Source organism: Anastrepha ludens, chromosome 4, assembly GCF_028408465.1.
Source record: "Anastrepha ludens isolate Willacy chromosome 4, idAnaLude1.1, whole genome shotgun sequence".
Classification (NCBI taxonomy): Eukaryota; Metazoa; Arthropoda; class Insecta; order Diptera; family Tephritidae; genus Anastrepha; species Anastrepha ludens.
The window spans coordinates 98142910-98287088 of record NC_071500.1 but is presented as its reverse complement, the minus strand read 5'-3'; the positions used below and the strand labels follow the sequence as shown (position 1 = coordinate 98287088).

The 144179-nt window shown below is 37.6% G+C and overlaps 1 protein-coding gene across 1 annotated transcript; it reads left to right on the top strand.

The window, feature by feature from the left end:
• Window positions 1–27314: 27314 nt before the first annotated feature.
• LOC128860294 (uncharacterized) lies at window positions 27315–93250 on the top strand. The gene is made up of 3 exons (XM_054097736.1): window positions 27315–28582; window positions 80812–80986; window positions 92538–93250. Exons 1-3 carry the CDS (start codon window positions 28393–28395, stop codon window positions 92722–92724), a joined length of 552 nt encoding a protein of 183 aa, XP_053953711.1. The 5' UTR covers window positions 27315–28392; the 3' UTR covers window positions 92725–93250.
• Window positions 93251–144179: the final 50929 nt, after the last annotated feature.

Below are 144179 nucleotides of genomic sequence, written 5' to 3'. Positions count from 1 at the left end.
TTATTTACTAATTTAGTGCTTTAAAAATTCAATTCAATTCGTGCTTAAGTGAACCTTATAAAAGGTTTATATGTACGCCAATTTTTTAATTTATTATTCTCCAAATTATTTCCTTCAAACTGAATACCTGAACGATTGATTGTTTGATTTGAAATTTTGAAAGTAAGTTACTCGTTAGTCATCTTACTATTGAATGCAAACTTAGTGTTTAATATTTGTATACAATTTTCATAAAACATTTACAGACAATTTTTGCTCAGAAAAGAAGTTTGTAGTGTAATATATATTATTTAAGGGATTATATACAATTCGAATGTTCAAAAAATCGAATTTTTTTATTTATTTTTTTCTTAATGTACATATATTTAAGAATACACTCAGAAAATTTAATATCGTTCCGGTGAATAGTTTCGAGGTTATAAGCAAATTTGAAAGGGCGTTTCAGAAGCGTTTTTTCTCAGAATGGTGCTTTCAAAGTCGGCGACCAACACTGCTCGAAAACGGCTCCATAAATATATTTTTAAGCAATTATTTGAAGATTTTTGATTTTTTCTCACCGATAAATATTTCTTTTATAAATAATATAAGGCCGAAGTTTTGGTCAAAAATCGATTTTTTTTGTTTAAGAAACCGCCATTTTGTCAATCTGTTTGCTTTTTTAATTTCAGACGATCCAGTTCAGACATATAGTGGCCACCGCAAAACGTCTTTTTTGAGAGGAGTTCCCGGATATCAGCTGCCACTCCTTTCTAAATAAATATTTTTACTGAAACTAAGTCTTAAAATACAGTGAAAAGATAACACATATTATGTACACATTTTTTGATCAATAAATTTAAAAGTTTTTTCAGAAAAAATTCGCTTGTTTCGGAACTCTAACATTGTATAACCCCTTAAGGCACCTGAAATTAATTCTTATTGATATTTGAGACTTATTTTACTGATTTTTTTCCACAAACTGATAATATTTTATCATGCTTTTTCTAAAGCTAACCGTTTCCTTAATATTGTTTAAAAGTTTCAAACGAATCAAAGGAAAGCTTGAGGGGATATTGAACTTTAACTGAAAGAATTTAGTAAGGGCGACTTTGAATTTGTGAGACTTCAGGCTCATCTCACAGATTTTTTCCAAAAACCAATATTTTTTTTGGTTACAAGACTTTACAGACTCTTCTTCTTCCTGATTGGCTCGATAACTGCTTGGCCGAGTTCCACAAAGTGCGCCTGTCGTTTTTTTCTCGTGCTAACCGGCGCCAGCTGGACACACCAAGAGAAGCCAAGTCCTTTTCCACGTAATCTTTTCAACGCAGAGGAGGCCTTTCTCTTTCTCTGCTACCACCAGCTGGTACCGCATCAAACACTTTCAGAGCCGGAACGTTTGTATCCATTCGGACGACATGACCCAGCCAACGTAGCCGCTGGATCTTTATTCGCTGCGCTATGTCTATGTCGTCGTAAAGCTCATACAGCCCATCGTTCGAACGCCTGCGATATTCGCCCTCGCCAACGTGCAAAGGTCCAAAACTCCTCCGCTTTCTGAGAATATAGAGGGAAATGAAATTGCCCACGAGCTTGCCAGGAAGGGGTCGACAGAACTGGCATCAGTTGTCCCTTTCTCAGACATTAGTGTCCCCTTGACCGTTGTGAAAGGGAAACTGCACAATTTCTTTCTCAAAAAAGTGCAGGGCAGATGGAGGTCTGTCTCTTTGTCTGCTATCTCAAAAAAACGATGGCCTCAATACTACAGAAACAGAACGTTTAGGGTGATGGGAATCCCCCGGCATTCAATCTTCAAACTCATTGCGGTGTTCACTGGTCACTGGGTGATCGGAACTCACACGGAGAAGCTTGGAATTCCGTACAACCCCTATTGCAGAAACTGAGCGGATCCTGCAGAGAAAAAGACTGTGCAACACTTTTTCTGCAAATGTCCGGCTCCGGCGGCTAGGCACTTGAGATTCCTTAGCGTGCCCTTTGGGGATGACTTCAAGAAATGCTCCAGCCTATATCCCTTTTCTCTCTTCCACTACATCAACAGCACTGGATGGCTGTAGACGGTTTTCTCTCCTCCCTAAATCCTTTCACAGGTAGTGGTCCACATTATGTTATCAAAACGGTACGTAAGTGCTACTTATAGTGTACCTGGGGTACTCTTATCATCTAACCTATCTACTTTCTTTCTAGCCTAGATGAAAATAGAGATCTAGGAAGGGCGAAATAAAGATGGAGACTATTACAAATTCTATTGATTTCATTCAGGGACCTAGTAATGGGTGCATAATTTAAACAATTTTCTGTAAAAATTTTAACATGCAACGAAAAGTGAAAATGCCAAAACATTGGGGAATATTGGGGCTTTTAGGCTCCAGTAGATCTGGACAATGATATGGATAAGGTGTGATACCACAGAACATGTCATTAATAGGCAGCAGTGAGTGGATTATATGCTTTGAATAAATAATTTCAAATTTATTACATTAAGGGCCTCTTAACAAAAACGCTACTCATTAAATGAAGAGATTGCAGAGCAAACCTGACAAAGCTGCGTAGAACTCTTTCGATACTTTGGGAATAAAGTGTCATAAGTTGGGTTCCAAATTACTGAGGTGTATTCCAACTTTGACCTCACTAGAGAATTATAAAGCGCTTTCCTAGCAAGTATAGGGATCTTCAATCAAACTAATGTGACTAAAGAAAGAGACATCAAAGATGGCAACGAAAAACATGATTTGATATTACAAATTTCGGCATATGAGGTTCGATGGGAGAGGAAGAGTTAATATAATTTTCTGGCCACATATACAATACATATTAGCTGACACAAAATTAATCATAAATTGTGTTTTTAAATAACAGTTTTACTGAATAAAAAAATATTTAAAGTGTTGATATTTTTATTTTAATCTTTGTACCTTCACTTTTATCTCTTAACCCTTGCTTGTCTGATTGTATGCTGCAGCTGTCTTGTTCATTTGAAAAAAAAAAAATATATAAATCTTCACATGGAGTGATTAATTTTCGCCACCTTGTGTATATATATATTCCATTTTGTGAACAATGGCAAGGCGCAATTTTCATAGTAAATCAAAAATTTTTTTAGAGCAGTCGCAACTTTTATAAAAAGTACGTACTTTGTTTAGGTACCAGAATATCTATACTTTATATTAATGCAGTTTTTTGTTTTGATTTTAGTTTAGGAAGGTTTTTGATTAAATGCCTCCCTAAAACTGTTTTTAGAGGACTTTCTAGAAAATGCCTTCAAACACACTGTCTTGAAACAAAAAATGCCAAAAGGAAGTAAAAATTTGTAAGGACGGTCTAGAATGTTGAAAAAATTCGATTTATATTTTTTCATATTTCAAAGGTATGGGCTTTTAAGAATATACTGTAAAATTTTGGAAAGATATTCCGAGTATTTTCGATCCTACAGCCGTTTTAGCTGGTAGATTCAGATTCGTTACGTGGCGGCATCAATGGTCGCATTATCCACTCTCAAAACTGTAAACTCAATTTTCCCAAAACGATTTTTTTCGGCCTGGTGTTGTCAAAAACAATAAAAAACTGTTCAATCGAATCATCTGAAATTTTAATTTGTTTTTCACAACGTTAATGGCTATCGCCCATACTAGTATCAAATTATTATTTCAACCATTTCGTATTTTTTTAATAAAAAAACTGAAAAAACGCGATTTTTGTGTGTGAAATTCAAAACCGCAGCGTTTTGTCAATTTTGTTTTTGTTTTTTATTCTAGTATGGGACATAGTTACAGTCATACTAATTAATAATTTTTATTGGGTTTTTGTGTTTCAGATAAAGAGAAGAGCCAACGTGGACAACACCGCCCAGATCCAATTTTCGGGAGGTCAACTTCAGCGCTATTTTTAAAATTATTAAAATTAAACCATCTTTTTTTTTCATTTTTGTAAGTAAAAGAAGTTAAATAAAAAGACGAAACAATTTAAATACCGTTTTTAATTTTTTTATTGCAAAAAAAATTCCGGAAAATATCAAGCTCTAGACCACTGGGACCCCTTAATGTTTTTATAGCAGTAAATTATTGGGTATGGCAATAAGTTTCCGCCCTCGTTAAAGAGGTGTCGCTGCTGATACCATTTTTGTGTTCCCTCTAGTAATATACTGGTGATTTGAAGGTGTATATATGAGGTCTCGATCGCAGTAGTTGACATGCGTTTGAAGCGTAAAGATCCCTTTTTATCTCACGTCAAAAATGTCTACGCTCGTCCCGAAAAACTTGCATTTGCGGGCAGTTATGATTCATTATTACCTTTTGAAAAGTGCAGCTAGAACGTATCTTATATTGATCAATATTTACGGTAATCACGCTCCATCAAATACAACTTGTAAAGAGTGGTTTCGACGCTTCCAAAGTGGCAATTTCGACGTGAGTGATAAAGAACGAGAAGGGCTCCGAAAAAATTCGAAGATACTTAACTGTAACAATTGGATGAAGACGCATGTCCAAACCTTGATGATATGTCTAAAGAGTTGGATGTTGACAGATGAACCGACAGTAAACGTTTGCATGCGATGGGAATGCTCCAGAAGGCAGGTAACTGGGTTCCTCATCAAATGAAGGAGAGGGATACCGAGAGGCGTTTGGTTACGTGTGAGATGCTTCTTGAACAGCAGAAAAGAAAAGGTACTCTGCATCACATCGTCACTGGCGATGAAAGATGGTTCTATTATGAAAACCCCAAGCATCGAAAAAGTTGGAACCTGCCAGGTGAACCAGGACTATCGACAGCGAAAACAATTTTTCTGCTTCAAAGGTTATGTTGTGCATCTGGTGGGATCAGAAGAGTGCCATCTAATTATTATGAACTCCTTAAACCATATGAAACCATCACTGCGGTTTGCGAGCCCTAATGTGTTTGAATCGAGTTCTCAAAGAAGCGAGCGCCCGGAATGGGACGGTAGACATGACAAACTGAGACGACGCCAGGCCACACGTTGCTAAATCAGTCCAGAAATATTTAGAGGGACTGAATTCGCAAATCTTGTTCCGCCCGCCGTATTCCCCAGACATTGCATCTTCGAATTACCATCTGTTCCGATCAATGCTGTCAGCCCTTAATGGAGAGCGGTGCACTTCTTGCGAGAGTATCGCAAACTGGCTCAATGAATTGATCAAATCAAAAGAACTCGAATTTGTCGTCAGAGGAATCCGATTGCTGCCTGAAAGATGGAGTAAAGTAGTAGCTTCCAATGGCACATACTTCACATAATATCATGAATTATTTAAATGATTAGTAACTTTGGCTAAGAAAGCACGGAAACTTATACCCACACCCAATAAAAATGGATTATTTTTTGAAGAATGAGCGTTTTAGGCTTCTCACAGCAAGCAACGCCTTAGCATATAAATTTGTTGGTGTATTTATAGTCTTTGTTATGCAACGAAATTTTCAACATACTTATTTGGTATTTGTTTTAAAATCACTTAATTGTGCTTTCTATTTTGAATTCTGCTGCCTGTACTGACTGAAATCTGTACGAATTTCCTTTTTCACTGGGCTTCCTTTCAAACAGCCGTCCCTTGCTTCACCTATTAATTTTCTCCCAGAGGAAACTGACAACCCGTCAAGGTGTTGGCAACAATTAGGTGCAGAATTTTACATGCACTAACACATACAGTAATGATTGTATGTCCAAGTGCAAAGCGCACACCTATACACCTACACAAACAAAAACAGAATTTCTCCAATGTCTGAAGGTAATTGGACTTACAAGATGCTGTTAAGAATAGTAGGCTTGGATACAAGAGCTAATTGTATGCATGTATGCATATGTGCAGACATAGATATGTATGTAAGTATGACAGGTAATTGACAGGCCATCTCAAGATATTCGAGCATTGGAAGGAAATGCGTTTTGAGGAATATTTACTTAGAAGTTCAGGAGGAGATTTTGAATTCCGTCTAAAAAAATGGAGCAGATAATATTCATTATTTTTTAAAAATTGAGAATATTTCGTAAAGCATGAAAATTTAAAATCTTTAGCTTCCCATGTTTTTCATATATCACACATTTTTTTGATGGACTTTAATTACATTTCACTGCAGTGTGTTCCAAGCAGAGGTGGCCGCAATTAAAGAAGCAGCTCACTGGCTACTCACTTGCGTAATAACTGTTAAGAAGATAAATATTAACTCCGATAGCCAAGCGGCAATAAGGGTCCTAGGCTCTATGATGGTGCATTCGAAACTGGTCAGGAAATGCCTGGTCTCTCTCTCGTTTTTATCAGAATTCTTCGATATAAAGATAATTTGGGTACCTGGTCACAGTGGCATTACTGGAAACTGTGAAGCCGATGAGCTGACCAGACAAGGGACCTGTGAGGTAGTGTGCACGCGAAAGGAGAGGATCGGGATCCCCTTGACAACCTGCGCTCTACTCCTGGAAGGATGGATTTTGCACCAACTCAGCGAGCGCTGGCAAGTACACGAACGTGTAAGGTCGCGAAGTCCTTCTGGCCACGTTTGGATAGGAGGCGTTCGAGGGATATTCTGAGGATGACAAAATCTCATCTCTCAATTTTCGTGGGCATCCTCACCGGGCACTGTCCGCGGGGCATACATGCCGTGAGACTCGGAATTACTTCGAGTCCTTTTTGCGTCAGCTGTATGGAGAATGAGTTGGAATCATCTCAGCACCTGCTCCTCAACTGCTCAGCTCTCGCGGGACTAAGATTCAAGCATCTTGGTTCTCACTTCTTTTCTGCGCCTGCTGATAACAAAAATCTGATGAACTTCGTCAACAACATAAAGAGGTTAACTCAATCGCAGACTAGTCACCGTTCGTAGTCCATAAACACTCAACCTTCCCCATCCCTTTCCTTTTCGTCCTCTTTTTTCCTTCACCTTTTTTCCCCCTTTTACAATGGTATCACAAAGGATGAATCGAACTTCTTCGTCCAAGTGGGCCCACTCTCTGGGCAACCACCACTACGTAACCTAACCTAATTACTTTTCAAGTTCTTTCTTTTTTATGTTTTGCATTGAAGTTTTGAATTCTTGCCATAGAAGTGAATAAAAAAAAAGAGTTGCTTACACTGAATTCAACTTGTGACATTTGACTAAAATTTTTTATGTAAAATTTGCACAGAATTCGAATATCAGATCTTAAAAGGTGAAACATTTTTTTGTATAACCTGACTTGAGTTATAAAAAAGTGACCTCACAAATTTTACGTGACTATCTGAAACTTTTTAACACGTTAGGAAAAGTCATCACGGTATTATTAGATCAGGCTTCTGGGCATAAGGGAAAATGAAATTGCTGATCATTTAGCTAAAAAAGGGGGCAAACATGTCTCTATTTGGTTCTGAGCCTTACTGTGGACTTATAAGAGGTCACATTAACGAACTCTTCAGAAAATAGGAGTAACGTAAATTCATTAAACACTGGCGAAATTCTATCGGTCAGCGACAACCGCATAGAATCAACTATCATATTGGCATTACAGTCCGGGGTGGACCAGTCGCTCCTCTACAATACGTCGCCATTCTTCTCGACAACCTGCTTTCGCTCTATGTTGTGAGACTTGCATTTTACTAATGTCGTCTTTTACGTCTTGCAACCATTTTCGCCTTGGCCGGCTCCTCCTTTTTGGTCTTTCAGGATTTGCTTCAAAAACATTTTTGGTCGCTCTTGCGCTGCTCATGCTTAGGACGTGTTCATACCACCGTAATCTTTGCATTATATTTCGTCCCGCTATTAAATCACTGCGTTCGTGGTTATACCATATCTACCTTATGTACCGCCTTCTAATCGCATAGAGTCGAATATTTTTCTGAGAATTTTTCTTTCAAATCGCATCAGCAACTTCACGTTATTAACTTTAAGGATCCATGTTTCACCGCCGCAGGTGAGAACCGGTCTTATTATAAAGGGTTTTCCAACAACAGATGTTATTTTGAATAGCCCGCTATTTCGGTAGATGTCACTTTTGAAGCTGTCATTTTTTGATATTTCACAAGTAGAAGCTAATAAAAATGGAACGACACTCGCTTAAACAACGCATTCAAATTATTAAAATTCACTATAAAAATGGTGAATATTTGGCGGAGACGGTTCGTAAAACTCGAACATTTTTGGGTCATCGTGAAGCCCTTTGTCGGACCGCAATACAGAAATTGGTGAACAAATTCGAGCTGTTGGGGCAAATCAGTTATGTGAAGAATAAAACCCATGCATGTCGCTCAATAACAGCCGAAAGCGTTGAAGAACACCCAGGTTTGTCCATTCCTCGTCGTTCTTTGGAGTTAGGCATTCCACGAACGTCATTACAACGTATTTTGCATAAAGATTTGGGTCTTAAGGCTTATAAAGTCCAGTTAACACAAGAACTCAAGCCGGCCGATCAGCAGCGTCGTGTCTTTGCTTATTGAGTCGTTGAAATGCTTGAAAATGATCCGGAATTCCATCGAAAAATCATTCTGAGTGATGAGGCCCATTTCCACCTCGGTGGCTTCGTCAACAAGCAAAATTGTCGGATCTGGGGCTCAGAAAATCCAAGAGTTATTGTTGAAAAGCCTCTCTATCCTCAACGTGTGACTGTTTGGTGCGGTTTATGGTCCGCCGGAGTCATTGGACCTTACTTTTTCAAAAATGAAGCTGGAGCAACAGTTGCGGTGAGTGGATTGCGCTATCGAGAGATGATTAACGATTTTTTATGGTCGGAATTGGATGGTATCGATCTGGATAACGTTTATTTTCAACAAGACGGCGCTACGTGCCACACAAACAACGAAACCATTGATATTTTACGGGAATAACATCTCTTATTGGAAAACCCTGTAGTTTTGTACATCTAGAGTTTTTGTTCCTTTGAAGTCAATGAAGACTTCATAAGTTTGATTTAGCCAAGGTACAGGTATGCTCTGTTAGCTGCCTGAATACGGTCTTGTATTGATAAGAACGGCTCCTTATTTACGCTGAGTACTACGACTAAGTATTTTAACTCTTGCACGAGCTTATGTTTCTGATGTGGCTATCATGAAAGGATCGCGCCATATATTTCGTCTTTTCTTCATTCTTCTTCAGGCGCGCTGATCTGGTAGCATGCACTAGCCACATTAAAACGTTCGAAAGAGCTTGCCTATTTCTCGCAAGAATCACAATGTCGGTAGCGTATGCGCATATTTAAGCAGATTTATAAAATATTGTGCCACCTTGATCGATGTATTTCGTTTAAAGTGTTGACAGTGAGTCACCTTGCCTCACGCCATTCATTATAACTTTATTTCTCTATTTTGTTAATTGTATTTGATTGGCAACTTTTCACACAAACTCATAAAATTATTCTTGAAATACGTAAGAAATATGCACTCATACATCCACAGCTCAAGAAATCTGGGCCCACCTTTTGAGAAAGAAGTCCCAAAATTTCGAATATTTTCCGAAATATTTAAAGATATCTCATTGGGCGTCAGCTGCTGTGCTAATTTAACCCATTATGCACAAAGAACATGTACAGAAGCGTACATTTTCACAAATACGTGTAGACAAGATGTATTTAATGAGACCTATGTGTGTGTGGGTGTGTGTGCTTAATAATGTATACAAATTTATAATAACGATAATTATAACTTTCCACTTTGATGGGCCCACAATAGACCTCAAACAACTAACACCAGTATTTATTGTTGTCGCTCATTTACAAGACAAGAACTTTGCATTACATAAACACTCACATACAAATGTGTATGTATGCATATATGCAGTTGGGAATATTAACATACATCCCTGTAGTGTAGCACCAAACTAGCCAATAAAAATACCAGCTTACAACGATAATTTCCTGATTGAAATCAAAGTAGTCCGAACAAGGCTGCATTTGTACCGGTTAGGAATCAATTTTTTAACCATTTTGTCTATTTTCAAAATGCACGACTTGCAGCCTCACAGTCAAACCTACGTACTAAGCCATCTGCCACTCTGCCCGCGGAACTGCCAAAAAGTTATGACCTCATTAGAATATATTTTGCATGCGCGCAGATTTGCCTCCAGTTATCAGCTTCAGCATAAAATCTACAGTATTTTTCCGTTTATGATGAGAGGTTTCGGAAGCTTAGCGTGGAACACGACTTGACCAACGTCTTTTTCACTATTCCTGCAGATTGGGTAGTTCGTGGAACTATGGAGGTATTTTCGAAATACCCAGTGCCATTAAAGGAATTGGGTGAGGTAGAAGTTTGTTTCCCTGGTTTCTTTCTAATGACGTCGCAAGACTGGGTATTAGCACATGGGTTGCTGAATTTGAACGTGGTCGCGCAAGCCTTGAAGACGGCCCACGTCAAAGATGTCCCTAAACAGCAGCAAAACCAGAAATCGTAGAAGAAATACTGGAAATGGTACTGAAAAATCGTCAAGTTACTGAAAGAGTCGGCGGCCGCCGTAGCCAAATGGGGTGGTGCTTGACTTCCATTTGGAATTCAGAGAGAACGTAGGTTCGAATCTCGGAGAAAGACCAAAAAGAAGAAAACATTTTGTCCTAATAGCGGTCGCTCCTCGGCAGGCAACGGCAAACCTCCCAGGCTATTTCTGCCTTGAAAAAGCTCCTCTTAAAAAATATCTGTCGTTCGGAGTCGGTTTGAAACTATAGGTCCCTCCATTTGTGGAGTAACATCAAGACGTACACCACAAACAGGAGGAGGAGCTCAGCTAAACACTCAGCAAGTGTGTACGCGCCAATTATATAGTAATATATAATATAGACTGAAAGAGATTTAGTTGAAACCTTGGGTATATCATTGGGCAGTGTAAGCCATATTTTGACGGAAGCATTGGGTTTCAGAAAGCTATGTGCACAAAGGGTGCCACATTCGCTAACAATGGAACAAAAACACATTCGAATGCTGCTTTCTCAGCAACATTTGGAGCGTTTTCAAAAGGATAAGTGAATTTTCTGCGTCGATTTATCACAATGGATGAAACACGGGTCGACCACCATGAGCCTAAATCAAAACAATAGACTAAGGAGTGGTATAAAGCTGGCGCTTCGGCTCCGAAATGAGTTCATGTCAAGAAATCGGTCAAGAAAGTGTTCGCCACAGTTTTTTGAGATGCGAAATAAATTTTGTTTGTGGATTACTTGCGAACTTTTAAAACAATAAACTATGAATATTAGTCCAACCTTTTAGATCAACTGAAGGGAAAAACTCGTGAAAAAGAGCCAGTTTGCAAAAGAAATAAATTATGTTCACTGTGTCACAAGAGCATTTTGACAATGCCTAAAATCCATGAATTATAGTTTGAATTGTTGGAGCATCCACCGAATTCACCAGATTTGGCCCCTAACGACTTCTATCTGTTTCCAGACCGAAAAAATGCATGCGCAGAAAGCGTTTGCCAACAAATTAAAAGGTCATAGCAGCTGTGGAAGCATATTTTGCAGCCCTTCCAGATTCTCACTTCAGGTATGGAACTCATAAATTGGGTTCTCACTGGAACAAGCGTATTAATGTTCAGGGAGTCTATATAGAGTAATAATCCGCATTTCAAACCATAAAATTGCGTTTCTCTTATCGAACCGCAAAACTTATTGAACAACCAGTAGTCCGTAAAGCGCTTGTCCAATAGACGGCTGTTAGTTTTTTCATCAGCCAAGTTCTGTGCGGCATATAAAGGAACCGAGCTGACTACCCTACTATGTAGTGTTCGTTTGCTATGGCTAGGGTCGCCGTTGTTTGGCATTATTCGCGACAGACACACTCGATGTCTCGAAAATGGCAGAGTAAAAAACGGAGGCGGTTTTGATAACAAGCCGCAAACAAGTCGAAAATATGATGGTGTTATGGTCGACTATCGCCAAAATTTCAGGGCGCATATTGACAACGCGATAGAGAAAACGGCGAGCATCTGCGGCACTCTCTGGAATCGTACCTAACATAGGGGCCCAAAGTCAACTAGGCGTAAACTGCTTGCGAATGTAGCTACTTCAGTCATCCTGTTTGAAGCGGCCGTCTGGGCAAATGCGGTGAAGCTGAAGGGAAGCAGACGAAAGTTATTCTCTGTATACAGGTTAAGTGCTCTAAGGGGGTGTTGCGGCTACAGAACCATATCGGATGTCGCGGCTTTTGTCATAGCTGGCATGATACCAGCGGATATACTCGCGAGAGAAATGAAGCGAGTATACGACAGTGAGAGAGGAGGAAAAACTTGTCTCACTAACAAGGTGGCAAGATCGATGGAACATCTCCAATAAAGGGCGATGGACTTATAAACTGGTCCCTAAGTTAAGACCATGGCTCAATCGCAGTTTTGGCTCAATCGTAGTTTTTTGGCTTTAGAAAATACCTTTATAGGTTTCGAAAAGACGATAGCCCTTACCGCCCTGTATGCATCGATATTGAGGAAGACGCGGAACATGTCAGTTCCCAATGTCCGCGGTTTACGATACGAAATAGATTTCCAATTGCAACCGACATAGTTGGCTACATGATGGAATTGAAAGAAAGGTGGGAGGAAGTAGCTGCATTTCATGCAAGAACTCAGAGAGAGCTAAGATATATTGAAAAGGCTAGAGGACACAATAGACTAAATTGACGAAGGTATATAGCTTACTAGCTTACCCTCTTTGTGACAGTATCTAAGAAGATTTCCCCTTCGATAATAAAAGAAAACTCGATGTCATCTTCACAGCATATTCCAAGACCGTTTTTTGAAATTTAAACTACTGTCAATCATCACTCCTAGGCATTTAATACGAGTAGTTTTGAACTAATATCTACAGTCAAAATATTTACATTCATTGTTTCTACTGCCTCCCTGCTGTTTATTAGGACTACATCGGTGCTCAGCTAATTCCAGCTGCATAGACTTCAACGAAGTCTTGATCCTGCTTACTGATTAGCTGGCGATCCTCTCAATTTCGCGGATATGTTTTGCTATTCAATGTCTTTAGTTCTAGAGCGCATACCTGGTCTTAGAACCCTTAAGAGACTCTTAGACTTAGAATATTAAGAGATCCGGAAGAGGATGAGTATGAACTTTATCCATATTCAGTATATCGGAACCCAATATCTTAAGTCTGATTCTGAAAAACGGCGGACAGATTGTGTTGTTGATATATAGAGAATGCTCTGCAATGTCGTCATTCTCAAGACAGGATAGGCATATCGGGCTGACCACGACCCTCATGGTAGCCATATGCTGACCACAAATTTTGTGCCCTGTGATTACACCCACCAGTACTCTCAGGTCCTTCCTTCTGAGTTTTAGGAGGAAGGTCGCTGTTTTCCTGTTTGGTTCTTTCACAAAGCACTTGGCTCCTCTACACGGGCTCAACCCAGACCAACGTCCTCTATGGGTAAACCTCATGAAGTCGTCAATCCTTAGTTGAATCGATGCGGAATTGACACCTAGAAAGGGTTCAGGGCCTAGTGGCATACTTGCAGAACCTTCATATGCCAATTTATCAGCTAACTCATTCCCTGCAATATCACAATGTCCAGGCACCTAAATAAGACTAACTTTGTTGTGTTTTGCAACACTGTTGAGTTTTGTCTTACATTCACCGACGAACTTCGAAGAGCAGCGTGGGTTAGCAAGGGCTTTCAGTGCAGCTTGACTGTCACTACAAATTCCATTACTGTTGCCCCGCCACTTTTTCTCAATTAGCCAGTATGCTACATTTAAGATGGTATAAACTTCCGTTAAGAATAGCATAGTCATCTATCCTGTGGCATAGGAGTACTTAGTGTCTTCGTCTAAGTACCATCCAGATCCACTACCATCACTGGTTTTAGATCCGTCGGTGTAGAAAGTGTGCTGATATCCAGTTAATAGGATCTCTGGACTTACCCATTGATCTCTATCTGGGATCAAAACGTCATACTTTCTACCGAAGCTACCGAAAAGCACCCGATTGTCCACTGGCATCGAGAATAGTGTGCACCGCTTCGGCAACTGGTGGTATAGATGACAGTGGCCAGTGCTTTTTCATTTCTCCAGACTCCGTTTGTGCGCCGCCTTCATCGCTTCTTTTCGAATTTAAAGGTCTAGAGGCTGCAAGTTCAGAATGGCATTAGGGCATTACCAGATGTCGTACTCATAGCACCTGTGATACCCAAGCACACAGTTCGTTTAGGGCTTTTACTCTGGAATTAACCATTATAGCCTTCCACCATACTACAGAGGCGTGTGTAATAATGCGTCTAATCAGGGTGATGTACAACCAGTGTACTATCGTCGGTTCCCATATTTCGCCCATATCTCCTACACTGCCAGAATACTTTTAGTGTCCCAGAAACCTTCTGTTCGTCGTGAGTCTTACAGGCTCCAATCTAGAATTACTCCTAAGCATTTAACCTCAGAAGACAGTTGCAGTGTTACCCCTTTCAATGTGGATAATAACAGGCCTTCCATATTGCGTCTCCTACTGAAAAGCACTAAGGTACTTTGAATGGGATTCACCGAAAGATCATGAAATTCGCACCAATGCTGAATCTTATTTAGAGCTACCTGTATTTTATTGCATATAGCTTCAAGTGATAGTCCTGAGATTAAAACGCACACATCGTCCGTGTAGGCCGGGATGTATCCAACTTCCCGCAGATCATTATGAAAAGAGTCCACAGCCTTGCTGACTTGATGTACTCCTCAATACTCCTCAATACCAAGTATGGACAAAAGACAGTTACTTGACCTGTTGGGTTTGCAACTCTTACCAGTTCTAAGATAGTTTGCTACTAGTAAATTTGACTACAGGTTTGTTGCAGTTGCAGTGGGCGTGCAAGCAATGCCGTGAAATTGCGAAAATTATCATGTGTCACAAATATTTGCACAAGAATTGTGGACATTACAACATATTATTTACACACACAGGCACAAATATGTATATGCACTTGTGGATGTAGAAGTGAGTTGAAGAAGGTAAGAAGATCGAGTCGTATGAGTGTCATTCAATTGTCAAATGCCCATCTTAAATGCATACTCCTCTTCTGCACACACACACACACACACTCCCACACATACATACGAGTATGTAATTAACGAATTTATACATTTATGCATTTATGCATGTGTGTATGTGTTTCATGTAAAATTACAATTACAAGCTATGCACCTTAGGGTCTGTCATGTGACACCTACGGAAATTAAAAGTGATATGCCCGTTGGGCTTGGTAATGGGCGTGACGTGGATGCTAAGCGTCATTCTGGTACCCTTTTCCTCGTCGCACGCAAAATCGATGCCTAATTTAAATTTATGCCACCATTGTTGCTGTCATTAGTTGTGTACTATTGTTGCTTTTGTTGTTATTGTCATTGTTGCGCTTAAATGATTTTCTCTGTTCCTCTATTTAAATCTATTATTGTTGTTGTTTTTGTTGTTTGTGAACACATATACTTAGACGTTTGTGTGCTGTAATTAAACTAAACAATGCCACGGTTCATTCGCAGATTTGCTGGCCACTCCTTCTTCTCTTCCTGCTCAAATATTCTTATTTAATACGCTGGGGTAAATTTAATTTGGTTGCATTTAATTAAGGGTTCTTGTATGTATTTGTAATCCACCGGCATGCTCGACAGCACTAGGTGAATTTCAAAGAATATGTGAGATATGAAAAATATTCCAAGCACTAATTACCGATATTTTCTTCTTCTTCTTGGGGTGTAACCGCATAAGAGGTTTTGGCTGAGATCAACCAAGCCTGAGATTGTGTTGTTGATATACAGTGAAGGACTTAAGTCTACATACAGCAGCGCATTTTCTTATTTTCCAGAAGGTGTACAATAATTGAAAAAAACTATTTAAGTAGGTTTTTTCAGAACTCATATTTATTCATAAACTTACAAAAATTAAATTATTTCACTTAGTTTATGACAAAAAAAATGGTATGACAAAAGTCGCCATACATCCAGCTGCTTAGGTTCACTCCAGCAAAGCAAGCACTGGAAAAGTAACTGTAAAGTACCGTTATTCGAAAATTTCAGACGATAAATCGTCGTTGCTGTTACACAACTGTATTAGTTTTGTGGGAATACCAAATTCATACTTCGCGGCATATAGACAACTCGATTTCGTTGAGAAGATTAATCCCTCTATGTTTGGCGAAAATTGCTAGATGGCCGCTCTTATGGATTAGGCAGAGCCTAAATTCCAATCGATTGTCATGGATTCATCAGACCGTATTTAGTATAAGAGCCAAGGCGTGCACCCTACCAGCTCCTTGCCGAAATATTTGAATGGCCAGCCTGCAGTCTGTTGGCCCTCGTGAATTGTGTTTCTTTGGCCGTGCTATTGTGATTTGTATGTACTTCTCCATCATGCTCGGGTAAAGGAATGACAGTCCCATCGTTAATGATTGGTGGATTGGGGTCATCACCATCGCTATTTCTGCCACAAGTGTCACCTTTCAGCAGATCGAATAAGTATTTCTTCTGTAGCTTAAGCAAGTTCTGAACTCCAGTTTTTAGGCCACTGTTATTGTTGTTGTAGCAGCATAAATATTCCCATACATGTACGGGAAAAGCTGCTCAAGTGAAAGGCCTTGGCCGAATATAAATCCGCGTCGTTCCGGTTACGTAGAACCGACAGTCGTGGTCGCCAGTCAACGTTCAGGTCGCCGTCTTTGTCCTTAAAGGAAATCATTAACGGAAAATGTATACATATATCTATAATTGAGCGGTTACACTCTTTATTGGGTGTTTGGCGAACTCCTCCTATTATTTGTGTTGTGTGTCTTGATGTTGTTCGACAAATTGAGGGACCTTCAGTCTTTAGCCGACTACGAATGGCAGTTGGGGAGATTCTCATAAGCTTTTCCATGGCAAAAATACACTCGGAGGTTTGCTATTGCCTGTCGAGGGGCTATCATTAGTATAATTCATGCCCAGAGGTTTGAACCCGGGCACATCCGAATGGTAGTCACGCACCAATTTATTCGACTACGCTGGGAATAGGGAAAGAAAAACGATAGCAAAAACTGAACAGGGGAACAGAGGAAGTCTGAATTCTAGCCTATCAAATCTAATGCAGTTAATGAGTAGAGTAGAGTTTCTAAGCAGGTTATGCGCTGGAACACATTCCGCCAAGCTGGCCGAAGAGTGGGTAGGCTGCGTACCACCTGGAGTCGCTCGACAGAAGCTGAAATGAGAACTCTTGCTCTTAGGAGGAATCAACTGGGATATAATATATATAATAACTGAAAACTCTGCCCGTTGGCGGAGACAGGTAGTTGACACCCTATGCTCCAAGAGGAGTTAAAGTAAAAACATAAAATATTATATGGAGTAGATGCGGAGGAGCAGCTCGAAGTTATATAAATTCTCAACGGACAGCGATCGATTAAGGCCCTCACTCTTTATGAGGTGTGTGGCTGAATTATCAGGACCCAGAAGCTTCCACCAAGCCATGCCTGATACATCAGCACCCAGAAGGACTTTGAAATTCTGCAGGCCAAGTTCTCTCGCTCGTTGGGCTGACTATCGACTCCTTAGGTACCAGATTGTGAGCTCAATTTACGTGAAAATTATTTACAAAACATTTCTGCTTTTGCATATTTTGTTGGTTTACGGTAACTAACTGGCTATCAACCATTTCCGCTGACTAGCGAGACAGATTACGCATCCTAAGCCAACAAACAATTGGCGCTTTTATTTTCTAACATAAAAATTACGCCATAAGCTTCTAAAAAATGAAAGTAACAATAATTCAATATTGCATTGAAACATTAAAATATTTTTATGCTGTATAGGAGACTGCAGGAAATCTTTCTTCCAATCTCACATGAAAAGAAATAACCATCCTGCTGTTGAAGTTTCCTGTTCACAATGTTTATATGGCCATAAAGCGGAGCTTTACCAGCGAGTTTCCTGCTCACACACTAATGGTTACTCATTAACCGAATAACAAAAAAGGTGGCGACGTAAAGGAGTCGGCAACAAAGGTACGTGCACCACACATCGCTCACCTCACACCGCGCATGGCACCAAATGAACTGAAACGCAAAACGCACACGCCGATAATTGCAATGCACAGTAAGCAGCGTAATTGAAATACCCTCAAAAAAAATGTTGCCTCTACTAAATAAAAACCGGCTTCTGCGAATTGACCAAGTTTGAAAAGACCAACAAGCAGAGACCAAAGTCGACGATGCCAATGACTACGTTGGCAATAACAACAAGTCAATCAACCGTGCAACAGCGGCGTTTTGGCAAATTGCAACGCCAGACAGGTGGGTTAACTAAATGCCAATGCGGCAAGACAACAACATCGAAAGCAATAGAATTTACAGTTGCAAACAAATACGAGGCATTTAAATTTACAGTTTGCCGACGGACAATTAGCGCTCATGAGTGTGAGTACTGTGGTGCGTCACTCACTATACAGCCGGTGCAAGGCGGTGCAGGGTGTATTTAACTGTGTGCGAGAGTAAGAGAGGGAGGGAGAGAGAGCGAAAGAGATGGTGTGCGTAATTTGTTGAAACACAAATGAGTTAATTTGCAGTAGCCGAAGAAGAGAAAAGAAAAAAAGTGCCGTAATACTTTAAAACTGACAAAGGCGATATAAAAAATAGTTTACGAAATTAAAACTGGATATACATAAGTATGTGCATTAGAGTGGGTTAACTCTTTTTTTGACTATGCGAGCAGAAATCCATAGGCAAGTTTTCTAAAGAAATCAGAACCGAAAATTAAAATTTAGTCTGCCACATCGGATGTATTAGGTTGGGGAATAAGTTTGTAGCGTTTTACCGAAAACTTTTATTCAAACAAAAACAATAAATATGTCAATAAGTTAATCAATTATATATTCGCTGTTGCCATTTAGAACCTCTTCCCACCTCTCGTCCCATCTGTTGAGGCCGTTCCGCCAAAAATGGCCTGGTCTGGTGTCAACGAAGTTGTTGAGTTTTTAAGAACCTCTTTGTTATCGAAGGTAACTCCTTTCATATGGTTGGACAGGGAGCGGCAAAGATGGTAATCGGTCGATGCAAGGTCCGGAAAATACAGCGGATGCTGAAGGGCCTCCCATTCGAGCTCTTGAAGTGCGGCTTTAACGACATGTGCAACATGAGGCCTGGCGTTGCCGTGAAGGAGTACGGTTTGACCCTGTCGATCAGGTCTTTCAATCGAATAGCCGCAATCACGTGGTGTAGCTGGGCAATGTAGAACTCCTTGGTGACCATGGCATTCTTTTCGATCATTTCCCAGTGCATCATGCCTGGACCTTATCAGTGTGGCTTTAGACCTGGAAAGTCTACCATTGGTGGAGAAGAACTTGGCTTCACTTGGTGTCCAATTGGCGCCGGTTACCACGAGAAAGAAATGACTGACGCGCATTGTTAAACTCGGCCAAAATCGCGTAAGCAGTTATCGCGCCAATCAAGAACAAGAAGAACAATTTCCGTACTGTAGACTCGCCTATGACCCCTTCTCCATACACGTCGCAAAAGTCCCGGTCTGCTTCGACAGCTTTTTGACCTCGATAAAAAGCAAAGAAGAACAGGTGTTGAAAATGATTATTTTCGCCTCCTGGGTATTCCATTTGTGAGCATCAAAACTAGTAAAAAATTAAATAACTCGGAAATACAATTAACATAGTTTTGTAAAGCAGAAATAGTTCTATCGAATGAATGCTTACCCTTTGCCAAACGGCAAATACATCGTTGTAAAATAAAATAAAATATAAAAACGCTATGATATATTCCCCGACTCTATATTTTTATACTGCAGCTGTTTAGTTTAGAGGTGGCAAATATGATTGACGTACGATGCCATGAAGCAAAAATTATAAATCTTCCAATGGGGTGTTTAATTTTGCCCCATCTGTAGACCTATATACACCACGTATATGTCGGAGATATGACTCACTAAAGCCAATCAGCCATCTCTAAAATGTTCAATACTTCTCCCTTCTCGCACTAAATTTTTCTATTACTTGGAATTTTAGTACGTACATCGAATCCACAAATCCACTCGCCTGCGATGGACGAGTTTTTATTAAGTGGCATAAAAAAAAACAAATCTCTGGATTGCTCCAAACTTTAAGGAAGTATTCACTAGAAATGCAAAAAGAAAAATGCCGTTGTTTTTTCGAAAGCATACAAATTTGATTGATGCACGTGAAACATAAATTTGACTTGCCGCCATGTTTAATTAATTTTCCTGTTTTAAGAAACTTATTCGACGTATCATCACTTTCATCCACTCGCTTCAATATTTTCATACAAACTCGTAAGCGAATTGATATTCATCTACTTAGTCACACACTTCAAGTTTCACTTAATCTCAACTGTTATTAAAGTATAATTTCCATATGGAATATTTCCACACACACACACACACACACACTTATGGGCGATGTATGGAAAAGTTCGTTGAGTGCAGTAAACTTACAGGCTTGCATTAAGCAGTGCAGTGTAATTTACGCTTACAAAAAGTTATGGTGCGTATGCATATATTTTGGCACAAACACACAACAAGGTTAACAACTCAGGCCAGAACTGCATGCGTGTAGGCTAGTGTGACCATTAAAAGGCACAGAAACCTGCAGCAGAAACTCCTTTCACAAAAATTCTTTTTCGTTTTTCATCTGTTTTATTGCCGTTTTAAGCTGTGATTGTAAGAACTTCTTTACTTTTGGTTTTTATTTTTATTTTTAATTTTTTGTGTTTTTTTTTTTGGTGGTTATAGTGAAGTGATTGCGGGTTTCGCATAAATTTTTGTATTCTGAAAATGGAAATTGAAGATGCGAGTGATGGGCATCATCATTTTTTTCGCTTTTTTTGCTGTTGGCTCTGTAAGATCAACAAGTTGTCGGAATTTAATTGGGGGCATTTTTCATTGGGTTTCAACACTGTAAGAAATATTTTTGAAATTGTAATTTACTATAGGCAAAAATGGTTTTATAAAACACTAGCTGGACGCTTGATTAGGTTAGGTTAGGTTAGCGCGGTTGACAACGAGCCACGCATAGACCTTTTGGTCACTAGCGATACCAGATGGAGACCGACCTCTATGAATACCGAAAATAGACATCATCTAGGATGTCAGCGTTTTTGGCGAATCTAAGCAGCGCTGGGAGATCCGCTTTTGAGACGTCCTCCAGGCTCTCAAACAATGGGGATCCCAGGCATTTTGAACGCGCTTTTAATAATGCCGGACAAACGCACAGAAGCTGTTCTAAAGTTTCCTCAACATCCTCTCTGCATTTCCTGCATTTGTCCGTGTTAGCAATCACTATCTTGTACGCATGTGCAGCCAATAGATTATGACCTGTTAGCATACCTATGATAGTATTGAGTCAGTTTTTGGTCGTTTGTTCTACACATGACTGTTTATTCTACACATGGCTGTTTTGCATGTGGTCAGATTAGTCCACCTAGCTTCCACTCGCCTTTTCATGTAGTGGTCCATTTCATTGTATATTGTATTTAGCGGTTTTGGTATGTCGTTCTCTTGTTCATAAGGTAGTCTAACAGCACGTTTTGCTATCTCGTCTACTATTTCGTTCCCCATAATGCCTTTGTGACCAGGTACCAAGTAGATATGCAGTCTACTGTTTGCGGCTAGCCTTTCTATGGCCTCCCTGCTCCGTCGAACATTTTTGGACTTAATACAATATGGGCTTATTGCTGTTATTGCTGCTTGACTGTCCACGTATATATTAGTTGTTGAGTTCTTTCTTGTTCTGGTGTAGGTTAGCTCTGCGGCTTTTCCCACAGCAAAAACTTCCGCTTGGAAAATACAGATGTGGTCTGGCAGCTTGATAGCTGTCCTAGTTTTGAGCAGTAAATACCTACCCGCTCCCACTCCATCTAAAGTTTTAGAGCCGTCTGTATAGATGTAAAAAGTTCTATGGCCAGGCTTCATGCCTTTGTGCCATCCTCCCTTTTCAATTGTAGGGCGAACTCTTCTCTCCCAACTAAAGTACTGAGTCATGTAGTCTGTGCAACCCGAGCTCCACTTTCCTATTGAGCTGTGACCGAAGGTTCTGCAGGTGAATACTCCAACAGCCACTAACCTCTTCGCGGATTTCGCTGCCAAGTTTTCCGCCATAAGGCCAATAGGTGGCATGCTGAGTATCATTTCCAGCGCCGCCGTTGGAGTGGTTTTCACTACTCCTGTTATGCACAGAGCAGCGAGTCGCTGGATCCCTTCTAGTGGCATTAAGTATGCCAGTTTTTTTGACGCAGTCTACCATACTAAGGCCCTATACAGTAATATCGGTTTAACTACTGCCGTGTAGCACCAATGCATCAGTTATGGACATGCGTACAACGCGTTACCAGCCTTTTTCACAATTTCCTTTGAGAAGTATATTAGTTCATCGTTGCCTAGCTTCGGGAGGTTTCACGTCGGGACCTTGAACTTCCTGGTAAAAAGTACCATGTCCGTTTTTCCGGCGTTTATCCCTAGCCCTGAGTGAGATGTCCATTGGCGTTTTAAGTGTGTTATTCATCACATTACTGATGGTGTCCAGGTACTTTCCCGTAACTACTACAGCTATGTCATCTGCATATGCCACTAGTTTTGGTGCCCTTCCGTCAAATTTCTTGAGCAGTTCATTTGCTACAAGTAACCATAATAGCGGCGATAGTACCCCACTTTGCGAAGTGCCTCTGTATGCATATTTGGTGACGCTCGTATCGTTCCATTCCGCTCTTATCTTCCTGCTAGCTAATAGCTGCCTTAGGGTGCGACCAGAGTGAACGCTGATGCAGAGCGGAGCCGAGCTGAGCTTATTGACGCTTATTTTCATGCGAGAAGAAAATTTGTATAAAACACAGTGAATGCGAGAATCAGCGCTGAAATTCTGTTTATTCCATGTGTTTTGCTCATTTGTGTTTATAAAATTGCTGTACACGGTAATGGATTCATCTGATGAAGAGTATTTTGCTTCTCCTAGTGTGATTAATGCAATTATTAACACAAAAGAGTTTGGAAAACATCCAATTACACTAAAAAGGAATGAATTTTGTGAATTTCATCATTTATATAATGATTTATATTATATTTATTTCGTGGAGGGAGCCTGAGAAACGGCTACCCCACTCTAATAGCCAGTTTTTTTTTCGATTTTCGTGGTGTGGTGCACTATGGATTTCTTCCACCTGGCCAAACTGTTAATAAGGAATATTGTTTAAGTGTTATACGTCGTTTACGTGAAGCAATTCATCTAAAAAGACCAGAATTATGGGCCAACAACTCTTGGGAACGCGAGACCACTCCGGGGAACGCGTTTCGAGTCGATTGAGGAGATAGAAGCTGAATCGAAGAAGGACTATTTGGCATGTTTCGGGGATTGGAAAAATCGTTGGCATAGATGTATTTTATCGAGAGGGGATTATTTTGAAGGGGATGAAATTGATTTACAAGAATAAATAAAGATTTTTAATTTTACAACCAAATTCACCTTACTTTTTGCCCACAGGTAAAAAAAGAAAATATTAATCCTGGCAGTCCTAATAAGGATAATGGAAAACTTTTATCAAATTATTGCATTGTCATCGGTCCTTGATAGGTGTGCAAAATTTCAAGCCGATCAGATTTTTAGAAGCCAGTGAAAATTAAGCTCAAAGATTCCGTTACATACATACATACATACATACATACAACCCGACCTAATAAAAGTGTGTTAAAAACACAACTGCACTCTAAAAAGTAAACATCAACAATCCAAAAAAGCGAGCAAAACGCTTTGAAACTGTTTTCTCGCACTCATCGGCTTTGCTCTCTGCTCTTGTCGGCGCTCACTGTGTTATACACAAGCTTATTTGTATTGGCTTGTATGTAATCAGTTTTATCGCACTGACAATCTTTATCGGACTGACAATCTCGGCTCGGCTTTCAGCGCTCACTCTGGTCGCACCCTTATCCATATAGAAACCGCGGGTTGCACACTAAGTGACTCCATGCTATTTAAAATGGCATCTTTCGTCACGTTGTTAAAGGCCCATGATATAGGTATATAGAAATACTCCAAGAGCGTGCTCCTTATATTATAACGCCTTTTCTATGTTTAGTTCAAGTGAGTGAAGTGCAGTTTCAGTAGATCTGCCATTAGTGCAGGCGTACTGCGCCTTGGATAACTTGATTACTTGGACGCTTGATTACTTTGCACGAAAAAACAAGGAGCTTGTATGAGATAATACAAGAAAATTGTATTGCAAAAAATGATCACCATTCACATTGAAGATCTGGTGAGCAAAATCATCATCATCATCGTTTGGCGCGGCACCTCTTTACGTGCTTTGGCCTGCTGCACAAAATGTCTCCGTTTGATCCAATATTTGGTTGATTCTTTCCAGTTATTTAATTTAAGTTTTCTTTTGTCTTCCTCCAGTTTGTCTATTTATCTTGATTTTGGTCTATCTTTTGAACTCTCGTTAGGTGCATTCTCGTGACAAGACCGTAGACATCTGGTTATTAGGTCTTTGATGCATATCTTCTCTCCGTCACGTAACATTCACTCCTTGGTCCCGTCATGGTTCTATCTTATACGCCATTCACCGTTGTTGCGTTTGACTGCTCCGAAGGTTTTTCTCAAAATTTTTATATACAATTTTTGGAGTAATAATTCCGGAATAATTTTTGGAATTCCCTGGCATCCAAGTGGAAAGGGTTGTCTATATCCCAGAGCAAACGTCGATCCACTGCTTGATGGTTCACTACCTCCTTTCCACGCGGTAAGTCATAAACGAAATACTCAAAAGACATATTCGCGTTTTTAATAAGTTCTCATTACTGTAATTCCAAAATTTTAATTTAAACTACTAAGTCTTGTTTCCTCATTTAATTCAACCACAATAAAATGGTTGTCGTTTAGTTTGCGATAATCGACAGGTTAACCAAACAGCTGATATTGTTTTGTCGATTATCGTTATGAAATAGGTTATCGAATAGCAAAATCGTTAAAATTGTGGTTAGGAAATGAACGCGAATATCGTTAAAATGCGTTAGTGAATCGCAGTACTGATCATTATTTCTACTACGAGATTTACCGAAAAAATGTTTTTCAGAATCAGGTAAAGCTTGTCTTATAATACAGAGCTTTGACTGGAATCTTCACGATAAAGTACAAACAATGGGCTTCCAATACTGGCCGTTTCAATGGAGCTTGTGCTAAATATTTCGGAGCAAACTTTAGAAAGAAAATTACTTCTATTTTGGAACAAACTTTAGGAAGAAAATTGCTGCTTTTCGCCTGCAGTCATGATGTTTATGAATTGGTCCTAAAAGGTGTCTGTGAAACCAAGATTTAGCAAATTACTAGTAACTCAGATATTCCGATGCTTAAAAAATTTAGGGAAAACTAGAAAAATATCGATTCTACAGGCTCCGGCACTGGAAGTGTAACCAATTAAAAAGGCCATAAATTTAGTTTGGAAAATTACTTTTTTCCAATTCAAAGTAAAAAAAAAATGTGTGAAAATAATACAAAACTAAGAATCAATTTACTTTTGCTCGATATGACCACCTTTTGCCTTGACTATGGCCTTGAGAGAGTCTAGAAACGAGTCGCAAGTTACACGAATATGACTTGCGGGTATTTTGGCCTACTCGCGGACAATGGCTTATTTCAGCGCTTCGAGACTTCTTAGTTTGGGCCTTGCTCTCCAAATTTTACCAAAGGGAATAATCCATCGGATTCACGCCTGGTGAATTTGAGAGCCATTGTGTGGACGTTATGAAGTTCGGAACGTTATTTTTTAGCCTCTCTTGGTTCACTCGAGCTTTGCGAGACGTCGCCGAGTCCTGTTGAAACGTCTATGGTCTGCAATCGAAATGCTTGTGTGCCCACGGCTTCAAAGTAACCTCCAGAATACTTTCGCCATAATATTTCACTTTTACCTTGACGCCAGGCTGGATGAAAACGCTTGCTCATGCATCAGCTGTGCGTGCGGTGTCTGAAGTTGCTTACACTGCGAGTGCCGGACCCTGTAAATCGGGAGTGCAATTTTGTTAACAGTGTTAATACTTATAATTAGTTCGTTAATTTTCTTTCAACATAATTTCTAACAATTTAGTCGCATGATAGATGCTAGAAGGCTGATGTACTCGTATGCTTTTAGACAAAATTCTGAGATAATACGACCATAGAATTTTTGCTATATCTTGTGTTTTCTCAGATGTACCCATTACCAACCGGTAATTTCTAGAAATTACAGTTGAATTACTTTTTTCCTTGCAAACATTCCTCTGAGAGGGGATTTAAATGCTATAGCTGCAGATCCATACATGGAATGGTTATGGCTTGGAGTTGTTCACATAGCCAATGGCTGAACCATTGAGAATTATACTGACTTGACTAGTAGGTTATTCAATTGTAGTTACTTGCATTTAGTTGTTTGCTAGAATAAATTGCTGTTTTCCATTAAGAGATTTCCTTTTTAAAAGTTTTAACAATAAAAAAATGTGCTTGTACAGAAATTTTCCACGCGTCTTGCGCTATACTATGAAACGTGAGAATTTCACTTAGTATCTGCATACTTATACTTATTTGTATGCACATAAAACTGAAAGAGGTAAACAGAATGGCAAATACTTGTGTGAAGATATGCAGTGAGAAATCAAAGATCATCGTTCGTGGTACACACCAATGTGGGGAAGCGCACATTCTCCACTCCTATTCGCCAAAGTAAAGAAGGCATAACTGGAAATGCAGTTCTATTTTTTTAATTTGCATGCCTTCTTTTAATTATTTTTACTGACTCGTACTTAGTTGATAAATATTTAAATTGCACTCCTCGAATAACCAAAGCATTTAAACGCATACACACACACACACGCATTAGAAGGTACACACGTATATGGGTAAGTGGTGTTTTTTGTGTTTTGTTTTTAAGTGGACAGGTAAGGCAAGTTTGGTTTGGGAGTCTTGGTTGATAATTGTTTTTATGGTAGCGTAAATTTATATGGTGCGCCAACGCCGGCATTGCGGCATAGCTGTATTGTTTGGTGTACTTTGAATTGAGGAGTACAAAAATACAAAAAAATTGTACATATGAAAGCAACAACAAAACCAAAAGCTCAAGCAGAAGTTGAAACGATGATATAATAAACTGGCCGTAAATGGTCAGACGAGAAGGCAGGTACAAATATGAGCAGTGAGTGAGTTTAAGCGGCAGAGGACAGGCAGAGCATGCGCGAGAGCATAACGGAGAGTGAGAGAAATACAGAGAATGTATTGGAGAAGTAATCAGCTGTTTTTGGCGCGATCACCTGTGCTTGCTGGCGTTCACCTGAGAGCAAGACCGACTCAGCGCACTCAGTGTGTTTTGGCATTTGTTTACGCTATTTTTGTTCAGCACTTTAGCTTGAGTTTGTGCAAGCAGTGTGTCATTGTTTACCGCAACGTACTGAGTCGTGGCCCACCGAAAAACGACGACGATCAGCAGTGGTAGCGGCTTTTAATGTAGCATTTTGGTTGATTTTAAGTTTAGTTCGAAATTTAGCGGCGCGCTTGGTAGACGCTGAGGTGTTTAAGCAATAATCATACACAAAAACGGAGCGAAGAAAATATAAGAAATTTAATAAACGAAAATTGAATGGAATAAAAACGCAAAAGCAAAATTTAAAGTTTATAAATAAATAGTTAAAAAAATTATACAAGCCAAAGTGTACAGAAACAAAAATAAATAAAAATAAGCGAATTATAAATTTTTTATTTCAAACCTCAGAAATAAAATTCTAGATTAACAAAAAAGAAAAAAAATTATTGTATTTCAGAAAACGCAAATACAAAAAATTTTCAAAACTGAGTTAGTAAATCAATTTCACTAAATGGCCAAAAACGAAACACAAATTTGCTAAATTAACAAAAAAAAAAAAATAAAAAAATTTAACTCGAAAAATTTTTCTGTCGAAAGTGGCTTGATCTCTATAAAAAAAATTTAATTAAATCATGATAAATATAAAATAACTTTCCTTTTTAGCACGCAACGTGCTTACATAAGTGAAAATAAAAATTGAAAAATTAAAATAGCAAAGAAATGTACTAGTATTTCCATATTTCTACTGCATACTGCATTGTCTGTCGCTTAAAATCTATCTTAGTGGTTCATCGAATTCATTAACCTACACATGAGTGATCGCGCTGCTGCATACTGACGATCCATTCAGGCGGTACGAAGTTGTTAAAAAGACCCCATTAACCCAGAATTGCCAAAGCAAAAGTTTTCGAGGAGAAATTAAGAATTATACGATATATATGTATGGTTGCTAGTTTGTATTGCTTTCAACTTTAATTTGCAAACAATTCATTGGCAGAGTAGTGTGAAATAAGTCTTAATTACTGGTATAATAAATTGTTTGCGCACTGACTTGGTTGCACATTTGCCGCCTGGTGCCACTGCTCGTCCGTCACCTTTCTACCTCCTCGATATCCTCTGTCTCTCTCCCTCTCCCACCGCAACAAAAATGGATGTCGCTTGGCGTTTGCGTATCATGATCTTCACAGCGTTGGCCTTGATGTTGTTCGGCGATTTTTACGGTTATGGCAGTGTCAGAGGCGTTAAATCGGATACAAATCAAGCGGCTGCGGCGGCGGCCGCCACCACTGGTCCGGGCAAATTCCAACAAAGCGATGCGGATATTGAAATTGGCGAAGGTGAGTAAAACGGTTGTGATATTTTTTGCATATGTGTGTGTGTGTGCGTGTATGTGTTAATAGTGCAAATTCAATACCGCTAAAGTAAACATATGTGTGTGTATAAGTGTGTAATTTGCTTTTGAGTGTGCAAAATATTTTAAAATTAAATCGATTTGGAAAAATAGGATTTTGGTGTTTTTTTTTGGAATTAGTAAGGAAGAAGGGTTGTAAAGTAATTGGGTATTAATATTTTATAAAAAAATTTTATAAATATAGTTTGAATGGGAACAAGTTTATTAAAATGCCACAATAAGGCTACGTAAATGTGGAAGAGACAGCAAATATTTTTCTTCAGCAATAAAATAATAATAAATAATAATAAAATAATAATAATAAATAATTGTGAATAATAATAAAATACAAAATCAAAAAAAAATACTTATAATATTTTAATATTATTATATAAAATACATATATAAATAAATAAAATATTATTTGTAATACGAATTAGAAAAATAATAAAATATTTGTAATATCTACAAATTCACAAAAGTTCTAATAAAATATTAATAACAGTAAAATTATAATTAAAATTATTCACCACTTCAAGCTTCGCCGAAGTTCACAACAATTCCGACGTTAAGTGTTTTGTATGAGCATTTATCCGTTTTGATACAAAATATTTCAGAGATTTGCTGATCTTAAAAAGTTAACACGAAATTTATGTGCTGCAATTAATTTGTCGAATTTTATTATAAACGAATATTCCGTAAATGCAATTGAAACATGAAACTGAAAAATGGCTACAATTTTGTACCATTGAATTTATTTCGAAGGCATAGTAAGTAAGTAAGATAAAAAGTCTAAATTTGTATGTAGGAAGGCAGGTAAAATGGTTAAATTGCCAGTCTGGCCAGTCCTCAAGTAGCACTGAAGTGCCGTTTTGATACCATTATGAGACTTCCAACAGGCAGATATCTACACCTAGCCAGGGCTGTTGATATAATAGAGAAATTTGATGGGATTTAGGTTGGCGCACTGCCCCAGGCAGTCGAAGAAAGAAGCATCGAGTGACCTCAATCGTTTAGTTGCCAAGCTCGGACATTTACAACAACAGTCTCCTCTGAAAGGTCCCCACAGCTTCTGCAATGGAGGGAAAAAATTGTATGTACATATAAAAGAATTTAGCGCGTTCTTTAATTTCAAATCATCGATATTTCATTTACTTGTAAGTGTTGCCACGTCCATTGTACGCACCGTACTTTTTTCTTCCAAATCGACTCTTTTACGAATACAAATATAATATTGTCATATTTTCATGTTTGGTTAGAGAAATGAAAGAAATGAGTTCTTGACTACATTCATTATAATTATTTCTATGGAAAATGAAATTTCTTCTTAGCCACTTCAATCTTAAAACCGTTTCCCTCACAACTAATTTTTTATTTTTGTTTACTATATTTAATTGATTTATTTTATATTAATTTGTTTATTTTTTTCTAGTAAAAAAATCTAATGAATGTAGTTGTTTTAATGTCGAATGTTTTTATTAAATTTTTTTAATGTATTTTACTAATTAGTTTTTAATACAAAAACGCATGAATTTAGATACATTAATTTCTTATATTTTTTTTAATTTAATTTTTTGTTAATTTTTTTTAAATATTGTTCATTTATTTTAATTTTTTTTTTAATAATTTTCTTTGTTTCTCTGAATTATTTAGTTTTTCATTTGATTTCCAAAACAAAAAGCAGATGAACGCAGGTTACTTCATTTTCTTTTTGTGTATTGAAATGTTTAATATATTTTATTAACTTAGTTTAAATAAATAAATTAGTTAATAAATAAATAAATAAGTAAATAAATAAATGAATAAATAAAAACGCATGAATTTAGATACATTAATATCTTATTTTATTTTTGTTACATTATATTTTTTTAAATCTTTTTTGATTTATTTATTTTGTTTGTTTTTCTAAAGTAATTAGTTTTTACTTCACTTTAATTTTGATTTTATTAAATTTTATCTATACATTTATTAGTTTATTTTTTCATAAAAAAAAAAACATATGAATTTGGAGAAACTCATTTCATTTTATGTAATAAAGTTGAGTTTGGTTTATAAATTTTATTTATTATTTAACTAATTTTTCTTCTATTTCTCTTTCTTTTAATTTTTTATTTCATTTTACTTAATTTTCTATTTAATTTGGGTTATATTTTTAATTTTATTTTACTTATTTTTTTATAATTTACATTTTTTATTTGATTTTATTTTACCTAATTTTCTATTTAATATTCGTAAAATTTTTTATTATATTTTAACTAATTTCCAATTTGATTCTCATAAAATTTTTTATTTTATTTTCTTAATTTGTTTTTTTTGATTATCGTAAAATTTTTTATTTTATTCGATTTTGTTTTTATTTGTAAATAGAAAAAATTCATTTTTTTAATATTTTTTATTAATTTATTTTATTAAAGAAAACGTATGAACTTAAATAGCCTCACTTCAATTTTTTTAATCAAGTTTCATTTAATTCAATTTTTTAATTTATTTAATTTATGTTTCAATTTTTAATTTTTTTTGTTTACTTCATTTGTAAGATCTACGATTTCATATATTTAACACTTAATTTTATTTTATAATAACTTGTTTAATATGGAAAATACAATAAACTTAGGAATTTCACTAACGTTTTGTTTGATTAAATTTTCGAATGTTTTGTATTAATTTTTTTGTTAAAAAACGTATAAACGTGAATATTTTAATTTACGTCATATTTCTATTTTATTTTATTTAAATTAATTTAATTTAATTTATAATTTTATTTTAAAGAAAAAAAACCAATTAATTTAAGTAACGTCGCTTCGCTTTTAGATTTATTTAATTTTTGAATACTTGGTATATTTTGTTAGTAATAATTTGTTTGGTTTTGTTTTTATTTTATTTGTTTTAGGAAGTTGGTAATCTAAGATAACTTAATTTAAACATTTTTAAGTTTAATTTTGTTTTATGAATTTATAATTTTTTCAATTTTATTTTACGTCATATTTTTATTTTATTTAAATTAATTTTGTTTTATTTTATAGAAACAAACGAGTTAACTTAAGTAACTTCTCTTCACTTTTATGTTTATGCGCCGCTTTAGTATTTGGTAGTGACTTTTTGTGTCATTTTTTAGTTTCTTTTTATAGATTTTTTTTCCTACTGCTGTAAATGTTTTTTATTTCTTTTATTTTATTAAAAAAATTGGATGAACTCATTTGTTTATATTAACTAGTCATTTTTAATTTTATTGCTTTTAATTTTATTTTTGAATTTTACACAAAGCAAATTAGTTTTATTTTATGTTATAGGAAAAACGAGTTATCATAAGTAACTTCGCTTCACTTTTATAGTTATTTGATTTTTTAATATTTGGAAAGGATTATTTGTGGCATTTTTTATTGAGCTTTTTCATATTGCTTTAAATGGTCTTTTCTTTATTTACTGGATAAAAAAATGAATGCACTTAAAGTTTGTTATTTTTTTTACGTTTTCGATTTTGTAGTATTTGCTGTTCATTTCTTTGTAGTAAAAAAAATTGAAGTCAATTCACTCTTACTTCTGTTTTATTTTTATTAAATTGGGTTTAATATGTTTTTTTTTGTTTTGCTTATTTCATTTTGTTCAAAAAACTGGATGAACTTAAATGACTTCAGGTTTATTTTTTTTATTGTTGGCTGATGAAGGGCTTAAAATTGCATAATGTATCATCAAAGCTGCCATCACAGCCATAGTATGTCTGGAGATTCTATTTTATTTTAATATAGATTTTAATATTTTGTATTGGTTTCTTTATAGTATAAAAACTTGGATAACCACACTTTCATTAATTTTAATATTTTTTACTAAATCTTTTTTTTTAATTTATTTTATTTTGCTATAAAGTACATGAAGTTAGGTAACCTCGCTTGAATCTTTTTTATTACATTTTTGTAATATTTTTTAGTTTTATTTCAATTAATTTTATTCAATTTTAATTTATTTTATAAAAATAAAAACGAATGAACTTAGGTAACTTCACTTACATTTTTTTATTCATTTTCTTTTTAATCCTTTTTTATTAGAATTTTGTTCCTTTATTTATTTAATTTTATTTTTATTTAATTTCTTTTTATAATTTTTCAGTTAAATTTCATTCTTTATTTATTTTATTTAAAAAAATGGGTGAATTGAGGCGAATTCGCTTAAATTTCTTTTTGTCACATTTTTTTTAATTTATTTTCGTCATTTTTGGAAATTTAATTTAATTTTAATTTACTTTATATGCGGCTTCGGTTAGGTTACGTTATGGTGGTAGTCGGTCCGTATGACCAACTCACTTAGACCTTACAGGTCCGTTGTGATAGCACTGTGCGACACGGGAACCTTGTTTATTTACTTTCATGAAACTATTTTGAGGCTCTTATGAAGCGCAGGATTGGTCTAATCCCCGCGCCAGATAGTTTTGTAAGAGAATTGAAAAAGTATCTGTCAAGAAAACCTGCTCTGATTTTAGCTAAGGCTGGACAATTGCAAAGGAAGTGTTGTACTGTTTCTTCCTCCTCCTCATCTCTACAGCTTCTACAATATTCATGAGAGAATACACCTAGTCTCAAGGAATGCCTTCCAAAGAGCCAGTGGCCGGCGACACAAGCCACGCCCTTCGAGATATCTTCTCTTGAGAGGCTAAGTAATTCCTTTGTCCTTTTCTTGTTTATTTGCGGCCATAGTAGCTTGGCTGTTACTCATGTATCTTCATCTTCCCATGACCTATTGGCTGCTTAGGTAATGTGGTTTTTTATTATTAATTTACTCGCTAATATCATTTAGGGCTGCTCGGCAGTCCTGTGCAACCTTTGATCTTAGTATAGCCGCATTCATTGGTTTAATGGCCGCTTGGCTATCCGAGAATATATTTATAGTCGCCTTTGTTAAGGCATGCATATTTAGGTATGTAGCCACTTCTTTTATGGCTAGAACTTCTGCCTGATAGACACTGCAGTAGTCTGGTAGTCGAATGGATAGTTCCAGTCCTAATTCTTTCTAAAATACTTCATATCCAACATTATCGTCTAGCTTGGAACCATCTGTATACAATTTTAATTCCCCCCTTCTCCATGGCCTAGGTGTCTGCCACTCCCTTCTTGGCGGTATACTCGTCTTGAAGAGCCTTTCAAAGGTGAGTCTAGGGATAAAGTAGTCTTGTTTGAGACTGTTCAGAGTGTGAAAAATACAGGCGTGGCCAAACCGCTGTTCTTTCTATAGCGTCATGGCGGCCACGTTTTTCCCTACGAGATTTAGTGCAGGCAAATTGATTAATACTTCTAGCGCTTTGTTTGGGGTAGTCCTTAAAGCACCAGAGATGCATAGAAGAGCTGTTCTTTAGACCTCATGATTTTAACGTAACTCGCCTTTAGAGCAGATGGCCACCACGCGACTTCACTACTATTTTCTTTTTGTTCCATTTATTAATTTATTTATTTTATTTAAGAAAAAATACAAATTGTAATAAAATCAATTTAATTTTATTTTTATTTATTTTATTTTAAGTATATATATATTTTTTTTAAATTTGTTTCTTTATTTATTTTATTTTATTTAAAAAATAGATGAATTTAGGCAACCTTGCTTATATTTTTTTTTTATTTCGGTTTTTTTTATTTAATTTACTTAATACAAAACTTCACCACAATTTTTTTTTATTACATTTTTAAATATTTTTCACAAAGTTATTTTACTTAAGAAAGAATACAAAATGTAATAACATCACTTAGATTTTACTTGTATTTAATTTGTTTTTAATACTAGATATTATATTTTTTTTTTGTTAATTTTTTCTTTATTTATTTTGTTTTGTTAAATGAGCTTCACTCGAATTTGGTGATTTTTTATTCATATTTTATTTGCAGTATTAATAGGTTAATTTAAAAATTTTGATTATTTTATTTATAATTATTTTATCAAAATTTATTTTATTTTCTAAAAAAAAAAACTATTGACCTTCATTTCTATTCCACTTTTGCTAAATTATTTAATAATTTACTAAGACAAAAAATTAAAAATAAAAAAAACAGATAAATCTTGATGGCCCCACTTCAGCTTTATGTTTATTAATTTTTATTGAAATATTTTTCACAATGTTTTTTGCCGTATTTATTTTATTAAAGAAATGGATGAATGCATCTTTAAAATTTTTCAATTTAATTTTTATAATTTCGTTTCATTTTATTTATCATTTTGTTATCTTATTTGTCTTCTTTTTCTTTTACCTATCTTGTATTCTTTTATTTTTTTATTAGGTTACTTTAATTTGCGTTTGATTGTTTTATTATATTTATGTTGCTTTTGAGTTTTCTTATTTTGTGTTGTTCTTTCTTTTTCTATAATAATTGAATTTTTGTTTTGATATTTCCAAGACTCCATTCATTAGGCGCTTCATACGCACGCTTAGCAATAACTTAATGCGCATAAGAGTACGTACATGCTTATGTTAATTTATGCGCACATGTAAAAGTGGCGTAAAGTTTCTCGGATGGATCTGACGTATTATATAAGCGAAAAACTAAAATATGCCACTTCAATTGTATTTTCTCGAAGTCGGCTCCTACTAATTAATGACGCAGTTTATGTTGAATATTTACAATTTTGCTCTTCTTGACCATGTTGTAGAACAACTTTGACAATTTATAATTATCCACTTACATATGTACATATATGTAAATTGTGCATAAATTGAAGTTTCCTTGTGTGTAAATAAAAACACCAACAATACCTTTTTACGTAAGTCAAGCCATTGAGTTTATTTTAAAAAATACAAATGGAAACAAATGACAATTCTAGAATGCAAAAAATCAACTACAACGTTTTAAGACCAGACAAATAAAGTACGCACAATTCGCTATCAGTGTGAAAATCACAAAAATCACTTAAAGTGTTGTTGGATAATTAGCGAAGCCGAAAATGTGAAACAAAATAAAGTCCCTATACATCGTTTTTGCTGTATTACTCATATATTTCACATTTCAATGTCATACCTCATGCGAGTTGACCTTAACCGAGCGCTGGCGGCGCTGTTTCCAACGCAAAGGCAATTAAAAAACGCCCAAAAATGAGCAAGAAAAAAGTTACACCCACGCAACGATTGAAAAAATCGCAAAGAGGCAAGGTCTTCAAGATGAAAAAGGGAATAAAAAAAAACTTAAAAAAAGAGATAAAATAAATTATAAAACCCACCAAATGTATAGCAGATTGAATTTAAAGTGAAAAAATATTACCAAAGTGAGTCACGTTGACTGCTCACAATTTGCCAGCTAACCTCTTCTCGGTTAAATGTGATTTACTTTGTAGTGTTTTTTGTTGGTTTTTACAGCAACATGGCACGCTTCGTGTGTATTTTCAAATGTTAAACTTGCCATGGAATTTTTCCACAATCTGACCTTAAAATACACAAAATTGCATGATTTATTTCTGAGTAAACGAAAAATAGATTCAAATTGATTTGAAATACAGTGACCGCTCGATTATATAGCCACTCAAATATTTCAACGCGCACTTCAACGGTCTTGGGTAAAACAGCCCTTAATATCAAAATGTACAACAACAAATAATACTTAGTATGAGTACTTACATATGCACATTCATATATTGCATTTTCTGAGTGTGAACTTGTGAAATTAGAATTTATTTTTCGTAAAAACTCTTGGAAAATTGTGAAAAATATGTTTTTCGAAGAAATGAAGAATTTGTTAGAATTTATTGTATTAAAATATTATATGTATGTACCTACTCGTACATTAGATGTCAAGTGATTAAGTGAAGAGGGGTTAAGTTTCACAGCCCGGTGTTGATTTTGAATCCAATACAATTTTTTTAAGAAATTGTTATCATTTCTCTTTATTACAATAATATTGGTATAGCTCAATTATGTATGGAACAAAATATCGGCCAAATGGCCGCCGCGGCACACCTCCATCTGATGGTCCAAATTTTCGATGACGCTGAGGCATAATTGAGGTTCTATGCCGTTAATGTGCGGAATTATCTCATTATTTAGCTCTTGAATTGTTGCTGGCATGATCTTGGCGGCCAGTTGACATCGCCGCGACGTGAGATTATTCGGCCATCAAATTTTTCGCGCAAAAGAGCCATTGTTTCGTTAGTTGTGTGACAAGTGGCACCGTCCACCATTGAAACCACATACCGTCCAAATCCATATCTTCCAATTCGGGCCATAAAAAGTTCGTTTTCATCTCACGATAGCGAACACTATTCACAGTAACTGTCTGACCGGCCTCATTTTGGAAAAAATATAGTACGGTCCAATGATGCCGCCGGCCCATAAACCACACCGAACAGTCACTCTCGGCAAACACTCTTGGATTATCATTCGCCCAAATGCGTCAATTCTGCTTATTGACGAATGCACTGAGATGAAAATGTGCCTCATCACTGAAGATGATTTTCTTCGAAAATTGGTCATTCACTGTTGCCATTTCCTGCCACCATTCTGACCATTGACGACGCTTGAAATTATCAAGAGGCTTTAGTTCTTGAGCCAATTGCACCTTGTAAGCGTGTAAATGCAAGTCTTTATGCATAATGTTCATCAACGACGAGCGTGAGGGGTGCAATTGTTGGGCACGACGACGAGTTGAGGTAGACGGCTCTTCAACCACACTATCGCGAAAAGCAGCAATATTTTTTGCAGTACGAGCTGTACGAGCATGCACTGGTGTTTTCACATCTCGTACAGACCCGGGTTGCTCAAACTTTTGCACACTTTTTCCGATTGTACGCACATTTGGGCGATTAAATTGACCGAAAAAATCACGAAGTGCGCGATATGCATTTTGATTTGAACGCCCGTTTTCATAATAAGCCTGAATAACTTTAACGCGTTGCTCGATTATGTATCTTTCCATGGTACAAATTGAGTTAGTTTGAAATTGAAAAGTGTCAAATGAAGTGCAGAAACAAACTTGACGTTTAGGTGTGGTTTACATTCAACATCGGCCCTTAAAATTTAACCACCCTTTATTTTGGTCATTGTAATATAAATTTTTCTAAAAACTGAAAAAAATTTTTTTAATTTTTTTTTATTTTGAGATTTACTTAGTGTTGAAAATTTTTGGATCGAGTTATATAAAGTGAAATATCTGTGGTCATTTTTAATATAATAGTTTTATAACGGATTACGAGGTAGTAGGGGCCCGAAAAAGTAATGGTTGTCAATATTTCTTTTTGCTAGTCAATTGCCTTACTTTACAAAAATAAAATCATAGCTTTAGTACATCATGTTTCGACTTGATTTAAGCAAAATTTCAAAAAAAAAAAAAAAATAGTTGTAAAAGTTTTCACTTTTTGTGTGGAGCCCGTTTCACCAGAAGTGCTTTGCGGTGATCATCGCAAGTGCTTGGAGATTCATCTAAAACCCATCGGACAAGAGAAATTAGTTTTATTAATAGATAATCTTGTGTCTGACGGAACATTTTCTTCCAAAATTAATAATCAGAAATTATTTTTCAGTTGTCCGAGAAAAAAACCGACAATTAATTGCTTAAAAAATCGAAATTTTTGAAAACAAAAATCCTTCGATCATGCACGAGTTTTTTATGTTTTTCAAAAGCAGTATACATTTTATTGAAAACTACTAAGCAGTTTCTAAGTTACAGTGATCACCAGTTCAAAAAATATAGTTTTGAGAAAACCGCATTTAAAGTTTTGCGAACACTCTCGAGCGCTCTTTGTTAATTGTTGAATAACTCGTAAAGTATTTATCGGATTCACTTAAAATTTTCACACAATATTTTTGGCATATTATACTTTAAGAAAATGCGAAAAAAATAAAAGTTTTTGAAAAACCTGACTTAAAAAAAATTATGATACAAAATTGCCACTTCGCCATTTTAAGACATGGCAACACTAGCATGAATATGTAAAATCTGATATTGCCAAAAGAAGGTTTGATATTTTTAGATATAACGCTACTCAGAACAGTTTTTCATACTTTATACTATTTCTCCTCTTTATCGGTACTTGAGTCATTGGGTTAGGACAAGTACCAAACTTGCAAAATCACAAGATCCTTTTTCGCCACTTGTGTAGATCATCTTAAGCGAGTGGACAAATCGCTCTAGCAAAGAAGGTGCTCTTTTCGCAATGTATTGGTGGAACTCGCAAAAAAGCACGTTCTCATCTACGTTGGAAAGACCAAGTCGTCGACGTCCTAGCCGCCCTTGAAGTTTCTAACTGGCGCCAACGCACGCAATGGGCGAATAGCGCAACATTTTGGTAGCGACCAAGACCGACCATCGATTGTAGTAAGTAAGTAAGTAGATTAAAGCCGCTCGTGGGGGCTTCTCTGGTTAACAAAATCTCAGCTACTGAATTTTGTGGGTGCCCTTAACGAACATTTTCTGCAAGGTATGCATGCTGTGATACCTGACACAACTTCGAGTTCTTTTGCTGTAGCTCTCTAGATGATGAAGCAGAATCTGGGCACATCTCCATAGGTGCTTTGCTCTTCGCGCTGCTAAGTTTTTGGCGTCTTGGCTCTCATTTCTTTGCTGCGCCTGCTAATAGAGCATGCCTAGATACTATCTCTCTATATCTCACGCATGCGATACGTGCCATTTTCAAGCTGAATAGGACCGTCGATTTTTCTCATTATGGTTCTTCCAAATCGCAATAGCTGGTTTATATCATTAACTTTCAGTGTCCAGATACATATCAGCCAATTGAAGAATTTCATCTGTAGCATAAAGCGATTAACACAAGCGTAATTTTAGTCATCGCTCAGCCGCAATCCTATCCTCTCAACCATATCCTCTCGATTCTGCTCTTTTCTCTCTTATTTTCTTTGCAATTACTCTATAGCACAAAACACAAATTTGGGGTTTTCGTCCAAATGAACCGTTTACGGGCAACCATTTAACTTAACCTACTTGAAACATTAATGTCGGGCTAAAAATAAGAAAACATTTTTATGAGCCTCTACGTGTATTTAATAGTCGAAAGTATGTCATTTAAATCGTTATGATTTGTGATGATAAAGCATCTACTCGAGTCAATTTGTTTCGCTGGTTTTCCAAGTTTTTTCGTTGTCGCTTTTCCCCACAGAACGAATTTCGTTAAGATCGTCAAATATAGAATCCAATAATTTGTATAATTAATTTATAAAATAATTTCGACGGGTTTCCTATTCGCTGAGTTGTTATGTTAAAACCAAATACATTTTTTTCTTCACTGTTCATTTAAGGGGTATTTGACTTTGGTTTTGCTTTGAGTAGGGTTTTCGTACAGACATCTTCCTTATAATATCAGTTATGGAAAATCATATTCCAGGATGTTGTTACCAGCACTTCAATTTGCTTGTGGTTCTGAAACAACTTGATTTCAAAGGTGAGCTACTTAGCAGACCATTATTCGGCTCTGAGCGACTTTGACAGAATCAATTGATGGGCTGACGTCCCTTGTGGTCCCGAACAAACTAAGATTGTATTATTAATTAACCCATAACACTTCGTTGCTGTCGAAAAACGACGTGTGTGAATATGTGTGCAATTTTATTTATTTTTTTATTTATTTGAAATAGTAACAACTAATTAATAATTATTACACTCATAATATTGCAGGGCCTTCGGCTTATTGCTAAAAGAAAGAAAATAGTCTAATAGAATTTAAAAATATTTAAAGTTATTGGCAGATGCCCTTGCTATTCTCCTGTTCACTCCCAACTAGGGAAGAATGGAAGACAAATCTTACCGAAATCGATGGCCCTCTGATAATACATACAGATTGTTCAAAACAAGACGGTAAAGTGGGATTTGGAATCTTTTCCAATTCCCCTCACATCAATCTATCATTTAGATTACCCTACTACTGTAGTGTATTCCAAGCGGAAGTATGCGTTATCTGGTATGCTGCGAAAACTATCTTAGAAAAGAGAATATCACTAGAGGATATCCGCTTTTTCACTGTCAGTCAAGCGGCCGTTCGAGCACTCAGCTCCTCTTATACCCACTCAGATGTGGTTCGATCCTGTCTCTTATCTCTTAACGAAATAAGGGTTCAGAATTCTGTACAAGTTATCTGGATACCGGGTTATGTTTTAAAAGTATTTTGCGAATTTTTTCAATTAGTTGGGTGTTGTTGATGTGGATAGCAAGGGCTCCGAATGTGGATTTACTATTACTGCATATCAGATATTTATTTCCACTACGGGAGGCAAACCGTACCGCTGCAAATAATGCAGCTGCTTCAGCAGTAAATATCGAGCAATACGTTGGCATTGCACCGACCGAAATCAAACCGCCAAGTTCGTTTGTCACTGCAAACGTAGAGCTGGTGTCAGACTTCGATCCGTCTCTGTGAAATGATAGTGCAGAATTCGGCTGGCGAATCCCCCGTCAGCCGAAGTTCCTCTCACAATTTTCTTTTTCAGCATAGCTAAATAACAAACCTGCTAATCTATTATCCTTGTGTGTCCACTTTTATTCGCTCTTATAAATAATCCTTCACTTAGTTTCTTGGCTGTTCTGTGTATGTTAATAAGTTTTCGTGGCCATTAATGTGGAAATCAAATTTTCTTTTATAAATTTTATCGAGACTGCATATTTTGCTTTAACATATGTTTTTTTTATCAGTTTTTAATTTATTTGGCATTCCACTTTGAAAGGAGTAATACATGTAAGTATCATAGTTCTTGGTATAGGGTGGCCATGTAAAATTTGCTTTTTGAATCGGCTATGAAAAAAAAAAAACTAATCAATATTTTTTTAAACTTTTATTTTTATTTTGAAGATTGAACGTTGTCATTTATGAATGAAAAATAATATCGTTCAAATGACTGCCACGACTGGCTTTACAGTAGGCCATTCGATCAACCCAATTTTTAAGCACATTTTCGATTGTTTGGGCTCCAATTTCATGAATGGCAACTTCGATTTCGTGTTTTAAAGCATCAATCGTCTCTGGATGGTTCGCATAGCATTTGTCCTTAACGGCTGCCCACAAAACATAGTCCAAGGGCTTAAATCACAGTCCCGTTAAAACCAAATGTCGTCCATGTCATCCTCTTCAATTTTTGGAAACAAAAACTCGTTGAGCATGTCACGGTAACGCTCGCCATTTACTGTAGCCGCGGAAGAAGAAGAAGACTCCCCACTTTGGAAATAGGTTTCCAATATTTCCTAATTTTGTTGAAGCGTATAGCGTCCCATTTAGTAAATGTCAAACCTTTAAGTAAATTATGAACACATTTGACATGTCATTTGTGTTACCATTCTCAAAAAAATAGGTGTTTCAAGAAGCAAACGCTATATGGCCCCCCTGTATATTCTCATTTGAGCTTGTTTTATCCTATCATCCGGGTAGCAATAGTATATACACCCCCAAATTATTATAAAGTTTTTATTTTTTTCTTTTTTATTGTTTTTTTCGTGATAAGACTGTAGTTCAAAGTATAAGAAATACAATAATATTTGATGGAAATGAAATAATAATAGATGGTATAAGATTTATAAAAACACGACAAATTTCCAAAAAAATTTCAAAATTAGAAAAATTGGATATGCCGTTTTACAGTCCATTGAATTTCAGTACAAAAAGGTGATAGTTTCAAATCGCTCAAAATTTTCTCTGATTTTTGATCATTTTTTCCCCCCAATGATGCTTCGCATTTTCTCAGTATAAAAAAAGGTTGTGGTGGATTGGTTATCCTCATATGAGAATAAAAAAAAGCTGCTAAAATGTTGATGTCTTCATAATATTTCCCAGATGTGTATAAACTTCTTGTAGAAAAATTATGTTATACTTATAAGTTTGCGAAACTGCTTCTGAGATGGCCAAATGCAGAATCGTCAGACCTCTTCTTAGCTAATATTGTACATATATTCTGAGCCACTACACCATACAAACATACATTTTACGCACTGAAGTAGAAAATATAAATATTTATAGAGAAGATTTTTAAAAAAGCCTCTAACAAACAACTCATACTATTAATACTCGTATATAATTACAAGTAGAAGTACATACTTGGTTGGTCGGTGAAGCGTAAAATCATAGAAATGACAGAAAGCATTGTTAAGTCAAAAAAAAAAAAACAAATAACAAAATACGACATAAGAAAACGCAAAACGTGTAATATCAGTGACTACGAAGCAATGAAATCGAAACTTAACGGTTGAATGATGTGATAATAATAGGAATAAAATGTTTATTAAATATAATACAACAAAACCCGACAGTCAACTTGGACGTAAAAAACGGCAACTCAACCTGATATACAACCGTAAATCACGCAATATTTAATTAAGTTAAAAAAATATTTAGTATAAAAACAAATTATTATTTCAAGCTTAAATCTTTGTATTTATGTGAACTTCCCAGTTGGAAATTTTAGCAAGTTCATAGTAGAGGCAGTAAATCGTTTAAATACTCTTCCTGTTCACAAATCCTCAGTGGTGGTTCCAAATGGGTGAGAACAACTTCACAAAAGAGAGGGTCAACTTTATGATCTCGAACCAAACCAAAAAAGGATTTTAGAACCATATAAGAAGAGAAGACAATTTAGCTTCGGAACTTAGAAGTAATTTAGTCCAAATTCTTGTTTAAAAATTATGAGGCTATTATTATTCTATTAATAACAATGCCGGATTCAAGTGGTCTTACGGGATAGGTGGCAACTCTATTAAAAAAATGCAAAAAATCCTACGTTCCATACAAATATTGAAGTCATTTGATTTATTAATATTATATGTAATAGTTTGTTTAATTTCTTTAACTAATATATTTCGCTCAAAGTAGCCATCAAAAAATATATGCGGACTAATCCATTTTCGTTTGATACGAATATGTAATACTCTTTTCTTCGCGTATAAGGAGGTTTAAAATGCTTAAGCACCATCAAAGCTGCCGTCGCAGCAATGGTATGCCATGGGACTAAAGAAATCGCCCCCGTTTGGAACCGCCGCCCACCCTAGAAACGCTTTCGTATTATTTGAGAGTGGCGTTCCATCTTCCTGATTATAAGATCAATGCTTGTGTGCCTGCGTCCAGGCCTTTGTGCCTTTTTATCGGTAGAACTTTTCCGCGAGTCCACTAATGACTTCCTACGTTTCCTCGCTGCTTAGTATCTTGTCAATTAAATTTTCAGTGGTTATGTGACCAACTGTATTCTCCAACCTTCGACGTTCTTATTCCCAATGCGTGCATTACAAAAAGATGTGTTCAGTACCATTTTCGGCTGCATCACCGTATATTCATGTAGAGTATTAGCTTTTGCCTATTTTGAACAGGTATTTCCGAAACTACTCGTGCGCCGAAAGGATTTGGGTTGTATAAAAACTGACTTCACCATCTATTATTAACCTAACCGACCATCTGCCGCGTGTTTCGTTTTTCTAGTGGTCTTGCCATAGCCTTAGTGTTTCGTCTTTTATTTCGCGCTCTGCAGGTTTGCTATCTCTTTCTTCCATCCCATCGTTTCGAAGGCTAGTAAGTCAATCGGTTTTGAAGCGCTTACCACTTGAACAGCTGGCTCTCATACTGTATGCTGGGCAGACACAATTCTCAGAGCTGCCGTTCGTTGTACCGATGATAGGAGCTTACACCGGTAATTTGCCTTCAACACATTTGCCCACAGTTCAGCTTCATATAAGAGAACGGAGAACGTGATAGCCATCATTATTTTTGGTTCCCTTATGCCTAGGCACTTTAGAATTTTTTGTGGTTAGCGTATTTGAGCAAGTGGGCATGCTAACTTCTAGGGGAACTGCTTCTTGGATAGAAGTATTAGCTTCGTTTTCTGTATGGTTAATTTGAGGCCACGTGAGCCTAGCCACATTTGTGGCCGTACCATGGTTTTTAAGTTTCCTACCAGCTTCTTCAAGGTTTCATGCTGTGATAACTGCTGCAATTATGGATTGCGTATCCGATTAGAAAGGTATTATCGGGCATTTCTGTGCATATTGCATATCTCGTCATAGCTAATGTTCCACAATTCAGGAACGAGAATTGATCCTTGTGCCGCTTCGGATGAGATGTCTATATATCGCGAACCCTCTGCGGTTTGAAAGACATGTTTACGGTGTCGCAAGTAATTCTTCATATGTAATAATTAATTTAACATATTTATGTATCACGGGAGCTGGCAGCCCTCTCAAAAATGTATGCGTATTAATCAATTTTCGTTTGATTCTATGATAATGTAATCATTTTATTAGCTCGTCTAATTAGTTTTAATTTTTTCTGAAGATGGCAACCCTATCCAAGAATTTAACGAGTTCAGACGAGTTTGCGGTGTCGCAAGTAATTTCTCATGTGTAATAATCAATTTAACATAATTATATTTCGCGGTAGATGGCAACCCTATCAAAAGATAAATGTGTTTTTATAAATTTTCGCTTGTCACCAATAATATAGCCATTTAATTAGCTTGTGTAATTAGTTTTCTTTCTGAAGATGGCAACCCTACCCAACAATTTAAGGAGTTCAGACGAGTTTACGCTGCCTCAAGTAATTTCTCATATGCAATAATCAATTTAACATAATTATATATCGCGGTATATGGCAACCCTTTAAAAAAAATACATTTTTTGATAAATTAAATAATAAATCTTCGTTTGATTCCATGATAATGCAATCATTTAATTAACTTGTGTAATTAGTATTAATTTTTTCCAAAGATGGCAACACTATGCAAAAATTTAATTGAACCTAAGCTTTGCCAAACAATTACCATTTCATGCAAATATTATAATGCGTTTCTGAACGTATTTAGTTGATTTGAATTATTCAAACACTTGGCAACTCAGTTCATATACATATTTTATTAACAAACATTTTTGTAATACCGTGGTTTTGAACCACAATTTCTGATTTTGATTATTATTATACTTAACGTTGATTTTTATTTTATCATTAATTATCTTGCGTAATTGGCAACCCTATGCAAAAATATGTTTAGTTAAAGTTTCCCAAACACCTTTTGCTACCAACATTGCACTATCTCTGCTTTACTTTGTTCGAAAGTGTAGCTGCTAGAGATACTCGAGGAGTACACTTTGATCCATGCTGTTTTGGTCTGAGAGCGCTTGGATTAGCCAACCAAAGTATAGCCCTTCCCAAAAAACATATTGGGTTCACATTTAAGAACAGTCAGATAGATTTGCTAGAAATCGAACAAAATCTACGCCATAAATATTCGTTTAAAGTACAAAACTGCGTATGGAAGCTCATCCAAATTTTACAGGAGAGCGAAAAAAACGTATTATTTAGACTAGATTCTATAGGAGGTTTGCACTTCGACCTCATGGTCTTCTGTGCCCAAGCGTCTTATTTAAAAACGTTTCTCCATATCTGGTCATATTCATGAAATAGTTTTTATCCATGGCTAGAAGCCAGAAGCTTCCGGTAAGCAAATCTCATTTTTGGCATAATTATCAGCTACGAGGTTTTCCACTTGAATCGCCGATGCATAAGTGCGTTTTGGTTTGAAAATTGCATTATTGATAACTCACTAAGTGGTTTAACTACGAATTTGTCTCTCATATCAACTGACTTCAGCGTTGCGCAGTGAAGATAAATTCCAGCTGGGTCTGCATATGCGCATATTAATGTCTCCACAAATCTTGATTGATTGAAAAAGCCATACATTAAAAACATACATTTATTAAAAGTTGGTTTAACTGTTGATGTTATAGTTGTGTGCTTTGCCTTTGTTGCCAGCAGATGGGCTGTAAACGTGCAGCGTTAAGAGATCGTGAGAGGTCGTCGGCTATGGTTATTGTTGGCCAATTAAAACAAAAGCTGAGAAATATTTTGTGCTGTAGCAATTAACACAGCACCCATCGTACGAAATTTACAAAAATTCACAGATTTTAAAATTTTCTTGATTTACTTAACAAAAGCACACAACCGAGTAAAAGTGATGGTGAGAGCAACAGGAGGCACACCTGCAGTCGACTACTTACAAGTATGCTTGCGCCGCCAGGTGAAGTGCTATAAGGTAGTTGCACTTGCAGCGGTAGCACAAAAAAAATGTAGGCACTTAAAACGATATTCCCACACACCTACAAGTATTCACATCACAACAGAAATCAACTTCCCGCGCCACTGTTATGTTTGCTCTGTGCATTTGTGGCAATAGCCGTTGTGATGCTTGCTTTTGTGGTTCATCCATTGTTGTCAGCAGCGTTATTCGAAAAATTTTGTGAAACCAACTTCGTAGTGCACTTGCAGTTGCTGTTGTTGCTGCAGATGCGCTGTAATTGTTGTGGCATGTCGCAGTATGTACCTACTTTTGGGGTTCAGCATAATTTTTTACCACATTTTTTGTTGTTTTTTTGCTTTCCTCCATTTATTTGGTGCGCTTGTTAAAAGTGAAAGTTTAGGGTCACAAAAATGCTGAACTAAAATATGTAAAAAAAATTAATAATTTAAATGAAGTTTTTCTCGTGCAAATGGGCAAATGAAGCAATGAAGCGTTAAAACGCTTTGACTTCCTGGCCTCTCGCTATAGCTATCGCTACAACTTTTGTCACTATCGCTGATCCGACTGTGGCGCATTAGCTCCGTTTGTTGCAAAAAAGTTGGCTTGCCATAATTTTGCATAACCAATTGAAGATTATGCATTTTATTTATCACAAAGTAAAATGTTGTGAAATTTGCATGGGATAAGTGGTACTAAACGGTTAACTAGCCAATAAAAGTGGACGTGAGAATTTGCTACTTTCTTGGAAGCTTTGCTAATTTGTTAATTTGCTCTTTTAAATGCTTGGTAATTGTCGGATTTCTTTTAATTAAAATATTTATTTTAAAAGAGTTATTAAGCCAAAAGGAACATTACTTTAATGCTATGAGAAAGCTGTAAGATAGCTGACAGTAAGAGATGCATAAGTTGTATAATTCACTTTCCGAAATCATTTAAATTAGTATTAGGCAAAACATGGAAGTGTACCCGCTTAAAAGAAGAAGAAAATCTACTATAGAAGGAGAAGTCCAAAATAAACAAGAGAGAGCTAAAATAGAAACGACAGCAGCTTTGTTCTGAGAATTTCGAATTTATTTATTCAAAATAGTCCCCTCTGGCCTCGATACACTGGTTTGCGCTATCTAAAAGCTTTTCGAAAGAGTGTTTCTGGTCATTGACCGGAATATTCTTCACGATGTCGGTACAAGCCTTTTGGATGGCCTCTACGAACGCAAAACGTTTTCTTTTCATGGCCAAATCCAATTTTCCGAATAGGTAGGGAGCCATATCCAGCGAATACGGTGAATGATTGATGGTTGAAAATGCCATTTCTACTCAAAAAATCAGGCACAAGAACGGATCGATGAGATGGTGCATTATCATGCAATAAGCGTCAGCTTCCTCCTTCAAGGTATTCAGCGCAAATTTGACGAATGCTATGCAACAAACATTTCAAAACGCCAAGATAGAATGCTGCATTGACAGTTTGGCCCGTTGACACAAAATCCTTATGGAGAATTCTCTTGAAATCGTAAAAACAAATGAGCATCGAATTGGTTTTTAATTTCTCCAAACGCGTTTTTTTGGGGGATGGCTCGCCTGGGGCCTTCCATTCGGTACTTGGACACTTAGTTTCAGTTTCATGTTATTTCCAACGTTTCATCACCAGTTACAATGTTGTAAAGGAAATTTTCGTCTTTTCTCGCTTCTTTAGTGAGGTCTTTCGAATGTTAAATTCTGAGCAATTTTTGCTCCTCAGTTAACTTGTGCCGAATGAAACGTGGACAGACCTTTCGTAAGCCCAGAAGATCAGTTCTTATTCTTAATTGGCACGATAACCGCTTACGCGATTTTAACCGAGTTTAACAAAGCGCGCCAGTCGTTTCTTTCTCGTGCTAACCGGCGCCAATTGGACACACCAAGTGAAGTCAAGTCCTTCTCCACCTGATCTTTCCAACGCAGAGGGGGCCTTCCTCTTCCTCTACTACCACCAGCTGGTACCGCATCGAATACTTTCAGTGCTGGAGCGTTTGTATCCATTCGGACGACATGGCCCAGCCAACGTAGCCACTGGATCTTTATTCGCTGCGCTATGTCTATGTCGTCGTAAAGCTCATACAGCTCATCATTCCATCGTCTGCGATATTCGCCGTTGCCAACGTGCCGAACTTTCTGGTAGAATTTTCGGGCGTTGTTCCTATTGGCCAGCATCTCAAGCTCTTCACACTCACATATTTCGGCCTCTCGTTTCTTCTGTCGAATAATACGTCTCTCTTCTTTTCTTAGTTCTCTGTAGCGATCCCACATGGCTAGCGTTGCGCCCGATCGCAGCGTGGCCCTATAGGCCAGCATCTTTTCTTTCGGCGGCCAATTGTTTTTTTCGGGCTCGCCGGAATCCGATTTCTTCTTCGGCGGCGGTACGTAGAGAGCGAGAAATATTGCTCCATTGCTCGTGCATACCGGTTTGTTGGGCAGTACTCTCTGGGAGCAAGAGTGAGAGTCGAGTGGCGAATCTTCTGGCTGTCTGTTGTGATTGCAGCTTTTCGATGTCGAACATTCTTGGTGTAGGTAAACGCACGTTTTTTGCTGCACAGAGGCGTGTGCGTAGTTTGGGTGCAACAAGGTAATGATCCGAGTCGATGTTGGGTCCTCGGATCGTACGTACGTCTAATACACTAGAAGCGCGTCTTCCATCTATCACAACATGATCGATCTGGTTTCGCGTTTTTCGATCAGGAGACAGCCAGGTAGCTTGGTGTATATTTTTATGCTGGAATTTGGTGATGCAGACTACCATATTTCGGGCCCCGGCAAAGTCGATCAGCCTCTGCCGGATGTTTCGTTGTGCATGCTGAATTTTCCGACTGTGGGACCAAAAATTCCCTCCTTGCCCACCCTGGCGTTGAAGTCGCCAAGCACGATTTTTATGTCGTGGCGGGGGCAGCGCTCATAGGAACGTTCCAGGCGCTCATAGAAGGAATCTTTGGTCGCATCGTCCTTCTCTTCCGTCGGGACGTGGGCGCAAATCAGCGATATGTTAAAAAAATTGGCTTTGATGCGGATTGTTGCGAGACGCTCGTCCACCGGAGTGAACGACAGTACTTGGCGACGAAGTCTCTCTCCCACAACAAATCCGACACCGAATTTGCGCTCCTTTACATGGCAGCTGTAGTAGACGTCGCAAGGTCCAATGGTTTTCTTTCCTTGCCCCGTCCATCGCATCTCTTTGATGGCAGTGATGTCAGCCTTTACTCTCACGAGGACATCAACCAGCCGGGCAGAGGCACCTTTCCCATTAAGGGACCGGACATTCCAGGTGCATGCCCTCAAATCATAGTCCTTAGTTCGTTTGCAGGGATCGTCATCAGTGTTGGAAGTTCTCATCCGAGGCATTGTATATGCTAGCATTGGGGGAGGTTTTTAAGTGGCGGGTCCCAAACCCAGCGCACAACCAGCTATCCTGGAATGTTTCGCCTTCTCACTTTAGCTCACTCCCGAACGGGTGTTCGGAAGCTACCCAGAGGATACTTGGGCTAATTCCGGGAGTTGTGAGCTGCTTGAACCATATGCAGAAGAATCGTCCTGGCCACTCCCAAGTGAATGGCGATCAGTAACTTTCCCCACTTGCGTGTACTTCTACATATGGAACCATCCTCCAGATGATCAGTTACAATGCGATAAATCGATGTTTCGAAGATATTCAACTACGATTCCATGATTTTCAAGAATGCTTTCGGTTCATTTTTGATTAATTTACGAAGAATTTCGATGGAGTTTTCGCTGATTACTGATTTTGGGCGGCCTGTATGTTCATTGTTTTTTATGTCCTTACAACAATCTCTGAAACGTGTATACCACTCATGAACTCTGGCAGGAGACAGACAACCATCGTCATCAACTTTTTTCATCAATTCAAATGTTTCGTTAAACGTTTTACTGATTTTAAAATAAAACTTGATATTAGCTCTTTGTTCGAAACTCATTTTTGTACCGATGACACAAACATACTGACGCCTTAGACGCAATAACTTCGCTTCCACTGAACCGAATGCCACCAAGTTTTTACTGGAAGTCAGCTAGAGACGTAACCTCCAACGCACTAACCCATTAGAAAGATAGCGCCATCAAAAACATCGGCCAGTCTTGTTCATTTTGGACTTCACAAACAGACGCCAGTCTTGTTCATTTTGGACTTCACTTTGTTTATAGTAGGGAAAGGAAATATTGAGTGGCTGACGAGATATATGGATGCAAACTAAATTTATATCACACAACTTTCATTTCACCCATTTTCAAAAGTGGTAATAAAAACGATATTAGTACCTGCAGGCCTATTTCAAAGTTTTCCGTCACTGCAAAGCTTTTTGAATGTATCATCCAGGACAAATTGCTTTTTGCTGTCAAGAATATGGTGCGTCCGGAACAGCATGGCTTCTTTCCGGACCGCTGAAAAAAATCTAATTTAGCTTTATTTTGTGTCGCTGCCTTCCAATCAGGGCACCAGGTTAACACGGTTTATACCGACTTTTCTAAGGCCTTTGATCGGGTTTCTCATATAATACTAATACAAAAATTAACCTGCATTGGCTTCCACTCAGCCTTCTAAGGCTGGATCTCATCTTACTCGCAAAATCGCCATTGCCTGGTCGTCATCGTCAATGTGAGCACTATTCTTTTCGTTGCTTGCTCTGCGGTTTCACAAGGTAGTATTCTTGACCCTCTTCTTATTGTTCTGTTTATCAATGATATTAACTCTTGCTTCTCGTCTACAAAATTCCTGCTCTATGTAGATGACGTTAAGATTAATTCGACGATTACTCGACCTGATTTGATGCAAATTGATTTAGTTAATTCCAGCACCTGTTGTATTAATAATCGTCTATCGCTGAACATAAATAAAAGTGCTTCCAAATGACATTTTCCAAGCGTGCCACTGTTATTGACTCTTCTCATTACATATCGAGAACACCCCTGTCACGTGTGAGAAAAAGTTAAGACTTGAATGTAATATTGGATTCGAAGCTTACTTTTAGTAGTCTTATAAATTGAATTATTGCCAAATCTTACGCCATGCTTGCTTTTTTTTGGTGCCATAGCTCCGATTTCTCCGACCGTTATACGCTGAAGCTTTGGATACGGCGTTTGTGCGTTCCAAACTGGAATATGCATCCTTCCCTTGGTCTCCGAGCCATGCTGCTAGTATTGAACGAATCCAAAAAGTATTCTTACATTTCGCGTTGTGTAATTTACGCTTTTTGGATCCTATCCCTACTTATGAAGCGCGATGCTTATTGATCAATTTAAAATTATTGCACAGCAGGAGAATAATAATATCTTTATCTCTCTTTTTTGACTTAATTCGTGGTGCTGTTGACTGCCCGGTGCTTCTTGAGAGGATTTTCTTTACTATTCCGGCCAGAGCTCTGTGTAGGTCGGAGTTCTTCTATGTTGGTCTTTCAAAATGCCTTTATGATCAGAATGCTCCTGTTACTAGAGCCTTAATTGAGTTTAATAAAATCTCTAAATTTGTTGAGATAAATTTTTCATTTTCAAAAGATCACCTGTGGAAATCTTTGAATATTTATTATAAATATTTAATTGCACTTTCTTTTTTTATTGTCTATTAACCTTAAAATATGTCTGCTTATCCTATAAGAATCTGTTATATTCATTGGCTTAGGTAGGTGAAATGGTTAAAGTGCCAATATGGCACTCCTGAAGTAGCACTGAAGCCCCATTGGCTTAATAAATAAATAAACTTGATTTTGTCTAACCGCTGTACGTTGGTCAGCATTTCTACTACGAGTATAAGAAGTTTGGTGGAGAAAAGTTAAAATCTGTCAAAAGTCATTTTTTTTGCGAATCCTTGTTAAAAATGCATCAGGAGAAGGTTTTGAACTACTCTGGCATATTTTAGGGGGGGGAATAAGTTCATAGCGTTTTTACCGAAGACTTTTATTTAAACAAAAAAAAATAATTATTATATCCAAAAGTTAATCAATTGTATTGGGAGGTTGAATTAGTTTTAAAGGTTTTTTTCGAAGATTTGGGGCTTTATTGTGAAAAAACGGTACAAAATATTTTATTAGAAGTATTGGCCATCGCTAGCTACAACTTTCGCCCATCTTTCGGGCAATTTCCGGATGCCGTTTCTCCAAAATTCTGGCCGCTGCTTGGCTATCCATGACTCAACCCATATTTTGGTAGCCTCGTACGAGGAGAACCGCTGGTCCGCCAAATCGAGACTCATATGCCGGAACAAATGATAATCGGAGGGAGCTATGTCTGGACTATACGGCGGGTGGGGTAACACTTCCCAGCCAAGCGTTCCAAGGTATTTTTTGACAGGTTGAGCAACATGCGGCCGAGCGTTGTCATGTTGCAAAATAACCTTGTCGTGCCTTTTTACCGTTTTCGGCCGTTTTTCTTTCAATGCCCGGCTTAAACGCATCAGTTGCAGTCGGTAACGATCCCCCGTGATTGTTTCGCCCGGTTGGAGCAGCTCAAAATATACGACGCCGACCTGATCCCACCAAATGCAGAGCATGATTTTCTTGCCCGTGAATATTCTGCTTGGCCGTCGACGTTGATGCGTGGCCGGGCAAACCCCATGATTTTTTGCGTTTTGGGTTATCGTAGTGGATCCATTTTTCGTCGCCAGTCACCACCCGATGCAAAAAACCCTTCCGATTTTGTCGCTCGATCAGCAATTCGCACGTAAAAAATCGCCGTTCGACGTCGCGCAGCTTCAACTCGTACGGGACCCAATGTCCTTGCTTTTGGATCATTCCCATCGCTTTTAGACGTTTGCAAACGGTTGATTTATCAACGCCCAATGATTCAGCAAGCTCTTTTTGGGTTTGGCACGAGTCCTCGTTTACCAATTCCCCCAATTCCGCGTCCTCGAACTTTTTGGGCTGGCCAAGACGCTCCTTGTCTTCGGTGTGAAAATCACCACTTTTGAATCGTCGAAACCAGTACTCACATGTTGAAATCGACGGAGTATGGTCTGGGTAGGCCTCCTGCAGCAATTCACGGGCTTGGGCTATATTTTTTTTCAAATTGAAGCAGAAAAGCAAAGCTTCCCGCAAATTGCGTTTCGACGGCACGAAAGTTGACATACTCGGAGCACGAAAACACTGCGTTGTTTATACTTCAGCGAAATGACAGATACTGATAAACAAAGTATATTCAGTATTGCCAACGCGATAAAGTGATAAATAGCGCCATCTGTGTGTCACCTTTAAAACTAATTCAACCTCCCAATATATTCGCCGTTGCTGTTTACAATCTCTTTTCAACGCTCGACCAATTTGTTGATGCCGTTCCACCAAAAATGACCTGGCTTGGGTCTCGGCTTTTACCTGTCCCCTGGAGGTACCCACTCTTTTCTTTGCTTTATGTTGATGTATAGACAGAATTTCTCATCTCCCGTGACGACTCGGTACAAAGAGCGCTGTTTATGACCAGGTATCGCTCGATAGCCTGGAAGATGCTGAGAAGTAATTTGAAGGCGACTTTCTTTGTTTTTTTTTCGTAAAGTTCGTGAGGCAGCCAGGATCCCAAATTTTCGGTAAATCCCATTGAATGAAGGTGGTTGAGAATCGTTTTATGCCAATTTTTTTCCGCCAATTTACGACTGGCTTCAAAAGTTATTTGAGATGTTCTTCATCGAATTCAGAAAGTCTTCCCCAGCGGGATGTGTCAGCGACGTCAAAGTCGCCATATCTGAACTTTACAAACCATTTCTGTGCTGCAGGCTCGCTTATGACATATTCTCCATTCTGCTTCTTTATTTTAGAGTCACAGTCCTTGGTGAACCATTACTTCCTGAACGGAGCTTCTTGCCATCGATCTCGATTTACAGCCACTTCCCTCCAACATTGCATGCGCATTTTCCTAAGATCTGTTTCCACATCTTCTGGCCACCTTTACCTCGGGCGTCCCCTTTTTTCTTTCTCCATTTGGGTGAAGATCTAGTGCCTTTCTCGTTGATCGCCCCCTTGTCATTCTAGCCACATGTCCCAGCCATCTAAGTCGTTGAGACTTAATAAATCTTATTATGGTTTTTTTTCACTATGTCTTCCAGTTCGGCATTGTGCCTAATGCGGTGAGTGCCATCTGTCAGTCTAAGCCGACCACAGAACTTTCGGAGCACTCTTCTTTCAAAGCACCTTAGCTGTTTTGTCTCGTTAGCTTTCAGCGTCCATAGTTGTCATTTATTGCTACCGATATGTCTCGGTTGGCTGATAATTTAATGCTCAAGTAGGTGAACTCATTTAGACATTGGAATGTGTATGCCCCACACTCCAGATCATTGGATACAATGTTTGATCTTGATCGGACCATATATTTAGTTTTTTCTGTATTGATAATCAGTCCAGCTAAATGTATTCTTCCCTCTAGCTTTTTGAACACAGCCTGCAGCTCACTTCTAGTTTTTGCCATTATCATCTTCATAGGCATACATTTGGTATAGCTTGTTGTAGATGCCTCCATTCGGGTTTATTTCATTTAGTATTGCATGTAGCATCAAGTTAAATATCAGCGTTGAGACGGCATCTCCTTGTTCAATTCCTGAGGCAATAGAGAACAATTTCTTACATTTTCCTTGTAAATGGTGGTTAAGTTTCAAGGGCCGGTGTTGATTTTGAATAAAATATAATTTTTTTAAGAAATTATTATCATTTCTCTTTATTATGATAATATTGGTATGGCTTAATTACGTATGGAACAAAATATTGGCCGAATAACCGCCGCGACCTCGGCGGCACACCTCCATCTAATGCTCCAAATTTTCGATGACGCTGAGGCATAATTGAGGTCCTATGCCGTTAATATGCCGAATTATCTCAAATCACATGATCGCGGCGGCCAATTGACATCGCTGCGACGTGAGATTATTCGGCCATCAAATTTGAGCGGCCTCATTTTGGAAAAAATACGGCCCAATGATGCCGCCGGCCCACAAACCGCACCAAACAGTCACTCTCGGCAATCACTCTTGGATTATCATTCGCCCAAATTCGACAATTCTGCTTATTGACGAATCCACTGATGTGAAAATGTGCCTCATCACTAAAGATGATTTTCTTTGAAAATTGGTCATTCACTGTTGCCATTTCCTGCCACCATTCTGACCATGGACGACGCTTGAAATGGTCAAGAGGCTTTAGTTCTTGAGTCAATTGCACCTTGTAAGCGTGTAAATGCAAGTCTTTATGCAAAATGTTCATCAACGACGAGAGTGAGAGGCGCAATTGTTGGGCACGACGACGAGTTGAGGTGGACGGCTCTTCAACAAGACTATCGCGAAAAGCAGCAATATTTTCTGCAGTACAAGCTGTACGAGCATGCACTGGTGTTTTCACATCTCGTACAGACCCGGTTTGCTCAAACTTTTGCACAATTTTTCCGATTGTACGCACATTTGGACGATTAAATTGACCGAAAAAATCTCGAAGTGCGCGATGTGCATTTTGATTTGAACGCCCGTTTTCATAATAAGCCTGAATAACTTTAACGCGTTGTTCTATCGTGTATTTTTCCATGGTTCAAATTGAGTTAGTTTGAAATTGGAAAGCGTCAAATGAAATGCAGAAAAAAACTTGACGTTTAGGTGTGGTTCACATTCAATATCGGCCCTTGAAATTTAACTACCCTTTACTATGACTTTTGCTCTCGCATCTGTAAGGGTCATAATAACTAGTAAGTTTTGTTGGTATAGACTGCAACAAGTATTTTATTTTACTTCGGTCTATGCTATCAAATGCCTTCTCCATACTTGTCGCAAATGTCCTGGTTTGCTTCAACAGCTTCTTGTTCGTTGTAAAATAAAAGTAACTATAAAAACGCTATGAACTTATTCCCCAACCCAATATATTACGTCAATATGTAAGAAAAAATGGCTGATAGGTGGCTGTGGTGGCACGGTTTCACACTGAGAACATAAATTAAATTTCCCAGAAGAAATGTGCTTGGTTGCGCACGGGCTGACATATGCCAAGAAATAATATTTACCTATATATACTTCGAATGCTTCAGGAAGAACTTAACCTGCCTACTGGTGGTAGCATTGAAGTTGCGATTTTCCGAAAAATCGAGTTTTTGGTGCAATTGCGTTTCTTAAATTGTGCTGTATTGTATGCAAAGTTAGTTCTTGTTTATCGCTTTTTAATAGTTTTGCGTCAAACAAGTTTTTAACAGGATTTCAACACACAGGTGATATTTGGTAAGAATGTTTTAAAGCGCATTAAAATTTCTTAATTACTAATCAACGGAGTGATAGGCAGCTAATATGTGGAAATACACTGTATTAGACTAACGTGCGCTACCACACACACACACATTTGTGTACCTACTTATATATGGATCTACATGTATGCACACCATAGCCCAGCATATATGACAGCATATACGCACAAACAGCGGTGCATAACAAAATTTTCAAAGCGAAGGTGCAACCGGTACCTTATGTAATCGAATTTGGTTACGAGTGTGTAATCAAATATTTTCGAAAGGCTTGGCAAAGAAAAAATGCAAAACCTCAAATAAAATTAAAATCAAATAAAATCAAGAAAAGAAAAAAAAACAAATATGTAAAAAAAATTAGTCAAGTAACTTATGCGAAAATGGGCACCAATAAATAGCAAATAACAACAAAAATAAGTACAAAAAATATACTAAAAAATCATAAAAAGGTTGAATAAATGGAAAAATTGCGCGCATGCGCATGCAAGCCGCCAAAAACCAGTCTGCGCAACAGTGAATGCACAACCGAAAAGCAATCCGAAATGCGGTAATCAATACCTCAATAGCGCGGCGATTGTCTGTGCTAATATAAGCCGATATAATCAAGAAACAAACACATGCGCACATGTTTGTGTACATGACAGAGCAGCCAACTGAAATTGACGGTTATGGTTACAAAACTAATGTAAACATGATGATGGCAGAAACAAAATCAACAAAAACATTAAATAATAAAGGGTGAACAAATTGGGGGTACTTTTTCCAATAGGTTTGTTTTGACAGATCACGCGCGACTACTGTCAAATTGAATACATAATTTGGGGAGTATTGACACACAGTACTCACATTTCATCGTGGAAAGACTTACGCCTCAGCAACGTTTACAAATTGTACAATTCTATTACAAAAATTGACGCTCTGTGATAGTATTAATCACACGCTCAGGCCAAGCCTCTAAAAGTTCAACAAAGAGGCGCACTTTTGGCTTTACGGATCCCGGTGCTCTAAAGATCGAAAATTTAATGTATTTTTAGGAATTTTATATTTTTTAGGCTTTTCATTTCATTTCTTTTACATACATAGTCTAACTTAGCCACTAACAGAAGGGGTAACGCAAGAATACTAGACGAATACAGACAAACTTTTGTAACTCAGTAGAGCTGCATGTAAACTCATCCTTTACCACAACTTTCCCAATGAGAGAAGATTGGAACAATGGGTTAATGGACAATAGAAGCGGAATCAGTATCTATACTGATGGTTCCAAGCTGAGTGAACAAGTAGGCGGAGGTCTTTACTCTGAAGAAATGAATGCCAACATCTCATTCCGGTTATCGGATCACTGTAGTGTTTTTCAAGTTGAAATTCTGGCTATCAGAGAAGGCCTGCTAGCTCTAAATAAAAGTGTCCTCACAACAAGAGATATAAACATATATTCAGATAGCCAATCGGCCCTGAAAGCTTTAAAATCGCCTAATATTAACTCGAAGGCAGTAAAAGAATGCATCGACGTTTTGACAGAACTATCACAATACTTTGTAATACACCTGCTATGGGGGCCGGATCATAGAGACATAGAAGGCAACTGCAAAGCAGATGAACTAGCGAGATTGGGTACCACATTACCGATCCAACCAGACAAAGCGAACATACATACCTATACCTTTAGCAATTTGTAAGATGCTTATTGACCAACTGTCTATCAGAGTTACCATCAGGCTATGTAGTCATTCCTTGACCTGTGCAGCAAGTAGAATGACGTGGCCAAAATGGATCACGGACTGCACAAACCGGCTGTTGAAACTGAACAGGAAGAGCATGAGAAAACTTCTTGGGGTCCTAACAGGTACTGTCTGATTGGCAGGCATTCCAGTAGATTGGGAGCATCCTATAATGACTATTGCAGGAGCTGTAACGACATTAAAGAAGAAGAGGCTATATAATACTTTCTATGCGGGTGCATGGTTCTGGATAGAAGAGGGTTCATCAATTTTTTAGGAAAAAGTTCCCTGAATAACTTGGCAGAAGTAGCCAATATAAAAATAACAAGGCTTGTTAGATATATTAAAGCCACAGGTTGGTTCAATGAGGACAATGTAGAGTGAGGAGAGAGGACAACCCTGGTGGTATCACAATGAGCCTACAGCAGGTCTAGGTGTGTCAACTGCTATACCTACCTACCTAGATACAAAAATGAAAAAACAATTTTTTTCTTTAATATTAATAATTTTAAAAATGGCGCTGAAGCAGACCCTCTCTAAATATTGGACCCAGACGGTGTGGTCTATTTTGGCTCTTCTATTTATCTGAAACGCAAAAACCATAAAGATTATTAATAAGTAGGACTGTAGCTTTGTCCCGCTACTAGAATAAAAATAAAAAAAAAATGACTAAATTGCGCGATTTTGAATTCTGAAAATCGGATTTTTTCAGTTTTTCAATAAAAACAAATTCGTTTTTTTTTGACAACACCAGGCCGAAAAAAGTCGTTTCGATCTAAATGAGTTCAAAGTTTGAGGTACAAGAGCGCGCGAACTGTTCTCTACCTAGTTAATGGGCTGTAGAAGCTATAATATTGGAAATACCCGCATGAAAATTTCACAGTATATTCTTAAGATACTATATTTTGAAATATTCAAAAACAAAAAATTGATTTTTTTAAATTTCTAGACCACCGAGCCCCCTAGTGGATATGTTAGTAAGCAAAATTGCCATATTTTAGCTGAATAGCAATCCGAAGCCATTCAAGAACAGCCATTACATCCATTGAAAACAATCGTTTGATGCGGTCTAAGGGCAGGAGGCTCATATTTCTTCACAGACGAGGCTGGCGCCAATGTAACAGTGAATGGCGAACGCTTTCGCGCCATGATAAACGACTGTTTGATGCCGATAATTGGAACCTGTGATCTCTTTTTAGTATTTGGTTTCAACAAGACTGCGTTACTTACGCCATACAGTCTGTGAAACAATGGATTTACTGAGTCGTCGTTTACTGCATTTCGGGGGGAAATTTATCTCTCGTTTTGGGCCATTGGAGTAGCCACCAAGATCGTTTCATGTCACACCCTCGGTTGTGTATTTGTGGGAGTATGTAAAGACTAAATGCTTCGATTCAGGCATTGGAAGCCAATATTACTAAAATTATTCACGAGATACCGACCGAAGTCCTCCGGCGAGTCATTCCAAATTTGTGGTTACGGATGGCCGAATTACAACGTAGTTGCAGCCAAAATTTGAAAGTGATTATCCTTAAAAAATAAAAGTCATGAATAGCTCATAGTAGAGGTTGCCCAATCAAATAGAATTTAAAATTCGATACCTCTAAATTGATCACCCTTTAGTAGTACACACACTACCTACAATTAAATCATGTAATTTGATATTCAAAAAATCGATATTTGCATATTCACCACTCGCAAGGCATGGCGTTTAATGGGTTAAGGTCTGTAATTTGATGCGACTTTTGCTGGATTATGCAAAGGCATGACTTTTGTTTTAGGTGCAAATCATAAAAAATACAGCTCTCAGCAGCAAAAATACGCCATTCACATAACGACAGTTCAGGAAAAAATAAAATATATAAAAAATAAAAATAAAAAATAATAATTAAAAATTAAAAAAATGGAAATAAATAAGAAAAATAGTATTTAGAAAAATATAAAAAATAAATAAAAAATTAATGTATGCAGCTAAAAAGTGAGGAAATGAAAAATAAAAAAATTTGATTGTCTACTCGTCAAGTTTTGTTTGCCCAACAACTGTTATGTTAACAACAAATAATACAAATACAACTATACATACACATACATGCATATACATGCATATGTATATTTAATGAAAATAAACAAATTAATCAACGAAACATTAAATTTCATTGCAATTTCATTGGCGCCCGACTTAAATAAAGGTCAGCTGTAAGAAAAGTGATTGGTGTTTTGTGATAGGGAAAAATATTAAAAAAATGCATGCATATTGGGTGATGACTGGCCAACCCAGTTGACTTAAGTTTTCTCCGCAAATTGAAACGAGAGTATTAGATTCAAAAACTATTCTTTATTTTATAAATGTAAATTATTTTCGAACCGAAGCAAAAAGGGCGATGAAGTAATTTATTCTTAATTTATTAATTACCGATACCGGGGGAGCTGTGATGGCAAACGAAAACGAAACTGTCTGGCCAACGGAAACGAAACTGTATCAAAAGGTGCGTAGGCTGATCCTTTTATAATGGTTTTGGGCACCGCTATCCCTTTATCGATGCTAGGTGAAGGGGAGATCATGCGAAGACGATGCGACGTGGGCTTTATGTATTTTTTCGGCATACATATGTATCGATGTGCATGTATGTTGTTGGCAATGCAGATGTACTAAATTCTGCACAACGAAATGATGAGTTAGTGATAACAACAAAGTGTAAAGCAGCGAAGAGCGAAGTGAACGATGAAATGATGAGTAAGTGATAACAACAATGTGTAAAGCAGCGAAGAGCGAAATGAACGATGAAATGAAATGTGAGCGATAGAGAAGTGAAAGGAATAGGGTGAGCCCAAATTGTGGGTGATGCGAAAATAAAGTTAGGGTGGGCCCAAATTGTGGGTGATGCGAAAATAAACCTTAAACCCTTAACACATATGTTTACATACAAATACACGTACAAAACACAAAAAAAAAATTAAGCTAAATAAAAAACTAATAAAACAAAAAAAAAAAATGGAAAAACAGCACTAATTAAATTGACAAACACAAAAAAAAATCATAACTCTATATTAGGGGTGTTCAAAATTGTGGGAAAAGTTTGGGCGTAAAAGCCTATGCGGTCGAAGCGTAAAACTCAATTTCATTCATGCATTCATGAAAAATTTTCAAACTCTTTCGATTTTTCTAAACACTTAAATAACAGAATATAAAATGTGTCACTGACAGTGTCAGCTTTGCCCGCGTTTGCTTGATGGCTTAAAAAAAAAAAAAATAATTGGTGCGTACCCTTCTGTTAGGTGTTTGGCCGAGCTCCTCCTCCTATTTGTGGTGTGCGTCTTGATGTTGTTCCACAAATGGAGGGGTCTACAGTTTCAAGCCGACTCCGAACGGCAGATATTTTTATGAGGAGCTTTTTCATGGTAGAGGAGCTTTTTCATGGTTTGCCATTGCCTGCCGAGGGGCGACCGCTATTGATGGCTTAATCTATAATATGAAAGGAATTCTACCAATAAATTATCACATCTTTATTATGTCATACCTTGAAAACCGATACTTCTTTGTCAAACAAGGCGAAGAACAGTCTGAACTACGTGAAAGTTCAGCTGGTGTGTTCCAAGGCAGTATTATAGGTCCCATCCTATCCGTGCTATACACACACGATCTACCAGCTTCTGATGCAACAATAGTTGGAACGTTCATGGATGACACTGTCATACTCACAATTGGCACCTACCGTCATGTAGCCTACCAAAAACTACAAAAAGGACTCGGTAAAATATCTCATTGGTTGCAAGAATGGCGCATTAAGCCAAATTATATAAAATCTTCCCAAGTCACTTTTACATTAAATCGAAAAATTTGCCTATCAATTAAGCTCAATAATATAATCATCCCCCAAGCCAACATCACAAAATATCTCGGCATGCATCTTGATAGCAAACTTACATGGACAACACATATTCTCACCAAACGGAAGGTTCTAGGAATGTAACTCAAAAGCCCATATTGGTTGCTACATCGAAATTTTCATGTTTCTTTAGAAAGTAAGCTCTCACTTTATTCAGCTATCTTGAAACCGATATGGATATATAGCATCCAACTTTGGGGTGCCCTGCAGCTAACTCAAACATCGAATCAATTCAAAGATTCCATTCGAAAACCCTCAGAATGATCTCAAATGTCTCTTATTATATCTCAAATGCTCAAATTTGTAGTGATCTCAAAGTATTCGTACCCACAATAATTGAAGAAATATGAAAATATGCCGTATCACATAATGATAATAATGATTGCAAATCCCGTAACCTTCACCAGACTCAACAGTCTACAACTGACCTCATATCATAACAAATTAGTCTAAATTATTATCTGTCATAGCTTTATGTGCATTTATTGACATATCAGGAGCTTTTGATAACACTTCCTATGAGGCAATCTATAAAGCCCTATATCTAAAGGAGATGCCTGAACCCATCACTAAATGGATAATATTCATGTTGAAATCTAGGACGATCAGCACCGAATAAATCTATCAAAGCCACAAGAGGTTGCCCCCAAAGAGGCGTACTCTCTCCTCTTTTGTAGATTCTAGTTGTAGATGAACTTCTCCACAAACTGAACAACCTAGGTTTTTACACTCAGGGTTACGCTGATGACCTAATAGTAAATATATATTAGCCTGGCATCACGTAATCATTTCAGATCACATGTAGCCAGCTCTTATAATAATAAACAAATGGTGGACGGAAAAAGGGCTTTCCATTAACCCATTCAAAACAGCACTTGTATCGTTTACTAGGAGAAGGAACATAAATCTCAAATGTCCGATCCTTAACTGAGCAACACTACAACTCTCGACAGAAGCGAACTATCTTGGCGTCAGTCTTAACACAACGCTTACTTGGAATTCCCATATTGAGAGAGTTACTTAAAAAGCCACAAGGGCCTTCTTTGCCTGCACAAGGCTTTTTGCCAAGACATGGGGACTAAACGCTAGAATAACCTTTTGGCCATTCACCACAGTTGTGAAGCCCATAGTCAAGTATGTATTCTTGGAAAGGTGACCGAAGATTAAGCAAAGAAAAGCAGTAAACGAGTTAAACAAACTGCGCCGCCTGGTATGTGTCGGTATTACAAGGGCTATGAAAACATCTCCCATTAATGCATCGGGTGTGCTCCTGAACATACCACCGCTTCCAGCCTTGATTGAAAGGGAAGCTCGCTTGAGTGCTTTAAGATTAAAAAGTATATCTGAACTTAAATGTGGGAATATGAAAGGACATTTAAAGATCCTACAAGACTTCGTACATAATCCCACTCTGCATAGGGATGACATCATCGATCACCGAAAACTATACTCTTCAGGAACTTATTTTATATTATTAACGAACGTACAAGCTGAAGAACTAATTCTATCAATTTTAAACCTGGATCTCAGTTATGGTTCACTGTAGGGTACAAATTGGAAAATGGTAGAGCAGGGGCAGGAATCAAAGGGCTTAATTTCGAAATTCGGTTTCAATGGGGCTCTACCCAACAATACTCCCGGCAGAAATGCATGGCATTGAAATATGTATGAGAGAATGCCTTTGCAGGAAAATGAGAGGTACTCACATTTATGTATATACTTTCAGATATCCAAGCGGCTCTAAAAGCACTTCTATCAACAACTCTCATCTCCAAATTGGCAAATGATTCCTTAAACCTTCTCAACACGTTAGGAAATCTCAACACAGTAATACTAGGCTGGATTCGGGGACTTGAAGGACATGAGGGAAATTAATGGCTGATAAACATGCAAAACGACGAGCAAATATGCAACTTACTGGTCCTGAGTCTTTCTGTGGACTCACAAAAAGCCACGATAATGAATATCTTAGGAAATGGAAGGAAAGGAAACTTGCTGCACACTGGCTAAACTGTGCCAAGCCAAACAATTTCGAAGTCCCAGGAAAGGAATATCTGAGAAGGTACTCTCATTAAGCAGAGTAGATCTGCGCCTTTTAACAGGATATCTTACAGGTCACTGCAGCCTGAGGAATCATTTAAATAATATTGACCTATCTGAGACCAACGTCTGCCGCTTTTGCGAAATGGATATAGAAAGCTCAGAACACGGGGATATCCTTTGTGGATATCCTGCATAAGGTAGGCAAAGACTTCACCACCTTTGTGGTACCGTAGTATCTCGATGTACGGGGTTGCCAATATTCGACGGACCCATCTGGCAACCTTGTATCTTTTGACAGAGATGTCAGATCGCTTAATGGCATACCGCGTTGGAAGTGTCAGTCCGAGCAGGCGCCCCGCGAGCGCTTCCATATTGTTGAAATTTACATTCAACAAAAGAAGTCAATTGTGAAAACTCAACGTGCGTATAAAAAGTTAAATAATGTGAAAAGTGCGCCTTCTAAGAATACCATTAAACGTTTGTATGAAAATTTTTCGACTGGTGATGCTCTTTCTAATCTAAAGAGGCCAAATTGCTCTTGTACGGGCCAGTGTTGAGACGTCGCCAAGGACATCCCAAAATCGCCGTTCTCAGCAGTTGGGCATTGCTCGAACCACTTTACGACGAATTATCTGCATTGATTTGCATTTATTCCCGTATAAGATTCAATTGACGCAAAGATTGTTGCCTGCGGACAAGCCTCGTCGATTGGAATGGGCCAAAAAAACACATGGGTCCGTCGAATATGGGCAACCTTGTAATCTTTGGAAGAAAAAACCCAAAATTTTGCTAACGTTTTTAAAAAGTTTAAAACTCTAGAATTACAAAAATAGGCCAAGCACAATAGATTAACTCTGGTAGCAGTGCGTAGTGACCTTCTAATAATAATAGTATTTATCATAAAACTTGTAAATGGTTGCATAACTGGGTGCATTCTATAAAAAAATTGCCCTTAAATGAATTAAATAGCCTTAAGTAAAAATATTCCTTAATAAAGGGTGTTTTTTTTTAGAGGTTAGGTTTTCAAGATGAAATAAAACGTATATAATTTAATGTTATGGCCAAGAATTTAGCTTTATTATAAAGATATAAGGGTTTACCATTATGTTTTAAAAATGATTTCGGGCAAGTGGCCGCCGCGGCTGGCTCGAATAAATTCCAGCCGAGGGCCCAATTTTCGACCACTTTTTGCAGCAATTGGGGCCGTATGTCAGCAATAACGTGCCGAATATTCTCTTCCAAGACGTCAATCGTCTCGGGCTTATCTGCCTAGACAAGCGACTTCACATAGCCCCACAAGAAATAGTCCAGCGGTGTTATATCGCACGATCTTGGAGGCCACGCCATAGGTCCACGGCGCGAGATAATGCGCTTACCAAAAGTTTCCTTCAATAAATCGATTGTTGCGTTGGCTGTATGGCATGTAGCGCCGTCTTGTTGGAACCAAAGGTCGTCCACATCGACATCGTCCAATTCAGGCACGAAGAAGTCATTAATCATGGCTCTATAGCGCTCTCCATTGACTGTAACATTATGGCCGGCTTCATTTTTAAAGAAATATGTACCAATGATTCCCTCTGCCTATAGAGCACACCAAACAGTGACTTTTTGAGGATGTAACGGCGTCTCAGCAATGGCTTGTGGATTATGTTCACTCCAAATGCGACAATTTCGCTTATTGACATACCCATTCAACCAAAAGTGAGCTTCATCGCTGAACAAAATTTTCTTGTGAAAATCGGGATCGGTGGCCATCTCGTTTTGGGCCCATTCACCGAATGTGCGACGCGCTTGATGGTTGTTCGGCTTCAATTCTTGCACGAGTTGGATTTTGTAAGCCCGCAAACCAAGATCCTTCCGCAAAATCTTCCATAAAGTGGATGGGCACATCTCCAATTGCTGCGCGCGATGGCGGATGGACTCATTCGGGTCTTCTTCGATACTCTGCTCCACAGCAGCAATAGCGTCTTCGGTGCGCACTGTACGACGTCTCTGAGGATGCGTATTATCCACTAGAGCAAACGTGGTGCGAAACCGATCCATGGTTAATCGAATTAGTGACTCTGATGGACGATTATGTCGACCGAATATTGGACGCAGCGCGCGATGAGTCGCGCGAACCGAACCATTATTTTCGTAATAAATTTGCACGATTTGCAAACGTTGTTCAGGTGTAAGTCTATTCATTATGAAATGGCAAACCAAACTGAGCATAAATCAAGTGACAGCTGTCAAAAAGACCATCTACGAAAAAAGTAGTGCCAACTTGAAAACCTAACCTCTAAAAAAACACCCTATATTAAAAAGGCAGATCGCAATAAAGAAATGGAGTACAAAAAAAAAAAAACAAAAAAAACACTGACAGGTTAAGGCTTAGTGAAAATTTCTAGGCTGCTCCGATTTTTATTCATTGACATTTCATGATTTCCTTAAATGACTAAAACATAGCACTAAGCTCACGTTTCAAGTAAAATAGCTTTCAAAATCCGTTCAAATTGCATTGTCATGAAATATGCATGAAATTTCTTAGCAGAAGTAGTACTCAGGTTCACACCGTAAAGACACCTCGCAACATGCCAACAACATTTTTTCATACTTACTTAAAATGCACAGGTCATTTGAAACTGAGCGAAAACTTACAGTTCGTTTGCAAGTGAAGTGCATGAGTTCGAATACTCTGATGGCATGACGTTTTTAAGCGAAACATCTTTCAAATTTGAAGAATAATTTATGGCAGCACTTCTCAGCAAATCTTTGAGATGCTGGTTAGGTAATACTGATGGGTGTTTGGAGTTTACGAATAAAATAATTCACATATTCACAAGCAGCCTTTTTCAATTCAGCATACTTTGATTCTGGTGCAAATTTCCAAAATTCAGTAAACGACTTTGAGCTATGTTTTAATTGTAGAGCTTGATCTTCTTGCTCCTTTATTAACGCTAATTTCTAGAGCTTTTTCGGATTTTTTTTTTTGTGAAAAGTTATACAAGGAAATGTCCACATAATCCAAATAAATCTGCTGTAAATGTTCCGCATGCATTAAAATTGAGAGCTGGCATGCGATAACTCATTACAAATGAAGATGTCTGGTAAGGCGGCCAACCAAAACATGCGCGACAGGCAAAAATCGCTGATCGTCGAAAATTTGGGTACCCTTAACTCATGAATATATATATGAATATATATATATATATATACGTGTAAGCCGCTGACTTGGCCTTTTTCGTTCATTAAAATTTGGTTTCGTAATTTTCTGCTTGAACCTTAAGTGGCTTGCAAGCAATAACCGCTCAAGTTGGTTTTCGGAGTTAAGCCAATAAAATAATTTCGACTAAGTTTTTTTTTTGGCTTTTGCTTAAAAGATGTGCTAACATCTCAAAAATGCAATATTTAAAAGATTAAGATGAACAAAATATTACGTACATCTCTTTTGAATTTTTGAATTTTGACATAGCTGCTCTCAGTCCGCATTCGAAAATTTACTTTTCGACTCAGGCGGTTGTTGCCTGTAAGCCGCATAAAGCTGAAACTGAAAATTAATAAAATAAATTTTAATGAACGGAAACTGTCAAGTCAGCATCTTACAGTTATAATGCATGCACATGTATCGAAATTTATTGAATATTTACATAAATCCATAATGAATAATGAAAATAAAAAATGCTTTACGATATAAAAAATATTAACCCGTTTTCATAAGCAGTTGCTGGTTTAGTGGTGTAAGAAAAGTTGCAATTTAAAAATTCAGCAGAAAATCACAAATTTATGGGTGCATTAGTATTATGAGCTATTAATAAGGTTGAGGCGTTCAAAAAAATAAATCTTGCCACAACTTAAAAATTTTTTTCTTTTTGGTGGATGAGGTAGAGTTCAAAAAGCCTTCGCACTTCCAGCGACCATTGTCTACTACGTCGAGTGGGGTGGCCACTAAAACAATCCATCCTCTCCTTCTGGGGAGACACCCTTTCCGGGACTACTTTCAGTATTCGTTTGGGAGATTCCAGAACGGTATCCATAAATGATCAATTCTATTCGCCCACGTCAGGGTCCACCATGCTTGTAGCCAGCTTTTATGCTATAGGCTCGTCTTCTTGTGTCTCTATCTTTGCAGCTTCGCTTTGTTGCAATGTGTTGAAGTCTACCTTTTTTCCGCAGTACCTTCTCGATGCATTTCTTTACCGCGTTTCAGCTGCCCTTCGAGCATTTTGGTGATAATGTTGCTCGGAGCGATGTCGTCAATCTGCTTCCTCAGAGCATTTCTTTTCACGAGCCATCTGTCGCAATTAAAGAACGTGTTTTTAGTGTCATCGCTCGGCGCTTCGCAGTATATGCATTTGGATCCCCTTACCTTTCCCATGCGGTATAGGTATCTCCGAAAGTATCTGTGGCCCGAGGGGAGCTGAGTTAAGAAGTAGTTCACTTCCCCGAAGTTCCTTTGGACCTACATATATGCCTATTGCTGGAATAAGTTTCGCCGTCCATCTGCCACTCGGCTCAGTGTCCCATCGGCTTTGCTACAGCCGCATGGTTTGGCATCTCACGCTAGTGGAGTCCCACCCGAATCCATTCGATTCCGGGCCATGAGGTCGACGGGTATCTCTCCGCTGATCACAAAGACTGCAGCACCAGAGACGGTGCGGTAGGCTGAGGCAACTCTAAGAGCCGCCGTCCAGTGCTTTGCATTTGGAGGAGTTTATTTAATATTTTCTAAGTAAACTAAATGCTTTGTGATGAAATAGTTCATAATATCATAAAATATATTGAAAACAAAAAACAAGATTTAACATACCAGATTAGTTTATGCAAGTGGCGTTGGCAAGAAAAAGTTGTTTATAGAATCAAACTGATAATCCTACTCGTACCACCGTTAGTCAAAACTAAGAAATTATAATAATTCGCGAATTAAAATTTGACTACTACAGAGTCTACGTCATTTCGCATCACAATGGAAATCAATGCTAAACTATTCTCGTTGGCGAACGTGCGAACTTTAAATTTACTGTATAATCGTTAAAAAAAAAACAAGTGAAAAGTTCAAAGTCAAAGTTGCAGTTTCGTTTGCCAATTTGCATAGACAAGAATGGTTTTGAGATTTCTATAAAATCTTTGCTTTACACTCATACTTATGTTTATATGTATTTGCACATGTGCAAAAATACTGTCTACATAAGTTGTATACCTGTGTGCATGTGTGTACTTTGTACGCTGTGTGGTCTTTGAACTCACGGCCTTGGCTGGTGGTGAGTGATGTTTGTTGTGCGAGTATGAACAGCAGTGCCAAACTCATTGCAAGCAAAAATTTTTCAAGATTTTTCTAATATTTTTATTTTCATTTATGTATATATTTATCATTTTTATTTATTTATTCTTAGTATTTGTAGCACCGCGTATGATTTACTTTTAATATTTCCCATAATATTTTAGCATTTTCGTCACGCTCTTAGTGTTTAGGTGTTAATTCAGTTAAGTTAACAACTCTTGCCACGGTCCAATGGTCACGAACGGGCACCATAGATCTTCTGATTGAAATGCATACCACCTTTGCAATATCTATAATCGTCACGAATAGTCTCAAAGCAAAGATAGAATTACATTAAGGAAATCTTAGGAATTATCAAAGCCGTTTCGTATCTCAAGCATGAGTGTACTGGCAGCAAGAATTTACAGCTGTGTCGACAATAATGATAAAGCGATGCATTGAAAAATTTTATTTATTTATTTATTTCTTTCCCATTTTTGCATAAATTTTTCTCACAGAGTTTGTATTTTTTACACAGAGTTCTTAGCCCATTCAATTTTGGTACGATTGTGCCAGTTTAGGTAAAGTTGGCTTAAAATTTCAGTTGATTTTTGATAATTTTTTTTTTTGGTCACTGCTCTGCATTTTCTTCCATAAAACAATTGCTCGAAATTTATATATCGAGAAAATGCATAACGCGATTTTTGAGCTCTTTAAATCAAGTACTTTATATACTACATAATTGACGCTTATACCCTTTTTGGGTGTTTGGTCGAGCTTCTCCTCCTATTTGTGGCATGCGTCTTCATGTTGTTTCACAAATGGAGGAACCTACAGTTCTAAGCCTACTCCGAACGGCAGGTGGCTTTTTATGAGGGTCTTTTTCGTGGCAGAAATACACTCGGATTTTTGTCATTGCCTGCCGAGGGCCAACCGCTATCAGAAAAAAACACTTTTTATATAATTTGTTACTTCATACCCGGGGACTCGAACCTGCGCACTTCCGAAAGGTAATCGCGCACCAACCCATGCGATTACGCCGGCCGCCTTGGAATTTTTCATTCGAAAATGGGCTAAGTAAACATCGGCTATAAAACTGCTCGCTTCAGTTTTTTACATTCTGATTAAAATTTTTGAAATTTTGATAGAAATATCGTGATTTTTTTAAATTTTGTTTAGTAAAAGTTTGAAGTTGTGTAATGACAATATATAACCATATTTTTATAAAAAAAAAAATAAAAATAAAAAACAATAAAAAAAGAAATATTAAAAAAAATTAATAAAAAATAATATAATAAAATATATTTTTTCCTTGTTTCCTCCTCTTGGGAGCATAGTACAAGACTCAGTCCAGCGTTGGTTTCGTTAATCTAATTTGATTTCTGACAGGGTAGGTGATTAGCCTGCCGCTACCAGTTCTAAGTAGTGGGAATGCCCATCTGACGTTGCTTAGGAACAACGCCTTCTTACTTCTTGGAGCGCCATCTGTGTTTCTCATTTTTCTGGCAGAAGGATTGCACAGATGGTTGAGGACTTCTTTAATTGTGGTGTGTCTGTGCTATTACCTTGGTTGCCCGCTTCCTCTTGCTGGCGCCACTGATGCAATGTGTAACTGTCTGTTTTTCTTTGGCTTTTGCAGCCACAATGAAAGTAATGCGCTGACTATTGACGGAAGTAAGGATGGAAAGGATAAGTTGTTAATTAGTGTTTAAGGTATGAGATTTGTTTTTTTAGAAACAGGGAAAGTAGGTAAATTTAGTGCGAGGGCCGTACTTTACGTGGGATTCGTACCCACAACCTCTAGGATGGCAGGCTAGTGCACTTACGCTAGACTACCGAGGCCAGTACATAGTCAAAATTTTGCAGTATGTTACACTGTTTGTAAAGGCAGGCTTAAATATAATCAACTTTTTACGCTAGAATCGGCGAAGGCACCTGGAGGAAATTAAGTAAATATTACCAGCTAATGTCGCCTGAATATTAATTCTAAGCACGAACAGCAGCTAAGTGATCGGTTTCTGACCCGATGTCCACTATCGACATGAAAGAATAAATAATAGAAAAACATTTGCTGTTCCCGACTAGAATTACAGTGAGGCATGCCGAAGAATCAGTTAGGCCCGAATTAGGCAGGCCTTACTGAGGCACGCCTCACTATTTTCTTACCGGGCCCACGTTAGGCAAGGGAAAGATTGGCATGCCAGAACAATACCAAATTTGGTTATGGTCACGAAAATCCGTGGCAGTGTCTCACTTAGGCATAAATTGGAATCCCTAACTGATTTGTAGAAGGGCATCCGGAGTATTACCGAAGTTCGGTGTTTCAAACCTGCGCCTAATGAGGCAGATGTGTGGCGATACCTTTCGGGACTTGGGCCTAGTTTGGCTGCCTTGTGAGGCGCAAATTTGGAAGTGGGTACAAGATCGGAACACTTTGGTACTTGCAATACGGAGGAACTTAAAAGGCTAGAGTAGAACAAGTGAGTAGAGCAGAAGTTGAGTAGAGTAGAAGTTAAGCAGAGCAGAAGTTGAGTAGAGTAGAAAGCGATGGTGGAAAAAATGTGTTCATGCTGAGTAGAAGGAAATGAAGCTTGTGATACGATTTATGTAGAGTTTTGTCAAAAAGTTGGTGGCACGTTTTAATGACTCCTGTAGAATCTGCAGAAGAAGACAGTTCATGGAATTAAATTTCCTGAAATTATGAGAAATATTATAAAATATCTAGAAATTCTAGCTTAGATTGTTTTACTCCATACATTGGTTCAAATTGTAGTTCACACAGTAGACTCAAGTTAAGGACCGAGGCACGCCGGCATAACATATCAGCACCTACTTCCATGGAACCTACTTTAAAACCCCAAAAGAGTTTATCTGAAATGAGATTTGTTTAACTTCTTCTGCGTTTATGTTTTTATCTGGGATGAAGCGCGTGAAGAGGAAAGTCTGATGAGTATCGCTATACCGGCATATTAGTACACACGACTAATAGCAGTCACAGCGACACCTATGTGCTAAGCACCTCTCCACAATCTACCACTCTCCCGCGAAACTACCAAGAAGATATTACCTCGCGGCGCTGGTTAGCTCAACGGCTACTAGTTAACACCTACGAATCTCCGCGTGTCTTATTATTATTATTATTAGAAAGGCATTACGCACTGCGACCAGAGTTGATCTATTGTGCTAGGCCTATTTTTGTAATCCTAGAGTTTTAGGCTTTTTGAAAATTTTAGCACAATTATGGGTTTATTATTCCAAAGATTGTATGGAGATACTACGGTACCATTAAGGTGGTGAAGTCTTTGCCTGCCCGCCTGCCTAATGCAGATGACAGACATTGGTCTCAGTTGGACCAATATTATTTAAATTATGCCTCTGGCTGCAGTGACCTGTAAGATATCCTGTTAAAAGACACAGATCTCCTCGGCTTAGTGAGCGTAGCTTGTGAGATATGCGTTTGCTCGAACTTAGAAATTGCTTGATTTGACGCTGACCGGCACAGTTTAGCCAGTGTGCAGCAAATTTCCTTTCTTACCATTTCCTAAGATATTCATTAATGTGGTTTTTTGAGAGTCCACAGGAAGGCTCGGGACCAGTAAGTTGCATATTTGCTTCTCGTTTCACAAGGTTATCAACCATTTCATTTTCCTCATGCCCTTCATGTTCCGGAATCCAGCCTAGTATTACTGTGTTGAGATTCCCTAACGTGTTGAAAAGGTTTAGGGAATCATTTGCCAATTTGGAGAGGAGAGTTGTTGATAGAAGTGCTTTTAGAGCCGCTTGGCTATCTGGAAGTATCTACATGAGTGTGAGTACCCCTCACTTTCCTGTGAAGGCATTCTCTCACATATATTTCAATGGCATATATTTCTGCCGGGAGTATTGTTGGGTAGAGTCCCATCGGAGTCAAGTTTTTGAATTTAGACCCATTGATTTCTGCCCCTGCTCTACCTGTTTCCAATTTGGACCCAACAGTGAACCATATCTGAAATCCGGGTTTGAAATTAATAGAATTAGTTCTCCAGGCTGTACGTTCGTTAATAATAACTTGTAAGTTTCTGAAGAGTATTGGTTTGGGTGATAGTATGTCGACCCTATGAAGAATGGGATTATTTAGGAAGTCTTCGAGGATTTTTAAAAGTCCTTTTATATCCCCACTTTAAGTTCCACGAGTCTTAGATCATTATGAATATGTGTTTTACATGCACGCAGATTCCCTGCCAGGTATCAGCTGCTTCAGCATAAAATCCTCAATATTTTCTCCGTTTATGATTTTAGAGGTTTCGGGAGCTTAACGTGGGCATTGGAACACGACGTGATCAACGACTTTTTCACTCTCCCTGCAGATTGGGCAGTTTGGCGAATTGTCATGGCCAAATCTATGGAGGAATCTTCTAAATATCCTGTGCCCTGAAACGAATTGAGTAAGTTGTTAGAGAGGGAAAAACTTCCTTCCTCACCACATCGCAAGGATGGTTATTAACTCATGCGTCCATATACCCTTAGGTGATCTGTTCTCGCACTTAGGTGATGCTTATTATACCTACTACTCGGCATTTGTGAGTGGAGGTGTTAAAAGCTGACTTTTCACATACATCTTCATCTCCCTACCGTGCGAAAATCTTTCTCCTTGTAACTCCTTCTTTGTATTTGAAAAACGGAAAAGGTACTTAGAAGCCAAGACTGGACTGTAAGGTGGTTGGCCAATTTATGCGAATTCTATAGTTTTTATGGCATCTGTCATAACTCGATCTACATATATAACACTTCAGTCGACACTGTTTGTTGTGCAGGTACCGCTAGCACATCAATTTTTCATGCGGAAATGGGAGTATTTGTATGCTCGAGAATGCCTTAGAAAATCTGTGTAGGCAGCTTGTAAAGGCAGTGTCTATGATAAGAGATACCATGTATTAGGGCGGGTCGATTTAAAAATCGCTCATTGCTCTGTGAAAAGCGTATTCTAGTGATCAAAATAAGAAACTTTGCCGAAGGAACCATACCTCTAAAACGAATTCTGATGTCCCCCAATTTGGGTCGAACGAAAAATCCCACTTTGACCCATTTAGAGTGCTCCAATGGAGTCCAAATGTATGACCGACCCCCACTCACTTTCGACGGCCGATCCACCCATGCCAGTGGCACACCCCCTGGAACTACCCTGGGGGGTTCCCCATACAATCATTTCAAAATATCACCATTTTTGGCCTTTACATGAGAAAAGAAACTAAAAAGTTCGACCCAAATTGGGGGACATCAGAATTCGTTTCAGAGATATGGTTCCTTCGCCAAAGTTTTTTATTTTGATCCCTAGAATATGATTTTCACAGAGCAATGGGCGAATTTTTTGCCTCCCCACAAATCGACCCGCCTACCATGTATAGGGTGGGCCATGTAAAATTTGCTTTTTGAATCGGCTATAAAAAAAACTACTCAATATTTTTTCAAACTTTTTTTTATTTTAAAGATTGAACATTGTAATTTATGAATGAAAAATAATATCGTTCAAATGACTGCACGACTGGCTTTACAGTAGGCCATTCGATCAACCCAATTTTTAAGCACATTTTCGATTGTTTGGGCTCCAATTTCATGAATGTCAACTTCGATTTCGTGTTTTAAGGCATCAATCGTCTCTGGATGGTTCGCATAGCATTTGTCTTTAACGGCTCCGCACAAAAAAAAGTCCAAGGGCTTAAATCACAGTCCCGTTGAAACCAAATGTCGTCCATGTCATCCTCTTCAATTTTTGGAAAAAAAACTCGTTGAGCATGTCACGGTAACGCTTGCCATTTACTGTAACCGCGGAAGAAGAAGAAGACTCACCACTTTGGAAATAGGTTTCCAATATTTCCCAATTTTGTTCAAGCGTATAGCGTCCCATTTCGTAAATGTCAAACCTTTAAGTAAATTATGAACACATTTGACATGTGATTTGTGTTACTATTCTCAAAAAAATAGGTAGTTCAAAAAGCAAACGCTATATGGCCTACCCTGTATTATTTGTTGGTATTATGAAATTATGAAATATTTTCTATGACATGCCACAAATACTGATGTCTCATCGTACAGCAAAAGGTGGCACGTCATTTATCATTCAAGGTCGAATGCTTATGAGCAACAAAAAATCTACTTCGTTTTATTTGTTGTTATGATGAAAAGAAAAATACAAAAGAAACTGAACATTTTTTCACTTTTATACATAAATGATATTTTTAGCAGGATTTGCATGCATTAAAAATATTCTCACCAAATATATCGTTTTTAAGATTATATTCGCTTGGTGATTCATCGCTTTGGACTTTCGTTTGAATATCCCCTTCTCGTACAATATATACAAACTCTTGTACTTTTTTTTTAATTTGATTATGACAAAATGGGCAAACCAATGTCCCGAATCGAGTGCACAATTTGCATTAATTTTATCGCTAGTGGCGTTTGTATATTGGATAAATATGGGTTAAATGTTGTTCTCCATACACTCGATTTGAATACATTGGTAAAAAAATAAATTATTTCAGAGGAACTGGAATAGTGAATACTTAATCTATGCGGCATGGCATTGAAAAAAAAAGAACCGTTCGCCTATGTGTTTTTTTGAGTAAAAATGTAGTATTAACCATTTAACATATGACCAATAGAGGAAAATTCCAAATAATATTTATAATTTAGTGACAATCTAACACACGATTTGATTAGGAATCTATTTACTTAGAACCAGTTTAAGCCAACTGTTCGCCATGGCAGAGTAACTGCAAATGCCATAGCATCTCCATATCTGGTTAGTTAAATATTTGGTCAGATGTTGCTTGAAATGAAAGAAGAAAAAAAAAGTTTTGTACCGTAGTCTTGTTCTTTTGTAAAAAGAATACAAAGAGCGACCTTGAGCGCAATAAAGTGTGGGAAAGAATAAAAAACTCGTTTTGAATGCAAATAAACAAATTACATGAATTAAAAGCAGAAGAAGAAGAAGACGAAGAGGAACTAAAATGGAAATGTGCCAATATACCTCGTTTTATGAAGTTTGGTTAATGAATAATTTTATAAAAGAATAAATGTAACACAACTTTATAAATTCCTAAGATGATGAGACATTGAAGATATAGCAAGAAATGAAATTATGTTTTGCAGTTATGGCATAAGATAAAATTCTTAGAGATAACGTATTTTACTGTATTAATAAAAATAAACTTGGAATTGCACACAAGTGATAGAACATTGAGAATATGGCAAGACATAAAATTGTGTGCTGCAGCTATGGCATAAAATAAAATTCTTACAGATAGCTTTTATTATTTAATTAATAGAAATAAACTTGGAATTACACAAAAGTCATGGAACGTTAAAACAATGGCATGACATAAGCTTGGGTACTGTATTATGGCATAACATACAATTGTTAATTCCAACTTATGTTACTGTACTAGTATAAATATACTTGGAATTGTGTAAAAGTCATGGAACATTGAAAAAATGGCATAACATAAGCTCGTGAGCTGCAGTTATGGCATAACATAAGATTGTCAGTGATAACTTGTATTATTGAATTAATGAAAATACACTTTGAATTATACAAAAGTCATGTAACATGGAAAAATGGCATGAAATACGCTTGTATGCTGTAGACATGTCATAACATAAAATTTTTAGTGATAGCTTTTATTACTTTATTAATGAAAATATACTTGGAATCATGCAAAAGTCATGGAAATTGGAAAAATGGCATGGCATTCGCTTGTGTGCTATAGCTATGGCATAACATACAACATAAGCTTCTGTGCTGCAGCTATGGCATAACATATATTTGTTATTGATAGCTTTTATTACTTTATTAATGAAAATTCACTTGGAACTATACAGAAGTCAGGAAACAGTGAAAATATGGCATGACATAAGCTTGTGTGCTGTAGTTATGGCATAAAATAGAATGGTTAGTGATAGCTTCTATTACTTTATCAATAAAAATACCCTTGGAATTATACAAAAGTCATGGAACCTTAAAAATATGGCGTAACATAAGCTTGTGATCTGAAGTTATGGTAAAACATAAAATTGTTAGTGATAACTTACATTACCGTATTTTAAAAAAATTACTTAGAATTATACAAAGTCATATAACCTTAAAAATATGGCACAACATAAAATTTTATGTCATAACATATATACTTGCAATAAATCCTAAACATATGTGATGATTCATGTCATAACATAAAATTTAATTTCTTAACAGAAATACATGCAATTTTATAAATGTCATTAGCGCAACATTGGAAATCCCTACAGTTATGGTAAGCTATGACACAACATATTATTATATATTTGATGTTAATGCCATACCATGTAACTCTATCTATCATTAAAAAAATTTACTGCTGTCATAGACGTGACATAGTTTTATATTTTATGTAAAAATGTGCTCTTATATGATGTGCCTACAATTAGATGCGTTATGTAAGTATCAAACTAGTTTTTCTTTTGTTTCACAGTGAAGATGACTTGCAAAAAGTAGCACTCCACTAAAAGCTTAAATACATCCGTGAATATCTATGTATTTGTAGAAATAGAATTGCATATTTATTAAGTGATTTTTTGACTGTACAAATAAAAGCATATGAAAAAATTGTTTTTAAATTTTTATTGGCAATAAGATTACGTTTTATATCTTTTATTCATTAAAAAATACGCATAGTCAGGATATTGAATGCATACATACATAGTAATTTTTTGTTGTTGAAGTTATTTTTCAGCGAATTCCACTGAGTCAGTTGCTAGTCGGAAGAATATTTATTACTTGTTTGCTGGAATTTGTTATGTTTCGTCTGCTAAAATAATAAAAAAATACCGTTAAGATAGAAATTAATAAGAATTCTATGATATCGAAAAATATTATTGAATTCTTTGCTAAAAACATTGGAAAACCAGCTTTTATCTGAATAAAAAGTAAGCGATTAATAAGAATTGAATTGAAAAGCTGATTTATGATAAAATATAAAAATGTTTGAAGTGAATTTGCTCCACAAATAATTTCGTTTTCAAGCTGTACCGGTTGTGGAAAGCATGGTTAACGCGGGTAGGTTCAGTCCGGAAAATACACGACGATTCTCGATATGTCTTAGAGACGAAATAATCTGTTTCAACTTAAAAGAATATTATTCACCTTTCAAGATTATGCGATGCTATTTGGGCTGCTTCATTATATTGTATCCGTAGTTGACTATTGAACATCTGGATGAAGAAGAACTGAGATAAAAGTAAAATTGTGCCAGCGAGCCAATACCGCCTACCACCTATATCTTCCTGGGCACAAAGTAACACAGAGCTCAGATACTTTAAGTCTGGGAAAAGAGAACTCAGCTTGAAAAACTGTCAGTGGTCTGGCAGCCGATATGGCTCACCTACCACTACAAATAAACGTCAACATTGACAAATATGAAACGAAGGGATGCCCGCAGACTCATGGCAGTGATAACTGGCTTCTGTTCCATGGCAGAGTAGGCGCCAAAATGGGCATCCCTTACAATATATACTCTCTTTCTCACTCTTAGCTTCACAGTCTCTGGTGGACCATAGCTTCATCAACAATCCTCCTCCAATTCAGTCTCTCTCTTGCCTCATTAAAATATATACTGTCATGATGTAATCAACCGGAGAAAAAGGAAACTATTTTCGACTGATTCTGTGAATGTCCTGCCCTATAGAAGGCGAGGATGTTAACCCTTGGCAAACCGCTTTTTGAAAACCCCAAAGAGCTGGCTGACATAGACGCCGTAACCGTAAACAACCCTATGAGGAATCTCAATCACACATACTCGATATAGTCGTGTAGCAATAGCCCGTATAACTTGTTTGTAGCGATGATGTGGCAACAAAATGGTGCGGAAGCACTAGTTGGATTCTTGGTGCAACACCATTTCAACCAACTAACCAACCTGGTAGCCGAAAACTGAGGCTGAATGAGAGTTTTTTCGGGTGTAAAACACGGTGTTTTTTGTAACTGACTAGAAGGTGGCGCAAAATTAAGCCCCCTATCAGAAGATTAATTATTTTTGCAAATTTTATGTCGTATGCCAACCATATTTGACGCTTGTGAACTGGACAAGCAATGGAAAGTGTAAAGGTCAGATAAAATTTTCCATTATTCAAAGCCACTGGTGTTTTACTTAGTAAAAAAGCTATTCAAAAACAAAATCGGATGATTTATTTTGCATCACCTTGTACGTAGTTCAAATCATCCGCACATACCTCTTAAGAGCTCGTTCCATTCGCTTCCCCATCGGATTTGTATTCAAATGCATTATGCGAAAGTGAAGATTGGCCTACAGCAGTCCGGCTCCTAAATATTCGATACATTCATCTAAAACTTTGAAGTGACAGCATCTTGTGCATATAACCTGCTAATGAAACTGCTTGGAATTTACGGAAATGAAATTTTAGTCCACTCATATGCCATCATGACCTAAATGTGTCTATTTGCTTTCCTTGGGTAGTGATAGCCACCGCAACCTAACACAACCTAACCCAACCTAACTTATTCACATACCCAGGCATGCAGCTCTACTACACCACAACTTGTCTGGAAACTTGCCCTAAAGATCAATAGAGAGATGTTTAAGTAAGGTTTCGCATGTTTCCATTCGCTTAGGCAAGGTTTTATAATGCCTAACTTCCTCGCAGATTTTATCACCATTGGTGGAAGCAGAGGAAGAGGAAGGCCGCCTCTGCATTGAAAATATCAGGTGGAGGACTTGACACGAGAAAGAAACGAATGGTGCACTTTGCTAAACTCGGTCAATAACGCGTACGCGGTTATCGAGTCAATCAAAAAGAAATAGTTCCTTTCCTTCCTCTTTTCCCATATTGATTAAAAATCTGAAAAAAGCGCATATAATTTTTCATAAAAAATTTATGAAAAAAAAGCTCAATTGTTTAACGAAGCGAAAATACTTTCCAACTTCTGCCGCAAGAAATATTTATTATCCTTACTATCTGACAAGCAGACATTTAATTTCTTTTTTATTTTTAATTTTGTTTGTATCAATTAAATAAACACTTATTTTTTATTTATTTTATTATATAAATACTTACATATTTTTTTCTTTTCAGATACGGAAATCAATGAGTTCTCTGCCGTTGCCCTTCAACGAAAGCAGAATACGCTTAAATCACAGTTAACAGATGCCATCAAGGAGTCTTGTCTGCCAAAAATGTTGTGTGAAATGGCTGCCAAGCAAGATTATATGCTGACTGAAAAGGAGAAGGATCTGCTGTATTTAATAAGGTGAGTGACTGGTTCTGATTATGTGATTTTACGTATTAGTTCCAAAGAGCGGCTGGGCTGGGGTTCGATTGAAGCAATGACTTGTTTGAAAATAAACTCACTAAAGACCAAGGGCTCACTTTATTGCTTTTTGAATAAGCAATGTCCCTTACGAAATTTCTGTACAGAACCTTACATAATGTATGGTTATTCACACAATAAGTGTTTGAAATCAGTGCTTGGCTTTGTGAAATAAAAAGGACGGAGGGTTTTGCAGAACAACGATTCGGAGAATGTATTAAGTTAGGTTAGGTTACCATGGTTGCCACTCGCAATGACAACGTAGATGGGTCCACTTAGGCTTGAAGGCCCATTGTGATATCAATTGCGTGGGTACAAGTCTCGCTCTTTCATATCCTATGTAGTGAAACCATTTTGTTTCTTTGATAAATTATGAAAAAATCAGCATAGTTGCAGATCCCAAGTCTGGCAGCTATTCAAAGAAGTAAGAGTTTAGACAACGAAGTCGCATTATGGCAATAGCGGGATATTGTCTGAAAAAGTGTTTAATATTCTCTACTTCCTCTGCATTTCAACAGAAGTTCTTCGAGACAAACCCTATACGTTTCCCATGTATGTTTCTAGTCCGATTAGGCATTGCCCGGTGATCATGCCAACCAATGTATGTAATAATGAAAGATCGGTATAGGTTGATGATAGACCAACTTCTGTGTATTGTAATTTCTAGGCCAAACTTTTCTAAATACCTCACAAGTAGGACGCGTGTCCCATCTACTGTTGGCTTGCGCGATGTAGACTGCACAGGTGCATAGATTGCTTAGGGATTATGAGATCGACTGACTTACTCGGCAGATTTGATTGAGTTGACTTCCTTGCCAGCTCATCAAAGATGCAAATTCCAGTAACTTCTCTGTTTACGGGGAACTAGACTATAGCTGCTTAGTCAGTTCTACATTCAATTGCTACTTTGGAGGAAATTTGATTGCACTGTAGAGATTTTCTGGCAGCTTCACTGTCAGAGTATCATCCGTATGGTCAAGCCAGCCTATTATTGCGACAAAGTCAATTCACCTCGAGAAGGACTGATTAGATCCTCCCAACGGTGACATTCAATAGGAATTTTGCTACTCTTTTTCCAACTCGGTAGGAATGGAGAAAGGGACTTTTACTAAACCACTTCTACTGCCTACAATGGCTGGAGCGTTGAGAGAAGTGTATCGTTCTAAAAGGTGTCTATAAAAAATAAAAAAGATTTTTTTTAATTGTGTCTTCAACACGGGTACTTATTGAACCCCCCTCGTATGTAATATGTGAGCTGAAATTTTCAACAAATTACTTTGTAGAGCCCCGAGCACTCATTAGCGGCACTTGGAAAATGAAAATATTTACTACAAATACACAATATTTATATTAACATTTAACACAGCTTTATACTCGTAATCCATGAAAGCAAAAAATAGTAATAAGTTTAGTTAAGCTTCGTGGTCGCCCCTGAAGGAGGGAGAAAAATAATAAGAATAATATAATAAAAATACCAAAAATGCTAATATTCAGTTAGTTACACTACCTTGAACTTCTGTTATTAGCAATGGCTCATAGTCAATATTTAGTTGGCTGATACCGGCAGCGTAGGAGGGCGTTTAGATTAAAAAGTGTGCGAACCGGCTTAAAGTAAACATTTGACATTGGATAGAAAGCTAATTTATTGTGCAAACTTACCAAAAGTCACTTAAAACACTTGAAACAGGCAAAACAAGAGGCTTGTTTTATCTCCGACGTGTATACACACGTGTTTGCTGCTTTCAGTAAATCGAAAGAACAAAAAAATGTTTTCGCCCGCCAAGCAAAAAATCTACAGAACTTCAAACTAAACTGGTTTATTAATAATAATAAGCGTGCGAGTAAACTGAAAGTTAAATATTTAATTACTAGCAAAATATAAAATGGAGTAGAAATATACAGAGATGTGTACGTACATACGATGATTTGCTGCTCATGACAGTGGGCGCAAAAAACAAGAATTACCAATTCACTTCCTTATTAAGAAACGTGTTGCTGAGAGAGGAGTTGATAGATTTGCCTATTTTTCACTTCAACTGTTAACTCATTTTGCATGGAATGAAGAATTTTTACTTATAGAACTTTTTGTTGTTTTTAATACGGTATTTTTTTTATATGCAAAATGATAAATTAAGCCTACAATAGGCAATAAATAGGCTTCTTAATTACTGATACTGTCAAAAGCGAATAAATTTACTGAAATTATTTGCGAAGGCTTCCTGATTCTTAATTACTTTATTCTGGTGGTGGTGCAAGTTTTTATTAGGCTTATCAATTAGTAAGAATTATAAATCGAGTTCAGTTGATTTTTTATGCCTTTGTTGTCAAGCCATAACCGCCGAATTGAAAAACTTGACAGCAACTCACGCAAGGCATCCAACCGCATATCTTCCTCAGGCGTATGTTTTCTGAAAAAACTCCTTTCATGCTATTATCTTTGCGAAGGGTGATCAGATTGGAGGTACTCTTTCCAATAGGGGATTTTTGACAGATCACGCGTAACTACTATCAAACTGAATACAAAATGTTTGTCAGTATTCATTGACATTTCATCATGGAAAGGCTTACCGCTTCAAAAACATTTGCAAATCGTAAAATCGTATTTCGAAAATCGACGCTCTGTGAAATATGTTTATCGCGCGCTCACGCCAATTAATGGTATTCAGCGCGAGGCCAATTTTTGGCTTAATGGCTAGGTCAATAAGCAGAATTGCCGTATTTGAGCTGAAGAGCCATCCGAAGCCATTTAAGAATAGCCTTTATATGCATTGAAATAGGCCCATGGCTGGAGAAATAATCGGCCCATATTTTTTGAAAGACGATGTCGCTCTCTCGAAAGGTAGTCACGCACAGGCCCAACTCAAGATCGAACTCTTAAGTCAACGTGAGACTAGTATGGTGGGAGGAGGGGGGCCCAACTGGGGTGGTTTGCTTAGGAAATAAACAAAACTGTGGCAGGATTAAAGTGCATGCACCTTTGACGGACGGTATATGAAGAGTAAGTGATATATAGCCAAGTGGTCAATTGGCTCCCGACGATTTACTTAATGGTTTTTCCGGGAGAGGATCGAGACGACATTGAGGGTAGGAAGTTTAGTCCGGGTTAAAGTCCAACACATACATGTTACTATTATTTTTGGCTGAAAGAGAGAATTCCACTATCCGCCTATGATGGTCTCGCCAAACTGGGAGAGATATGAGAGACATATTATATGTCTCTACAACTTCGGTTCGCTGCCTGCTGGCCCCAGGTGGTAACCCCGATTGCTGCCAGGTCATGTCTTACTTGATCTCCTCAACGGAGATTAGGTCTTCCTCTTCCTCGTCGTCCACCAGTGGGCTCTCTCTCGAAGGACTGCCGTGCCGGACCACTTTCGTTCATCCTCGAGATGTGGCCAAGCCAGCGCAACCACTGCATTTTTACACACTTAACTATATCCATGCCCCTATTTAGCTCATCAACTCGCTGTTCCATCGGATTGGAACTCATTCTCGCCTACGCGAAGAAGACCAAAGATTTTTCGGTTTCTCTCGAACGCTCCCAGTGCTCTCTCTGATCAGTTGTCGTCATTGCCCAAGTTACTGCGCCATACATAAGGGATGATTAGGCTTTTGTGCAGCGTTGTTTTCGTTTTTCGAGACAGGGATTTACTACTCAGGTGTCCACTGAGCCCAAAATATCACCTATTGGCAAGGGTTATCCATCGTTTAATCTCTAGGCTGGCGACATTCTGGTTGTTTACACTGGTTCCTAATTAGACAAAGTCCTTCAACATCTCAAATTCGCGTTTGTCAACAGTGACGTGTTGTCCAAGACGTGAGTACTCTTTATATGTTGACAGCAGATACTTTGTTTTACCTATGTTCATCGCAAGACGCACTTTTTCTGCTTCCTTCTCCAGACTGGAGTAAGCTGAACATGCGGCGCAGTTGTTCCAACCGACAATAATAATATCGTCAGCATACGCCAATAGCATGAAACTTTTGTAGTAAATTTGATAGTGCCAAAGCGGTTTAAATAAACAGTACGTATAATTTTTTCCAATATGACATTAAAGAAATCACACAAAAGAGAATCGCCTTGTCCGAAACCTCACCTGGCATCAAACGGCTCGGAGAGGTCCTTTGCGATCCTGACGAAGCTTACCGTAGCACTAGACATCATTTTACATAGCCGTATAAGTTTTGCGGGAATATCAAAGTCAGACATAGTGGCCTAGAGGCCGTTCCTGTTTGCGCTATCGAAAGCAGCTGTGGAATTGACGAAGAGGTGATGTGTGTTGATTTGTCGTTCGTGAGTTTTCTCCAGGACTTGGCGTATTGTGAAGATCTGGTCAATAGTAGACCTACCAGGCCTGCAGCTGGACTGAAAAGGTCCAATCAGTTCTTTGGCCATGGGCTTCAGTTTCTCACATAAAACGCTCGATAAGACCTTGTATTCGGACTTTATCGTGTTTAAATACACAAAAGGGTAGACAAAGATTTAAAAAATGGCCTTATAAGTACATTCTATTAAACTCCCTACGTCAACGATTGCAATTTTTTTTTTAATATATCCAATTCACAGACATGGTGATCCTACAGTTTTGTTATAAAATAAATTTTAAGTTCACAAACCCAGAATTTACAGCCGGTATGACACAACCAAGCGCACCAGGCATGCCAGTTCTAATTTAAACAATGCCACTTTTGCATTTATTTTACGATTTTCCGCTGCACAATGCCAATGACGAATTGAGTTGTTAAACGCTTTTTAAATATAGTCGTAATAATTTTAAGCATGCTCACCTTCCCAATGGCTAATGACAGTCATTACCTTCACCTACATCGAATGCAATTACGTACTTAAGATTAGCACTGACAGTAGTAACAACTCACTATCGCCTAATTAGTTCTAAGTACCTCCGGGTGTACATGAGACGTATCTACATATTTATAAATGCGCAAACAAATGAAATGGAAATGACTTATTTGTCGACTTTTACATTAATTATGTGTGAATGTATGTATGTATGTATATGTGAGCCTATTTGATTTTAAAGTTGTCATTCCGTTATTTGTTTTACTTATTTTTGCGAAACAATTATCACACTGTACAAAGACTGAGGTGAGAGCGCCATAACATACTTGAGGTTGATCACGTAATTGTCGATATTTATAGTAATTCCATTATTGAAATACTCACACGTCCATACAGTGGCGTACGTGAAAATTCAGACAGATAGTAAGTTTGTGTTTAAAGAGTGGCAGTCGCTACACTTTACAACTCTTCTAAGGCTATCTTCAAAATTTTTTAGTGCTTATCTGCTCCCTTTGCATGTTTTTAAGTGGAGCTAGATATCGGTTCAACGAATTTAAATGTGGGTGAAATCCGGTTTTGGATGAGGAGCGAACAGGACGTCTGGCAGGTATCGCTACCGAGGAAATCATTCAAAAAGTCCACGGCATGATTTTCGTTGATCGACGAACGAAAGTGCGCGAAGTAACAGAGGCAATATGTGTGCCGACCGAAATGGCAATTAATATTTTACATAATAAGTTGGCGATGAAAAAAGGGTCGGCACGATAGGTGTCGCGATCGCTCAGAAGCAACTGCTAGCGGATGCGGGGGCAGTTATTGGAACAATTTAAGCGAGATCCGAAGGAGTTTTTGTGTCGAGTTGTCACCGCTTATCAATCACTGATTCATCGTTACCCACCAGAAACTAAGCAACAATCAGGACAATGGATTTCTCCCGGTGAATACAAAGAAGGCGAGGACAGTGTGAACGGCGTCATCCTCATGGATTAAAAAAAAAAGGAAGAATGATCACTGGACAAAACTACAGTGAGTTATTGGACCGCTTTCACAGAAAATTGAAGGAAACATGGCCGCCTTTGGCGAAAAAGAAGTTCCTGTTTCATCACAATAACGCACCAGCAGATTCATCCGGAGTTGACGCCGCCAAACTGCGTGAATTACGTTATGAACTGCTGCCGCACCCCCTGCATTCACGCGATTTGGCTCCCTGCGTTCCCTAACATGAAGAAATGGGTCGCGAAAAAAAAATTTAGTTCACACGAGGAAGTCATCCCCGAGACAGAGGCGTATTTTGGAAAGTTCGACAAACCCTATTTTTGGAAGAGTTAAAAATATGGCCGGAGCGTTGGGAGAAGTGTATCTTTATAAAAGAGGACTGTGTTGAAAAATAATGGTGTCTTTTTTTCTAACAGGGATAGTTATTAAGCCCACCTAGTATTGGTGATTGCTTACGCAGCAGCCAATACATATTTCTATATTTAAAGCTCCTCTTTGGTTCTTTAAAAGTGAAAAAATTGAAAAAAGCGGTACGAGATGTAATATTTTTTCATTTAAATGTACAATATTTGACGTAATAACGTCTTATAATTCGATGAAGCCGGATACACGCACCAAAAAATGCATCGTTATCTTGCTCATGCGTCGTTATCTTTCTCTTGCGTCGCTACCTTGCTTGAACTGCAAGCGAGAGCGCGGAACGAACGACAAACAGACACAATCAGCAACCGCGTTCGGCAACGTTCGACATCTGGCTCTCTCCTACTTGAGTGAGCATATATATGTATGTATATGCGCATTTGTATATAAATTCACATACTTGTATTTGCATATGCCTTCTTCCTGTGTGCATGGTAATGAATCATTTCTCTGTTGAGAATACGACGATGATAGGAATAGTAGGAAATGAAAGGGAGTGTTTCGATTGTAATGTGTCTTGAAAAAGTCAAATCGATGATGTTGCCTCTTAGTGTTCTTGACTTATTAACGTCTGATGCACAATCGATATGGAACATATCTTTCATGTATTTGATAAATGTTTCGTAATTTTTCACGTTTGTATAAATGTAACTTGAGAAATTCCATTGCGATTCCATTCTCCTCCTTCTCTATATCCATACAAAATATCTATCAAACAAATAAAATTAAAATTTTCTTTTGAAAAACGCAACCATTCCATCAGTATTTTCTTATGACGTTGTCACGTGAAACTCGTCAGTAAACCGACTTTACAGGCAACCTCTTTTTCTTTAAAAATACACAAGACTTGTTCGGCATATAGGTTTTTATCTGCAAGAAAAGAATCATAAAAACATTCGCTTATTTATAAAAAAAAGCATTTTTTTCTGCAGTCGAATTTGTACGTCCGCCACTGTAAACAGATATGCATACTCGTAGAAAGAATGGTAATTGTAAAGCACTAAACGCAGGAGTACAACAATGAATGCTCAGCAGAGAAGAAACTGTAAAAAGGAAGCAGTAATGAGCGCATGTTGCTGATTTTATTAAATTGTATGCAAATTGTTCTAAATTGTTACGGTAAATAAATGTTTTAAACATTTAACACAACAACAAAACAGGCGGCGATTAGCATGTGAGCGAGCAATGTTATGCTTACATTAGACTACGCAAACAAAATTATAAGCTTTGTAAAGCATTTGCTCACACATTTTACATGTACATATGTACATATGTATTTTAGTATGGGCGAGGTGCTGTAAAATCGCTAAGCAGCTGCCATTGACGCTGGAAATGCATTTTGTATTATAATAAAAAAAAAAAATCGAGGTTTCGTATTGTTTGCCTACAGTTTAGAGTGTAGCAAGAAAAACTGTTAATAAACTTAGCGACTAACCGGTTGACTGACTGGTAGCAGTAACCTCGCACTTGACTTGAGCGCAATTAGCGCAGTGACAGAAATGCGAAGAAAAAAAATGTAATAAATTGTAGCAACTTAAAATAAATATATATTCGTCATGTATATATTCATATATACTTATATATGCACATACATTTAAGTGTAAATACATACCCGTGCACACCTACATACAAATAATTAAACAAAGTCTGTAACTACACGCGCAGCTTCAAGTGCTGCTCAAGCAGCTATAAAGCAGAAGCTGGAAAATTTATAACATTTTGTAGTCATGTATGTGTGTGTATGTGTTATGTGTGCATGAATGGCGTGTATGTATGTATGTATATATCATTGTAGCATACTATGAGCCGCAACTAAGCGCTGGCCAACAATTCATTTCATGCCTTTTATATCTAATTATACTTGGCTACGACCACAGCTTATGAACTTGCTGGCATGCGATTTCCGACTAGTAGGAAGTCACGTCACAGCCAAGTGTTAAAGGTGAAGTTTAGGCGTCAAAAGCGAGCGCCAGCTAACTATACTTTCACCCAACGTCTGAAGTTCGCAATTATGCGCCTTTTATTTCCAATGCTAGGCCCGATAAATATTTTTCCCATTTTCATGTAGTCCGCCAGAGCAGTGTTTCTCAAACTGTGGTATGCGTACCACTCACTAGTGGTGTATTTGCACTTGTAGTGGTACGCAAGTAGATAGTAGATGACTGACAAAATTAAACATGTCTAGTTTATATAAGTAAATAAATATAAATATTCTGGGAGTATTTGGGTCCTTTTAAAAATGTAGAAAGTAGTGGCACTAACGTCTTTTGATTGGATTAGATTCTATAAGGGGTTTGCATTTCGACCTCATGGTATTTTGTGCTCTCTACTCATCACAGTACCTGATCCAGATCCAGTACCCTTATTAAACTCAGGGCAGAACTGGGTTGGACTGTGCTCATGTGCGCTTCCTCTGGCTACAATTCTCCAAGATGTTTCAACCTTCTCTCCGCGATATAGCGCCGATCATGTGCAGATGATTTCGCAGTCTGCAGTGGTCTGTGAGAATGCCCGTGAGCATTCTCAGTTTATACTTGGGGAGGGATATGAGTTTTCTAAACCTCTTTTGGTTGTACCCTCCCGGTAAGGATTTCGCTTGGTATAACCCTATAGTTTGGTGCTAAAAACCCTCCCTCTCTCGCCAATGCTTCCGCTATTTCGTTCCCAGTTAAAGCTCTGTGTCCCGGGACCCAAATTAGCCGGCTGTAATTGTGCATTCCTAATACATAGATTAAGTTTCTCGATACACTCAAGGGCTAGTGAGGATTTGATCTCACAGGACTATAGGGACATGAGTGCCGCCTGACTGTCACTCAGAATGACAATACGCTCATTCTTGACATTTCTATCGAAGGTGCTTGGAATGTGCTTTAAAAACTACCCATTGTCATAGAGCGCTTAATTCTGGGACCGTAAATTCCAGCGCTTATGTCTTCTGTGCTCTTCGAGTCATTTGTGTACCAGTACAAGGTACACTCCTCGAGTTTCTTTTCAAATGAATGTCTACTGCTAGTTTAACTTATTGTTTAGTTCAATTCTGAACTTCTTTTCGAGTTTGATCATTTTAGTGATATCATCTCTGGGTAGCTGGGTAAGTGGGAGCTGCAGCCTTAGCACTTTAATGTTTTTAGATGACATCACTTTTTCTCTCCCGAAGCTTTCCTTGGTAATATTCAGCAGGGTACGCTTGGCTGACACTAACGTCTTTGCCCTTTTAGATAAGAAGTCCAAAAGAGGTATACTACTTTAAAGAAGCCTATTCTGTCATGTTCTAGTTCAGAAGCAAAATTGTGTTGTACATGGATATGAAGGAAATATGTCCAAAAGAAAGAAAATAAATGAAATGAACCACTTTCTAGTTAGTGCAGAGTTTTAAAAAAATTATAATTTCAAAAGAGACTCCTTTTTTCATTCATAAATAATCGATACATCGCTTGTGATACAAATCAAACTTAAAACAACTCCCTCAAGACTAGCAATCGATTCAGCTCTCGAAACATTTGTGGAACCCTATTTTCATTATAACCGTCAGAGCCGTCTTTGATTTTTCCATTACATATTTTCAGCTATTCTGTTCGCGTGCTTCGTAGTGTTCTTTTTGACTCAGTCAAACAAACAAACAAAAAATGCAGTATGCCATGCCAGGTGATCTCGATGGCTGTTCAATGGTATTCGTTTCAGGTTTTGTAAAAAATTCACGTTTAATGACGGCTCTGTACGATGGTGCATTATCGTGCAGGAGAGTCCCCGATCTATTTTTCCCCAAATCCTTCCTTTTTTGAAGAATTGCTTCTCGTAAACGGCTCATTATGCCCAAACAATAGTCCTTATTAACCGTCTGACCTTCAGCTAAAAATTTGTGTGCACAATACCGCTGAAATCCATAAAAACCGCGAGCATTCTTTTTTGACTGGATACAATGTAATTTGTTTGGTTTTGGTTCATTAGGAGCTCTCCACTCACTCGCCTGATGTCTGGATTGCGCGTCGTACTCATAAACCTACGTCTCGTCTCCAGTAACGATGCGTTTGATGAATGTTGGGCCATTTTCAGCAGTGGAAATCATGTTTTATTGATATCAACCCGGTTTTTTTTTACATGAAATACAGATCCGATGTGGCGCAAACCTAAATCATTAACTTCAGTGCCCTGAACGGGTCCCTAAGTGTTGCTTAGCTCTTCTGCTAACTCTCTATTAATCAACTTTTATTACACTTTATTGATGTTTTCATTACATTTCGATGTCGACGAACTGCTAGTATCCTACAGTCTGACCAGTCGTTATAATCGATGAACCCACGATCTCTTCTGAAGTTTTCATGCCTCTCGAAAACGGGTGTTATCTTTGGGATATCATTACCGAAATAGTTTACCTACATTTCTAAGATTTTCGCACCATTCAATTCAATTTTAACGCAAAATTTAATAGAAACTCGTTGTTGCAAATTTAAATCCATATTAAAATTGTAAAAAAAAAATAAATTGAAAACACGTACAGAGGTAGAAAAAGCTGATCTCAAATCAATTGTCTGGTAACGTCACTTGGCGATTGCTCCGAATACCTTTGATCAAGGTTGTATGTGATGGCCTGATTAGGTGCTTTAATGCATGGTTTTTCCTTATAGATTATCAGGATATGTATGATGTTGCACTCTCCTAACACCATTGGGCAAAATCCATGAAGAGGTCTCAATTGCCCATTAGGGAAGCTTGAGTAACTTCGATTTGCAGAGTCAACCACTTGGCTTTAGAAAGTTGAGATTTTTTTACACACTGTGTGGTACTAGAAAGCTTCTGGGCCTATTATGGGCCTTTTACTTGCTAATATTAGGTAGCTGCTTAACTTGCAAAGTCATCTGCGCATGCTCGGGATTAGGTCTCCGGACTCTTGTCGTCCAATCTCAGGGAACTCCAATGCAACTTCTCCTGCAATGCAGCGCTATAGCCCGTAGAAGGTTGACATATCTTGCACAATTGCAGCCAGAGGAAGGGCACATACGCTCCATTCAACCCTGCTCTATCCTGAGTTTAATAAGGGAACTGGGCCTGGTTGAGATACTGTCATGTGTAAAGGGTACAAAAGGCCGTGAGGTCGAAGTGCAAACCTCCTCCAAGATCTAATCTAAGTCTAATCTAATGCAATTGAGGACATGCGACAAATATTTTTTTTATATAAAAGTAATAGAAAAATTGTGCTAATATTTATGGAACTCTTTAATTACTTTATTTACTTCACATATTTAATTTCTGCTTTCTTTTCGTTTTCATTTCTAGATCCTCAACCATGTCGTTGGCTATGAACACAGCGCCGAGTAAATGGCATTTTGCTGCCCATATGGGTGAACTACTCCGTTACACAGGCGATGATCAGAGCGGCCCCATGGGTTGTGCTAATCTATGGCCGAATTGTCCAATAAGTTCGAAGAAACTGATGAAGCTATCGCATAAGGTGAAACTGTAGGAGTGTGAATGTAAAAGCAAGTAAACAGGATGTGTGAAAAATGGAAAACGTCTATGCAGAGTTAAAAGAAAGGCTCAAGCGAAAACTCAAAGCAAAGGTGTGCAAAAAAATGTGTAAGCAATCAACCACTGAGTGTCAAAGTCAAATGAATGGAGAGCAATTGTTGTGTACGCCTAACTTTAGTTAATATTTATGTAGTTTTACATATGAGAAGTAAGAAAAGCTGTCAGATTATACGCGTACGCTGTTGTATGTGTAAAGTCATCAATACGTCCTTGAGGCGAACCATTTTCATGTGCTTACTTAAATGAGACTTTTAAGAAATTTTAAACAGTTGCTAAGGTAATGAATGTTTATGAAATAAAATTAAGTAATTCTCAGTCTTTATGTTTCTTGCGCTGCGTGATCAAGGTGGCGCAAAATTAATCATTCAATTTTGGTTTTAAATAATAGGACTATGAATAAGTTCGTGCGGTTTTTTTTCGAAATTTGAAACTTTATTGACGTAAAATGGTTACAAATTTAATATTCAAAATATTGTCCATCGCTTACTACTACTTTTTCCCATCTTTCTGGCAATTCACGGATTCCCTTTGTGAAAAATTCGGTCGGTTTTGCCGCAATCCACGAATCGATCCATTTTTTGACTTCATCGTAATTACGGAAGTGCTGGTCAGCCAGGCCATGTTGCATCGATCGGAAGAGATAGTAATCGGATGGCGCAAGGTCTGGACTATACGGCGGGTGGGGTAGGACATCCCATTTGAGCGTTTCTAAGTATGTTTTGACCACTTGTGCAACATGTGGCCGAGCATTGTCATGTTGCAAAATAACTTTGTCGTGTCTATCGGCGTATTGCGGCCGTTTTTCTCGCAGTGCTCGGCTCAAACGCATCAATTGTCGTCGGTAGACATCCCCCGTAATCGTTTCATTCGGTTTCAGTAGCTCATAATACACAACACCCAGCTGGTCCCACCAGATACACAGCATAACCTTCAGGCCATGAATATTCTGCGCCGACGTCGATGTTGAAGCATGGCCAGGGTATCCATACGTTGCCCGACGTTTTGGATTGTCGTAATGGACCCACTTTTCATCGCCAGTCACAATTCGATGCAAAAAACCCTTTCTTTTGTGCCGTTGAAGCAGTTGTTCGCATGCCATAAAACGGCGTTCAACGTCTCTTGGCTTCAATTCATACGGCACCCAATGGCCCACCTTTCGGATCATTCCCATGGCTTTTAAACGTTTGGAAATGGTTGATTGATCAACTCCCAAAGTTTTTGCAACCTCTTCTTGCGTTTGAGCCGGATCTTGATCGAGCAATTCCTCCAATTCGGTATCCATGAACTTTGGCGGCGCACCCTCGCGTTCTTCGTCTTCCAAGCCAAAATCACCACTTTTAAAGCGTGCAAACCACTTCTGGCACGTTCGCTCAGATAGAGCATGCTCACCATAAACTTCCACCAAGATACGATGACTTTCGGCTGCTTTTTTCTTCATATTAAAATAATGAAGAAGAATTCCCCGCAAAAACACATTATTTGGCACGAAATTCGACATTTTCAAGTGTAGTAAAAATATTGTTGTTTACGCTTCAAATAAAAAACTTATACTGACGTTTGTGCCTTACGACAGTAGCTCTCCAATGAATGTTTGGAAATGTGGATCGATGGAATAATAATCAAGTTACGCCATCTGTTGTAAAACCGCACGAACTTATAAATAGACCTATTAACATTTTTACTAACTTTTTTTAAGAAAAAAAAGTGATTTTGAGTGTTTGAAACCTATATTTTGACTTTCACGTGCTCCATTTCTTGACCATTTGTATACTGTGGATGTTTAGTTCACAATCGTCAAGTGTGTTTGGCGTTCGATGATTAATTTTGAGCCACCCATGCACTTTTATTTTTATTTGCATACTTGCTTGACTAAATATTTTTATTTTTAGAATTACTGAATTTAAGAAAACTGTTCATGTGAGGATTTCATACAGGTTTATGGCTCTCGCTGAGAAAACATTAATTGTGTCCAATTAGGTAGCTGTGGTTTAGGCCGAATTCTACTATTAAGTAAATTAAAATATTTAATATTAAGCAATAAGTGTCTTATAATTTTTGTTAGTGGCCTAAACTAGACTATAGCAACTAGGATAAATTTGTAAAAAAAAAAACTTTTGTAAATATTTTTCAATAGTTATTTATTTGAAGGCAAGATTTTATTGATAAACGCGGGTTGTCTAATCGAATGCAAAACTGCGTGATTTAAATTGTTTTATTTTTCACTTTTTAATTTTATTGGAAGAGAATGCCAGTGCATTTTTGTATTATTTTCGAATTTTTCTTTAAGGTATTTTTACTTAAGCTACTTAATTACTAATTTCCTCTCATTTAAAGTTACGACATTGTTGATAGCGATTATTACGAAAAACAATACAAAAAAAGCAATGAAATAAAATATTTGTATGCGAAATAAATATAACTAAATTTTTATTAATTTTTCAAGAATTGGCGTTTGTTATCGCTTCTCGTGTGGAAAATATTTGAGCTCATTTTAACATACAGACGGCCGCCGTAGCCGAATGGGTTGGTGCGTGACTATCATTCGGAATTAGGAGAGAAACACCAAAATGAAGAAAAAGTATTTTTCTAATAGCGGTCACCCCTCGGCAGCCAATGGCAAACCTCCGAGTGTATTTCTGCCATGGAAAAGCTCCTCATAAAAAATATAGGGTGGGTCATGTAAAATTTGCTTTTTGAATCGGCTATAAAAAAAAAAACGAATCAATATTTTTTCAAAAGAAATAAATAAATTGTCAAAACTTGTCAAAAAGTCCCTGTGTTGGGGTGAAGAATAGTCAGCGGCCTGCTTTTTGAATCGGCTATAAAAAAAAACTAATCAATATTTTTTCAAACTTTTTATTTTATTTTGAAGATTGAACATTGTCATTTATGAATGAAACATAATATCGTTCAAATAACTGGCACGACTGGTATGACTGGCTTTACAGTAGGCCATTCGATCAACCCAATTTTTAAGCACATTTTCGATTGTTTGAGCTCCAATTTCATGAATGTCAACTTCGATTTCATGTTTTAAAGCATCAATCGTCTCTGGATGGTTCGCATAGCATTTGTCCTTAACGGTTACCCACAAAAAATAGTCCAACGCAGGCCCGTGCGCAGAAAATTTCCGAGGGGGTGGTTTTAACTCAAGTTACGTAATCAATGAAAAAAGAAAAAAAAAATTTTTAGAGTACAGAAATTGTATTGTCAAAAGTAATAATTAGCTACATTTAGGTATGTAATAAATCAACTATTCGATTTTGACATCGCGATGTAAATTGAGTGAGGCTAAGCCGTTCAGGCGATCTTCAGACATTGTTGATCTCAAATACGTTTTCAGTCGTCGCAAAGTTGAGAAGGATCGTTCATTCGTCGCTGTTGTCACAGGCAAAACTGCCATCACGCGAAGCATCTGGTTAACATTTGGAAACGCATCTTCAGTACAAATATCGAGTGCTTCAAGTGATTTTTTTATTTCCTTTCCGGCAATGAGCTTCCGCCAAAGTTGTACTTCGTTCACCCAGATTTCACGGAAATCGTCGTGCAAAATTGAACAGTATGGTTGGAATAGTTGAGCGCAGGACTCTTCCTCGAAAATTTGCATTTTGTTGGGAAAAAGGCAAGCGAAATTTGATAAAATATTGCGGTGATTTAAGAATCGAGATTGCAATTGAACCAGAAACGAAACAATATACGGTATGTAGATTGTTATGCGGAAATAATCTTCAGCTGAATCAGTTTGTACGTTGGAACGTTGGGTCTGTTTCGACGCAATCCTTGGCTTTCGCAATTCAATTTCATATTGTTCGCTAATTTCGCTCACGCTTTTGAAAATTTGTCTAAGCTCACCCTCAGCGTTTTCTCTTCTTTCCATCAAAATTTGTTTCGCTGCATCAGCCAATTTGATAGCCTCTCCCAGATCTTGATTTTCTCCTTGAAGTACTCGACTCAGGGACAATGTGAGAGAATGCACCGAGCTCAAAATATGCATGGATGTCTGGAAATTTGCTGAAAGCAGTTGAAAAGCTCCAGACGAAGCCGTTTGGTCTTTCCAGGTAGTAGAAATCACTTCAAGAGCGCGAATCACTGCTGGTTGCAAATGAAGATATGTTGCGACAGACTCGTGCTGCTCTACCCATCTGGTTTTACAAAATTGTTTCAATTTCTTTACTCGAGATTCCGATAGATGTTCGTTTTCATTTATCGCACCCTGAAGGGCATTTTGGCGTTTCGGATAAATGAAGAAGGAATGGATATTCTCTAGAACTCCCAGAAAATTTTTGATTCCTGTTATATTGCACGCAGAGCTTACCGCCAAATTGAAGCTATGAGCAGCACAATGAGAGTAGAGCGCGAGGGGAAAAGTTTTTCTGACAACAGCTTGGGCCCGTTGGAACTCTCCGCTAACCGCTCTCGCACCGTCATATCCTTGCCCGAAGAAATACTTGCAATCTAGTCCGGAAGATTTGAGGAAATCAAGGTAAGCACTTCCTATTCCCTTTCCAGTAAAATCGGTGATAGGAATAAAACACAAAAACTCTTCCTGAATGGTGAACTTCTTGCCGCATTAAGCCAAGTAGCGAATGCAAATTGAACTTTGTTCTACTCCTGCAATGTCTGACGTATCATCTCCGAGAAAAGAAAAGCCCTTCGATTTGTTCACTCGATCGATGTTGTAACTCATGATGAGGTGGTGACAAATGTTTATTATTTCATTCTGGACACGGTGGCTTATGTACATTGTATTCTTTGGTGAATCACTCAGGTGTTTTTTCAACCGCTTTGCACGAAAGTAAATGACAATTTGAAAACATACACCCACCAAAAAATTCGATCCGCATCTAAGGCTGTAAAGAGTATCAGATGGAATGGAATTTGACCATTTGAAATATAAATGTTTGTTGAAATCTCCCTAAAAGGGAGGGACGTAGCCACCGATGTAAAAATCAGAAAAGAAGAAGAAGACTCACCACTTTGGAAATAGGTTTTCAATATTTCCCAATTTTGTTCAAACGTATAGCGTCCCATTTCGTAAATGTCAAACCTTTAAGTAAATTATGAACACATTTGACATGTCATTTGTGTTACTATCTCAAAAAAATAGGTGGTTCAAAAAGCAAACGCTATATGGCCCACCCGTATCTGCCGTTCGGAGTCGGCTTAAAACTGTAGGTCGCTCCATATATATGTATGTATGTACATAAATGGCAAAAAGGGTGTACTCCTTTGGTGTTTGGCGTCTTAATGTTGGTCCACAAATGGAGGGAGCTACAGTTTTAAGCCGGTATATAAACAAGGTGTGTTCACAAAGTATCACGAATTTTGAATTTTTTGCAGGTTACGTATATTCGAATTTCGTTTTTTTTGTGGCGATATGTTGGTACTCATGTCTCTCACTCATCCCGACGAGTTCGGCCGATTTGAATGTTCAGTTAATTGTTGACAGCTGCTTCGCTTGCACGTGTTTTGACTCGTCTTCGATTTTTACCTATTCAAAAAGATGGATCAAAGAACCTGTATAAAATTTTGTGTGAAAAACGAAATTAAGTGCGCGGATGCATTCCGAATGTTGACTGTGTCATACGGATATGCTACTTTGGACCAAAGCAACGTTTATCGGTGGTACAAAATGTTCTCAGAAGGCCGAGAAGATGTGAACGACGAAAAGCGCGCCCGAGCACTTCAACTACAGACGAAAAAAATTGATGAAGTGAAGAAAATGGTATTGACCAATCGTCGAATCACCGTTAGAGAAGCTGCTGCGGATCTAGACATATCGATGGCACGAGCCAATTCGATTTTTTTCAATGATTTGGGCAAGAGACGGGTCACCGCCAAATTCGTACCAAAACTGCTCAAGTTATGAGGGGGAACCAAAGCTCAGTCATCTTAATGGAAGTACGCACGAACCGAGACCGAAAAAAGTGCGCCAAGTTCGGTAGAATGTAAACGTTTTGCCTACCGCTTTCATCGATTGCAGGGGCGTTGTGCATCATGAGTTCTTGCCACAAATTCGCTCTTGCATCATACATCGTTGCTTCTGCGCGACTTTTTTGCCAAAAACAACACACTAATGATACCACAGCTACCGCATTCTCCAGATCTGTGACTTTTTCTTGTTCCCGCAACTGAAGAGGCCCATGAAAGGACGACGCTACGCTACGACTGACGAGATAAGGACGGCATCGAAGGAGAAGCTGAACAAACTAAAAAAAAAATGATTTTTTGAAGTGCTTTGAAGATTGGGAGAAACGTTGGCACAAGTGCATAATATCTCATAGGGATTAATTTGAAGGGGACAAAATAGATATGAATGAATAAATAAATAATTTTCGCCGAAGGAACCATACCTCTAAAACGAATTCTGATGTCCCCCAATTTGGGTCGAACGAAAAATCCCACTTTGACCCATTTAGAGTGCTCCAATCGAGTCCAAATGTATGACCGACCCCCACTCACTTTGGGCGGCCGATCCACCCATGCCAGTGGCACACCTCCTGGAACTCCCCTGGGGGGTTCCCCATACAATCATTTTAAAATATCACAATTTTTGGCTTTTACATGAGAAAAGAAACTAAAAAGTTCGACCCAAATTGGGGGACATCAGAATTCGTTTTAGAGGTATGGTTCCTTCGGCAAAGTTTTTTATTTTGATCCCTAGAATATGATTTTCACAGAGCAATGGGCGATTTTTTCGCCTCCTCACAAATCGACCCGGCCTAATATATATATATATTTTAACTAACGGATAAATTAATAACTTCGAGTCTAATGACTCAACAACTTCAGTTAAACAAAAAAATAAAAACTTGCTGTCATTCATTTGCAGGACTGCAGTAGGAAAAGACAAAACGAACTCTGCAGTTTTGCAGGTATTCTGCCAGAGGCACCAATCGACTTGAAGGGTTTGGAAGAGCCAATGGCTACATAAATGAAAAGGGATGGGTGTGCTTCCCCAGCTGGTGTTACTGCAGACTGGTTTCGTCGGGAAATGCGTCGTCCTTCCACAGTACTAAAAGGGGGGTCTCTACCTCTTTTACAAGTGACCAAGTCTTCGTTAAAAACGAAATTAAATAGCAAGTTCTTCTGGATATGAAAAGGGGATTGGTGTGCTTTCCCAGCTGGTGTTGCAAGAGATCGAATTTGTCGAAAAATGAGCGTCGAGAAGTAGATGTATTGACTTTTCTTTGCTCATCGCACAACATCCCAATTCGTCTCTGAGCTACGCCAAGGGTATGCAACTTTTTCAGAAAATTCGTCAGCTCCATGTCAGCCCTCCACTCTTTAGCAGAGGCTTCCCCATAAGTTCCTCTTCGCCTTCCTAATTTCAGGTTCATAGATTTCTAGCCCTAGGTTAGGTTAGGTTAGGTTGAAGCGGTTGTCCACTGTGGGACACCCTGAGGCTCATGTCCCATTGTGATGCCGCGTGGGGAATTAGCCCTTATCCTTCCTAAAACCAATATGTGTTTTTCAAAAATTTTCTAAGATCCTTAATTTCGACAGAGCCGAGATCTTCCAATTAATTAAATGAGTGTCTACCTAAAATGGCGAGTCTACGTCTGGATAGAGCAGGACAGTGACACAGAAGGTTCGGCATCGTCTCTTCCTCGTCTAGACAATTTCTACAGAAGTCATGTGTTTGCATAGGATAAATAGAAATAAAGAAAACTAAGCAAATTTTCGTTTAAAATGAAATGAAAAAACGTTACTCATCTCTTGCGTTAATATGCGAACCAGCAGGCGAGATGAAAATACGCACTGGCTCCTATAATGACGTCTTTTTCTGCTTCTCACCCGAGCCAGAGTTTCCCTTAGCAATGGCGGAGGTGGCTCCACTTCATCTTCATAAGCCATATATAGGCCGACATCCCCCATAGCTTTCCGACGGAGCCTTCCAGGCGCACAATATTAATGGCGTCTTTGCAGAAACTTGTGAAAGTAAATGCATTAGGTTTCTCTTCCTGATGAGCATACTGGATCCTGGTTTAGCTGTCTCGCTATGAGGCAACAGTTTATGTCTTTATGTTCTAAGTCTAGAAATACTGGCACTGCTCAGCCACGGCTTCTGAATTAAGATTATTTAAGCTCCAACAAGCTCAGGGTGGAGTAATAAGCTGGCGAGCTTATCGGAAGAATACTCATCCTCCATAACCCTCTTCAGTACTCCGAAGCCAAAAGTTAATCTTCCTCCACCCTTTCGAACAGTAGCTTCATAAGCGGTCCGGTTAATGAGACGGCGTCACTTGCACTGATAACATTCCTACTGTGAGGCTATTTTCTTCCACCGCTTGCAGATGATCAGCAGAGTCCCCTTGGTACCCATTTGATAGACTTTAAGGACTGCTACACTTGGTATGATTTGGTCATAGGGGCTTTCACAGTAAAGGAAAGCGTGTAAAGCCAGAAAAGTAGGCCTGGCTTGGGCCCGGATTTTCAAACGGATCTATGCATAACACTTTTTAGTTTCCTTAGTTACAGTTACGTAGAGTTATTCCTCGACATAAACTTCTGAGGGTGAGTCAATATACATATTTTAAAAGGGTCTTCCAATAGGAACGCCCGAATTTGACATAGTATATAAGAGATGACATTATAGCGAATCCGGAAGTTGTTATCTTGTTTCATCGCCATTATTGAGCTGGTATGTTATGGTGGTAGGAACTAGAGTAAGTGGAAAGAACAAGTAAAGTACTATAATGATGGCTGGTAAGTACTATCAGACCGCATAATCCCAGCACGCTTCTGCAGTAACGCTCATCGGCACGTTAGCATCGTACAATGCTACGCGCCGACAGAGGATGCTGACTGTGCTGCCAAAGATGAGTTCTACGCACAGGTAACGGCCACACTTAGCTCCATTCACAAAGGCGATATAACTTTCCTCATGGGTGACTGCAATGCGAAAATAAGCAACAACAACTCTGGCTTAAAACAAATCATGGACGCGCATGGCTGCGGATTACGTAACAACAACGGCGGCAGACTTTGATTGACGTGTGCCAGACGTTTCAGCTTGTCATTGGTGGCTCAATCTTACCCCACAAGGAAATCCATATATATACTTGGACCTCACCCAGTGGGACGACTCGTAACCAGATAGATCATATTTGCGTGATTCGTACGTGGAGAGGCTCGTTACTTGGTATCAGGAACAGATGGGGAGCCGACATAGACAGCGACTACAAGCTAATTAACGTTGACGTCACCGTCAAGCTGAAATGCAGAAAGAAAAAGTACAAACCCCGCAGGCATAAGCGACTCAACGTCCAGCTGCTGCGCGATCCCGCGACCAAAAAAGAAACAGCTAGCGCCCTTCGCGAGAAGCTGCTTACCAACCACAACAACACTGATTGAGAAGCTAAAGTGTTGGCAGATCGCTCAGGAAAAACTTGGCACAATAAAGACCACCAACAGCACACCATGGATCTCTGACACCACTTGGGGCTTCATTCAACACAGAAATGAACTTATTCTGCTTCTTGTGTTCTTGCTTGCAGTTTCACATCTCTCTCACCTTACCATGCACCAATGTGACGTCACACACTCTCTAATGGGCGCAACCTTGTTTCTATCATTCTTGATATGTTTGTAGTTAGACGTTTGGGCGAACTTCTTATTTGCTTTGTGGTGTCCGTCTTGATGTTGTCCTATAATTTTATAACGAATCCAAACGCCAGATATTTCTTGCATTTGAGAAGATTTTCCTCGGAGATTGGTCAAGGCACTTAGAGACAACTTAGAAGACAACTCTTTCACTTACATATTATTTCGCTTCATTCCAAAAGTCTGTTTCGAACCTGACCTAACATCGAGCATAAACTCACTCAGCTGCAGCGGTCACTGGGCAAAAAGTAGGGTGAATTTGGTTGTAAAAGGAAAAATCTTTACTTATTCTTGTAAATCAATTTCATCCCCTTCAAAATAATCCCCTCTCGATGAAATACACTTATGCCAACGATTTTTCCAATCCCCGAAACATGCCAAATAGTCCATTTCCGGTATAGCCATCAGCCCCTTCTTCGATTCAGCTTTTATCTCCTCAATCGACTCGAAACGAGTTCCCCGGAGTGGTTTCTTGAGTTTTGGGAATAGCCAGAAGTCACACGGAGCCAAATCAGGCGAATACGATGGTTGCGGAACGATATGCGTGAAATTTTTGGCGAAATGGTTATGAAGAACGAGTGCAGTGTGAGACGGTGCATTATCGTGATGCAAAAACCAAGAGTTGTTGGCCCATAATTCTGGTCTTTTTAGACGAATTGCTTCACGTAAACGACGCATAACGCTCAAATAATATTCCTTAATATTATTGGCCAGGTGGAAGGAATTCATAGAGCACCACACCACGAAAATCGAAAAAAACTGTCATCTGGCCCTTTATTTTTGAACGACTTTGACGTGCTCTTTTCGGTCTGGCCTCGCCTTTAGCACGATATTCGCTTAATTGGTCGGTTGTTTCAGGGTTGTAAGCATAAATCCAAGTCTCATCTCCCGTAATGATGCTTTTGAGCTTGTCCTGATAGTCTGAAAGCACATCAACGCGACAACTTTTTTCCAAGAAATTGAGAGTTTTCGGTACCAAACGAGATTTGACTTTTCGTAGGCCCAAATGGTCTTTCAAAATGGTTTTCACAGATCCTTCTGATATTCCGATCATATCAGTAAGGTCTTTAACAGTCAACCGACGATTTTTGAGCACTAACTCCTTCACTTTATTGACGTGTTGGTCATCTGTTGACGTCGATGGTCGTACGGAGCGCTCCAAGTCATCAACACGTTCTCGACCCTCTTTGAAGTCTTGGTACCACTTATAAATATTTTTCTGCGACATGGTCGAATCACCAAATGCCTTCTGCAACATTCTAAACGTTTCCGCAGCCGAAATTTCATTCCGCAAACAAAATTTGATGGCACTTCTCTGCTCCATCAAATCAGACATTGTAAAAATCGAAAAATGCACTCTTGGTCGTTTGGTAAACACAAGCGTAAATATATTACTGATAATGACATTCACATGAAAGTTGGCCCAGATGTTATTAACAGTGCTGCCAACTCATGAAAAAATAACAAGAGCGAAATTTTAATCCCGCGAAGTTTGACAAATAAATTCACCTTACTTTTTGCCCACAGTAGTATGTATGTTTTCATCTTAATTGTCTAAGTCATAAAATGCATTTCCTATGCTCTTCAATTGACCTAGTGAATATACCAACTTCCTCAAATCTGAATTTTATTATTGTACTTTTCCGTTTTGTAATAGAATATAATAATATAATAGACTAATTTAAATAATTAACAATGGTAAATAGCAGATGTGTTGCGTTTATACAATATATCTATGTAAATAAATGCATGTAAATACCATTGAAGCAGCTGTCAGCGAGGCCTTTTCAAATTGGTTTTTATGATTCACATTCATAAAATTTGGAGGCCGCCAAAGTAATCGAGTAGCTCAGAGCGAGACCATCAGTCGGTTGATCTCGTGCTATAAAAACATACATACACCACCAGTCGGTTGATCTTGTGCTCGATGACCGCTACAAAGCAACAAATAATGAAATTTTTTTTTGTAATAAGAGTCGATTCGCGGTGGGCAATAGAAAACTCTCTAGGGCGTTTTTACAATGAAAAAGGGGTTCTGATAGCAACCGTCGGTAGTTCAGAGGCGGCATTTTAGGTACCACCGTTTTGGGACAACATCAAAATGCTCAGCTTATCTTGTAGTGGAAGTTCAACTAAAGGTCTAACGTCTAACAAAGGCGTTATATGCAAATTCTAATTCTAATTTTCTCTAAAATTGAAAGAAATAAAGTAATTTTTTCTATTTTCCTTTACCTTAAAAATATGGAATTATTTTATTATTAGCGAGCTTTTTAATTCTTAATATTGCTTTTTTTAACCTGTGTTTTTTGTTATACGTACTTTAAGCTAGTATTGCACATACAATTTCTTCTCTGTACTGGCTTTGCAATAGTTTTTTGTGATTTGTATTTTCCTAATTTATTAACCCATAGCCGTTGTTGTTGGTAGCAAAGCCATTATATGCTTTTGATCGTTAGTTCGTCGAGCGCATCCATTGAATGACTTTTGACATTTTTAGCGATTGAGCTGACGTTTGAGCAATAATATTTATGCTCTACGTTGACTTTGATAAAGTAGTTTGAAGTTAGCAGTGAACAAACTGGTTGCAAATTAGATGACTACACTCAAACAGACATAGATGTACTGTGTATACACAAACTGATCTATTAGGGGTGTTCTGAGCAATAGCATTTTTGGTTTTTATTTTGGAATTATGCATTTCTGTGTTACGTAACAAGGAAGTATGGTCAAATTTGAGACTAAACTGATGTAAGTGGGATGGAAAAAAAATATATACAATATAATAGGTATATGCAGAAAATTTTAAAAATTTAAGGCGATTTTCTAGTCACTTGAAATTTGCACATTATTACATTCAAACTTCATAAGCTATAAAACAGCATACCGAAAATCTTTTTAGAAATTCAAATTTGAAACTGTGATTTGTGATGAAAAGTGTGTGGAGTGCTACAAATTTAAATAAAAAATTTCATGTTTAATTTTGGTTTTTATTTATATATTGTTTTTTTTTTGTTGTTGTTGTTGTTTTTAGAAGTACAGCACTCAGACACATTAAGTCCATTGTACTGCACTCGTGTACCCTTCTTAATTTTGTTTAAATCTACCCGACCTCCGAAGAAATCTGAGCAGATCTTGTGGCGCAAAGGGGCCAAGATGGTCGCTTCTTAACATATCAGTGCCAAAGACCTCAAGTCTGATTCGAGCGAAGGCCAGACAGACCCATAGACAGTGGTCCGCGGTCCCATCCTCCTCTCCACATGCTGAGCAGAGTGCACTGTCTGAGATGCCTACCATTTCCATATGCTTCGCCCATAGAAAGTGGTCGCCATTAGTGCAACCAGCTGCCTGCAGTCCCTTCTGCTTAATGACCGGAGGATCTGTGACAGTCGGTCGGACATGACAGGTAATACCAGGTTTGTCGATCTGCGGCCACTCAGTCTGATATAAAAAAAAAAAAAAATAGTTAAAATTCTTCAAATTAATGACGTGCTTTCGTTTGTCGCGTGCTGTAGGTCATTCAGAATGCGCCGGTCATTTATTTACTATATTCCAACGAAATTAACATAATAAAAGTTATCTGACTTATGCCAAATTTGCGCTATTTTCTTCTTATTTGCATTTTTAATGCACTTTTTCAATTCTGCGGTTGAAGAAGTCCTCCTTTGAAATGGTACTAAATTTGGTCAGCTAATTTTTCCTAACCTCCTTTCGGCCAGTTTCGCGCTACTAAGAAAATTTTGAAATAAATGTACATCAGTAGTGGCGCCCATATGTCAGTAGTGAATAATTCGTAGACGCTATTTTTTTAAGTCATCTGTCACATTTGTGCAGTGAATAGATGCACAATTTTACTCGATGGAACAATGCGTTAAAATTATTGAAACTCATTATGAAAACGGCCGGTCTTTAAAAACAATATATCGCATTCGTGCATTCGGTGGGAATGATCTTCCAAATGAGTAGGCAATGCAAAGGTTGGTGAAAAAGTTTCAAGAAACGGGCTCTGTTGAGTATAGAAAAAGGACTGGTAGACTAAAAACTGGACTCTCTGTAGCGCAAAATGTTGCTGAACAGCCTTCAACATCGATAACTCGACGTTCTCAACAACTAGGTATTTTTGAATCGACTGTTTGACGGACCTTACCTAAAGAAGTGCTCATGGTGTTGATTTAAATTATGTAATTTTTCACATGCAATTGTCAACACCCGCATTTGGTTTAAAAATAGTGAAGCATGAAAAAATCTGAATATAAATCTTAACATTTTTTATTTTAAAATAATATTTAGCCGCGTCTTTTGAAATATCCTTTACTTTGAAAAGATAATAATTGCCTGCTAACCGATCTGGACTATAAGAATCTCACATACAAGCTTGGAAAGCTTCTGGTGTATTGTTAATGTTTTGGATTGGGGAATAAGTGCATAGCGTTTTTATATTTTCTTTCAAATACAACGATTTGTTGGCTGTTGGGCACGTTATCATCCACTTGGCGATCACAAACATACCAAAAATTGCCTGGAACAATGACTGTGTGCTAGTTACATAAACTAGAAATTCAATACCGTGAGGTATGGCTCACTAAAGGCATCTAGCGGATAATGGCACCTAATACTTCTATGAAAAGGAGTTTATTGCCGCTTTGTAATTATTTGTAAGCCTCGAATAGGCAAGCATACATATGACATAATTAACATAGGCGGGCCAAGTAAGAACAGAAGGCTACTACTGGCAAAAGTTACCCAATCCATTGAAATATATGCAGCACCTGTGTGGGGACAAGCGTTAAAATACGAAACATACGGCAAGAGTACAAAATCTCTGTTTCGACTGAGCGCTATTAGAGGCGGAAGCGCTTTTCGCACTGTATCCCATGAAGCTATCGGGGTAATCTCGGGCATAATGCCCCCAGATATAATTGCTCTGGAAAGTAAGAGAATATGGGACAAAAGCTGAAACCTTGGCAGGTCGTTATTAGCTGAGGAGCGCAAAGAAATCAGTTACGAGAGTTTATCGAAATGGCGCTGGGATATAACAACCAAAGGGAGATGGACACACCGACTCATTAGTAATGTGCAGACATGGGTCCATAGAAAACTCGACAATGTCGACTTTTATATGACGCAGTTCCTGACAGGATATGGTTGTTTCGGAGAATGTCTCCACAAGTGTGGCCATGATGATGGAGTTATATGTTCATTTTGTGCCAAGGCTAATAAAAATGCGAGCATATTTTCTTTCACTGCCAAAGATATACTAAAGAATGAGAGTTTTTGGAGAACCAAATAGCAGATCCAATAACATCGGACAATGTTGTTCCACACATGCTATAATCTAAAGAAGTATGGGATTGTATCAAATTGTCAGCGTTCAATGATTTGAGATAGATGGAGAGAAGGCGAAAAAGCGAAAGCATAGCACTAAATAGCTGAATTTCCATAGTAGTAGATGTAACAGGTGATTTTTTAGCTATTATCTTTTTAAACAGTTAGTTTAAACAGCTGACGCACGTTTCGAGTTTTGTTTCACTGTCAAACATCTTCAGTTTGGTCTATAATTTACGAACAATGCTTGCAAATCATTGAATTCTATTATAAAAATGCGAAAGTTTAAGATCCACTTTTTTATCGAAAACTTGTGTACAGCGACGAAGCTCATTTTTGGATCAATGGATTCTGCAATAAGCAGAATTGTCGATTTTGGAGTAAAGATCAGCCAGAAAAATTGCAAGAGCTACCAATGTATCAGAAGAGGTCACAGTTTGGTGCGGTTTATGGGCTGGAGGTATCATTGGGCCGTACTTCTTCAAAGATACTGCGAATCGTAACTTAACTGTGAATGGTGAGCGCTACCGTGAAATGATATCCAACTTTTTTTTCCCCAAAATGAGAGCTTGACTTGCATGACATGTGGTTTCAGCTAGACGGTGTCACATGCCATACAGCACGCGTAACAATGGACTTGTTGAGAGACGAGTTCGGTGAACATTTTATTTCACGTTCGGGACCTGTCAATTGGCCACCCAGATTTATTAGATATTATATTTAGATTTTTTTTTGTGGGGCTATGTTAAAGCTCATGTCTATTCAGACAAGCCTTTTTCAGTTAACGCATTGGAAGACAACATTAAAGCATTTATATGTGAGATACCGGCCGAAACATTGAAAAGAGTATGCCAAAATTGGACTAAGCGGATGGACCATTTGAAGCGCAGTCACGGTCAATATTTGCATGAAATAATCTTCAAATATTATTGTAAATTATATGGACTGTACTATCGATTTAAATAAAAATTTCATTAATTTTTCTGAATTTTACGTGTGTTTTTTTGAAAAACTTTCCTATAGCTCTTAAAAAGTCACCCGTTAGTAACTTTTCCTGTAGTAGTAGATTTAGTAACTTACGGTTGTGCTGTAGGACCACTTTCTGGATAAATTTATTTGGATGCAGGTAAACTGACGATGCCGGACATAGAAACTTACCTTTCTGTGGTATGGACAGAGACATGGTGGGTGGGGGAGTACTGTTATGACAGTGGTGGCTCTCTCATCAGATGACCTAAACAGTGGGTGGTAACAAGCAGATGCTACTTTCGACGTATTGCATCAGGACAATAACGGACGTTGAGTTTAGTGCTCAAACCGCCTCCCGACGAATGCTTAACAGTTGTACTGGGGGGATCGGCACTTTGATGGTAGGAGGTTTAGTTCGGGTTAAATTCCCACACTGACGGGGTTAGGCTTTCGATGCTTCCTCCTCGTAAAAAAAAAACATATGACATAATTAATAAACATAAAGTTAATTTTTATTCTTATTTTTATAAATAAAAAAAAATTTTATGCAAATTTCAATTACTTAACAGTTAAATTATGTGTTTACCTAATTTGCTTATTTTTCGAAAATACATTATTTATGTCTTGTATTTATTTGCTTCCAATTCTCAATAAAAAAATTTTCCACTATTGCCCATTCACTTTATGCACGAATTCTGTCAGCATCATTGAATTGTATTTTATTTATATTTTAGTTTATATGTGGAACGTGATTGCCATATCATTTGCAGGGCCGATTTTCAAGCTGACTTGCATTTGAATGTAATGTGGTAATAAAACGTTGTGTTAGTATAAATTTAAGAAAACCAAAATAAAGGGTTTTCCAATAACAGGTGTTATTTTGAAATGGATTGCGCTATCGAGAGATGATTAACGACTTTTTATGGCCGGAATTGGATGGTATTCATCTGGGCAAGCAACAAAACCATTGATCTTTTATGGGAAAAGTTTCCGTACCGTGCTATCTCTCGACGAGGTGATCACAATTGACCACCGAGGTCTAATGATTTAAAACCTTGTGACTTCTTCTTTGGAGCCACGTGCAAGAGAAGGTCTACGCCAACAGCCCGGGGTCGATTCAAGACCTCAAAGATGGAATTTCCTTCCTCTTTATAATGAAATAAACATCCGATCATTTATATTAAAAAATAGCATTTTTCTTTGAATATCAAAATTACACCTCTTATTGGAAAACCCTTTACAATAAAGAACAAAATAAAGTAAATAAAAAATAAACATAAAAAAATAATAACAATTTCTTTTCCGGGTGAGGGGCTTAAAATGCCTAAATCATTAAAATGCAAAATGCCTCATCAAAACTGTCGTCGCAGCAATGGTAGGTCTGGGGACTAAAAAACTACTCTTCGTTTGGAACCATAGACCACTCTGGAACAGCTTTCACATCACTTCAGAGTGGCGTTTCATCTTCCTCATTACAAAGGTCTATGCCTATATGCCTGTGTCCAGGTCCCGCTTTTTTATATGGAGAATTCTTTCCACGAAACCACTGATGATCTCCCATGTTTCCGCGTTGTCTAGCATCTTGTCAATTACATTTTTTTCAGTGGCTATATGACCGATTACATTCTCTATCGTTCGACGCTCTTATTCAGAATGCACGCTGGAAAAAGGAGTGTTCAGCATCATCTGCGTTGGCATCCCCATATATGCAGTTGGAGTGCTCGCTTTTAACTATTGTGAACAGGTATTTCTGGAAATACCTGTGCCTCGAGATCATTTGTTTTGTATAAAAATTTACTTTACCGAAGTTCCTGCTGTTCGATGTGCGACGGCCATTGTGAGCCTGCCGGTCCCACTTCTGTGTGTTTCGTTCATTCAGCGGTCTTGCCATAGCCTTGGCGTTTCATCCCTTATTTTGCGCGTTGCAAGTTTGCTAACTTTTACTTCCATTCCCTCTTTCTTTAAATCCCATAACTTTTTCCTTTTCCTGATACTGTGCGGTAGGCGGACACAACTCTCAGGGTTGCCGTTCGTTCTGCCGATGCTAAGAGCCTGCATCGGTGATTTACATTTAGCGCATTTACTCACAGTTCAGCTCAGTATAAGAGAACGGAGTAGCCATAACTTTTTTCTTTTTTGGTTTCCTGTGCGTTGGTCCCCTTATGCTTGCCATTAGTCCACTGTGTAGGGAAGCCATCTTAGCGGCTTTCTCTGCTCTCTCAGAAGGTTAGTCTTGAGTTCAGTCGTATGTCTAGGTACTTTAGAGCTTTTTTTGTGGTTAGCGTATTTTAGTAAGTTTGCATGCTAACTTCTAACGGGATGCCCTTATTGGTTAGAATCATTAGCTTCGTTTTCTCTGTGGCTGATTTGAGCTCACGTGAATCTAGCCACGTTTGTGTTCTTATAATTACTTTTTCTACGAACGACTTCAAGGTTTCGTGCTGTGATGTCTGCTGGGATATCGACTGCGAATCCGTTTAGAAAGGTACTATTAGGCATTTCTATACTGAATATCTTGTCATTACTAATATTCCACAAGTCGGGACCGAGAATTGATCCTTACGCTAATGAAAGCGTTCCTTAAATCTAAGGTGGCGAGGAGGAGTATGCTTTTGGCTTGTGTACTGCCCAGTTACGCTGTTCCTACGCTATTAATGACAGTATCGATTGTCCCTATTGTAGGCTTTATGTACTGTCTTGCTGATAGTTCTCCGGCGTTATCTATGGCTGCGGTCAGTCGAAGCTTGATCAATATTTCAATTTGCTTGCCTGCTGTGTCGAGCATGCATAATTGCCGATATGGCTGGTGGGAGGTTCAAGTTGCCTTTCCCTAGCATGAGCTGCTGCTTTTTCCAGATTTCTGGGAAAGTTCCCTCTCTAAGCTAGGCGTTGTACATGTCTAATAAGACTTGTAGACGCATTTTCGCGATCTCTTTAGGACTTCTGTGGGTACTCCATCCTTATATGAAATAAGTTGGGTGGGACTTTCGTTTGAAAAACTCCTACTTGGAATATTTCAAAAACTAGATCTAGATTTCTAAAGCTTATCTTACAGAAGCTCTTACCATATTTGGATGTTAGTCTATTAAGTTCAGTGGGGTCGTATGGTAAAGGGTAGTAATTTGTAGAGTACAAAATGTGTCACTGTGAAGATTTAATCAGCCCCAGAATTCGCTTCTTAGTTTCACGTAAATGAACTAAATTAAAAAAAAAAAAATTGGAATGTCGCTAGGCGTTGTACATGTCTAATAAGACTTGTAGACACATTTTCGCGATCTCTTTAGGACTTCTGTGGGTACTCCATCCTTATATGAAATAAGTTGGGTGGGACTTTCGTTTGAAAAACTCCTGCTTGGAATATTTCAAAAACTAGATCTAGATTTCTAAAGCTTATCTTACAGAAGCTCTTACCATATTTGGATGTTAGTCTATTAAGTTCAGTGGGGTCGTATGGTAAAGGGTAGTAATTTGTAGAGTACAAAATGTGTCACTGTGAAGATTTAATCAGCCCCAGAATTCGCTTCTTAGTTTCACGTAAATGAACTAAATTAAACAAAAAAAAATTGGAATGTCGCCTTTCGATTGCGTTATTGAAAATAATCATTGAACGCTTTAAGTGTCATCATTTGCCTGTAGACCTAAAAATCAAAGCATTTCTATTTGAATAATTCGTTGGTACATAATCAAGTGTTAAAACAACACAAATAAAAACTTTAGAAAAATGTATAACAAATGTAAATTTTCCATTCCAAATAGATTGAAGAGCGATAAACGCTGCCACAATTCTACAAATAATGCGGACAAAACAATTTAATTGAAGAGAAAAATAATAACATAAATTATGTGTGGACATACAGTCAGCGTCAAAATAAAGTGTACGCAACAATATTGGTAAGTTTTTTTTTATTTTTATTTATTTATTTTGTAATTTGAATTATTTTTTACTAAAAATATGGTTCATTCTACAACAAGAACCATATGAAACAAAGTTTCGAACTTTGAATACAACTTTTCATAATTTTTACTGAGAAAGAATGGATTTCTGTAAGAACGCAGATATTAACTTAAATAAATCCTTCGTCACGGTATTTCCTTCGAAAAAGGGTAACGGACTTATTGTTTTAAAAAAAAATGGCATAAACATCTATACAGATGGCTCAAAGCTATATAACAAAGTAGGTGGAAGGGTCATTGCAGTGTATTTCAGGCGGAAGTCATTATCCACAAATAAGGACTTCATTTACTCAGGCAGTGAAACAGCAATAAAAGCGCTAGAATCTAAAACGCACTCATCAAAAACAGTCATAGGAAGTTTGATGTACTACTGATATATCTCAATAATATAAAGTACACCTTATTTGAGTGCCAGGCCACAGAAATATAGCAGGAAACTGCAAAACAGATGAATTTGCTCGAATAGGAACAACTCTTGATTTCCAAGTGTATAAAACGCTGATACCTATACCTATAGCCACTTGTAAACTATTTTTAGGTAGGAAAACCATCAGCAAGGCTGATACAATTTGGCAAAACCTTACTACATGCGAACTAAGTAAACAGATATGGCCGAAATGGAAGAGCGGTCAATCAAAAATCTTGTTAATATTTAACAGAGAAGTTACAAGAAACACAGTAGGGGTTGGTTTATGCGCCAAGGTAAACGACTACCTCGCCTGCCTTTCTTGCTTCTTTACTGCGAGGAACCTACAACTTTTCCCTACGATGTCCACGGCGACCCTCTTTTACCACCTGGACAAAGGAGGTCAAACTGCAACTTAAGGTAAAAATCGATGACACACCAATTCCGACTGTTAACAACCCCAAAATCTTGGGAGTTATCTTTGCTCTCCTTCTCAGCGCATACAACTGTTATTGCCACTAAAGTCCAAAATCGCAACAAGGTTCTCAAATCGCTTGCCGGCCGGTTTTAAACTATGCAGCGCCTGTCTAGTCGCCTGGAATCAGTGATTCGCAGAGGACGAAGATACAGACTTGGCAAAACACTGCCATTAAGACTGCGGCAGGATGGCTACTGATCTCCTCACTACAACATCTACATGACGAGGATCATATGCTACATGTAAAGGAGCATAATAAACTGCTCAGCAAGCTCCTGTTCCTGTTCCTGTGGACATCTGCTTGAGCCTGAGCCACCTCGTAGGCATGTCAGGAGGCACCTACTTAACTACGCGGACAAGATACAGTACCGACAATTACTGGATCAGACAGTGTACATACAGACAATTAACGACATTCATCGGGAGACTCTTACCATCTTCTTAAGCTCCCGGCCCCCGAATGCCGTCATCGGAGTCCAACCACCACCCATTGCAGACGAAGAGCTCCAACTTCCCCAAGAGTCCCGCGTAATCTTGGCACAATTACGTTCTGGATACTGTAGCAGGTTAAACTCCAACCTATCAAGAATCGACAGATGTCCGGAATGTGAAGGCACCCCGCACGACACTAACTACTTTTTCACATGCCCATCAAAGCCATTAACCTAACACCCCTCTCCCTCTGGACCCAACCTGTCTATGAGCTAGACGAAGACGACCTGTGACTACACTACACTGATGGGACAAAGTTACTGCTGCAATAACAACAACATGATAGGGGTATTAACTGGTCATTGTTTAATAGATAACCACACCAGAAGGCTAGGACTCGCATACTACAATTTCCGTAGAAGATGTCCTAACACATAGGAAGGGGAAACAATCAGACACCTTCTATTTCAGTGTGAAGGCTTAGCGACAAGGAGGCTTCGCACTCTTCGTGCTGCTTTTTTAACTGATGTAGCGGACATAGCGCATCTGAAACTAACGACCCTATGCTCCTTTATTAGAGCTACAGGATGATTTAAAAAGGAACCCACGGTGTAAGGGTAATTTCTATTGCTTTCACAAAGGATCTACGACAGGTCTAAATGTGTCATTGGGACTGCCACCCTACCTAACTACCTACCCTACTGAAAATTTGTAGACAAATTCCGGGTATGCAGTTTTATAAATCATTGAATTTTAGTATATAAAGTGCAAGTTTTATGTGGCTCAAAAATCGCGTTAAGTTTTTACAATTTTTTCTGCTGACGGAATGTGGAGAAGCCGTTAAATGGAGAAAATACATGAGACCGCGTTTGAAGAAAAATCTTAAAAATCAAAGTGATTTTCGATTTAATTAAAATTTCCACTTTGTTATACCAAATTTTAAAGGTCTATTAAGCGCTCTCGGTGATGTAGAGCTCGAAAATTTAGGGTATTTTCAGGAATTTTTTTTTTATAATAAAAAAAAATGAGGAACGATATTAAAATTTTTTAGGCTTTTTATCTAAGTTCATAAAAAAATGAAAAAAAAATTAATTTTAATAATTTTAAAAATGGCGCTGAAGTTGATCATCCCGAGAAATTGAACTTGGACGGTGTTGCCCATTTTGGCTATTCTATTTATCTGAAACACAAAAACCAAAAGAATTATTAATCAGTATGACTGTAGCATAGGCGGCCTCGGTAGTCTAGCGTTGGTGCCATCCCAGAGATTGTGGGTTCGAATCACGGTCCTCGCACTTTTCCAAACTTACCTTTCCCTGTTCCTCCAAAAAAAAAAACATCCTCCAATTCCATTCCTCAACCCCAAAACTAATATATATCCCTCCCATCCTTACTCCCGCACAATAGTCTGTGCATTATTTCCATTGTGGCTGCTAAAACAATCGAAAAATAAAGAATACCACACACTTACACATTGCATCAGCGGCGCAAGCAAGAAAAAGCGGGCGTCCGCGGTAATAGCACATACACACGAAATTTAGCGAAGTCCTCAACCATCTGTGCGATCCTTCTGCCACAAAAATGTAAGACACAGATGGCGCTCCAAGCAAAAAGAAGGCGTTGTTCCTAAGCAACGACAGGTGGGCATTCACACTAATTAGGACTGGTAGCGGCAGGCTAATCACCCACCCTATCAGAAATCAAGACAGATTAACGAAATCATCGTAATACTGAGTCTTGTCGAGGCCCTATGCCCCAAGAGGAGTGAACAAGGAAAAACAATGACTGTGGCTAGTAGAATAAAAAATAAAAAAATTCACAAAATGGCGCGGTTTTGATTTTCACACTCTAAAAATAGGGGTTTTTCAGTTTTTAATAAAAAAAAATACGAAATAACTGAAATAGTAATATGATTCTAGAATGGGCGATGGCCAGAATGTTGTGAACAACATATAAACATTTCAGATGATTGGGTTGAAGTGTTTTTTTTTTTGTTTGACAACACCAGAGCTTTGAGAGTGGCCGCGTGACGAATCTGACTCTACCTGCTAAAACGGCGGTAGAATCGAGAATACTGGGAATATCCTTCCAAAAATTTGACAATATATTCTTAAAAGTCTATACTTTCGAAATATTGTAAAAACAAAAATCAATTTTTTGAAAATTCTAGCCCAGCGGGACCCTTTAAACTGCATACCCAAAAATTTTCTAAAAACTCCCAGTAAAAAGTTTGAAGTTTTGAAGTAAATTTGCCGCATATTTACAAATTTTGTACAAAGTCCGAAACTTTGCTTTATATGATTTTGGTTGTAGTATGAACTATATTTTTATGAAATAATTATTAAAATTACAAATTAAAAAAATAAATACTCAAAATTTACCAATACGTGGTGTACACTTTATCTTGCCGCTGACGGTATGCAGTATTTTTATGTTCGAGTAAATCAAACAACCAACTCGCACAATTGCATACAAATTGGGTTAAGCAGTGCCAGTGAACGAATCGACGCGCAGCGAAGCGGCAATTTAAGTTGGAGAAAAAAATATTTAAAACTTATATTTAAGTATGTGGGATTGCTTTTTTATTGAGTGCGTGCCAGCTAATGTTGGCCATGGGAATAATTTGTGGTCACCTGCGTCCACGCGCACATTCAAAGGGTTAATTTAATGAAATTATTGTGATTGCTTTAATTTTTTTTCAGTGAAAGTCGTCATGTCGTCAATAATAATAATAATAAATGTAATTTTAATCGCTTATTATGGTTAGTTTTATATTTTCTTTATGGTGACCATTTGGTTCATTTACTGAAAACGAAGAAAAAGGCGCAAGGTTTAGAAACAATATTAATATTGATAAAATGTTGGGCGTATTATTGAAGGTAGTGCATATGCATAAGTATAATAAAAAATAGTTTAAAAAAACTAAAAAACACGCTTTTATTGCCAATCGAACTAAAAAGTAGAAAATAAATTTTAATGACAAAGAGACCTATAATGAAGTTATAGCAAATCGAACGATCAGTCATAGTCAACTACCTCAGAACAGAATTATAACAAAAATTAAGATACAAATAGAGTAATTCAAATTAGATTTAAAAGCGTGGGATGCATTTTGCTTCACTTTCATAACCTTCTGTACATAGGTAGTTGCCAATAGTATGATTGTAATATTTACTATATCAAGCATCCCACGCTTTTAACTCTAATTTGAATTACTCTATTTGTATCTTAATTTTTGTTATAATTCTGTTCTGAGGTAGTTGACTATGACTGATCGTTCGATTTGCTATAACTTCATTATAGGTCTCTTTGTCATTAAAATTTATTTTCTACTTTTTAGTTCGATTGGCAATAAAAGCGTGTTTTTTAGTTTTTTTAAACTATTTTTTATTTTCTACTTTTTAGTTCGATTAGCAAAAAAGCGTGTTTTTTAGTTTCTTTAAACAATTTTTTGTTTATTATGAATGAAAATTATTGTTATCATTGCAGTCAGTGAATAAATGATTCGATATATTCGTGTTATATTTAATTCCTTTCTTATCGACTGTGAGTCTAAAGCTATGCAGTTATCGGCCGTGATAAAGAAGTAATCGGGATGAAGAACTTATTTCGTGGAGGGAGCCTGAGAAACTGATTTACAAGAATAAATAAAGATTTTTCATTTTACAACCAAATTCAGCTTACTTTTAGCCCACAGGTAAAAAAAAGAAAATATTAATCCTGGCAATCCTAATAAGGATAATGGAAAACTTTTATCAAAGTATTGCATTGTCATCGGTCCTTGATAGGTGTGCAAAATTTCAAGTCGATCAGATTTTTAGAAGCCAGTGAAAATTAAGCTCAAAGATTCCGTTACATGCATACATACATACATACATACAACCCGACCTAATAAAAGTGTGTTAAAAATATGCGAACTGTTTTTGAAATATGCACTCCTCATATATAATATATAAATACATCGCACGTTGAGCTGCCCCAGTAAAAAAAAGTTGTGGCTTTCTTCGGAATTATAAAATTTACTCTCAGGTCAGTCCATAAGTTTGAGCGTTTTTTAAAAGTGATTTTAAAATTAATAGAAAAGATGTTTAAAGTATTTATTAATCAATAATATTTTTTCCTTCATTATTTACAATGTGTTCACAACGTTTAGACAAATTTTTAATTCCCTGCTCAAAAAATTGTTTGTCCTTGGAGTCAAAATACGCTTCGATATCCCTTTTTATAGCTTCTTTTGAGGAATAGTTCTCGTTACTCATATGGGATTGAAGTCCACGGAAAAGGTGACAATCACAAGTTGCATTATCCGGAGAGTATGGTGGATGCGGCATTAGCTCCCATCCGAGCTCGTTCAGCTTTCCTAGTGTTTGCCTTGCGGTATGAGGTCTTGCGTTGGTGTGGTGAAACGAAACTTTGCGTCTATTCACTAAAGACGGTAGATTTTTTTAAGTGGCTCATTCAGGTTTGATAGCCGATAACCGCATAATAATCAGCAGTTATCGTCTGGTTTGGTTCCAGAAGTTCATAATAAACAATACCGGCCATATCCCACCAAATAGACAGGAGAATCTTCTTGGGGTGAAGGCCATCTCTAGGGGTCGGTTCTGGTGTTTTATCTTTATTTAACCATTGGCGTTTGCGAACAAGATTATTGTAAAGGTCCCATTTTTCATCACCAGTAACGATACGGTCCAAAAAACTTTCATTTCCAAGCCGTTGCAGCAGCTGAGAACACACATTCACTCTCTGCTGAAGGTTGGCGACGGAAAATCTATGCGGAACCCATTTTCCCAGCTTTGAAACCTTTCCCAACTGAATCAGGTGCCTGTGTATTGTTTCATGCGATGAATTTAAACTCTGAGCTATCATATCGAATGTCAAATTTGGCTCAGCTTCCACGAGTTCGAGCAAGGCGTCGGAGTAAAGACTACAGGACGGCCAGCGCTCGGGGCATCCTCCACGTCGCAGTTACCACTTCCGAATTTTGAAAACCACTTTTGCGCAGTCCTTACACTCACGGTATTCTCTCCGTGAACAGTGTTTATTTCTGCAGCAGCAGCTGTTGCATATTTACCACTTTTATAAAAAAAAAATACAAAATATTCCTCTTGTACGCGTTCGAAGATTCCATTTCATTTATTAACAACACCTGCTATCAGCGATTAAAATCAATTGTTGAAAGCACAATACTACTGTGGGCAAAAAGTAAGGTGAATTTATTTGTCAAACTTCACGGGATTAAAATTTCGCTCTAGTTATTTTTTTCATGAGTTGGGAGCACTGTTAATAACATCTGGGCCAACTTTCATGTGAATGTCATTATCAGTAATATATTTACGCTTGTGTTTACCAAACGACCTAGAGTGTATTTTTCGATTTTTATAATGCCTGATTTGATTGAGCAGAGAAGTGCCATTAAATTTTGTTTGCGGAATGAAATTTCGGCTGCGAAAACGTTTAGCATGTTGCAGAAGGCATTTGGTGATTCGACCATGTCGCAGAAAAATGTTTATAAGTGGTACAAAGACTTCAAAGAGGGTCGAGAACGTGTTGATGACTTGGAGCGCTCCGGACGACCATCGACGTCAACAGATGATCAACACGTCAATAAAGTGAAGGATTTAGTGCTGAAAAATCGTTGGTTGACTGTTAAAGACCTTACTGATATGATCGGAATATCAGAAGGATCTGCGAAATCCATTTTGAAAGACCATTTGGGCCTACTAAAAGTCAAATCTTGTTTGGTACCGAAAACTCTCAATTTCTTGGAAAAAAGTCGTCGCGTTGATGTGTGTGAAACAATGCTTTCAGACTATCAGGACAAGCTCAAATGCATCATTACGGGAGATGAGACTTGGATTTATGCTTACGACCCTGAAGCAACCGACCAATCAAGCGAATATCGTGCTAAAGGCGAGGCCAGACCGAAAAGAGCACGTCAAAGTCGTTCAACAATAATGGTCACGATGACAGTTTTTGAACTCTATGAACTCCTTCCACCTGGCCACACTGTTAATAAGGAATATCATTTGAGCGTCATGCGTCGTTTACGTGAGGCAATTCGTCTGAAAAGACCAGAATTATGGGCCAACAACTCTTGTTTTTTGCATCACGATAATGCACCGTCTCACACTGCACTCGTTGTTCGTGACCATTTCGCCAAAAATTCCACGCATATCGTTCCGTAACCACCGTATTCGCCTGATTTGGCTCCGTGTGACTTCTGGCTATTCCCAAAACTCAAGAGACCACTCGGGGGAACGCGTTTCGAGTCGATTGAGGAGATAAAAGCTGAATCGAAGAAGGTGCTGATGGCTATACCGGAAATGGACTATTTGGCATGTTTCGGGGATTGGAAAGATCGTTGGCATAATAAGTGTATTTCATCGAGAGAGGATTATTTTGAAGGGGATGAAATTGATTTAAAAGAATAAATAAAGATTTTTCATTTTACAACCAAATTCACCTTACTTTTTGCCCACAGTATATATCAAAGAAAATATAAATAGTTCCGTTAGTTAGTTAATTAGTTCCGCGTGACTACCACTCGCTTCTAAACCTTCGCGCGTCCATCCTTTTTGGGTGTTCGGCTGAGCTCCTCCTCCTATTTGTGGTGTGCATCTTTATGTTGTTCCACAAATGGAGGGACCTACAGTTTCAAGCCGACTCTGAACGGCAGATATTTATTATGAGGAGCTTTTGTATATCAGAAATACACTCGGAAGTTTGCCATTGCCTGCCGAGTGGCGACCACTATTAGAAAACACTTTTTCTTCATTTTGGCATTTCACCGAGACTCAAACCTACGTTCTCTCTGAATTCAGAATGGTAATCACGCACCAACCGATTCGACTACGGCGCCCTTACTTTTTAGGCTGTCTGAAAACTGACTCTCTTTGTTAAATCCCATTTTGGAAATCTCTAAATAGACAAAATAATGTTTTTCTCAGTTGACATTTGTTAATCCGTTTGTGTCATTCATCCAATTGGAGCTCTCTTAAATCCTGCATGTTGATTTGCAGAAAGCACTCAGTTGTGCCTCAAGCAGAAGCTCGCATCGGCAAAATGACGCGAAGTGAGTTGAAAGTTAAAAAAAAAATTAAGAGGAAAAACATAGCCAGCCATATTTTTGCTAACTCCAAGCCAAAGCGTTTTTATGATTCGTCAACTAATAACAAATTAATTGCAATATAATTACAGTTCATTTATTTTTCGATCCTCTTGTTTATTTTTAACTGCAATTTTAACATTTCCGTATCTGAGCCAAACCATGGTGAAACTCCATTTTCGCCAATTCGAAAAAGTTTAATACAGTTGAAGATAAAAACATATACAAGCCTGCTTCGTTAACCGGAAAAATTGCAAAAATGTTTAAACAATAACAGTTACGTGAAGAAAAGAGCTGCTCATATTTAATGTGGGCAAACAAGAAATACGGAAACTTGCGAAAATTCGGAGTCTGCTCACAAAAGCAATAAAGAAAGTAAACACATTTTGTTCTTTACGACAAGTGGCTGTTTTGCTATAACTGCATAGGTAGTAAAATAAACAACATAAAATATTCACATCTTTTTGTCACACCTAAACAATTAGAAAATTTAATAATTTTTTTTTTAATAATTCTTGGCAGGCGAACTGCTACTAAATAAATATTTGATAAATCAAATAAACTATCGTAGAAATAAATTGTTTATAGGAAGTATAACTAAAAATTAAAAAAAAATATAAAAAACAAATTGATATTAAATAATTTCGTGCTAGTCAAAATAAAGTAAAAAAAACGATTAGTGAATAGAAAAATAAGAGAACAAAAATAAGTTGCTACCGCACATTTTTAATTTATTTCATACCAGCTTTGCCTTAGATTTTAAGTTATATTTGCATCTTTGCACGCAAGACTGCTGAGACTCCACTCTAATTAAGGGGGGGGGGGGTAGGGTCACAAAATCGAAATTTTTTTTCTTCACTCATCTTATAGTAAATCATTTCAAGAATGTTGTGTCAAAATTTTAAGTGGATCGGAGCAGAACTCTCAAAGTTATAGCCTTTGTAGGCACTCTACCTCGAATGCGGAGCATCGATAATTTCTCAGAGTCATTTTTTCAAACGCGTTTTTCCCGAAACGACTTCTTAAAAGTCGGTGCCAATCACAACTCCGAAACTATTCAACCGATTCTTTTCAAATTTGGCACACGTTTTCTAAATCAAAAATACCTCCCCCCTACACTGTTTTTTTTTATTTTTTTTTTTTTAAGGTTGTTTTTCACTTACAAATATGGCGAAATTTTTCGCCAAAAATGCTCGTTTTACGTTTTTTTGCCACCAAAACTACAAAAATAAAAAAAAAAAATTTTATTAATGTAGGGGGAGCATTACGTCATACTTTAACTGAAAAATTCGACTTTTTTAGTTTCAGATGATTCTACGACGAATGCCGATTAGCACCGCAGAGCACCTCTCGAAAAACATATCTCCAAAAAAACTCTGTCATGGGCTTATTTGTCAATATTTTATTATTAATATTTTTTAAAAACTTATTGAAAAGATGTACAATAACATGCAACTGATTTTATTAAAGTATCTTAAGCCATATTTCTGTAAAAAAAATTTTAGCGCTAAACCCTACCACCCCCTTAAAATCGATCAAATATTTTTTAGTGAACGAAATATTTAATGAGTTAAGTAAAAAAAAAACACTTTTGAAACATATTTTTTATTTATATTATTTCCCAGCTGTTGGAAATAAGCTCGAAATTACTTCCTGCATTTAAAGTTGTTTAGGTGCGAACATTTTTTTTTAAATGACTTTCTTTGCAAAAATTAAATTAATCTTTGAAATTAACGAAACTTTATATTTTGTTAACTACCATTTGCATACAAATCGCACGAGGTGGTGCAAAATTAATCATCCAATTTTGCTTTTGAATTACTTGCTACCAAATAAAAAATCATAATTTTGAGTGATAGAAATCTTTATTTTGACACTTCTGCGTTCCATTGCTTGTCTGTTTATATATTTCCCGTCTAGCTCACTAACATTAAATATGATTGCCGAAAATTATAAATCTTCCGATAGGGTGTTTAATTTTGCGCCACCTTGTAAAGGGTTTTCCTAAGAGGTGTTATTTTGATTTCAAAGAAAAATGCTATTTTTTAATATGAATGATCGGATGTTTCTAGTGGAAAATAACATCAGGCAAATTACCATCCCGACCACGCTTACATGGCAATATCCTTTTCATGAAATTTTCTATAACCGGATTGCAAAGTGGCTGCCCTATGTCTTCGATAGCCTCACGAATTCCATCTTTGGGGTCTTCAACCGACCTTGGGCTGTTGGCGTAGACCTTCTCTTTCATGTGACCCCAAAGAAAAAAGTCACAAAGTGTTAAATCACAAGATCGCGGTGGCCAATTGTGATCACCTCTTCGAGAGATAACACGGTCCAGAACCTTTTTCAGTAAAATATCAATGGTTTCGTTGCTTGTGTGGCACGTAGCGCCATGTTGTTGAAAATAAAGGTTATCTAGATCAATACCATCCAATTCTGGCCATAAAAAAATCGTTAAACATCTCTCGATAGCTGTAGGCTATTCAAAATAACACATATTATTGGAAAACCGTTTACATGAGCATAATTGAGAGCGCATAAACAGAAGAAAATCAAAGAATTTTATAATATTATATTAGAATTTGGAAATTTGAGAAAAAAAATGTATTCCGTGTTTTTTCTTATCCATCCTTGTTCCTGTGGTACTACTAAATACTAAATCTGCTTAAAATGTTCAAGATAAAAAAGTAAAATTTTTGTCGTTTTTTCGAAAATCTCCGAAACTTCTTTGAACCCTACTACCTTTTGCTTGACATTGGTGAACTCGTCTCATCTTATTATTAAGCGGTGATCTCAAAGAATACAGACTTTGCCACTGTTCCTAATGAGAACTTAAAATGATACTAAAAACAAAAATGTTGTCGGAATGCATTTTTTTGTTATAATTTCATGTCATTTAGGTTTTGATTATGATATCCGGCGTGTGATCGCCGCTGCTGTGAATTGCATGATTCATTCGATCAGTCCAGTTCTTGACTACTTTTTCCAAATCTGGGCGTATGGCATCAATAGTGGCTTTTTATGTTGCAATAAATCGATGGTTAAGCGCGCTGTATGGTAAGTTGCACCGTTTTGTTGGAACCAAATGTCATCGGTGCTCAGCTGATTAATTTTTAGAAACAAAACCTCAGTCAACATGGCTCGCCATTCACGGTATCAGCAGTACCTTTCCCATTTCGAAAGAAATAAAGACCGAAGATGCCGCCAGTTCTCTCTGAATTTCGCGAACAGATTTATTTTTTTCAATTCAGAAGCTTTGTCATGGCGGTAAACGATTCATGATTGCTTGCCAAAATTTAATGAACAGAAAAGCCTATAGCTGTGTTTGCAATTTTCAGCTGTCAAACCATAGTTAATGTTATCGATAGTTTTCATGCAGCTAAAAAACACCCGATACATGCAGAGTGTTCATGTCAAGAGTCTGTTAAAAGACGCACCTAGAAGTGTTGTTCTTAGCGACCATTTACATAGTAGGTTTGGTTAGGTTAAATGAATGCCCTTACTACGGACCCACTTGGATACAAATTTGCCCGTTGTGATATAATACAGGGGGAGGGGAAGGGAAGAAACGAGACAGATGGAAGAAAAAGAAGGAAGGGTCTTGGACAAGAGGATAACGACCGAATGGTGGCTATTCACAATTACGCTAACCGCTTCAAGCTACCGATGAATTTCACTAGATGTGTGTTATTTAAACCCGCTATATCCGCCAGTGTAGCGAAAAAGTGAGAGCACAGATGTCAAAACCTTTGCCCGACGGGAGCAGGGCAGCTGTGAAGAATGTGCTGAGATGATTCCACCTCGTCCTCCAGACAGCTTTTGCAGAAAGAGCTTGAAGCAATCTCAAGCCTCATCGTATGGACGCCTGACAGACAATGTCCGGTAAGGATGCCTACCAAATTCGGCTGCGGCTTTGTTAGTCTTAGAAGTTCTCTCGAGTACCCCCGATCTACAAGTGGCCAGAAGAATCTCACGATTTATCACGTTTGCGCACTAGCCCAGCGCTCGTTGAGTTGACGCGGGGCCCGTCCTTCCAGTAGCAGACGTCAGGTTCCCAAGGGAACTAAAATCCTCTCAAATTGCAATGAAGCCGTCACTAGGGTCCCCTGTCTAGCCAGCGCATTGACCCAGCTCTTTCCATTTATGATGCTGTGACTGTGAACCCGAATGAACCTTATATCGACATAGTCCGATGCAATTGAGAGAGAAGTCAGGCATTCCCCGACTAATTTCGAACGCACAAATAACGATCCCAAGACCCTAAATGCCGGTTGGCTGTCGGAATAGATATTTACCTCCTTTACAGTAATTACAGAAACGAGCGACTAATCCACTGCTTCCTCAATTGCGGCTACTTCGGCTTGGAAAACACGATAGTGGTCCGGAAGCCAAAATTTGGGCTTAATGGGAAGGTTCTCGCAGAATACTCCCCCACCAACTCTTCCATCCAACTTCAAGTCGTCCGTAAACATGTTTGCTATGGCCTGCCTCCAAATATTACACTTCGGCCACTCTTTCCTTTAAGGAATATGAATGGAAAGAGTTCCGCTCGGATTATGAAGAGAACATTTCTCGAGCGCCGCCAGGATTGTGAACGACTTTTATCAGCCGTTTGATACCAAACGAGGTTACAGACAGGGTGACTCGCTGTTGTGTGACTTCTTTAACCTGATGTTGGAAAATATCGTGCGAGCCGCAGAAGTTAATCGCTAAGGCACAATTTTTTATAAGAGCGTACAATGGCGTATGCCGATGATATCGACATCTTCGGCCTTAACAACAGCGCTATTAGTTCTGTTTTCTCCAAACTGGATAAAGAGGCAAAGCGAATAGGTCTGGTGGTGAACGAGGACAAAACGAAGTACCTCCTGTCATCAAACAAACCAGCGGCGTCTTCGCGTATCAGCACCCACGTCACTGTTGACAGTTATGATTTAGAAGTTGTAAAAGACTTCGTTTATTTAGGAACCAGCATTAACACCGATAAAAATGTCAGCCTGGAAATCCAACGGAGAGTCTCTCTTGCCAACAGGTGCTACTTTGGACTAGGTAGGCAATTGAGTAGTACAGTAAAGTACCTGTAAATTCCTCTCTCAACGAACAAAACTAACACACTTCAAGGCTCTCATCATGCCTGGCCTAACGTATGGCGCAGAAGTTTAGACGAAGATAACATCCGATGAGTCGTCCCTTGGAGTGTTTTGAGAGAAAAACTCAGCGCAAGATTTTTGGACCTTTGCACGTTGGCAACGGCGAGTATCGCAGGCGTTCGAACGATGAGCTTTACGACGACATAGACATAGCGCAGCGAATAAAGATTCAGGGTTATGTTGGCTGGGTCATCTCGTCCGAATGCATACAAACGCTCCGGCTCTGGTAGTATTTGATGCGATACCAGCTGGTGGTAGCAGAGGAAGAGGAAGGCCTCCTTTGTGTTGGAAAGAGCAGGTGGGAAAGAACTTGGCTTCACTTGGCCTTTCCAACTGGCGCCGGTTAGCATGAGAAATAAACGACTGGCGCACTTTTGGCGCACCAATTAGGAAGAAGAAGAAGAATAATTAGTTAGGTATATTTTGAATATGAGCCGCTCAGAAACAACTGGATATAAACATGTGTTGAATAAAAGGTAATTCATATTTTATAGTGTTCAAAGTAGTAAAAATTAAGTTTTTTCAGACAGTAAAATATTCTCATTTGGCTTCATAAAAACCATTACTGCTTCGCTAACTTTTTAAAGATGGAAAAAATACTGTGCAATTGGAATTTCGCCATATTTTATTTATTCGTTGTAATTTTTGTTGTTGTTTTTTACACCCTCCATTAGCAGTTGCGTGCCACAGTTGCCACACTACCTTAGTGCGCTACATTCCAGTAGTCCCACATACTCGTACACACATACATACTCGTATTTGAATTTATGTATGTGTGAAAAACTTGCGTGTCACCATCGCATCGTGATTTATATTCAGTTAACTAGCGCTCTTCCCTTCCAACTCTATATATTTAAACTGATTACAATAAACTCACTCTGGCTGAGGTATTAGCTTTGCATACATACATACATATGTACATAAAAACGAGCACATATACTTAACTACAGTAGTGGGTAGAAAAACGTACGCAACAAAAATGTAATTCTTTGTTCTTCCACATTGGAAAGTTTTAACTTCGCGAGATTAAATTTGGGAATGTGGCTTCCATGTGGATTGTGGAATGTGAATTGCGATCGAGATAGTAGCTGTGTATTAGTAATCTCAGATAATCTCAAAATTTTCAACTAACTATGCAATAGGTGAAATAGTTGAGGGCAACTAAGCGAGTTACTAACTTACTTACTTACTTATGTGACGCTACAACCGCGTGTCGGTTTTGGCCGAATCCAAAATGGTGCGCCATCTGTTTCTGTCCTGCGCTCGTTGGTGCCAGCTGGAGATCTCGAGTGAAGACAGGTCTACAGAACTTGGTGGTCTTTCCTTCCTCTTCGCCTTGCTTTTTGGGGTACCGTGTCGTAAATTTGTTTTGCGGAAGCGTCTTCTTTCATATGAGAGACATGATCAAGCCAGCGTAGCCGCACTATTTTTACACGCTTAACTATGCCCATATCCCTATATAGCTCATACAACTCGCTATTCCACCGTTTGAGGTACTCCTCAATAACGCGGATTGCGTCAAAGATCTTACGTAGAATTTTTCTATCGAAGGCTCCTAAATTTGTTTCATTCGCTGTTGACTTCATCCATGCTTCTGCGCCATATATTAGGACGGTATGATGAGTGTTTTGTAGAGTGCTTGCTCAGTTCTTCGAGAGAGAACTTTACTTCTCAGTTGTCTACTGAGCCCAAAATTACGCTTGTTGGCAAGAGTTATTCTCCGTTAGTTAGTTAGGAAAAAACCTCCCATCCCAGCTCTTGGCGGTACCGGCGCGTTGTTAATGTGATATGCAGCCTTGCATTGACTTGCCGGGGCACATCATCCTTCCCAGTCGCCAATTCTGACCACTTGTGGACAATCGAATGCTTCAATCTAGTCAGTTAATGACAGTAAATGACAAAAATTAATATTTGACCCGAATGTGGTAGTAGTAATATAACCCTATTGGTGCAAGTCATAGTAGATAAATCTCTTCAAATTCCACAGAAGACCCTTCTTGATGCTTAACACGGGCTTGCTGGTTGCTTGGAACAGCTCAGCGCGATTTGACCACCATCAAATTCGCCGACTATTTTCTTGTATAACTTATTTTTCATCAACAATATTCGTCAGCAGCTACCATCTGTTTCAAAAATGCGAAATGAGTCGACTTCGTTACGTTTCAGCAATGAATGACTGACGTCAATTCGATCTACAAAACTATTTAGTGTTGTTGTTATTGTTGTATTAGTTCACTAGGTCCTTCCACTGCGGTGTAGTCAGCGATCGTCATCGTCTAACTCATCTAACGATAGTCCCAATAAAGGTTCTGTGGCTCAAGTTGGGTCCAGAGTGAGACAGGTGTTAGATGAGTGGATATCTGAATAAGTCCTTAGTTACATATGCACTGATGTTGATTACATTGCGGTCGGTTCTGAATAAGTAGTGGTGTAACCTGCTACAATATCCATACCGTAATTGTTTAGTGTCAATTCGTGTGGCAGCCATACATCGAGCATCTTCTTGAAACCCGCAAAAAGCATTGGTTCAGGCAAATCTTCAGGACTTAGTCAATGGATTTAATCATTTATTAATATTTGACTAATATTTTGGAACTCTTATTTTTGGTAGTCTCCGCCGAATTTCAACTTTGGCTACTATTATTCAGCGCCACTACTGAATGTATTATATTCAACTTTTTTTTCACCCCCAAAAGCCCCAAAAGTTCGAAGAAATCATTTGACCTTACTAATAAAAATAAAATAAATAATTGACGCATACATTCCTGTTAGGTATTTGGTCGAGCTACTGCTCCTGTTTGTGGCGTGCGTCTTTATGTTGTTCCACAAATGAAGTGACCTACCGTTTCAAGCCGACTCCGAACGGTAGATATTTTTAATGAGGAGCTTTAAATGGCAGAAATACAATCGGAGGTTTGCCATTGCCTGCCGAGTGGCGACCGCTATTAGAAGAAAGCTTTTTCTATCACCATTTTGCTGTTTCATGCACGCAGATTCGAACTTACACACTCCCGAATGGTGGTCACGCATCAACCCATTCCGCTCCTGCGCCCGACCTACATAATACCCGGTTTTATTAATCAATTTGAAATTTATCAGTTTGAAATTGTACAACTTAAAACTTTCACAACCTGATAAATTTTAAAATTGATTCGAGAAAGTATGCACAAAAGCACTAAATGTATTTAAATTAAAGAAGACTTTATTTCATAAGAGTTTTTGTGTGACAAAATTTCACTCCGCACGAGAGCTTTGAGTCTCAACAAGACTCTTCTATCGTAAACGCTTCTGAGATCTACCAATAGAAGCCGTTGGTTTGAGTTGGGCTTCTGCAGAGTAGCTAAGGGCGTTGTGAAAGAATCCAACAGGAAATTAGCGACCGTTCTCCTAAAACTTAGTAAAAAGGACCTCAACGGTGGGTATTATCACAGGGTACAACGTCTGTGGTCGGCATATGATTATGATGCAAATCATTGACTATCTAATACGCCTGTCTTGTCTTCAAAATGAGGACACTGCTGAGCATATTCTCTGTTGTTGCCCGGCGTTTTTCAGAATCTTCTTTTTCCGGGTCTCTTAAGTTTCATTAATGACCCCAACAGATGCGCGGAAGAGTGACCACTAACCAATTTCTCCGTCTTACCATCCATACTGCATCTATTCTGTCTTTCTATTCCTTCCACTGTAATCTACCCGGGTGTAGTAATTACAATTGTCTTCCTGACAGAGTGTTCGGACTTCTTTGAGCTGGAAAGAAAATTTGCCGCTACACCTCTCACCTGCGCACAAGCACTTTCAGCCCGAATACAATTTAGCGGGAACCAGAAGTTGGGTTGCAACTTGAGCTTTTTATCAATTTTTGTTGATTTTTTTTTTGAAAGTTTTATTTTCAGTGCTGCTGCGTCTTTAAAAATTTCAAATTACTTTCTGTTTTAATTATCTATGAGTAATGAATGTATGTATATTGCATTTAAGTTTAAAACAAAAGAAAAAAAAGCTTTAAGAAGTAATTAAAAGCAACAGACCATAAACCTTTTATTGCAGCATTTTAATTTTCGTAAATCACTAAATACAAAATTGTCAAAACACTTTTTTTGAAGCCATCTTTCAAATTGCCATCGTGAGAAATGACCTGCTAAAAACATCTAGCGCAATATGATCTGATTTGTTACTTCACTAAAATGCCCATCAAAAGCAATTCTCTTCGACATGTGTACACGTTACTGTAAATTAACAGGAGTGCTTACATGCATGCATGTGCTCGTATGTACATCTGTAGCTTTGTTATTGTGCATTGCATGCGTTGCGTTTTTGTTCGGTTTTCTGGTTCATGTTCGTTAAAATTCGTTACCCAGCGTTTTGCATGTCTCTTTACCAACACTCATTGTTGGTTGTTGTTTTATTAGGTGTATTTAGTTAGATAGTTTTTGTAGTGCTCGTTGCCCGACATGCACTTGGCTGCATTTGACACAGGAATATGCTTGTACTTACACATATACTCGTACATACATATATTTGTGTGCTCCTCTTTTCTATTGTATTTTGTATGTTGCCAACTTTTTGTTAATCATTTTTTGTAAAACGTGTAAGCCGCTGCAGAGGAATGCGGACATGACATGTAAAATTTGTATACAATAATTTCATATGGCATCAATGCAGCGTGAAAAAAGAAATTAGTAAAAAATGATTTGGGCGGAAAAGTTTTTCATTCGATTTATCAAAAATATGTTAATTGAAATATTGAATGTGAATGCTAAGCAATACTTGCTGTTATTTGTCGTTATATAACGAAGCGTACAGCTCAACTTCAATACAACGCATCTCCTCCTGTTGCCCCTCCCCACCAACATCTCTCTTACTTCTTCCTTGCACTAACTGAGCTCCAGTGAATTCAAGTACTTTTTTCTTTCGTTTTTTCAACGCAGAGAAAGCCTTCCTCTTCCTCGGCCATTAACAGCCGGTAACGCATCGATTAATTTCTTTGTCACTTGAAAACTTATAAATTTTAAGCGGCGTTAAAAACTCTGAAACTGCAAATGCATTGTTAATACGAATATTTTCTTTCGTTTTCTTTCAACATTTTCCACTTTTATGCCAGTTCGCCTCGCCTAATTATTTAGATATACTCATGGTGGTTAATTATTCAGGCTTTATGGTCACGTTGCGGTCTCTGTGCAAGAGGTGAGTGGCTTTCATGCGCAAGTTAATGCGGATAAATGTTGCAATGACGCGGATAAGAAAATAAGAGAAATGTAAACATCACAAGAAGAAGATGCGTTTCAAGCTTACCCAAACATGCGCATAGAGATGTGAGAAAGTAGAAATACATTTTCTGTTGAGTGAGGCTGAAAAAGTATTATAAAAAAATTTCATTAAATAGTTACTACGCCTTAGCGGTGTAGGTCAATGGGAGGTTGCTCAAAACGCAAAAGAGAAATATTTAAAAAAGCTTATTGGCGCGTACATTCTGTTATATGTCTGGCCGAGCTCCTCCTCCTATTTATGGTGTGTTTCTTGATGTTTTTTCACAAATGGAGGGACCTACACTTTTAAGCCGACTCAGAATGGCAGATATTTTTATGAGGAGATTTTTCATAGCAGAAATACACGTTGAGGTTGCCATTGCCTGCTGAGTGGCGACCGGTATTACAAAAAACGGTTTCTTTGCTTTGATGTTTCACGGAGATTCGAACCTAGGATCTTCGAGCTCCGTTGGGTATTGCTGGTGCTTATTTTGGGTATTTTACAAGATACTTAATCTTTAGTAATATTTATTTACCTTCTGTTTGCTACAACATAGGTGCATAACTCTACCGAATAAATTATATAAATTCCTTGGACATGCAACACGGTTGTGCTAGGTCTATCTTTCTAAGCAGGCCTGAGAGAGGAGAGTCTGAACGTGCAGAGATGCCTCTGTTTGCACCGACGAATCCCAGACGGAATCTGGAGTTGGAGCGGGGTTTTTCTCTGGAACAGCCAATACTTCAGTCTCCCTCAAACTACTGAAAACTAGTAGAGTTTTTCAAACAAAGGTCTTTGCGATCCTGCAAGCATACAAAATGCTTAGGGATCGCTGTTGGGAGGGAGACATTCAAATTGAAATTGAAATTTTAATAGGTCGAGCCAAGGAGCACCAAGAGATTTGGTGGATTCTAAAACACGCAGGCTGAAAAGGCCATTGTATTTAGAGCTCTGGAAAGGGGGTAGATAGTCAAGGAGGGAAGGAGAAAAGTATCAAAGAAAGAGTTAAAGGAAAGAATAGCGACAGAGATAAAGGTAGTTAGTCTTGCGAGAATTTTCCAGCTTCTTTGGCAAATCTGTAAATATCCTCCAGCTTTAGAGAACGAATATTACTCATTCTCACTACATCGGAACCCAAATCACGTAGCCTTGCTCTAGCCAAGGCAGGATACTCACAGGGAAAGTGCTCAGTACTATCTGCCTCCTCCAAGCAAGGCAAGCGCATTGGGGAGGATGACATTAAAATCTTTTCCGATAGTCAAACTGCGAACAAGGCCCTGCCGTTCGAAAGTTTCACCTAACTTTTGGTCAACTCCTTTAAGCAGGAGATCAAACGTCTGGAATGTGCAGGAAACATTTCTTTCATCTGGGCTCCAAGGCATAGGCACATATAGGGAAATGAAATTGCTGATGAGCTTGCCAAGAAAAGATCGACAGAACCGTACAAACTCCATTGCAGACGCAGTGGGGATCTGGCAGAGATAAAAAATTCTTTTGCAAATGTCCGGGTCTGGCGGATAGGCGCTTGAGGTTCCTTAATGTGCTTTTCGGGGAAAGCCTGAGACAATTCTCCAGCCTAGATCACGTTTCTGTCTTGCACTACATCAATAGATGGCTGTAGATGGGCACTCTAGTACTCCCGTAGTACTCGAGGCAAATAACCTTCTAAGTATCAGGACATGCAACACTTTCAAATATTTTTTTGGTTAATAAATAGTTATAAGTAACGATTAAAATACTAGACAACCATATTTCTAGACCTTCTTCTTCTTTATTTGCTATTCGTACTCGAATGTAAGCGATTATGCAACCAAAAAACAATACATCATTGACTCTTCTTTTTTAATACAAATTTTGAATTATATTTGAAAATAATTTGCAGCCGCTAGCTGCTTCCAAGTTGGGACTCACACGTTGATACCGGTCCATTGCCGTACGTTCCTCAATAAGGAAAACTGCTTACGCACTATACCTCTTCGTTCTTCGCTCTTGCATTGCTATGTGAGTTGTGACAGTTCATGTTTCGGATTTCGCAACATACATATGGCCCAGATACGTTGTTTCTTTTACTATTGATACACCAGAGTAGTTGGCTGTCACCGTGAACGCTTCCTAGGATTTCTTTATTAGAACGAGCACGTTTTTGCAGAGTATTTTAAGTAATCTTCGGAGAAGCCACATTTAAAATGCTTCCAGTTTGTTCATATCTGACAATTTTATAGTCCATATTTCCATGCCATATAACAGAACTTATGAAGTGTATTTTGACGTGATAACGTCTTATAATTCGATTTAACAGGCTGCACGCACGAAAAAATGTGTCGTTACCTTGCTCATTAGTGTTACCTTGCTCATTGCCGTTACCTTGCTCATTAGTGTTACCTTGCTCATTACCGTAACCTTGCTCATATGTCGTTACCTTGCTCATTGCCGTTACCTTGAATGAACTGCAAGCGAAAGCGCGGAACGAACAACAAAGCAAACAAAGCAAACGAACGGCAACGTTCGACATCTTGCTCTCTCCTACTTAAGTGAGCGTATATATATATATGTATATGCGCATATGTACATATATAAATTCACGTATTTGTATTTGCATATGCCTTCTTATTGATTATTATTAATTTGATTTACTTGAAGAATTTAAAATAAAACCAAGTTTGTTAATAATACCTGTTGTTTTAATGTTATTATTATTTTTTGACGTGATAACGTCTTATAATTCTATGTAGCCAACTGCACGCACCAAAAAATGCGTCGTTATCTTGCTCATGCGTCGTTACCTTGCTTGAACAGCATGTTATGTTATGTTATAATATGTTATGTTATGTTATGTTATGTTATGTTATGTTATGTTATGGTATGTAATGTTATGTTATGTTATGTTATGTTATGTTATGTTATGTTATGTTATGTGATGTTATGTTATGTTATGTTATGTGATGTTAATGTATGTTATGTTATGTTATGTTATGTTATGTTATGTTATGTTATGTTATGTTATGTTATGTTATGTTATGTTATGTTATGTTATGTTATGTTATGTTATGTTATGTTATGTTATGTTATGTTATGTTATGTTATGTTATGTTATGTTATGTTATGTTATGTTATGTTATGTTATGTTATGTTATGTTATGTTATGTTATGTTATGTTATGTTATGTTATGTTATGTTATGTTATGTTATGTTATGTTATGTTATGTTATGTTATGTTATGTTATGTTATGTTATGTTATGTTATGTTATGTTATGTTATGTTATGTTATGTTATGTTATGTTATGTTAAGTTATGTTAAAGTATATTATGTTATGTTAATGTTAATGTTAATGTTATGTTATGTTATGTTATGTTATGTTATGTTATGTTATGTTATGTTAAGTTATGTTAAAGTATATTATGTTATGTTAATGTTAACTCATTCTCTATATCCATACAAAATATCTATCTGTTGAAATATACTTGAATAAGCAAACATGTAATAATAACATACCTGTTTTAGTAGCATATATTGGAAAATACTAGAATAAGGAAACATGTAATAATAACATACCTGCTTTAGTAACATAAAGCATACGTTAATATGAATTCTATGAATAAAGCGAATTGTCATTGCTCAAGAAGACTTAAAACGAGAAAGACCGCTTTTATTACTATCAAACAAATAAAATTAAAATTTTCTTTTGAAAAATGCAACCATTCAATTAGTATTTTCTTATGATGTTATCACGTTAAACTATCGTCAGTAAACCGACTTTACAGACAACCTCTTTTTAGTTTTAGATTTTTAGACCCTGATTTTGTGTGTTTTTTTTTCAGCCGATATCTATGTAATTTATATGGCAGTCATATACTGTTCTTCTGGTTTTTATATTTTCACAAGATGTAGAAGATGTTAGAGCTGCCTAGTCTATTCATCTGCATAGTATCCTGTTCACTTTGACCCAAACTCTGTCCATGCTGGTTAAGTCTCTCCTTGCGTCTTCATCCAGTTTTAATTAATAGACATATGCTTATCTTACAGCCATCTCCTATGACCACCTTCATTGTGAATTCCTTCTCTGAGAACTCTACTCTTATTCACGTATGCTAAATCCTGTTTTTTTATTTTTTCCGCGGAGGGTACATTTTTCTTCTTGCGGGATCAAAAATTTGATCTTGTCTCTGCATGCCAACTTTAACTTCTACTATATAGCACTTACACGACCAATTTGATCAAAGTAAGTATGTATTTTACTTATAAGTATATAATTGACATTACATCCTTAGAAGGTTTTTTGGCCAAATCCTCCTCCTATTAGTTAAAAAGGCCTATATTTCTTGTAACTGTACGGAAAACTATATAAAGCAAGTAATCTAATAGTAGTAGTAGTATTCATTTATTCATAGAGAAGATATAAAGAAAATTGCAAAACAATTAAAAAAAATAAAGATACAAAGATTTTTCCATTATCAACTATAAAATGAATTTTCCACATTGGCTTACGTCGTCTGTCGGTATATAACATATCACATCCAGGGCTATAAGTAATCGAATACTTATTAGACTCAGTAGCTTTTTAAATGCAAGCTTACTCCCTGTCATGAATTGGATGTCCACTACTGTAACGTGGAAAATTTTCTGTAATAAGCGCCTAATACCGGCCAACTCTTACATAACAGAATATGCATCTATGTACATGAGCAATGACCTGCTTCGCTGTTATTTGCCGGTCACTACTGTTATGACTGCTGGCTCTCCAGTATCTTTGTTTAGATTCATCTCTGTTTATGTTCACAACAGCGCTACATATTAACAGATGCTTTGCAAACGTTGTTGGGTTTTGAGCCGATGATCATTTACATATACATATAAGTATTGTACATACTACTATGAGAGCAGTTTACCAGCAGCCGTCTATGCTATAGTGTGGAGTATTAATGTTATACGAGTATTTAATTAATTACTTCATTTGCTCAACCGGTTGTCACTTAACAGTTGCTGTTATTTACAAAGCTGCACATATTTGAGTTACCGCTGAGTTCAATTTATACATAAACAAAAAATGTTTTGCAGGGATTATTTGAGAACTATAATTTGAGTAAATGTTTTGTTTTTTTTTATATCTTTTGACTTCCTACCATTATAGAACATACAAAAATACTCATTTAACGCTATATCTATTTATAAAACTAAGAGCAAATATTCTGTAGACGTGGTCATATTGATAGTGAAACATTGTCTAGACACAAAAGTCTAGATATAAAAGATATCTATTCAAAAAATGTATAGTTAGAACTAGAAGATACTCGCTTGCTAGATGCGGCCGGCTAAACATTCTTGGCAAGCTTTTAATAAAAGAGTACTCAGATACTCTGGACAATATACTCACACTAGTATACTTTAATGTGGATAGACGCATAGACTTATAGTAAGCTGTAAATCTGATTGCTTTTACAAGACGGAGTCATAGCTTATCATTGTGCTTAGGGCTAGTATGTTAACTATGATGAAAAGTGAATTTTCTGATTCATGTTTTGATTTTGAGGTTCAACGAAACCTTGTCTTTCATTGCACTCATTCTTGTCGATAGTTTAGCTTTATGGCAAAATTCCATCAAGATTGCAGTAAAACTATACATCTCCGTAACTTTTTCTCCGACTTCCTTGAAATTTTGGCCCAGTATTTACGACGCACCGGGCGTTAGAAGAAAGTAAAAAAAACAAAAACTCGATGTTCTGGAAATAAATTCATAAAAGTTGTTTAAGTTTTCCCAACTAGCCTACTTCGGTTAAAGTAAGGTATCTCCATAAATTTTGCTCCACTTTCCTTGAAATTTTGGCACAGTATTTGCGAAGCATTCTGCGTTAGCAAAAGTAAAAAATCAAAATAAATCCACTTAAGTCCTTTAAAGTTCAAAGTTTTCCCAACTAGCCTATTTCGGTGAAAGTCAAGTAACACAGCAAATTTTGCTCTAATTTCCTTGAAATTTTGGCATAGTATTTGCGAAGCATTCTGCGTTAGCAAAAGTAAAAAATCAAAATAAATCCACTTAAGTCCTTTAAAGTTCAAAGTTTTCCCAACTAGCCTATTTCGGTGAAAGTCAAGTAACACAGCAAATTTTGCTCTGATTTCCTTGAAATTTCGCCAAAGTATTTACGAAGAATTGTGCGTTAGAAGAAAGTAAAACAACAAAAATTCGATGTTTTGGAAATAAATTCATAAAATTCTTTAGAAAAGTGTGTTTCATTGGGAGTATTAAATATGGTAGCATTTATATATAATTTAACTTTTTCATAAGTCGACTTAGGTGGCTTTTGCTAGTTTTGCTTAGCTTTGAATTTCAAATATTGGACTCTGTATTCATAACTCAGTTTTACCATCTAATTCGCTAAGTTCAATGATGTTATACCAAAAAGTACGAGGTTTGATAAAAAATTCAAGCAACGCATTTGCGTAATTTGTTAACATTTTCGTGTTTAGTCCAAATCACAATGGGTGGTCGTCGTTTTTTCATACAAAGCGCACACTTTCAGTTGCTGCACAAATTATGATTCTGAAGGCGGCAAGTAATAAAATGCCAAATTTCGACACAAATTTCAATTGCGTGGTAAAATTTGAAATGATACTCGTACTAGTAAATATTTGAAATTATTATATTATGTTATAAAATATTGTACTTATAGACATTTTGTTAACAAATTTTTTATTAAAGAGGAATATTTCGCTTTTACGTTTTATTAAAAATAAATTTTTGGTTTATTATAATTAAATTTTGTTTAAGCAATTATAATTACTTATCGTATTTCAAATTACATGACTGAAAAAAAAATATACGGAAATATTCTAAATTATGCGATCATCATTTCGCCATACCAAAAAGTGCCTCAAAGCTTCCCTTTGTTTAGGTTTGGAATGCCAAAACTGATAAATTTGTAAGCTGCTATTACTTTACTAAATCTGCTGTTATTCATGTTTTAAATTTTGTCAGTCAGTTGACCATGAATTTATTTTACTTATTTTATTTATAATAAGTACTGGGCGAATGGAACTTTACAACAATCACGAGAAGGGAAAAGGTCTAAAATGCGGTGCAATATTCGCCTTAGAAATGCAAATAGTTTATATTATTTGAAGTAGCGAAAAAAGAAAATGAACCTGATTAAATTAAAAAAAAAATCCTAGCGGTTGGCCATGCCAAATATCTGAAGACGAAATGAGAACAGTAGTAACATAGTGGAAAAAGTGCTGAAAACCGGCAAATTTCGCGAGGCCGCGCAACTTGTTTTTCTCATAAAGCAGTAACAAATCTTCTCTCAAAATATGATCACACATCGCGAGTTGTGCGTAAAAAGTCCTTTACCTTCAAGCATAGGGTGATTTGATTATTCACACTGATGCCAAACTTCTGGTCTTCTCGATTTATGGTTGAAAGTGCCGCAAAGGCCATTAAATTGGTGGGGAAATTGCAACATAATTCCAATTATTAAATTTGACAAACTTACTGTTATTTGTGGGGATCACTTTTTATATTTTTATATATAAGTAGACGAGCTGCGGAGTTGAATTTTATTTACAATAAAAATGCCGCGCAATAGATATTTGTGGTTTCTTCTTGAAAAAAATTCGAAAAATAGGCAATACAAAGTCGGCCACAGTTAAAAACTGCACAACTAACTTCGAAATATAAAGTTTTGGTGAACGTTCCGAATTGTCGAAATAGAAATATGTAATGCATGGAGCAGCTGCCAAGCATAAAAGGGACATGGGTACAGGGATATGATAAAATAAGATTGCTAAGTTTTGATTAGCTATTTTTTCAAATTAATTTATTTTTTTTTTTCATAAAAATAAATTTCATTCTTTAACAACAACCACGTTGCAACTTTGTGCAACATTTTTATTATTTTTTTATAAAAATAAATTTCATTCTCTAAAAAAATCATTTCGTTTCATTGAAATTTCCACACGAATCCAAGTTTCAATTTTCGGGCAACACTTTTATTTTATTTTTATAAAAATAAATTTCATTCTCTAATAAAAATATTCAATTTTAATGAAATTTCACACCTTCTTGAATAATAAATTTCATTCTTTAACAACAACCACACAAATCCAAGTTTCAAACTTTGTGGAATATTTTCATTATTTTGTTCTGAAAATAAATTTCATTCTCTAAAAAAACCCTTTCCTTTCTTTGAAATTTCCACACAAATCCAAGTTTCAAACTTTGTGGAATAATTTCATTATTTTGTTCTGAAAATAAATTTCATTCTCTAACAAAACTATTATATTTCATTTCATTGAAATTTTACACTTTCTATTCCGTATTTTATAAAATTTCGAGTCCACAGTTTTATGGGCTGGTTTAGTATAATAAAATGCAAGTATGAAGTGACATGCAATTTTCTTGATTTTTTATATTGTAATTTTTTTCACTTGTTGGTGGAGAGCATTTTTTCCATATAACGCAAACAAGCGTACCATAATTTTTTTCTTTAATTATGATTAAGTTTTTATTGAAAAGTTGAGAAGGTTTATAAATCTTCTTTAAACCTGGAAACTTTTGTTTAGTAATGTCTCTGTTATAAGAAATAATATAAATTAAAATTAAATTTAAAAAAAATTGTGTATAAATAAATAAAAAATGGACAATGCATGGTGCTTTCATAATTTTATCTTTATCTTTATGTCCACCATATAATTGCCCATATAAAATCCAAATTTCGATATTTTTTTCGATTCTCCGGTTGAAACAATACATTTTGATTAAATTTCTCGAGCTCAGCAAGTGATGATTAAAATTTTTCAAACCGGTCTCGAGTTTTTTCGAATCGAACGCGCTGCAATCGATTTTCGGATACGTATGTAGATGAAATAATTAAATGTAAGTAAACACATAAACATAAAAACAATATTTTCCCATTCGTAACACATTTTTCTTGACAAACTGTAATCATTAATGATTGCAGCGCTCAGCAGCAAACAAGTCAAGAAACCATAAAATCGACTCTCCTGTGAGTAAATTATCCAAGTATGTATATAAAAGCATGCCCTTATTATTAACTCACTGAATAGTGAAGATCTAATAACAGCAAGAGAGAGGAGGAAGAGAGCGAGAGAGTTCGCCAAAGCTTATGCTTAATGTCGAACGCATTGCGCAAAGCAGCGCAGTTACCAATGGCAGATGCAGCAGCATCGATTAGCGCATACCAAAGTGCGAGTAACCGGCAACTATTCATGTATGTATAGTTGCAGTTGTTGGAGCAGTTGCTGCTTACGCTTATCACCTGTGTGTTGAACTTGCGACTTTTTTCATTTTATTCACGTTTATTATTATTATTAATGCTGCCTTTTTGTGCGCTTGCTTAACGTATTTTTTCCTTACCCATATCGTTTAATGCCGGTTTGCTCGAAAGGCCAAATTATTGCAAGCTAATAATGAACAAACAAGTGTTTGTATTTATTACAACATATGCACGTACTCACATATTTTAAGTACTCGGCTTATTTGGGTTATGGTGGTCATGATAGACATTAATATTTGCATACATATCTACATATGAATATTTTTTGTTTTCGTCAGCTTAAATGGGTTGGTGTGAGTAAGACGAACAAAATGTAAATAATGAAATAAAAAAAGCTATACTCAGCAGCACGAGTGCGGCAATATTATACCGTAAAAGGGGCTTCACTACGTATGAAATCAATTGCGTAAATTGGTAAAAGTTCACTATGTGGCTTGTTATGCAAATTTTTTGCACTAAAAATATTTAAAATAAAAATAAATAAAGTATTAAAAAAAAAAAATCAAAAAATTAAAAAAAATTTCCTCTTTATAAATAGAGTGGCGTCAAAAATAATGCGTTAACAATACCTTACAACTTACAGTATTTGACCAACGAATTATGAACGTTAGAAATATATTACTTGAACAAACTTTAACATGCAAAGTATCGCACCTTAAAAAATTGCGTTTTATTTCATTGAAGCATTCTATGTATATACCAGGACGTTCAATAATGTGTGTGACTGACACATATATGGCGGCACTAGTACTAAATCAATATTTTTTCGAAAGTTGGCAACCTTTTTAGGCTTACTGTCAAAATCATATGTTAATCCGACCATTTGTTTACAAGTTACAGTGCTTTAAGTGACGCTACTTTTGAGTTTTAAAAAAAAATTAATTCAAAGCAATTCCGTGTGCTGATTTATCATTGTTTTTCAATGAAAAAAAAAAATACTGTTCAATGCCAGGAATGGATTGAAAAACATTATTCGGAATCTGCTCCATCAAAAAGAAGCATTTGTTATTGGTATGCCGAATTCAAACGTGGTCGTACAGACACCGATGACATTCCATCTACTGGAAGGCCAAATGACTCTGTTATTCCGGAAAACGTTGAAAAAACACTGAAAGTCATTATGTCCGACCATAAAGTGAAAGTGAGGAAGATTGCTGACATTCTAAAGATATCAGGAGGCAGTGTACACACCATAATTCACGAACATTTGGGTATGAAAAAGGTGTTTTCCAAATGGGTGCCGCGTTTGCTCACACCGGAGCAAAAACAACAATGCATCGATGATTCAAAGAGCTGTTTGGACATGTTTACGCGCAATAAGTCGGAGTGTATTTTTTTTTTTATTATTAACGCATAGACCCTTTTTGGGTGGTTGGCCGAGCTCCTCTTATTTGTGGTGTGCGTCTGGATGTTGTTCCACAATGGAGGGACCTACAGTTTCAAGCCGACTCCGAACGGCAGATATTTTTATGAAGAGCTTTTTCATGGCAGAAATACACTCGGAGGTTTGCCATTGCCTGCCGAGGGGCGATCGCTATTAGAAAAATGTTTTTCTTAATTTTGGTGTTTCACCGAGATTCGAACCAACGTTCTTTCTGTAAATTCCGAATGGTAGTCACGCACCAACCCATTTGGCTACGGCGGCCGCTTCATTGAAGCATTATTTTTGCCAATTTAGATATAAAAATACGCGTACCAAAATATCCGGAAGCGTAAGATGCAGTAATCGAACCTAGTATACTGTCTGTCAGTCCTTTCGTACGTGCTGAACTGAAGTAAAAGTGATATATATTATCTGGTACATATGTACTTTTTACTGAGCTCAAGGTAAAAAACGATTTTGAAAATGAGCAAAATCGAACGCTAACCATTCAGATCTTCCAATTATGGATGATTTTCGAAAAAGGAAAAATTTATTATTTTCATAGTCATAGTGAAGTAAATTTGCTGGCGCCGTAGTCGAATGGATTGGTGCGGTAATGCTTGTGTTCGAAACCAGCGGCACGAAAGACCAAAATGATAGAAAATGTTTTTTCTAATAGCAGGTCTAGTCAGTCTAGGCCGACAGTGACATAACTCCAAGAGTACATCTGTCATGAAAAAGCTTCTTGTAAAAAAAAACTATCTGCCGTAGGGAGGCGGCGTAAAATTGTAGATTCCTCCATTTGTCGAAAAACAACAATACGTGCATGAAAAATTCAAAGATGAGATCCATTATCAAAATTTTTAAAATGGCTCCTCCCGGGAGTATAGGGCCTCGTCAAGACTCTTCCATCGTACACGGTTCTGTACTGTTGTTTTTGCACCGTCCCATGTGATATGGGCGTCTACTAGTTCGCACAATATCGACGTTGTCCAAGTGTTTTTTGACCTCGACCTCGACCTCCGCTCCCTTGGGGGTTCCAGTCCAGTGCCATCGTCGTGGCAGTTCTGCGTTTCAGTTGCCTAAGGATGGGTTCCTCGTTCATTAATCTCCACAGTGCGTCGTTACTGATGGTGTTTGGCCAGAATATTCTGCAGATGATGCGGAGGCATTTTTTGACGAAAGATTGTATCCTCTGTGTGATGGTGTAAGAGACCAACTATGTTTCGCTTCCATACAACAATACGAGCATCACGTATGAGACGAATTTTCGTAGTTTAGTGCGCCTGGAGATTTGCGAACTCCCATCCTTGCTTTGTTTAGCTTGCAGTTGACATTTTCGGAATTGGTATCCGTCAACCAATACCTTCCTTGCGTTATTGTGGTTAACTCTCATGGCCTTGGTCTTGGCGTTGTTGACATGATGTTAATGTAGTCCGACAGTGCGTGCCAGCGCGACTACTTTATCCGCCTTCGCTTGCATGCTAGAGAGTTTGTGAGAGAAGACGATGGCGAAGAGAAGGGGTGACAGGGGACAATCTTGCCTTATGTCTGCGTTGGTAGTGAACGGATCGCTGATATCGCCTTTGTGAAGCACTGTCAGTTCGGAGTTCTCGTAGGGGGCTTTGATGAAGCGGATTATCTTGACGGAAACTGCCTTTCTACTCAGTGCCAGCCATATTGCGTCTCGTTTGATAGTGCCGAACGCCTTCTTAAAGTTTACGAACAGCATGTAGAGCGAGAAGCATGTATGGAATGTCGCACTGGTTTTGTTACAAGTTCCCATAAATATATTTTTTGCTATTCTCAAATTGCCTCAAATACATAGATTCAGTAGTAGTTTTCATGCATTTGAGAATGTGACCTCAAGCGCGGCATGTGCCAATAAATCTGTTAGTTTTCGCTTTTCAGCCGGGTTTTAAGGTACTCGTTATATGCATGCATTTTCATTTCATTCTTTTTTATCTTTCAGTTTCTAATTTGTTGCACAGCAACTGTACTTATCAATTCACTGCTCACTCGAATATTGAGTATTCCTCATACGCACCGCCGCACAGTTTGCAAAA

Bases quoted from the DNA above. Each gene is read 5' to 3' on its own strand.
- LOC128860294 (XM_054097736.1), top strand. From the start codon at position 28,393: ATGGATGTCGCTTGGCGTTTGCGTATCATGATCTTCACAGCGTTGGCC. The intron at 28,583-80,811 runs GTGAGTAAAACG...TTTTCTTTTCAG, and splicing joins GGATATTGAAATTGGCGAAG to ATACGGAAATCAATGAGTTC. The intron at 80,987-92,537 runs GTGAGTGACTGG...TTTCATTTCTAG, and splicing joins GATCTGCTGTATTTAATAAG to ATCCTCAACCATGTCGTTGG.